Source organism: Bos taurus, chromosome 12, assembly GCF_002263795.3.
Source record: "Bos taurus isolate L1 Dominette 01449 registration number 42190680 breed Hereford chromosome 12, ARS-UCD2.0, whole genome shotgun sequence".
Taxonomy (NCBI): domain Eukaryota; kingdom Metazoa; phylum Chordata; class Mammalia; order Artiodactyla; family Bovidae; genus Bos; species Bos taurus.
This window is the reverse complement of record NC_037339.1, coordinates 53,877,071-54,021,249: the sequence shown is the minus strand read 5'-3', so window position 1 is coordinate 54,021,249 and position 144,179 is coordinate 53,877,071. Positions and strand designations below refer to the sequence as shown.

The 144,179-nt window shown below is 39.7% G+C and overlaps 1 long non-coding RNA gene across 1 annotated transcript; it reads right to left on the bottom strand.

Moving 5' to 3' along the window:
- Positions 1 to 15,900: 15,900 nt before the first annotated feature.
- On the bottom strand, positions 15,901 to 18,352 carry LOC112449133 (uncharacterized). The gene is made up of 2 exons (XR_003037628.2): positions 18,017 to 18,352; positions 15,901 to 16,125 (listed from the first exon to the last, which is right to left on the bottom strand). It is a non-coding gene; the product is annotated as an uncharacterized lncRNA (long non-coding RNA).
- Positions 18,353 to 144,179: the final 125,827 nt, after the last annotated feature.

Here is a 144,179-nt window from a genome sequence, read left to right as displayed (position 1 = left end):
CACATTCCAAAGCACTGTCATTATTCATTTCCCAGCTATTCTGAATTAATTTTCCCGCCAATACAATCTATCACATTGTTTAATTAGGAGCTTTTCCTCTGTGTGTTGATGAACCTCAGCGGGAAGGGGACCCTGGTGCCACTGGCACTCCAGGTGTTTGTGCGTGGGCGGGGACCGTAGTAAAGGAGAAAGAAGAAATAAAATCTGATGGCAGATGACAAACTCTAATACACAAATCAGCATGAGCTTACTCTTTACCTGAAATGATTTGTTCTAGGAACGAACTTACCAGGTCAGCCAAGTAATTTGTTCAACAAGAGTTTCTGGAATGAATTTTAAGGAAAACGAAATCACGGGGTATTGTCTTTAAACTACCATGTTCTGGGATTCTTCATCATCATTATCAAAAAAACTGTCAAAGAAGACACAGAATTCCTTACAGACTCTGTCTTCTGCCCTCTAGGATTTAAAATCTAAGAGTCCTTTTAGAACAACCATCACTTTTTCTTTCTTCACTTAGATGTCTATCCCTTCTTCTTTTAACCTTGAGCAAAATATTGCACATTGAAATACAGTAAGCCTCACTGTGACAGTAATCTGTGTTACCTGGGTCATTTTTCCTGATTTATCTTCTCATGGGTCAAAAATATTGAGTAGCAAAAACTGCATAGCTCCCAAAGGATTCATGTTTCACTTTCAACAATATCTGAAAGGGGTATCTAACTTGAGAAACTGACCAAGGAAGATGTTGAGAAGACACTGAACCCCCATTCTGTAAGTGCAAACTACATGGAAACCAGTGAAAAATAGCTAATGTGTATCTTGGGCTTGCTACATGTAGGCACCCTGCTAACTCAGCTTTATATGATATCTTTACCGCTCAGCGGTTAAAGCGTCTGCCTGGAATGCGGGAAACCCGGGTTCGATCCCTGGGTTGGGAAGATTCCCCTGGAGAAGGAAATGGCAACCCACTCCAGTACTCTTGCCTGGAGAATCCTATGGACAGAGGAGCCTGGTAGGCTACAGTCCATGGGGTCGCAAAGAATCAGACACGACTGAGTGACTTCACTTCACTCACACTTAATCCTCACAACAGTCCTATAGGTTAAGTATTACCATCCCCGTCTAACAGTGGGTAAAGAAAACTGAGTCTTAAGTAACTAACCCGAGGTTAGGAGGCTGGTGCTACCGGACTTAGTGGGTAAAGACTCGGGGGGTGGTGCTAAATACCCTACACCGCATAAGACAGGCTCCACAACAAAGAACTATTCATCCCAAACTGTCAGTAACGCTGAAGTTGAGAGACCTGTTCTTAGACACCGAATTTTAGTTAACCTTAGAAAGGATGAGGAACGTGATAATAGCAGTTTCGCTAGTAAACTTTTAGTCATTATACAGAAATAGGATAATTCAGATTCAGGTTGCCCCGATGTTTTCTTCAGACTGCTCCAGTGTGTTCTGTGAGGTCTGTTTCTTGTTTCTGGATGCATATTCCTGGATTTTGGTTTCTCTCAGGCAGTTGCTCAATGTGCAAGCTTTGAAAGTAAAGCCTTTTATCACGGATTCCTGTGACAGTCTTGACTTTCTTCCAGTGTGTTCTGCAAAATACTGCAGAGCTCTCTCTATACTGAGTTTATCAAGCCTAGGATCTTTCTAGTGGCTATTTTCTTTTTTTTCGTATTTTTTTTTAACTGGAGGGTAATTGCTTTACAATATTGTGTTGGTTTCTGCCATACACCAACATGAATTAGCCACAAGTATACATATATCCCCTCCCTCCTGAAACCCTCTCCTATTTCCCTCCCCGTCCGATCCCTCTAGGTAGTCAAAGAGCACTGGGTTGAGCTCCCTGTATCACATAACAAATCCCCACTTGCTATCTCTTTCACATATAGTGATATGTATGTTTCCATGCTATTCTCTCAATTCATCCCGCCTCTCCTGCCTGCACGGTGTCCACAGTTCTGTTCTCTATGTCTGCATCTCCACTGCTGCTCTGCAAATAGGTTCAACAGTACCATCTTTCTAGATTCCATATGCATGTGTTAATATACAATATTTGTCTTTCTCTTTCTGACTTACTTCACTCTGTACAATAGGCTCTAGGTTCATCTACCTCATTAGGACTGACTGAAATGTGTTCTTCTTTATAGCTAAGTAATATTCCATAATATGGAAATTACTTTAAAAACTAGGAATAGGACTATCACATGAACCAACAATCCCACTACTGGGCATATATCCTGAGCCAAACATAGTTGAAAGAGGATCAAATACCCCAACTTTCGTTGCAGCACTTTTTATAATAGCTAGGATACAGTGGCCATTTTCTGTTTGCTTGTTCTGAGCCATTGGGTGGTGGGTAGCTGTAAAATCACTTGAAGAGAATATTTTCCCAGCATAGTGTCTGTACTTAAAACCTATCTTGCATTTGGGCAATGCCGTCTTACAAACAGCCTCCAGATGAACATCCTGGGACAACACTGTGAAATCTTGTGTCAGTTTCATTTGGGCCAGCCTTATATGCCATCCGTAATATGATCCTTCCCCCACGACACGTCTCTTAACAGAGCTGTTCATGGACAACAGATCAGTATTGCAGACTTGGAAGATTATTTCAATATGACTTAGAAAAGGCATGACAGTGTGATCTGAGTCACTATACATCTTTCTATACTTTGCCTACTGGAGTGGAAGCTCCTTGAGAGTAGGAACTGAAGTTTTTGAAGGTCATGTGCAGACTTAAATGTAGTAGAGCCCTAGGAACATTTAATAATAACAGTATTTCCATCAGACAATTATCAGATATTCCTTTCTGATTATTTTTATAACAGTTTGGGGCATTTAGATAAAAGAAATATGATGACAGCTTGAAGGGGATTCAAAATGAAACAATAAAAATGAGTGAATGGTTAGGGACAAAAGGGAATCAGTTATGTGCTGGCTAAACAAGAATGGAAGAAAGAAAGGCCAATGAAAAATGAAAGGCATGTGTGCCAAGCAGCAAATTGCTTAGCTATTGATAGGTTATTTAATAGACAGCTACCACCTCTGGAGCCATATATTTTGGGATTAACTGAGCTTTCTTTTGCCCTCTCTACAGTTGAACTCCCTTGCCCCAATTCTAATTTAATTGCTCCACAAGGAATCGTTCACTGAAGTTGGTAGGAGTCAAGGCATTACCCAAGATTTTGTGAGGATACACTTCTTTACTGTTTTTGAAAGACTTGACATCACTCCAAAGCTAGTGAAAATAATTTTTTTCTAATAAGAATTTTAGTTCTCTCACTCATTCCCATAGAATCTTGAAGGGATTGTGGACCATGTGATATAAACATGAAGAATGTGGTCAAGAAGAGAAGAGATACCGTGTCAGTAACTATCTTGGAGAACAGATAGCTAAGACTTGGAGAAATGAATTCTGCCCTATTGGCCAAGGATCTGCATCTCTGTGTTGATTTGAGCACATCCAAAATACTGTGGAATTCTGAGCTCCATATTATAAAAGGGGTATTGACATCAAAGAAGGAGAACTCAATGGCACCCCACTCCAGCACTCTTGCCTGGAGAATCCTACGGACGGAGGAGCCTGGATGGCTGCAGTCCATGGGGTCGCTAAGAGTTGGACATGACTGAGCGACTTCACTTTCACTTTTCACTTTCATGCATTGGAGAAAGAAGTGGCACCCCACTCCAGTGTTTTTGCCTGGAGAATCCCAGGGACGGGGGAGCCTGGTGGCCTGCCGTCGATGGGGTCGCACAGAGTTGGACACGACTGAAGCGACTTAGCAGCAGCAGCAGCCAAAGAAAAACTGATGGAAAAATTATAACCACCTTGAATGCCTTTGTCAGAAGAACAGTCAGACAAAATGGAACTTAAACTCTTCCACAGAATAAAGAACAGTGGTCAATGGGCAGGAGTTTCAGCAAGATAAATTTCTGATTAACCTAAGGGAGAAATAACCAATAACAGGCAGTACCATAATGGAAAGACAGATTGTAGAGAGTGGTGGTCATTTGAAGGATCAAGCTGAAACTGAATGATTATCTGTTAGATTCATAAATGATATATATGCATAGGTAGAGATGGACTAAATATCATTAATTTTTTATTTTTAATTGGAGTATAATTGCTTTAGAATGTTATGTTAGTTTCTGCTGTACAACAACATGAATGAGCCATAAGTATACATATATCCCCTCTCTCTTGAGCTTTCCCCCTGCCCCAAACCCCTCTAGGTCATCACAGAGCACTGAGCTGAGCTCCCTGTGCTAACAGCAATTTCCCACTAGCTATCTACATTTATACATGGTATATGTGTCAATGCTACTTTCTCAGTTCATCCCATCTCTCCTTAACCTGCTGTGTCCACAATTCTATTCTCTACATCTGCATCAATATTCCTGTCTTGCAAATAGGATCATTTGTACCATTTTTCTAGATTCCATAAATATACGTTAATATATGATAGTTAATTCTTTTCTAATGATAAGGTCCTTTAATTGCATTGAGCAGATTTATTTTGCAATTAAACCTAAATAAATGATTGATAGACATTCATTTGTTGCCTACACACATTTATCCATGTTTTGCTCCTACGGAAATGCATTAGGATTAGTTATATATGGGGGAGCCATACGGGGACATAAATTCTCAGTTTTTCTTCTAAAATACTTATTAAATCTCACCACCACACCCATATATACAACTTTTATCTCCACTGTCTCTCTCTTAATTCTGCTTTCATCAGTTCTCCCCTGGATTCTTGCAATAGCTTCTGAATTAGTTTTCTGCATATTCTCTCCCTTTCAACCCATCCTCCCCAATACTACCAAACAAATTCAGGGAGATAGTGAAGGACAGAGAAGCCTGGCATGCTGCAGTTCATGGGGTTGCAGAGAGTTGGACATGACTTGGCGACTGAACAACAGCAGCAACAACAACCAGTATGACAGATTTGGCCCAGTGGGCCCCTCCGTTAATACATGCTGATGGCTTCCATCTGCCCATAGCACACAGCTTCTGAACACAGCACTGGAGGTCACTGCTCCGGAACCCTGCCTCTCACACCTGCTTATCTACTGCTGTCCTTCCACTGGAAATGTTTCCTCCAGCAGTCATCTGGATCAACTGTAATCTCTGCAGAGGAAATGTTACCCTACATTTTTAAGACTTTGTAAATAACGTTTCAACAGTTTTGAATGCCCTTCTCCAACTCTGTCCACATTGCCCAACTTTATTTTGTAGTCACTAAACAATGATCCTTTAAAAAACAAGCTCCCTATATAATTACTCTGTTTCATCTCTCCAACCATTTATTTTCAAGACTACCAAACTAAGATAGAAAAGAAGAAATAAACACAGTTATTTAGTTGAACTGTGTTCCATACAACCTATTTCTTGATAAGTTCTCTTTGATTTCCTGCATTCTTGAGTATAAAGTCTAGCACCTATTTTTATCACTGTGTTTTGAACATTTTATTAAAACGTGCTGTTCTCCATGGTAATTATCAGATTTTTTTCATACTTAAGAACTGTGGTAATATAGTATTCTTTCTTATGAAAAACAATTACCAACTCATAAATATTAATCTTATTTTCCTTTTGCCATGTATTATACTTCCAAGAGCCCTGATCAAATGCAGAGTATGCCTTCTGATGTCAGCTTAGTGAAAATGCCTCTGCCTCTAAAATACTAAAAACAGGCTATTTTGCATATACAAAATGGACAGCACACAATTTTATTTACAGTGTGTCCAGTTACACAGCATTCATCATCCTTGATATGTAATTTGTATAATATATTTCACTGGTGGTATGTGCGTGCTCCGTTGTGTCTGATTCTTTGCAAGCCCATGGACTGTAACCCACCAGGCTCCTTTTTCCAAGCAAGAAGATTAGAGTGGGTTGCAATTTCCTATTCCAGGGAATCTTCCTGACCCAGAGATTGAACCCGTGTCTCCTGAGTTGACAGGCAGATTCTTTGCCACTGTGCCACCTGGAAAGCCCTTGTACATTTCAAGTACATTTTAAATACAAACCTTTGCATAGTGCACATTTAAAAATGGATTTGGCATCCTTTATGTAAAACCACACGCAGGTGTCATACTCTTTGGTAACCTACCATAAAAGAAATTCCATAAAGATGAATTTAGTCTGATAACTGGAACCCCCAATAGTACATAATCATAATCCAAGCTTTAATGCAATACTGTTTAGGAATTGAGTTGGCACCAGGGAGACTAAGTCCTCAGTCAATATTTGAAAATTAGAGCTGTTGTGTGAAATGAAGTGCTAACCTGGAGAGCTGCCAGGTGCTGAAAGCCCGCATGCAGGAGCCATAGCTGAGAAAATAGAGTTTCCAAAAGAAGCCAATCAGAGGACCCGGAGGAAAGCTTGTCTCGTTATCATGTCATGGAAAGGCTTCGTGTCTGAACGCAATCCTTTTCTTGCTGTCTTTCCCTTTCTGTCCATAGATTCTTTAGCCCAGAGTTCCTGCTTCCCTGAGTGAATTTATGATTTACTGTGAGCAGCTCTTTGGAGCCAAGGAAGAAAAGAAAGACACAATTAGTTTTTAGACAGTAGTGGCCGGGGACTTGATTTTTCTCTGTTAAGTGCCACGTCATTGTACAAGATGCAGAAACAAAACAAACCGAAAGTGTAAAAACCAAGTCTGTTTTAGAATCGGTACAGCCTGAGACTAACGATGTGACCAAAGCTAAAGATTCAGATGAAAATATTGAACACTTTCCAAAGGAAGTGGGTTCCTTTGGAAAGGAACATATGTGTACATGCATATATGGGTATTGTGCATGTACACTTTCTCTCCCCTCCAGTACAAAGTCTTCATCTCCTTTTCCTCTTAAGTACATTTGTACTTAAACGCTGAAGTACCGCAGATCATACGTCTTCTTGGGGAAGAGATCAGAGATGAGACACTGATATTGTCTCAATCTCAGTTCAGCAAGGAAAACAGCCCATGCTTGGTAATTCAGTAGTGAAAGTGAAGTCGCTCAGTCGTGTCCAACTCTTTGCAACCCCATGGACTGTACCTGCCAGGCTGCTCCATCCATGGGATTTTCCAGGCAAAATTACTGGAGTGGGTTGCCATTTCCTTCTCCTGGGATTAGAGACAGAAATGTTGGAGGAACCAAACAGCGAAACAGGGAACTTTAAGACAACTCAGAGATCAACAGCAGCAAAAAGCAGCTATAACCCCAAAGGTTGAAAGATATGGGGACAAGATCTTAGAGAGTGGCCTTTGCAGTGGAAATTTAAAATGAGACTTCCCTGAAGCAGGGACCATGGAAGGAGATGCTTTTTGACAGGAAATGAATATCTGGGGAGACACAGTCCCTGTCAGGTGCTAGACAGGGCTTGGGAAGGGCTGAGGTGGGGCAGGAAAGAAGTTTCCCTTCTCTTACCCTCCATTCTCCTTCCAGTGCCTCCCACTGGCCAAACTTGGCTGGAAGCCAAGGGCAAGGAATCCTGGAAAATGTATTTTTTGGGTTCGGCCCCCTAAAATGCAGAACAAAACTGCAAAGGTAGGGAAACAGAGCTGAGAACAAACTGGCAAATCACTGCCAAAGTTGAAAACCCAATCAGAATGAATTCTTATAAATGGGTAGGATGGCAAGAATTTGATTTACAGTTTTCTTTCCCTAATACTGCCTTTTGATGTAGAAAGTTTAATCTCATAGAGAAAGACTAAGACACAGGGATAAGCAATACAGAGTTAACCTTCCTCCCTGTGACAATCTTCTGGCCACGATGAGTTCCTGAACTCCTAAATCAGCCTACCTGGCAAGTTTTGAACAAAATTCACAATGTGCTATGTGAGATGGAGGGGATGGTGAGGAGGGAATGGGGGATTCCGTGGGGGAGTCAGTCGACATAAGCTCAAAAATGAAATGTCAAATTATGTAAGACTTCACAAAATGAAGTGTTCCGTTCTACTGTCTAGACTAAGGGCTTAAAGAACAAACAAACAAAAAAGAAATTCCCAGAAAAGAAGAAAGCAAGACTGCGTAGGAAAGATCTCATACAGGAGAAGGTTTCTGAGCTGTGTTAAAGAAGCACATTAAGTTAATATAAGAGAAGAATAAAATGTTAGATTTTCTATATTCTAGGTAAACTTTAAAAAGTAAAGACAGGAATGAAGCTGGTCTTTTTCTTTGAGTCAATGTGGTAGTCATCCTGATTGGAAAAAAGGATATGAACTTGGGAGCTTGAAGGTAATTGAATATTTGCATGGAGTTAGAGGATTAGTAGAAAGACTAAAACATCACATAAGTTAGCAGCTTTTTATTTTTATGGTTTTGCTTCTCCCAAACACAAACATCAGTAACTGTGGCTATGATTCAGAGATGGGGAGGCAAGTGGTATTCAGTTCAGTTCAGTTCAGTCGCTCAGTCGTGTCCGACTCTTTGCGACCCCATTGCAGCACGCCAAGCCTCCCTGTCCATCACCAACTCTTGGAGTTCACTCAAACTCACATCCTTCGAGTCAGTGATGGCAAGTGGTATCACTACCACATTTTTCCCCACCCTTCTCTCCCATATAGAGAATCATGGATCTAAGGTATCTTCCTGCACAATCAACTTCATTTTTTCCCAAAATATGTGTCATACTGACCTTAAGAAGCTTTAAAATAGATAACCAACTACAACCTACTGTATAGCACAGGGAACTCTGTTCAATATCCTGTAATAACCTAACTGGGAAAATAATTTGAAAAAGAATAAATACATGTATATATAAAACTGAATCACTCTGTTGTATACCTGAAACCAAAATAACACTGTTAATCAATTATGGTCCAATATAAAATAAAAATTAAGAAAAAGAGATGCTTTGCAGAATTGATGGATGAGTAGATAAAGCAAGTATAGTAAAGTAATCACTTTTCAACTTTATGTTTGAAATTTTTCATAATAAAATTTGGGCTAAAACAAGCACAGGAGAGAAATACTCTGTTTCTTCCTTGGAAAAATACCAGTTAAGAAATTCTTTGTATAATCTCCTTATGGCACTTTAAATGTGTTCCTCTTTCCCTTAGCCATTCTTCAACCCTACGGTGAATTCTCCTACCATAATCGACTATATTTGTACATATTTGTGTGGGTCTTGCCTCCATAGATAGTGAACAGTTTCTATAAGAAGAACAGGGGTGGCTTTTACTTATATTTACTTTCTGAGTGATTAGCAATACTCTCTACTTTTTCTTTAATGTCTTATGAGACCCCAAATTATTAAATTGCTGCGATCAGCAAAGAATTTGTAATTCATCAGATATGTACATTAAAAAATTTCCCTTACTAATCAATATATTTGATAGTAATTAAAATGAAATTTTAGCTCCTATGGAGTACATTTTTTTCACTACTTTTTATTCCTGTATATTATTTACTATATGGTAATAGCAGTAGACAGAGTTTGCCTGTTTCTATTAAATACTTCAATTTATCCTATGAACATGAGTTTCATTTTTAGGATGGAATGCATTCTTTTTACTATAGTACAAGAACAGGTGCAGTAAGTCTGAAATGAAAATGGTATATTTTATGAATAGGTAATAATATCCAAAGGCTTCCCAGGTGGCTCAGTGGTAAAGAATCCACCTGCCAATGTAGGAGTGGCAAGAGACTTGGGTTCGATCCCTAGTCTTAGGAAGATCCCCTGGAGGAGGAAATGGCTAACCCCCTCCAGTATTCTTGCCTGAAAAATTCAATGGACAGAGGAGCCTGAAATGCTACAGTCCATGGGATTTCAAAGAATCAGACACGACTGAGCAATTGAGCACAATAATATCCAAAGACAGATTTATTACCAAACAACATCCAGATTTAAAAGTTATATAAATAAAATATCCAGTTTCTACCAATGTCCTACTATCTAGAATCATGCGGACTTGACTCTACATCAAATTTGGCAATTCCATGGACTGATTTAAAATAGATTCCAATTACCTAAGCAAAACATTCAAAGTCAGTTATTCAGCTAGACGGAAAGGAAAGCAAATACTCATTTGAGAAGTCTGACCTCACAATCAGCCATCAAACAGAAGTACACATTTTCACACTTATAATTTAGAATATATTGAAAAGGGTGAGGAAAGTTAGACATCATTTAGCTCCATTCAGATTTCTAGGCTTCTTACAAATGCTCTGAGTTGATCAATAGGAGAGACTGAACTATTTATCTGCATATCCACAGTGCCTGTTATATGATAAAAGGGGCAAATTTACTCAGTTTGCAAAATAATTTTCCTGAACTCCAAGCTCCGAGATATTATCCTTTTTCTTCCCACTCAATCCAACTATGATAGGCAGAATAAAGATCTCCCAAGGTCAACGATTCCCTGGTGGCGCAGCCATAAAGAATCTACCTGCAATGCAGTAGAAGTGGGTTTGATCCCTGAAACAGGAAGATCTCCTGGAGAAGGAAATGGCAACCTTCTCCAGTATTCTTGCCTGGGAAAGCCCATGGACAGAGGAGCCTGACTGGCTACAGTCAAAAGTTGGACATGACTGAGTGACTAAACAAAAACCAAAGATGTCTATAGCCTAATTTCCAGAAACTGGAAATTTGCTGTCTTACATGGCAAAAGGGACTTTGCAATGTGATTAAGTTAAGGAATTTGAGATGGAGAGATTATTCTGGATGATCCAGGTGAACTCAATCTATCACAATGGCTTTATAAAAGCAAAAAGTTTAGAGTCAGAGAAGGAGATGTGATGATGGTAGAGATCAGAGAGAAACACATTTGAAGGTGCAACACTGTTGGCCTTGAAGATGGAGGAAGGGGCTGTGAGCCAAGGAATGTGGGCAACCTCTGGAATATGGAGCATACAAGGAAACAGACTGTACCTTAGAGCCTCTAGGAGGATGCACCCTATCAACAACCTGCTTTTAGGATCTCTGACTTCTAGAACTGAAGATAAGATGTGTGTCTTAATTCAAGTTTGTGGTGGCTTTTACAGCATCAACAGGAAATTAACACACCAACCATCTTGAATGTAAATGACACTTTCTGCATCTGCCCTATCAATCATGGTCACTCTCACTCCACCTCCACCTGCGTTCCTGGCTCTTGTCTTCTCAGCACTGTCTTTACTGGTAACCGATAGTGTTGATGTTGCCAAACCCAGTGATCACTTTTTGGCCCTTTTCTTACTTGACTTTTGAGAAGCATTTAGCAGGAAACTTCTCCTCACCTGGGTTTTCTATTAATTGGACTCTGGTTTGCAGTGGTATTACTTCCCTCATTTTCCTTCTATTAATAGCAATGAGATACATTAGGCAGCTTCTCACATGGCTCCCAGTGACCCCCACCTCTTTGTATTAACGTCACATGATATACCCTCTCCTTGAGTGTATGCTGAACCTAGTGACTTGTTTTTGATGAGTAGACATGTCCAAAGTGATGGGATGTTAGTTCTAAAAGTAGTTAAAGAAGATAGTGACTTCCATCTTGCTATAATCTCTTGTCTTGTTGCTCACTTGCTCTCATGCAGCCAGCTGCCATGAGAGCCACTCTATAGAGAGGCCCATTTGGCAAGGAGTTGATGGAGCCCTTTGGTCAACAGAGAGGAGCTGAGGTTCACAGTGCAACACTGTGGAGGAACTGAATCCTGCCGCCAAGCACAGAAGTGACTTTGGAATTAGATCCTCCATCACTTGAGCCTTGAAATGAAACTACAGCCCTGAATATACCTGAGTTGTTGCCTTGTGAGAAAACTTAAGACAGGTGCACCCAGCTAAGCTGCAATCAGATTCTTAACCCACACAAACTGTGAGATAGTAAATGTTTGCCATTTTAAGTCATTCATTTTGGGGGTGATTTGTTACACAACAGTAGATAACTAATACAGGTTGGTCATAAAGAGGATATACCTAGACAGGAAGAAGGCAAAACTCTTAATTATGTAACCAGACCTCAGAGTTAAAAACTAAACTGTGAGGCCCCTTAACACGAAAAGCGGTGTTTCTTAAGAATCTCAGATCAGAGCACAGTTTAGGGGTCAGAACAAGACTCAGGGCTTAACTCACCACTAATTTACTAAGTGTTCTCATTGCCCACTTCAGTGGCCAAAATCTGTGGACTTTTACCATTATGCTCAGCTGGTAGAGATTCAGTTCTGCTTTTACAGCTCCTTCTGTTTCCAGGCAACCACCTGACCACTCTTCTTTTTAACAGCTTCTGCTTGCACGTGATGTTGGCTGCCTCACAGATCCTGCAGCCTGCCATCTCTCTGTGTTTGTCAACTCCAACACCTCTTACTAGTCTGCTAGGGTAGCCATATGAAGACTGGTTTAAACAGCAGGTTTATTGTCTCACTGATCTAAAGGCTAAAAGTCTGAGATCAAGGTATCCACAGAGTTAGTTTCTTGTGAGGGCTGTGAGACAGAATCCATTCCACACCTCTCCCCTAACCTTCTGGTGGTTTTCTTACAATCTTTCATGTTCCTGGCCTTCTAGAAGCATAACCTTGATGTCTGCCTTCATCTTAACACAGGGTCTGTATCTAAATTTCCCCATCTTATAAGGCCACCCATCATATGGGATGGGGGCCTCCTCTAGGATGACCTCATCATAACTAATTATATTGGCAATGACTCGATTTCCAAGTAAGGTCACATTCTGAGGGAGTTAGAAGTTCAATGTATGAATTTGTGGGGAAGCACAAAATTCAACCCATAACAATACCCGTGGCCACCTCTCTCGATATAACCCCTGATTCCTGGAAAAGGGAGTCCTACCAGTCATTCAGTCATTTCTGACCCATTTGAGTAAGATTCTCACAGCAGGACTTTCTTTCAGAATCTAGGCTGGTCAGGGGGAAAATACGTGGCCCAGAACATGCTCTTCTATGTATCTGGCGATAACCACCTTGGGTGTTTCCTCGGCAGTGAGCTGGGAGAGATAGTCACTTTGAAAGGACCTTCAGGATAAACAGTTGGGAAGTCCTAGGTCTCAGTCTTCCATTAAAGATTCTGACATTATTATTTCCCAGTTTAATCCACCCTTCTGGTACTCAATATTAAGTGATTTAAACCTTAGTTCCTTAGGCCTTTGTTCTCAGGTCTAAACTCTTTTTTTTTTTCTTAATATTTTGCTTTTGGTGACTTTATCCAAACCCATGGCTTCAACTGTCACTAGAGACTTCCCAATCTATTCCCACAACCTAAGCCAGTGGGTTGAGGACATTTATTCAACTTCTTGCCTGGCTTCTCTGTCTGGGTGTCGCACAGGTACACTCAACAGGCCTAAGCCTGAATTTGCCAGCTCATGTCCCAAAAAATATGCCTCTCTGGCACTCACCTTATTTTGGTATCCTTAGCCCCTCAAGAGAGAATACTGGCAGTGCCTTCTTCTCATCAGGCACCCTGACACATTTAACCAGCTACCAAGGTCTGTGACTGCTTCTCCCTAAATACTTCTCATATTTTTTCCCTCATCACCATTCCCACTGTTAACACCTAAGTTCTGGGCATCCTCACTTCCTTTTTGTTGATATTAAATCTCAGTGCAGCTCTTAGAACATTATTTTTTAAAGTACAAAAGTTATCTCATTATTTCCCTGTATAAAGTCATTTCATAATACTTGACAGATTAGGGTTAAATTTGAAGCATTAAAAAATACCCAATTTCTAGGACTCTGCCTACTTATTGAGCCCTTCATCTCCTGACTGCATGCTAGGAATATTCCCTGCAAGACATTAATAAATAGACCATATCAAAAGAATTTTGTGATCAAACGTGGTCTAGTCTTGTCCATCCTCAACACCCCAACCATGAATTTGATTTGGACTTATATTTGCACTTACATTAGCATTTTTTTACATCCCTACCAAATCTTGTAGGTCTTATTATCGGAGTCCTTCTACATTGTGCTATAATAATCAATTTACTTGATTTGTCTATTATTAGAAAATAAATACCTTGAAGGCAGAATTTATTTTGCTTTATGACCTCAGAGCCTAGTGATGTGCTCAATAATTTATTGTTAAGTGAATGTATAAATATATTAGATGCTGTAGTGAGCACACAGCAATTTTTCCCATTAAAGAATCACATTGAACCAAACACATTATTTTATAAATAACAGTGGAAACAGTGGCTGACTTTATTTTGGGGGGGCTCCAAAATCACTGCAGATGGTGACTGCAGCCATAAAATTAAAAGACGCTTACTCCTTGGAAGGAAAGTTATGACCAACCTGGATAGCATGTTAAAAAGCAGAGACATTACTTTGCCAACAAAGGTCCATCTAGTCAAGGCTATGGTTTTTCCAGTAGTCATGTATGGACATGAAAGCTGGACTATAAAGAAAGCTGAGTGCCAAAGAATTGATGCTTTTGAACTGTGGTGTTGGAGAAGACTCTTGAGAGTCCCTTGGACTGCAAGGAGATCCAACCAGTCCATCCTAAAGGAGATCAGTCCTGAGTGTTCATTGGAAGGACTGATGTTGAAGCTGAAACTCCAATACTTTGGCCACCTGATGTGAAGAGCTGACTCATGTGAAAAGACCCTGATTCTGGGAATGATTGAAGGCAGGACGAGAAGGGGATGACAGAGGATGGGATGTTTGGATGGCATCACCAACTCAATGGACATGAGTTTGAGTAAACTCCAGGAGTTGGTGATGGACAGGGAGGCCTGGCGCGTTGCAGTCCATGGGGTCACAAAGAGTTGGACACAACTGAGCAACTGAACTGAGCAGATAGTTCTGAGGTAGATATCTGTTACTCATAAATTGCAAGGGTCTGAGGTAGGGAGAGATATATCTTGATGGAGCTGACGTCTGAAGATGAATTGAAGACACTAGTCAATATGCAAACCAGGTAAGAAATGATGGTTCACAAGTCTATCCCTATGAAAGAGTCATTCCTTCATCCTCCTACCAAATGAGACTTTGCTTTCATTTTAAAGAAGTAGCTTTTACAATTTCACACAATAATTTTTCAAGTCTAATCATTTGGTGAGAAAACCCTACAGGCTGAGAAAGACTTGGTGGAAGAGCTTCTTAAGCTTGTTAACGATGGGAAAGACTGCTTCGTAAAATAATGAGTTCCTCATCACTCAAGAGGCTCAGACAAGTTGGATGACCCACTCCAGGGGTATGTTTTAGAAGGTGTTTCCACACTGGATGGAAGGAGAACTAATATTGCATAATGTCAATTCCAAACATGAATTCTACTATTCCATCATTTTTTGTCTAATAGTTATCAATGAAATTCGCTTTTTCAGATCTCAATGAGAGAACACAGCTTGGATATAATCATTTTACTCTTTAAAGCCTATATTTGTCAGGCTTCATATCACATGGTACAGAATATACCTATAATTTCCTTTTATCTGTATATTAAATTTCTCAAAATTTGTTGACTTTTTTCTTCCACCTTTGACCCTCTTTACTGATTAAAATTAATTTTAGTTCTTTTTACAGTGGGTTTATGTACTGAAGTGACTTAGCATATGTAAGTGCATGCACTGGAGAGAGGGAGAGAGACAGAAGCGTTCTCGTCTCTATGGAGTTGAATAGCAAGAGAGATTTATTTTTATTCCTCTCAAACACTTGGTCAAAAGGGTTATATTTGCAGCAGATTAGGAGGGTTAACAAGGGACTTGAATTTTGAAGTGCCATTCATCTTGAAGTAGCAAGCGCCCCGTCTCCTATAAATGGAATGTCATGTTATTTTTAGATGAGGCTTTTGCCAAGAGGATCCAGGACACGGTGAACAATGTTCCATCTGATTAGTGACCTTACTTAAACATGTGAATGGCTGTGGTTCCTTAACACTATTTGCAATAAGTCTGTGGCAAGCCTATTTTCTTAGTGAGGGTACACAATTTAGATCATAAATTTATAAGATGGGGGGGGAAGCCATTTGAATAATGCAGTTTCTTGTTTACTAATAACAGAACACAGAAGTTGGAGATGAGAGTTCTACTACACTTGAGTTAGGTAGGGCATCAAGGCATATTTTCAACCCAAGATCTCTTAAAGGATTCTCACTGACATCTGTGTTGCAACATCTCCTAAATCCAGATCTGCTCATCCTGAAGTCAGAGTCCAAAGGCCAGCCATTTAAGCAGATCACCCCCAACACCAATAGACCTAGGATTAAAAAGGAGACACAGAATATTATGTAAGAACAAAATAAGCATTTGCTATTTTGTTACACCACTTGACTCAAGAACACCATGTTATGGAAAACTACCCCTAAGCAGTCGGTGACTGGGATGCATATGAGTATGTACGAGGGGAATCTATGCGCAAATAGCCTTATATGCCTATAACTCTCTGTCATTATGGAAGAAGGTTCTGGAAGGTTTGCCTGCTAGACTATAAAAGTTGCACTTGGGGCTAAAAAAAAATGTGCCATTGGGTTTTCTTATCTAGATTCTCCTTTTCTAAAAAGCTTTTTGTGAATGGACCATACAATAAACAGTATCATTTTACTGATAAGTTTTAAAAACTAGAAAATTTTCAAATTAAATTCCATTTCTTTCTTGGATTCCCACTTTTATTCTCCCAAACTCTCTGATGCTAGGGCTTAAATACAGCTCCTAAATTTAAACAGAGGACTAATTCATACAAATCACTACACTAAGGCATGTACTAGAGGGTTTTTCTTTGAATGGACAATGCTCTCCTCTCCAGAGTGAAGTCCCATGATATCCTTCAGGAAGAAGGAAAATAACCTATTCTTCATCCTACACAAAACTTACAGTCAGCTGGGGCTTATTAAATTTAAATGGCAAGTAAAGTCACCTCATGGAGAACAGCCACATATCTAGGTCCACCAGTTCTATCAGAGGATACAAAAGGAATTAGAGAACCCTGAAGTCCCCTACTGCAGGATTGGTAAAAGGATGCTCAGTGACTGCATCAGTATCATCTGGGGTATCACAGATTTCTTAGGCTACCCCAATCACACTGAGTCGTTTTTCTAGGTGTGAGGACCAAGAATTTGCATAGGTAGCAAGTTACTTGCATAGTCCTTATTCTAAAAAATTTGGAAAGCACTACCATGGTGGCCAATCTTCAACTAGATCCCTCTTCCATAATAGGGACTGAAACACAAATGAACAAGTGGTTGAATAGGAGTCCAAGTTCCCTAAAACTTTTAAATTCTCTTGAAATTTAGATGTGTGTGTGTGCTTAGCCATGTCTGACTCTTTGCAGCTCCATGTAGCCCGCCAGGCTCCTCTCTCCATGGAATTTTCCAGGCAAGAATACTGGAGTGGGTTGCCATTTCCTCCTCCAGGGGATCTTCCTGACCCAGGGATCAAACCCACATCAAAACAGTACTCTGCTTTGAATAGACTCTCCTAACTGGCCTCTGTGCTGATCACCTGGTGATCTCCCAGTTCCAGAAGCCATTTTCTCACATTGGAAACCCCTGGGCTACTATTGACGATTACAACTCCTCAGACCCAACCAGGTACTTAGAATCTAAATTTTTCTTTGTGGCTACTTCCTTTTCCACATAGCAGTGGACTTTGCTACATGTTTTATGAGCATGATATAGAGTCAGGGTTTAGCCCTTTTGTTCAATGAGTGCGCCCTCTGCCATTTAGGACCCCAGATCTACTGAAACCAGGAGATAGCCAGACAGGTTATTCCCAAGATGAATGTTCATATCTGTTTTCAGATATTAGGCATTAACCTAAGCTTCTTCCCTTGGGAATCATTTCAAAGAGAAAGTGCATTTGAAATCCTTTGAGGTTCCCTTATATCTAATCAACATATCATACAAAAGCAAATTCCGTTTCATAGGCTGCAATCACAAGAAAAGGGTGGCTAGAACTCAATTAATTAACTCATGAGACATGTCTCTTTAAAAAAAGAAATGAATCCGGTTGCTATCACAGAAATCCCAGAAACCATGATAAATAGTGTTACAAAATATTTCCTGTGCTGCTTTGCTTTGGAATTTCAGCACTCTCCCTTGCTTTCATTCAAGTGAATCAAACACAAAGAAAGGACAATGCAGATCATTAACCTCAGGAGAACACTGGCCTGGGATATGATGTCATCTCTGTCATGAAGATCTCTGATTGAGAAAAGTAACTGAACAGGGCAGCATGGCACCACGTGTAACCTATCTGTAGTGGTTGTTCTCCTGATGTCCCTTCTCTTGGTCACCCTGGAGGCTTTTGTGACACAAGCAGCAGCTACTGTGGGGTAATTATGTGGTCGTTATATAAAATGGACTAATGCCAGCCCAGCACATTGCATGAAAGGACTGGTTGTGTTCCTTGTTAAGTGTTTTTGTCAAGCTGACCATGCCCTTTATTTATCTCAAACACAACATGCTTATTCTGCCCCACTCTACCGTATTCACCCTGCAAATTTATGAGGCTCTATTAATCTTCTGCCCTGCTGACTATCTATGTTGCAAAGTGTCAGCAGACTTTTGTACCTTGCTAATGTACAAAGGGCTTCCTATGAGTAATATCAGCATTTTGCCTTTTAATTGCACATATAATTTTTAGGTCTTACAGCTAATAAGGGAATTGAGACCACAGTTCATCACTGTCTAGAATGGTACTCCAGGGGTGTGGGGACTGTGGAAGCTGAGGGAAGAATATAGCTGTTCTGATTCCAAGCAAGAGTCTCTCTCATTATAATGGCACCATCCCCACTCTGCTGTTAAGAGTCTGACACTTTTGCCATTATACAGCCTACTTTTCTGGGGCTTTACAACTCCTCAGGACAAATGCATTCTTCTCTGAACATTTTTTGTGTTAGATCTTGGTTCATGAGGTTTTTTTGTTTTTTTTTTTTTTTGGAGGGGGCTTCCCTGTGGTTCAGATGATAAAGAATCTACCTGCAATGCAGGAGACCTAGGTTTGATCCCTAGGTCAGGAAGATCCTCTGGAGAAGGAAATGGCTACTCACTCCAGGATTCTTGCCTGGAGAAATCTATGGACAGAGGAGCCTGACCAGCTGCACAGTTCATAAGGTTGCAAAGAGTCAAACACGACTGAGTGTCTAACCCTTTCGCACTTTGACGCATGAGTATTTTTATCATCCTGCATATCAATTCCCATAGAAATTAGTTGTGTGATATTTATTTATTTTTTTTAAATTTTATTTTATTTTTAAACTTTACATAATTGTCTTAGTTTTGCCAAATATCAAAATGAATCCATCACAGGTATACATGAAGAAACCAACACGATCGCTTGGGCAAACTCCTGAACTTCTAAGACTTTCAAATGGGTGCACTTTTGCTAGTCCTTCAGCTAACCTTTTCTTATGGGATTTTTGGTTTTCAATGCAGACTTAGTTTTAAGTACTTTCAAGGAAAAACAGTGTTAAAATAAATGGGGGATTAGTGTTTGCAATGTGGGCATTTTGCTTTTGCATTAATAGCCTTTCACACACATTTTTACTATGCCTGAAAAATGTGCATTATTGATGAGTGTACTTCTTACTGTGCAAAAGCCATTAGGGAAGAAATGAAAGGTCTGTGGCAGGAAGTGGAGGCACAGAGAGGGCCTGGGTGGATGGTGTTTTCATTTAGCAGTTAGGGAGCACCCATAGCTGTCTTCCCTAAACTGGACCATTTCATTTTCACTGCACACATCTTTGGGCACCTGGGAAAGAGAGGCTTGTGAAAGTGTAACTAAACAGTATAGAAAGCAAACTGGTGAATGTATCATATACAGGAAATCAGATCCTAAAATTAGAGAAAGAGGCAATTTGGGGAGATCAGACATCCAGGTTCTTGTCTTGATTGTTTATGATTAGGGATATTTCCCTGGGCTCCAGCTGCTATAAGTGTGACTCAGAAAGTTGGATTGTGGGTTAGAAGCAGAAAAAAGTCCTCTGCTGGTCCCAAGGGTACCATGTAAGGAACCAAAGTATGGAGATTAACAGAAGGTCTCCACGATTTATGGGGAAATCTGAAGCTCTTTTACTAGAATGGAATCCAGAGGGAAAAAACTAACTTAATTGAATGATGACCAGGTGTCATCCACCTCTCATTTAATTCTTTGATTACCTTTGATTATAGACATTATCTTCAGGTTACAGATGAGAAAGTTGGGATTGAAAAAAACTTAGAGAACTTTTCCTAGGTATGGCGTTCAAATCTAGACTTTCTGAACCTATGTATAATCATCTTGTATCATGGAGCCAAGGAGCCCCAAAGAAGAGACTGGTATACAATTTAGGATTTATCTCTCAAGTCATGCTTTAAAACATGTTGTTCCGGGGACTTCCCTGGCAGTCCAGTGGTTAAGACTTCACCTTCCAATGCAAGGGGTGCAGATGCAATCCCTGGTTGGGGAGTGAAGATCCTACATGCATCAGGGTTAAGAAACGGAAACATAGAATGGAAGCACAGTTGTAACAAATTAATAAAAACTCCAAAATTGGTCTACATCAAAAAAAAAAACATACTGTTTCTATAGTCACTCTCCATCTTCACTTTTGCCTTGTTATTTATTCATCTAGTCATTCATTAAAAAAATATTAATGAAGTATTAACTGTACACCAGATGTCAATATGTGATGTTTCTGTATCATTTATATACAAGATGCTCCTGCTGTGGTTGCTTCCCACATGTACAATGGGGCCCAGGAGGCTGATGGGCGGGCAGCAGTGCCGCCCCCGTGAAAGGGCAGAACCAAGATGTTAGGCTGCCCCGTGAGCAATAAGACCTTCTAAGTGGTTTTTGTCTTGCTGCATCACATGCTGTTTTTCTAAAGCATTTTTCTTAAATAAAGATCTGTGATTGTTTTGCCTAACTTTCAATAAAACAAACAACAACAACTAAAAAACCCCCCAAACTACTGCTAACCCTATCCAGCAACTTTATAACTAAGAGAGCCTCGTTATTCAGGTTAGTAAAAATTTACATAGATTGTTTTCTTAAATGAAAATTAGTTTGATCCAAAGAATAAGATCTTTGCAGCCAAAAAGTTCCCTTAAGGTTACAGTAAAAATGAAGGATATCTTCAGGGTTTTTTTTTTTAATAGCTTAAAATCTGTGCTTATCCTAGAACAACTCTTTCAGCTGTCAGTTTCATCAAATAATACCATCCATTCATATTGATTAAGAACACACATAACAACAAAATTCCACAAACTGTTTACCAGCACTGGAAATAAGACCGAGCATTTTTGGAGCACATCAGCTACTGGAATCCTTCTTGCTTTATACAGGGAGAATTCTCTTGGGACTATGACAATAAGTTGGATCTATAGAAGGATCATAGATTCGAAATCATAGACAAAGTGGGTTTCCTGGGAAAGCACCTTTGAGGAAGGAGACGTAAATTTGCATTGATTTTGTTATTACATAACATTTATTAGAAAACTAATAATATTCAAGTTGTGAAATTTTTTCTCCTGTCACTGAGATCAGTGTCCACCTTAAAATACTTTCAGAAAAGACTGTGATATTCTAATTGGTGAGTGCACTGTGATGTTCTAATTTGTGAGTGACTTATTAAGGGGCTATTCCCAATCTTCAAGTTAAATTAAGATTGTGTGACTGTGTTCATGTATCAGATAAAGCAAGAGCTCTGGTCTATATTCTGATACCATGACCTATTAGCTGTATGATTTAGGCTAAGTTACTTAACCTCTGCCTGCCTCAATTTCCCCATCAAAAAATGGGGATCAAATTGAATGACCTCAGCCAGTTGTCATGAAGATTAAATTATATTATATAAGGAAAATACATAAAGCCATTTTAGGCACCTAGTGCTAAATAATGATTTTAAAACTATTCCAAACTCTCATTTTTCAGTTTTGTTGCTATTTCCATGAATATCTCTTAAATCCACTGAATGGAGAAGTTATTTTTCGTTTTTCTATTCAAAAAACATTAAAAAAAATAATTGACAGCCCAACAATAAAAATTCCCAATATATTTCCAAATTTGTCTTTGTGTGTGTGTGTGTGTGTGTGCACGTGCTTAGTCATGTCTGACTCTTTATGGCCCCAAGGACCATAAAGGACCAGAGTAGCCCACTAGGTTCCTCTGCACAGGGAATTTTCTAGGCAAGGATACTGGCATGGGGTGCCATTTCCTACTCTATGGGTTCTTCCTGACTCAGGGATCGAACCTATGTCTCTGTGTCTCATGACTGGCAGGTGGATTCTTTACCACAAGTGCCACCTGGAAAGCCCCCGTTACATTATGTCATAGAGTTAATCGGGTCATAAAAGAAGGTGGATGACCCGATTAGCTTTCTTCAAGTTTGAATTTTGCGATAAGGACTTCATGATCTGAGCCACAGTCATCTCCCGGTCTTATTTTTGCTGACTGTATAGAGCTTCTCCATCTTTGGCTGCAAAACATATAATCAATCTGATTCCAGTATTGACCATCTGGTGATGTCCATGTAGAGTCTTCTCTTACGTTGTCGGAAGAGGGTGTTTGCTATGACCAGTGCCAAAGAATATTCAACTACCACACAACTGCACTCATCTCACACGCTAGCAAAGTAATGCTCAAAATTCTCCAAGCCAGGCTTCAACAGTATATGAACCGTGAACTTCCATACGTTCAAGCTGGATTTAGAAAAGGCAGAGGAACCAGAGATCAAAATGCCAATATCCATTGGATCATTGAAAAAGCAAGAGAGTTTCAGAAAAACATCTACTTCTACTTTATTGACTATACCAGAGCCCTTGAGTGTGTGGATCACAACAAACTGTGGAAAATTATTCAAGAGATGGGAATACCAGACCACCTTACCTGCCTCCTGAGAAATCTGTATGCATGTCAAGAAGCAACAGTTAGAACTGGACCTGGAACTACAGACTGGTTCCAAATCAGGAAAGGAGTACATCAAGGCTGTATATTATCACCCTGCTTATTTAATGTATATGCAGAGTACATCATGTGAAATGCTGATCTGGATGAAGAACAAGCTGGAATCAAGATTGCCGGGAGAAATATCAATAACCTCAGATAAGCAGATGACACCACGCTTATGGCAGAAAGTGAAGAAGAACTAAAGAGCCTTTTGATGAAAGTAAAAGAAGAGAGTGAAAAAGTTGGCTTAAAGCTCAACATTCAGAAAACGAAGATCATGGCATCTGGTCCCATCACTTCATGGCAGATAGATGGGGAAACAGTGGAAACAGTGACAGACTTTATTTTGGGGGGCTCCAAAATCACTGCAGATGGTGACTGCAGCCATGAAATTAAAAGATGCTTGCTCCTTGGAAGAAAAGCTATGACCAACCTAGATAGTATATTAAAAAGCAGAGACATGACTTTGCCAACAAAGGTCCATCTAATCAAAGCTATGTTTTTCCCAGTAGTCATGTCTGGATGTGAGAGTTGGACCATACAGAAAGCTGAGCACCAAAGAATTGATCCTTTTGAATAGTGGTGTTGGAGAAGACTCCTGAGAGTCCCTTGAACAGCAAGGAGATCCAACCAGTCCATCCTAAAGGAGATCAGTCCTGAATATTCATTGGAAGGACTGATGCTGAAGCTGAAACTCCAATACTTTGGTGAAGAACTGACTTATTTGAAAAGACCCTGATGCTAGGAAAGATTGAGGGCAGGAGGAGAAGGGGACAATAGAGGGTGAGATGGTTGGATGGCATCACCAACTCAATTCACATGGGTTTGGGTGGACTCTGGGAGTTGGTCATGGACAGGGAGGCCTGGCGTGCTGTGGTTCATGGGGTCGTAAAGAGTCAGACACGACTGAGTGACTGAACTGAACTGAACTGATAGAGCTAATCTCACTAATTGCCCAGTAAGTCTATGGGAGAAGCTAGAGAGTATTTTTTTTTTTTTTAATTGTCACTGAGGATGTGTATCCTGTTGGAAATGATGAAAAGAGATTTGGCTACTGGGGTAGACAGTTTCTAAGATGATCCCCAATGATCACTACCTTCTGCTACTCAAGCTCTCATGTAATCCCTTCCTCTGAGTTTGAGCTGGGCTGACATACTCCCTTCTACAATAGAAGTGATGGGAACTCATTTCTGAAGTTAGGGGATAGACCGTGGCTTGTCTTGCTCAATTTCTGTCAGTCTCTCAGATCACTCATTCAAGAGGAGGCCAGCTCTGCATCATGCTGCAGCTTTATGGAAGGTTCACAGAGTGAGAGACAAAGGCTTGCTGAGAACTACAGGAGTGATTTTGGAAGAGGATCTTCCTGACCAGTCAAACCTTCAGAGGGGACAGCAGACCCTGCTCTGGGCTTGACTGGACCTCTTGAGACATTGAAACGCGAGGCAGCCAGCTGATGGCATTTGGAATTGTGACTCACGGAACAGTGATATAAAAATGTTTCAGGCTGCTGAGTTTGGGGATAATTTGTTACATAACAATAGATAACTCAGGCCAATATTGTTGACTCAAAAGAGCCAGAAATTTCCGGTCTCAGCAGGGAGTTTGGAACACTATGGCTTGTGAGCTAAATTCATTACATATCCTTCTTTTCCCCCTTTTATTGAGATACAATTAACATTCTTTTTTGTGCAGCCCCCAAGCTAAGAATTTTTTTTCACAGTTTTTTTTCACCTGAACACAATAGGTTTTAAAGGAAAATATACCCATTATGATGGGGGACCTAGGACATGGTGACCATTCTCTGGGAAGCCACAATCATTCCACTCAACAGTGTCCAGGAAGGACTGAACATGGCAGTCCAGACCAAGGCTAACAGTGTCATTTTCCATATCTGCATCTTCAAACAGGCTGACTCTTATGCCATGAAACATCTTTCTCTCTGTTCCCATAGGTAACTCTTTCTCATGTTCTTAAACTACGTGTCACAGCACTTTCTACATTTAGTCCTGCTGGACTTCCAGATCTGATGGAAATGTCATTATTGTGTTCTGTACATGGACCACAATGTTGAAAAAATAGCATTCACTGCACTGATTAATTCTCCTTTTGTGGTTTTGCAAATTTAAAAGGCCTTCCAGGCTTCTCTGTCCATGGGATTCTCCAGGCAAGAATACTGGAGTGGATTACCATTTCCTTTTCCAGGGGATCTTCCCGACCCAGGGATCGAACCCAGGTCTCCCACATTGGAGGCAGATTCTTTAACCTCTGAGCCACCAGGGAACCCCTTATAAGAAAAAAGAAAACCCACTATGAGGTACCATTTCACACCAGTCAGAATGGCTGCAATCCAAAAGTCTACAAATAATAAATGCTGGAGAGGGTGTGGAGAAAAGGGAATCCTCTTACACTGTTGGTGGGAATGCAAACTAGTGCAGCCACTATGGAGAACAGTGTGGAGATTCCTTAAAAAACTGGAAATAGAACTGCCTTATGATCCAGCAATCCCACTGCTGGGCATACACACTGAGGAAACCAGAAGGGAAAGAGACACGTATACCCCAATGTTCATCGCAGCACTGTTTATAATAGCCAGGACATGGAAGCAACCTAGATGTCCATCAGCAGATGAATGGATAAGAAAGCTATGGTACATATACACAATGGAGTATTACTCAGCCATTAAAAAGAATACATTTGAATCAGTTCTAATGAGGTGGATGAAACTGGAGCCTATTATACAGAGTGAAGTAAGCCAGAAGGAAAAACACCAATACAGTATACTAACACATATATATGGAATTTAGAAAGATGGTAACAATAACCCTGTGTATGAGACAGCAAAAGAGACACTGATGTATAGAACAGTCTTATGGACTCTGTGGGAGAGGGAGAGGGTGGGAAGATTTGGGAGAATGGCATTGAAACATGTAAAATATCATGTATGAAATGAGATGCCAGTCCAGGTTCGATGCACGATACTGGATGCTTGGGGCTAGTGCACTGGGACGACCCAGAGGGATGGTATGGGGAGGGAGGAGGGAGGAGGGTTCAGGATGGGGAACACATGTATACTTGTGGCGGATTCATTTTGATATTTGGCAAAACTAATACAATTATGTAAAGTTTAAAAATAAAATAAAATTAAAAAAAAAAAGAAAAAAGAAAACCGAACAAAAGCTAATATGTTCTGGATGCTTATATTTGGAAAGCAAGTCCTAAAATATTAACTCTCTGTCCCTTTACAGAAAGTTTTGTAACCCTGGAGATAAACCATTGCACTTCCCATAGCATGATCAGCCCTTCTAAAGTCACCTGGAAAAAACTGCAGACTGTAGAGCAGAGTTGCTCAACACTCCAGATGGCCGACTCTTAAATGAGCTGTCTTCTTTAGTCTATGCCAAATGTTCTGTGTATTCCTCTACACAGGGGTAAAATAACAATTATCAGCCATCTCTAATTACATAAAGTTATCCAGATAGAGAATACTTGAAGAAAGAACAAAAGCACCCTATATGACTATGCACATATTTAATTTTATTTTTAAGACTCTATTTAAATTAATGTACTTAAAAGTCTAGGATTTGAATAGGTTGTATGTGTCAAAGAACCCATGTAAATGATGCATATTAATTCTGTGTTCTAGATGCCAGGAATCCCTCAGGATTTAGGGCACGAGGACAGTCAGACAGTCACTCCGTCCATGGCAGCAGGAGAGGCAAAGCAAGCTCTAGACAAGTGCTACTCAAAGTGTGGTTCACGAACCAGTGCTGGTCGTTTCTAATCTGTTTACAGTAGGAAAACAAAAATGGGCGAGAAAGCCTTTGTAAACTTGTAGAGCAACTGACTGTCTTGAATATAAGTGCTAAAAAGATTAAATGTTCTCTATTTTATATTTTTAGGTTTTTTTCCTTTCTAATTTTTCTTTTAATATTTGTTACCATATTTTGGCCAAGTATCTACAAGGGGTTGGGATTTTTAAAACAACAGTCCTTCAACAAAGGGAGATTGAGAATGCTTTACATGGTCATTAAAAACCTTCAAATTCTGGAATTAAAGTCAATATTTTGATGATAAGATCTATTTCTATCAATACTACAAAAATTTTGGTCAACCATAGCACTGAGCCAGAGCCCACAAACTGAAAGAAATACCTATATACTGACCAAAGATTCGTCATAGGTACTCTGGACGATCATGTACCAGTCCCACAAACAGTTGGAATGCCTGCCTCTTCTTTCTAAATGCCCTCCCCTTCTCAATATTTGGTTTAATAGGTAAACAAGATATGCTAAAGACAAGCACTTCTATCCTCTACTCCATTAAACAGAAAAGTTCTAAGAAAAGGAATCATAATAAGTGGACGGAGATTTTGAAAATCTGCAGCACTCATTACAAGGATGACACACCCTTGACACCATCACTGGGTCCAACTTCCATGACAGACATGGTTACCAATCAACACATTCTTTCCTGCTGAGCCAAATGCAGCTTTAGGAACCTTCTTACCACAGCATTCCAGGAAGCCACTATGAATCAGTCAGGGTCATCCCATGAGTCGAACCCTCTTTGTCATGTCCAAAAAAATAAGAAGAGCAAGGGTATCCAAGCCTGGTTCTGGTGGCCAGCCCATTTATCTCTAGATCTACATACATGGGTCATCTACAACACGTGAGGTTGGACTAAATTAGGGATTCTCACACTGGAATTCAGTATAATCTTTAAAAAATTCTGATGCCCATCCCCCAACTATTGATTGGGTTATTTTTTAGGCTTCTTATAACTCGATGAACGTGAGTCTCAGTGAACTCCGGGAGTTGGTGATGGACAGGGAGGCCTGGCGTGCTGCGATTCATGGAGTCGGACATAACTGAGTGACTGATCTGATCTGATCTGATACCACCTTAGGCATTGTTAATTTTAAAATCTGCTTCAGTGATTCTAATGCACAGGTAGGCTTGAAAACCATTGGATGAGAGGATCTCTTTGGTGCTTCCAACTCTAATATCCAGAACTCTATGATTACTTGAAGTAATAATACAGTCAGTCACACAGACTTAGAGTCTACCAGTTAGATTGGATTGGTTAGGACTTGAAGAGCTGATGTAATTCCTTGGGTAGTTTCTAACTAGAGAGCATAAAAGGCATAGGGATTTTGAATTATGAGGTAATAATTCTATCTTAGGCACATGTGATCATAAGCACTCAAGCATCACTCTTGTGGGTTTTATGACTCCTTAGGATACCTTGTAGGAATTATTACAGCCCCATAAATCACTATTGCCTATTATTTCAGGTAGTCATAATTTAAAATAAGAGTAACTGTTAATAATAATATGCACTGTAATGATCCAACTTCTTTTTTTGAGGAGCTGGATGCATTTTATAGATCTTAACTCATTAATTTTAATATTTCTGTGAAAAGGACAAAAGTCCATAATCATCATCCCATTTCATAGGTGAAAAAACTAAGTCAACTAGCCCACTTGTATCACACAGGTTTAAATTCAATCCAGAATCTATAGATTGTACTCTCATGGTGCTAAGCACCTAGAGGTTTAAACATCCTCTCTCAAAATTTCCATAAAGTGTCACCCTATTTTACTTATTCATCTATACCTATTATTTCTCAGATGCTGAAGATAACCAAGATGAGTTAATGTTCTAGTATGAGGATGAGAGAGACAGCAATAAATATTCACTGTAAAAGTGATAGTTGCTTTGATAGAACCGTGGCTGCACTGAAATGAACTGGACTGACTTTAGCACTGGGAAAGGGGCAGTGCGGGTTTTCCAGAGAAAGTGGCTAGAGTCTGGATTTTGAAGAACACCCTTGAGTTCAGCTGCTGTGAGATGTTAGGGAAGTGTGTTGCAAGCAGAGGCATTTTGTTGAAATATGAGGCATGATGCTGATGTCTGCTGTGTGTGAGTGGAGATGGGAGAAGATAAAGCTGGAAAATTAAGCTAGAAACAAATCTTGAGGTTCTTTAGACATCCTAAGGATTGTGATCTTCTTCCTGCAATTTGTATTCATGGTTTGCATTTATATATACACATCCTCCTTTTAGTATGAAATTTTTTTTTGTCAGCTGATGCTTACCGGAAAAGCATTTTTTAATGTTCCCTTTGGGATATATCTTAAAATCATGGGAAAATAATGGAAGAAGTTTGCCATGGATTTATTTTTGCAAGCAAGTCTCTCAAGGTATTTCACACATCACTTGCCAACTTCCTGAACTGGGAGATGAAGGAGCCAGTGTAGAATTTTAGAATTGAAAAAGATCCTATAGGTCAACCTCAGAAGCTTTCCAACCACCCTCCACTAAACAAAGCCTCTGCTCTCAACGCCCCGTCCAGTGGCACTGTGTAGCTTCTACACAGTGTGTTTCGTGGGATGCTCAGCTGTCAGAGTGCTCCATTAAAAAGAAGAGGTTCATCATTAATGTCAGTTCTGTCATTATAGAGCTTTTAAGCTTTGAGCAAATAGGTACCTTGATTTTGTTGTCTCTATATGTCAAGTCCAATAGCTTAAACATGTAAAATTATGCCCATACTTTAAATAACCTAATAATTTTTCTTTCAAAATTAATGATATAGATATAAAAATCAAAGTGAGATCTTTTCCCATTGTGGAACTGACTAGTTCCACAAAGTCACTTGTCTAAAAATATACGGCAAGAAAAGGCAGAATCAGATCTAGAATTTAGGCCTGTTCATTCCCCTATTGATTTCCCCCAGGTAAACTACTGCACAACAATAACAATAGTAGATAAATACTCAAATGGGCTTTGGAAAGCCTAATATAGAACCTGACAAGAAATAAAGTGATTCATCCACCTCTCCAGGTATCTATTTCAATGGTTCCATTAGTAACAGAATTTATCTTCTGGATGCATAATTGATAAAAAAAATAAAAATAGATCTTTAATCTAAGTCTCTAAGTACAATACATACTGCAGTAGAGCAATCATTTCTGCAAAACTCAGGGGTGTGATTTCATTATGCCACGTTTTTAAATCCCCTTAAAGCTCATTGACGAGGCTTTCAGCTAAGTTCAGCCTGAGAGATGTTGATCTCTTCGTGGGATGACTAATTCCCTTTTCTGTAAGAAAGGGTCTCCTTCATTTCTAAAAACAATCCTATCAGGATAAATATTTCATTTCCTTTTAAAGCAAATGACTTAAAACTCCAAATCTAAGAATGATTGTGAGGCAAGACTTGGGCTGATGAAAAAGTCATCCAAGAGTTTAGATGGGGAAATGGAGGAAAGGACTTCAGGGTGCCTTGGTTTGCCTTCTTCTGAAGACAGAAGCTTACCTTTGGGGTGCCATGCTTCGTGCTCTGGTTCCCCCAGAGTTCCTTCTTCCTTACTGAAGCAGTCATCTCTAGGAGGACTAGGGAACATCGAAGAATGCAACTTTCTGGGTATCCCACAAGGACTATGCTATTCAGAATGGTAGCCACTAGATTGAACAACTGAATTGTGGCTAATCTGAAGTGAAATGCAATGTGGAAGTGAAAGTCAATGCAATCTGTGTAAGATTTCAAAGCGCTTGCTGTGAAAAAAAGATTGTTAAATACTCATAGTTTTTATATTGCCTACATGTTGAAATGATATTTTGGATATACATGTTGAAATGATATTTTGGATATATTGACCTAAGTGATTATTTAAAAAAAGATAGGTGTTTAAACAGTATAGAGTTGCAGATAGTTTACAGTTGGTGAAAGTCTGCATGGATAGCAATCATTTTTTTTATAGGCCAGCAAAGGATATGCAACTCTGTTTAATTCAGTTCAATGAGTATTAAGTAAGTGTCCACAGTGCACTTGGCAATATTTTAGTCGCTGGGAATGCAAACATGAGAAAAGCATTGTCTCCATCTTCAAGGGATTGAAAAAGTCACACAGCAATAATTCAAAATGAAATGGTTTCTGTTTCATGCTTGACTTACATTGCCAATATTAGCATGGATCACTTCAGATGAACGCAAATATAATATAGGTCTGTTGGACTCCAGTCAACAAGCATGTTTTGGGTATTGGGCACTTTGTACAGGGTCAAGGAGCATGTGATGAATAAGACATTGTACCTGCCCTGAGACTGTGATCCAGCTCCTCATACAAGTGGCAGGGCATTTGCAGCAACATGGATGGGTTTGGAAGCCATTATGCTCAGTGGAATGAGTCAGATGGCTAAGACAAACACTGTATGATATCACTTATATGTGGAATCTAAAAAAGACAACAAACCAGTGAATACAACAACAAAAAAGCAAATTCACAGATATAGAGAACAAACTAATGGGATAAGGAAGCAGGGAAGGATAAGTTAGGGGTAAGGGATTAAGAGGTACAAACTATTACGTATAAAATAAGCTATAAAGATATATTGTGCAACACAGGGAGTATAGCTAATATTTTATAATAACTGTAAGTGGAGTATACTCTTTAAAACTGTGAATCACTATATAATATATCTATAATTTCAATATTGTAATATCAGCTATACTTCAATAAAAAGGAATGTTTATAGGAATACAGAAATATCTAGTATTCAATAAGGCAACATTAGATATGGCATCCAATCAAGGATTATCAAGCATGCAAAAAGATAGGAAAACATGACATCCTAAAAAAAAATGTGTTAGAAGGAAAAAGAAGGAAAGAGTGTGTGACATTCTGTCAAAGGAAGAATCATGTGTAAGTCCTACTAAGTACATTTTATTAATAAGAAGCATCTATATGTTTCCAGCATCTGAGTTTGTGACCTCAGTTCATCAAAATTGCATGGGCTTGAGCATAGGGGAGCTGGATATTATGTCCTGTGATCATTTCACCTTCAGAAATAGGCCCAGCAATTCTTTTTTACTTTTTGGAGTGTATTTTATTTGAAGATTTTGTTGTTCAGTTGCTAAGTCATGTCCAACTCTTTCAGGGACTGCAGCATGCCAGGCTTCTCTGTCCTTCACATGTTCAAACTCATGTCCATTGGGTCGGTGATGTCAGTTTGAAGATAACTGCCACCTAATAGTTCAAACTGCTGTTTTCATGGACTTTGTCTCTTAAATTTTAGTAGAGGACAATATCCCTACAGTAAACCAAATTATGTGCCAGAGATAAATGCCTGAGATTCTAGGTCCTCCATGTTTTAACCAAGATTGTTTCCTGTAACCTGTTTCCCTCAGGTGGGAAACAAATATTGGCAAAACAACTTTGACATTAGGCAAAGAGGTGATTGCTCAGATCACATGAGACCAAATGCAACCCAGAATTAGAGTATCTGACCCCTTCTTCCTCTGTGTCCTTACTCTGGCATATCCTGACCTTTATAGGTCAGGATGTGCCCACTATAGCATTTGATTTTTGACCATTCTTAGAGACTCCTGAATGCAGGGACATTGTTTTATCATTGCACATCTAGAAAAGAGCACTGGATCTGGCACTTATACTAATCTGAGCAGATGTTTGTTGAACACAAGTCTAGAGAACATCAGCATGTTTGAGGAGGTGGGAGAGAAAGACCAACGGATAATGTTGTATGGTTTTTTTTTTTAATACCTATTTCCAGAATGCCCATATCTCTTGCTATTCTATACAATACACTACCAATAATACTGGAGGAAGTAAAGACAGTAGAAGGCAGATAAAAGTCATCATGCAATTCTTAAAAATGCATAGAAAAAAGACTGGAAGGAATTGTGCCAACATTTCAAATCCTTATATATATATATATATATATATATATGCAGTAGGATTATGGGTGATGGTTTGCCTACATTTAAATATTTTTTCTACAGTCCCACTTTTCTAAATTCAGCATGTCTTAGCTTTGTAATAACTTTGTGAGCTGCAAAATTAACTGCGTATGTCCCTTTTTCTTTTGGCCACTGAAGAGATGAAAGGCAATTTGTAGAAACTATAGTAATTACATAGGTGATTGTTTTGTGGAGTTGCTTGCAATGGCATGTGAGTAAGTTCAATAAAATGGAAACATGTTGAATATACAGTAAGTCTTTCTGCAAAAAAAAAATAGTGCCAATTCACTATATTTGGATTTACAATTATTATAGTATCAGTGAAACTAGTAATAAACAATAATTTTATATTTCTTTCCTAGAGTCTAGATTAACCTTTTCCCCTTCTGCAAAGGATTACATAAAAGGAAACTCTAATTTAAATACAAAATGAATCACATTTGCAAGTAAAACCACAAAAACTCCTGGGGCTTGTATTTCTTTAATGTTGAAAATATTTGTTAAAAATTATATTTCCTGTTGTTTTATATTTAATGACTATGACTTTGCCTCCAGACTCTGTTTTCTTACACACTCTCCAGAAACAGTTCATGGAGTATCATAAGCAAATCTATTTTTAAATGCTTTGAACATATTAATAATAATTAGTGTTTTGTGTACGCTTTTTGTATATCATGTTCAACCTCTGAAATTAACTGTGAAATGCTATGTTCCTCAGCATCTGATCAGGCTTTTCTGTCACTAAACTAGTAAGCTAAAACATAGTAAATTCACCAAGGTTTTCAAAATTATTCAAAGGAAGTGGTTTTATTTAAAGGATTTGCTGTCTCAGTTTGCAGTTGCACAAACTTAGGAATTATTTTTGTCAGGAGATTCCCTGAGTGCTAGAGAAAAGGCCATATTAGGAACTGCGGAGGAAACAACACTTAATGTGGAATGGATATTGCTTGCAAGCTTAAATTCTAATTGAGAAAAACAAGACATGAAAACACACACATTGAAAGTATGAGAGAAGGTGATAAAGACCACAAGAAAAACACACAGTGCTTTGGAAATAAGAGAAGGGGATAAGAGATTAAGAGTCATGTGAGCTAGAACTGGAGGAGCTGAATGCAGATATGTAGAGATGAGTACGACAAGCATTATCGCTTTGAGCTCTTATCTTCCATATTCAGTTGTAACTATTGGTTTACATGACTGTCTCTGTTTCACTAGACAATGAACTCTGAAAGCCAGAACCACATCTCAGCCCCTGAAAATATCCTCAGTTCCTAAGTCAGTGACCGGAACATAGCACTGACTTGCATTTGTTGAACACTGACTAGAATGAGAAAAAGTACAGTGGTAAATCCTGGGAGCTTTGGGGATGAGTAAAGGCAGTATATTGGAATAGCTCAACTGGAATTCTGTCACCTCCACTAGCTTTGTTCATAGTGATGCTTTCTAAGGCCCACTTGACTTCACATTCCAGGATGTCTGGCTCTAGGTCAGTGATCACACCATCGTGATTATCTGGATCGTGAAGATCTTTTTTGTATAGTTCTTCTGTGTATTCTTGCCATCTCTTCTTAATATCTTCTGCTTCTGTTAGGTCCATATCATTTCTGTCCTTTATCGAGCTCATCTCTGCATGAAATGTTCCTTTGGTATCTCTGATTTTCTTGAAGAGATTCCTAGTCTTTCCCATTCTGTTGTTTTCCTCTATTTCTTTGCATTGATCGCTGAAGAAGGCTTTCTTATCTCTTCTTGCTATTCTTTGGAACTCTGCATTCAGATGTTTATATCTTTCCTTTTCTCCTTTGCTTTTCACTTCTCTTCTTTTCACAGCTATTTGTAAGGCCTCCCCAGACAGCCATTTTGCTTTTTTGCATTTCTTTTCCATGGGGATGGTCTTGATCCCTGTCTCCTGTACAATGTCATGAACCTCCATCCATAGTTCATCAGGCACTCTATCTATCAGATCTAGGCCCTTAAATCTATTTCTCACTTCCACTGTATAATCATAAGGGATTTGATTTAGGTCATACCTGAATGATCTAGTGGTTTTCCCTACTTTCTTCAATTTAAGTCTGAATTTGGCAATAAGGAGTTCATGGTCTGAGCCACAGTCAGCTCCTGGTCTTGTTTTTGCTGACTGTATAGAGCTTCTCCATCTTTGGCTGCAAAGAATATAATCAATCTGATTTTGGTGTTGACCATCTGGTGATGTCCATGTATAGAGTCTTCTCTTGTGTTGTTGGAAGCGGGTGTTTGTTATGACTAGTGCATTTTCTTGGCAAAACTCTATTAGTCTTCACCCTGCTTCATTCCGTATTCCAAGGCCAAATTTGCCTGTTACTCCAGGTGTTTCTTGACTTCCTACTTTTGCATTCCAGTCCCCTATAATGAAAAGGGCATCTTTTTTGGGTGTTAGTTCTAAAAGGTCTTGTAGGTCTTCATAGAACCGTTCAACTTCAGCTTCTTCAGTGTTACTGGTTGGGGCATAGACTTGGATTACTGTGATATTGAATGGTTTGCCTTGGAAACGAACAGAGATCATTCTGTCGTTTTTGAGATTGCATCCAAGTACTGCATTTCAGACTCTTTTGTTGACCATGATGGCTACTCCATTTCTTCTGAGGGATTCCTCCCCGCAGTAGTAGATATAATGGTCATCTGAGTTAAATTCACCCATTCCAGTCCATTTCAGTTTGCTGATTCCTAGAATGTCGACATTCACTCTTGCCATCTCTTGTTTGACCACTTCCAATTTGCCTTGATTCATGGACCTGACATTCCAGGTTCCTATGCAATATTGCTCTTTACAGCATCGGACCTTGCTTCTATCACCTGTCACATCCACAGCTGGGTATTGTTTTTGCTTTGGCTCCATCCCTTCATTCTTTCTGGAGTTATTTCTCCACTGATCTCCAGTAGCATATTGGGCACCTACTGACCTGGGGAGTTTCTCTTTCAGTATCCTATCAACTGGAATTCTATCACCTCCAAGCTAGTGGAGGTGACAGAATTCCAGTTGAGCTATTCCAAATCCTGAAAGATGATGCTGTGAAAGTGCTGCACTCAATATGCCAGCAAATTTGGAAAACTCAGCAGAGGCCACAGGACTGGAAAAGGTCAGTTTTCATTCCAATCCCAAAGAAAGGCAATGCCAAAGAATGCTCAAACTACTGCACAATTGCACTCATCTCACACGCTAGTAAAGTAGTGCTTAAAATTCTCCAAGCCAGGCTTCAGCAATATGTGAACCATGAACTTCCTGATGTTCAAGCTGGTTTTAGAAAAGGCAGAGAAACCAGAGATCAAATTGCCAACATCCGCTGGATCATGGAAAAAGCAAGAGAGTTCCAGAAAAACATCTATTTCTGCTTTATTGACTATGCCAAAGCCTTTGACTGTGTGGATCACAATAAACTGTGGAAAATTCTGAAAAAGATGGGAATACCAGACCACCTGATGTGCCTCTTGAGAAATTTGTATGCAGATCAGGAAACAACAGTTAGAACTGTACATGGAACAACAGACTGGTTCCAAATAGGAAAAGGAGTACGTCAAGGCTGTATATTGTCACCCTGTTTATTTAACTTATATGCAGAGTACATAATGAGAAATGCTGAGCGGGAAGAAGCACAAGCTGGAATCAAGATTGCCGGGAGAAATATCAATAACCTCAGATATGCAGATGACACCACCCTTATGGCAGAAAGTGAAGAGGAACTAAAAAGCCTCTTGATGAAAGTGAAAGTGGAGAGTGAAAAAGTTGGCTTAAAGCTCAACATTCAGAAAATGAAGATCATGGCATCCAGTCCCATCACTTTATGGGAAATAGATGGGGAAACAGTGGAAACAGTGTCAGACTTTATATTTCTGGGCTCCAAAATCACTGCAGATGGTGACTGCAGCCATGAAATTAAAAGATGTTTACTCCTTGGAAGGAAAGTTATGACCAACCTAGATAGCATATTCAAAAGCAGAGACATTACTTTGCCAACAAAGGTTCATCTAGTCAAGGCTATGGTTTTTCCTGCGGTCATGTATGGATATGAGATTTGGACTGTGAAGAAGGCTGAGTGCTGAAGAATTGATGCTTTTGAACTGTGGTGTTGGAGAAGACTCTTGAGAGTCCCTTGGACTGCAAGGAGGTCCAACCAGTCCATCCTAAAGGAGATCAGTCCTGGGTGTTCATTGGAAGGACTGATTTTGAAGCTGAAACTCCAATACTTTGGCCACCTCATGCAGAGTTGACTCATTGGAAAAGACTCTGATGCTGGGAGGGATTGGGGGCAGGAGGAGAAGGGGACAACAGAGGATGAGATGGCTGGATGGCATCACCAACTCAATGGACATGAGTTTGGGTAAACTCCGGGAGTTGGTGATGGACAGGGAGGCCTGTTGTGGTGCGATTCATGGGGTCGCAAAGAGTCAGACACGACTGAGCCACTGATCTGATGTGACCTGATCTGAAAGGCAGTATGCCAAGGGTGATGAGTTCAGTTTGCTGGACAATAGCAGTGTGAAGAGGAGGGAGAGACCAGCTGGGTAATTTGAGTTGGGGACAGCTCCTAGCAGGTGTGCAGTGCCAGGTTTGGACATCCTCCTATATGTCCCTGGGGATCTGTGGATATAGGGAAGGACATTGTTAATGCTATATGTAAGACTTGGTGGCAGAAAGCGAGGAAGCCATTATCAGTTGTCGTCTTAGTCAATTTGGGCATTCATAACAAAACACCAGAGAATGGTGGCTTAAACAGCAAACAGTTATTTCTCGTGGTTCTGGAGTTTGGGGAGCCCAAGGATCAGTTTGGTCAGCAAACCTGGTGTCTGGTGGGGGCCCACTTCCCAGGTTATAGAAGACTTTCTCCTTATTGTCTTTGTATAACAGAAAGGGCAAGAGAGTTTGGGGGAGTGGTCCTCTTCTATAACGGCACTAATCCATTTCATAAGGTCTCTGCCCTCTATCTAATTGCCTGCCTAAAGCGTGATGTGTGGTCAGCAGCTTCAATTGCATCTGACTCTTTGTGAGCCCACGGACTGCATAGCCTGCCAGCCTCCTCTGTCCATGGGATTATCCTGGCAAGAATATTGCAGTGGGTTGCCAGTTCCTCCTCCAGGGGATCTTCCTGACTCAGGGACTGAACCTGCATCTCCTGCATTGGCTGGATTCTTTACCACTGAGTCACCTGGGAAGCCCCCACCTCCAAATATCATCACCCTTGGTGGTTAGGATTTCAATCTGACAATTGTTCAGGGACACAAACGTTCAGAACATAATACCTGACCAGAGATAATACTGATCCATGATAAAGCAGAGGCAGTATTACAGAAAGGGAAAGCAAGGGTGGGTACGGAAGAGATCTCATGTATAGAACCAATAGGACATGGCAACTGAGTGAGTGTAGGGTTCACAAAGGAAGTGGAGTGAATGTAACTGAGGTTTTCTACCATAGCAGCTGAGAAAATGTCCCCACTTTTAAGAAGAAGAAACAGACATGTGTGAGAGGACTGAGGTCTCTATTTTAACTGTGTTGTGTTTTAACTCTATTTCAACTGATGCCCTGCTTCACAAAGCCAGCAAATAGTTCAACATGAGCTCATATTCAGATCTTCTACCTCCAACTGAGTGCTACTCCAGGACATAATGGCCTCCTTATTCTAAAATCCATGAATGATTGGCTTCAGCTTGAGACTCTGCAATTGAAATAAATTACACCTACACTTTTTGAAATAAGTAATTCATTTATATGGACTAAATTCTATCTCCCTAAAACTCATTTGCTGAAGCCCCTTTCCCCAATGTGACTGTATTTAGAGAAAGGGCTTTTCAGTTCAGTTCAGTTCAGTTGCTCAGTCATGTCTGACTCTTTGCGACCCCATGAATCGCAGCACACCAGGCCTCCCTGTCCATCAGCTCCCGGAGTTCACTCAAACTCACGTCCATCGAGTTGGTGATGCCATCCAGCCATCTCATCCTCTGTCGTCCCCTTCTCCTCTTGCCCCCAATCCCTCCCAGCATCAGAGTCTTTTCCAATGAGTCAACTCTTCACATGAAGTGGCCAAAGTACTGGAGTTTCAGCTTTAGCATCAGTCCTTCCAATGAACACCCAGGACTGATCTCCTTTAGAAAGGGCTTTTAGGGGGTGATAAAGTTCAATGGGGCTTCCCAGGGGGTGCCTGTGGTGAAGAACCCACCTACCAATCCAGACATAAGAGATACGGGTACAGTGCCTGGGTTGGGAAGATCCCCTGGAGGAGGGTACAGCAACCCACTCCAGTATTCTTGCTGGGAGAATCCCATGGACAGAGGAGCCTGGCAGGCTATGGCCCACAGGGTCACAAAGTGTCGGACATGACTCAAGCAACTTAACACACACACATGCAAGATTGAATGAGGTTTTAAGAATGGAATCCTAATGCAATAGAACTGGTGGTCTTACAAGAAGAGAAAGAGAATCTCTCGTTTTTATTCCACATACAGGCACTGGGGAAAGGCCATGTGAAGACACAGTGAGAAGGCTGCCATCTGCAAATGAGGAAGAGAGCCCTCACCAGAAACTGACTATGCTGGCACCCTGACCTCAACCTACACCATCCAGAATTCTGAGAAAGTAAATTTCTGGTATGTAAGCCACCCAGTCCATGGTATTTTATTATAGCACCCTTAAGTGACTAAGATGGACATGTTTATAAATCAGGCAATAAAAAGTTCAACAATCTTTGAGATGAATGATCACTCCAACACAAACTCTACTTTTTCTTTTAAATAGAAAGTTTATTTTTCATGTGAGTTTGTGTTTTTAATCTGAATAAACTGAATGCTCTCCACTCTTCCCTAGTCAATAGCCTGTATGATCCTTTGGGAAGAGCCTGCATTTTGTCCACCATGGTGACTGGCATAGGGAAGGCACTCAACTATTTCTTTCTGAGTGAATAAGTATTATTCTTTTCCCTGCCTGAGTGGTAGAACACCACTAAATCTTAACCTGAGCAGAGGTTTGCCTTCCTCAGAAATCCAAATGACACCAACCTAGGGATATATAATGTGTGTTTTTTTTTTCCCCAAACATATTATATCCATCCTTACTTTGTACATTCAACAAACAACACTAAATAAGCAGTACAGGAATGGTTTTATACCACTAACAAATATGGAATAGTAGCTTCATTTTATAGAATCCTTTTGTTCCATTCAGAGGGAAAAAAAATTGAGAACATGTAAATTTCCCATATGGAGAAAAGTATTAAGGTATTTAGCAGAGCAAATGAAAATATTTAACTTTTATTTCTATGTATCAAAGGAGAAGTAAGATAAGCTGTAAATGATTTTATATGATACTAGAACAGAGTTGGACAGGACTGAAGTGACTTAGCAGCAGCAGAACACAAAAGTAACACTTCTTTAGAGTTTAACAGCACAGTTTTACTCTATTTGGTTTTAATTTATAAGAGGATATGGTTGAGCCTGGGCTTCTCTGGTGGCTCAGCAGTAAAGAATCTGTCTGCTATGCAGAAGACGTGGGTTCGATACCTGTGTTAGAAAGATCCTCTAGAGGAGGAAATTGCAACCCACTTCAATATTCTTGCCAGGAAACCCCATGTACAGAGGAGCCTCATGGGGTATAGTCCTCGGGGTCTCAAAGAGTTAGACACAACTGAGTGACTGAACACTCCCTCACTCATGACTGACCCTACAATACTGGCATGTTACAATCATTATCCATTGTATGTCACCTAATTACTTCAGCCTCACTGTTGCAACCCGGTGGTTAATCTCCATCTTATTGGCTTGACTTCTGCTCATTTCTCCTTTCTCTTCAGACCTGCCCTGATGAACAAAACAAGGCGATTTCAGCTTTCTTCACATCGTTCACAGGCAATTAGCATGGTCAGGAAACTTCCAAAATAATCTTAAAATGTAAGACAGTGTGTAAAAGTGCATGACAACTGAAATGTACTAAGACTAAAACGGCTCAAATTTTGAAGCTAATTTTTGCAAGGAAAGATGAGGGAGAAAGCAGTTTACTTTGACTCCTCAGAATACCCAACCTGATTGGCACCATAAAGCCTGTCTGCTCTGCCATTTGTGAGTGTTTATCTAGGATCCGTCTCTGGGAGGGGTACTCATACGGCAGATCAGTGGCACGACTGTGTTGGGAACTAACGGGCCATTACTGACTCATTGTCTATTCATTTCAGATTGTTTCTATGGAGGATTTATAGAAACAATACCAAGGTAGCACCAAGGTGGCTATCAATGCTGTTTACAGACAATTTAGAGGAATAAACCTGCAGTTATGCCCAGGCTGGCTTCCCCTGTGGTCCTGGGGCCTAGTGTTCTAATCCTATTGTGACATGATTGTTTCCCCATAAACTGCTCCACAGAGGCTTATAATTGGCGTACAGGTTCAAATTAGATTGCTGTGTGTTTACGAAAGCAGGGGTCATTTCACATCAGCACCTCTCATTAAGAAGCAGGCAATGAAGTTCTCCATTACAGGAAATCTAACCTATATATTTTCTTTTATTATAAAGAAAATATCCAGAGTCTAGACTCACAGACCCATGCACATATGCATTTTCCATCTTGTCTTTCATCACCATGAGGAGGTGGAGGAGGGTAATGTGAAAATGCAAAACACTTTTCTGAGAACAGCAATTAAATATTCACCAGCAATGTATCATGGAACAGCGGCTTCAGGAGCTAAAAAGGGGAGACAGGAGAGGAATGGATGAAAAGTCCAACAATTAGTTCTGCTGTCTTCTAATAATATCATGAGATGATGGTGACTAAGAAGCCAAGAAAGCCTATTGTCCCTGTGTTTTCAACTCTAGGTATGGGTGATCTCGAGTGAGGTCTCAGGAGAAAATACCTTCTTCATAAATTCCTGAGCTTCTTTTAAAAATCACCAAAGAAGTCTTCAAACCACTGACAGCAAAATATATTTATTAAAGGATAGTATACACACAGGCTTCCCTGATAGCTCAGTTGGTAAAGAATCTGCCTGTAATGCAAGAGACCCTGGTTCGATTCCTTGGTTGGGAAGATCCGCTGGAGAAGAGATAGGCTACCTACTGGGCTTTCCTTGTGGCTCAGCTGGTAAAGAATCCACTCACAGTGCGGGAGACCTGGGTTTGATTTCTGGGTTGGGAAGATCTCCGGAGAAGGGAAAGGCTACCCGCTCCAGTATTCTGGCGTGGAGAATATCATGGACTGTATAGTCCATGGTGTTTCAAAGAGTTGGACATGACTGAGTAACTTTCACCTTCACTTTCACACTTGCACATGGAGCAAGTTTGCTGTCTGGATAGTTGAAACCTGGGGCAAGGTTGCTGTCTGTATAGTTCAAAGCTGGGCTACACAACACTCTAGTAAAAAGAATAATAAACATTTCTGATGCTGTCAGTGAATAAATACTTCTCAAGTCTTTGCTTCAGCCTTTCTATGACCCATGGAGGGAAGAAAAAAAAATATATTTAAAGGAGGCCAATAGGAGGAGGAAATTATGTAAACCAGAAAGTTGTAATGTTAGAAAATGAAGAAGCAAAACAGCAAAAAATAAATTATGATTATGAATGGAAAAGGAATGTCAGTGACAGCAGGAGAATTGGTAAGTAAAAAAAAAAAACACAATTTAGGTCCATTAAAAAGTAAGAGGGACTCCCCTGGTGGTCCAGTGGTTAAGAATCTGCCTTGCAATGCAAGGGGACGTGGGTTCGATCCCTGATCAGAGTACTAAGATCCCACATGCCGTGGAGCGACCAAGCCCACGCACTGCACCTAAATTGATAGATACTTCAGCATCCCTCTCCCAACCTTCCAAATTCCTCAGCTGTGCCTTCAAGAGATGCCTTAGGATGACCTTCAGGGCTGTTCTAGAAGCCTTTTTCTTTGCATAGCAGCCTGTGAATTCTCTGCTCCTTCTGTGCTTGTGTATATCAAGCAGCCATAACTCCCATTGGTGAAAGCTCGCCGTCTTTGGGATCTATAATGTAAAGTCTACTGGGATAGGAAAACTTCCTAGAGGTTCAGAAGTACAACCTAACACCATCATCCAGGGACACATTATAAGATCTTGCCCTCAGGCAGCCACCAACCAAAACACTATCTTTATGCAATTTTTTCCCCATCATTTCAGTAAGTCTTCTAGTGACATTGTATTCTTTCCAAAACACACCAGCACACTAAGTGAACCATCTGCGATGTTGTCTGACGTGAAGCAGGACGCACTAGCTGGTGTATTCTTGATGGGGCCAATCTAGCTTCCTCGTATGCTATTGCTATAGGCTCTGAATCTCTGGGAAGCATTCTCCCCTACCCCACCCAAGCACCAGCTGCTTCCTTGCTAGTATTTTTCCACTATAATTTCAGAGACAGACCTAAAAAACATGCTTCTTTGCTTGACAGTGATCTTAGGGCAGTTGTCAACAAGAAGACTGTACCCTAGAGGTCCCAAAGATGATGATCATAAAACATGTCCTTCCCATCCTTTGTTCCTAAGACAAAAGTGCGAAAAGGCATAAATAAGATGTGTGACCTTGAGACTATTAACCTCATCATCCAGCAACTTGAGGGGAGGGTGTTCTAGAAAATCTCTAGATCCCTTCTCTGATAATTCTATCACTGGTACTCTGAGGGGTTCCTCTCCCCCCAGTTCCTTCCTCCATGTTTCACTGGCTTGTTGTTCAGTAGCTCAGTTGTGTCCAGCTCTTTGTAACCCCATGGACTGCAGCATGCCAGGCTTCCCTGTCCTTCACTACCTCCCGGAATTTGCTCAAACTCATGTCCATTGAGTCAGTGCCTTCTCCGCATTGGTTGGAACCATCCCCAAGTAAGACTTGACTTGTCCTGCCTGGCTTCTTCCACAGTTTTCTCCAAGGTGAAGCCTTAAGAGTAAGTGCTTAAAGAGCCCCCTCTGAGTCTCTTTTACAAGCAAAAGAGAATGAACACTCTATACCCCGTCTGAAACCCTAGTACATCAGTGGTTTGAGCAGATTCCTTTCACCACCAGAAAGCTCTGTTACGTAATGTAACTATTAGGCCAGGCAGAACTTCATCTGATGATAAATGACAGGTCACAGCAAGTTCACTGCCAAGAACAGAAGTTGCACGTCAGTTCTAGCAAAAGCACACACATAGGAAAGGACACAAGAGCCATCAATAACCATGTCTGAGCCCGATAATTATTATTAGGTGAGTAACAGCTATCAGCACCCTCTCTCTTTCTGCTGATTTAGTAAAGGACAACTAATAACGATGAGAGGTCAAATTTACAAACCCAATGGCACTCTTTTCCCAGATACATAAAGCAGTTTCTAATGAGCTAATAAATGCTCTGTGTGTGTGTGTGTGTGGTTGCAGATGTGTGCTTAACCCAAGAAAATTAACCTTTCTAGGTGGCAGGGGCATCTCCAATCACCAGAGTTTCTTTCCTTTCTACTAAATCACAGCCCTACCATAAGCTTTCTTTGAAACCTTGCGAGACAGCAGAAAAGAGTTAAAGAATTCCCCTTCTGGCTGCACTTTGAATCTTCTTAAAACCTAATTCAAAGTATTGTCCTTCTTTTGTAGACACAAGTCTATAAATTCATTCTCCGGGTAGAAGTTTTGAAACAAAACATGGGGACTTCTGAGACATGAAGGGCTCCTTAGTAATTAAGATAAAATAAGGATTCCCACATTGGTGTGCTGAAACAGATCTGTGCAATAGCTCGATACTTCACTAGGCTAAAGCCCATCTGGGCCATGGAGTTGAAAACTGCTGTATTATTATTCTTTGATGTCTACAGCTTAGTAGCACAAAGCTGGTCTCTGAGCACTTACTCTCTATAAAGAAACTCCAAATGTTTGGCCTTTGGGCTGTAAATATTGTGTCACCATTGATTTTTAACATATAAAGTGTATTTTCCTGAATGTCAAGTATTTTCAAAGTGCAGGGCCTCCCAAGAGCACAAAGTAGAAAGAATTAAAGACAGTTTAAGAGCTAAAGCTACAAGCGAGTGGGGAAGAAAGGCAAAGGAAAGAGGAAATAAAAGGGAGAAATGAATGAAACCCATATTCCAAGAACTGTGTTCTCTCTCATGGGTGAGTTTCAAATGTTACATGAAAATTTATCTCGTCAGCGAAGGCATGTTAATATCAACGTTATCAGGTCCATTCCTTTATAAGCACGACTGTGCAAACGCTACCAACAGCACTAGAGTGAAATCTCTGTAAGGACTTTATCTCCTTCTTTTCAATCTCTTTACTCTTCACAGTAAAGAAATGAAAACAGTATTTGTTCAATGAAGAAATTCTACCAAATCTTCTATTTCCTGAAAAGTGAACTTATATTTCAAATACCGTTAGAACGTCAATTCAAATTATTAATAGAAAATAAAACTATTCAAAAATAATTCTGAGCAGTTATGAGCACATTGAAAAGTCTGTCACGTACACACTACTATATTTTAAATGAATAGCCAACAAGGACCTACTGTATAGCACAGGGAACACTGCTCAATGCTCTGTGGCAGCCTGGATGGGAGGGGAGTTTGGGGGTTAGAAGCAATACATGTGTGTGGATAACAGAGTCTCTTTGCTGTCCACCTGAAACTGTCAAGTTAACATTGTTAATCAGCTAGACTCCAATATAAATTAACATGTTTAATAAAAAATAAACAAGAGAGGAAATGTTAAAAAATAAAAGTCTGTCAAATTTCACGTTCTTTTTTTTGGCATGATGTTGAAGACAGTCTGATTTAAAGCAAATAGGGTGACATTTTGTTTAATTTTCGAAGGGAAATGTCCTGAGTTGTATTCCAGACCCACAGCAGATCACCTTGCTCTTTCTTTATCAGCCTCCTGAGCCAAGTAATAATAGGACCATCAAGTTCAGACTCTGACCTCCTAGATGCAAGCTGAGAAGACCCCTGGGATTCAGAGGAGCTGGGGGAGATATTCTCTTTCCCTCAGTCAATCAGACAGATGCAACCAAAGTTAGGACAAATCTCTTTATACAAAGCCTTCCCGATTTGCAATTTCCATGTGCAAAGCTAAAAGAAATAAAGGTTTTGTCACTTATCTTAAAAAGAAGTAGTAATAAGTATCGCTGGACAAATTTTCAGATCCCTCATTGCTTTATAAAACTTGATATAATATACATCAATATATAATGCAAGTAATGGCTCAATTTCAAAAGAGCTTAAATACAGACTAGTAGGCTAAAAGCCCAAAGAAATAAAATTGCAAAACTATAGCATTGCTGGAACAGTCCAGAAGAGAATCTAAGAAAACAGATTTTTAGCAAGAAAATAAGTCAACTCACTGATATTAAAGGAGTACATGCTAAAACTGTTCTCAACAACTTTATTCAAATTACTCATCTTTTTGTTATAAAGCTGCGATGGCTTTCTTAGGAATTCTAGGGTGACCGTTTGTGATTCTGATAATCCGTTTCTCTCATGGCCCCCTCTGACCCCATCTTCTATCTCCCGTAACTGCTCCGGACCATCACTAATTAACTGGGAAAATGCCTTAATATCTATCCTTCAGCTATTATCTAGCAAGAAATATTTGTGCCACTTGAGCATGCTCTATCTATACTTAATACACCAATCATGCATGTTCTCTAAGGATATTTCTACAACTGCTCATAAAAAGTAAGTTGACTATTTTAAATTCCATATAAAATGTCAAGAAATTCATTTTGACTATATTCAGTGCAAATTAGGCAGTATTAATTGAGCTCCCCTCATACTCTCAGCTAAATGCCTAGTCAAGTCACAAAAGGAAAAGTGAAATGAAATTAGCCTTTGCCAAGGAATAGGGAACCTCAGTCCGATCTCTAACACAAAGTCACTGCATAGTCTTTGACCCATCATCTCTTCCCTCTGTTTTTAAAATTAAAATGACTAGCCTTGATGAACTGTAAGTTCTCTCCAGTATTTCAAATAATCCCTGTGCCTTTCTGAGCCTTTGAGTCTGTGTTTTTTATATGCTCTAAGTGTGTAAGGTGGTGTATGAGGCAGGGACTGAAAAAATGAAGGCTAAAGCTGAGGGATTAAAATTGTATATGTCTGTTGTTTGAGAACAAAAGAAATCTGAGGTCAAACAAAGGACATTGTTTATGTTTATGGGACTATAATACTTGTAAGAAAGTGGGGTTATTTGCTTTTAGATCTATTTTATCCAAGAAACTATTTGAATAAGTAGTCTAAAATTCTAATGACAACAGATTAAATCCAAAATTATATTAAAATATTGATAATGCAAGGGCCATTTTTTAAAAATTAGGACATTTTAGGTATTTATTCTTACTTGCAATAAGAAATTTTTTTCTCCTTAATTGGGGATAAAACAAAGTCATAAACCAAAATTCTATGTGAAGTGCATCTGTAAAGGATGATAGACCATTTGAACAATTCCCAAAGAATTTTAACTGGAGTTACTCTGAGCACGCTAGCTTCCAACTATTGCTCAAAATCATTAAATGTTATAGATGGCAGTGTTAACTGTGAAAATAATCACAGGCCGAGGTTAGCAATGAAATCATAATGAAGTATATCATGTTGTTATAATTTTATTTCTTCATTAATTATTCCTCCAAAGCAATCATCACTAAAATCCACACATACTCCAGGCTGGGCGTCTTAAAATTCAATTCTCTTTGAGGAATCTGTAGTTATTCAGATCAACAATTTTGAGACAGAGCATATTGCCTTTTTCATTCCACTTCTTTTGATCACATTTGATTATCTGGTAATATACGCAGCGCTCAGTTTGGGAATAACATACTCCTCTCACTTCATTACACGAGATAAAGTAAACACATTTTGTTTACCTATACCATCTTAATTCCATGGCTAAATTAAAAGCTAATATTCATTGAATTGTTCACTCAATCCCTAACTTTGTGCCAGGCATTGTTTGGGGAACCATGGCTATATCCCGAACCAAATCAAAACAAAACAAAACAAAAATGTCTTGCCTTCTGGCAACTTACATTCTGGTGTTGAGAAGGCAGATACTAAACATAATAAACACACACATGACAAGTGCTATTCAGAAAGTGGCCGTACGTATGTTGGTCTCGTTTCCCTTATATCATGGTTCAGTTGAGGTCATGAATAATACATCTTGTTTCCACAAAGCATTCAGATACTGACATAATTAGACTCATTTCTGAGGTCTTCCTATAGTTCATGCATCAAACGCAGGCCCTTCAGGCAGCTGCGCTTGGGTCTGTAGGCATGGGATGTTAGAGAGAGGAGCGCAGTCATGCTAACACTGCCCTCCCTCCCTTACAGATGGAGGGTGACAGCGATGGCCTAAGGCATTCTAATTACAAAGTATTTAGTAGGCAGGATCTAGCACACACCTGCCAGAAACTTGAGAGGAGGGAGGCTGCATCAGGATTTTCATCCTACACGGGAGCCCAGCTGGAAGCCAAGTTCTAAAGATGCTGGTGGCGGCATTAAAACCGCATGCCTTCGGAGTTCAGGTGGGAGTCCAGGCATTCTCCCCTTACAAGGGCAGGTACAAACACATCAGTCACAGCCTCTCATCCACAAGAACCAGCCTCGGTCTTTGAAGCCAAGACTGTGCCTCTGCTACTACTTGGAATTAGAAACGTGATTTTACAAAGCCCAGTGACTACTCTTCCTACCTGGACGTGTATCTGAAGGGTTTCCAAACAAGGCATATGAGTGTTTCCCAGAAAAGATAACATTTGATTGAAGCTAATACACTGGGCTTCCCCGGTGAATCAGACACTAAAGAATCTGCCTGCGGGGCAGGATATCCGGATTCAATCCCTGGGTCAGGAAGATCCCCTGGAGAAGAGTTAGGCTACCCAATCCGGTATTCTTGGGCTTCCCTGGTGGCTCAGATGGTAAAGAATCCGCCTGCAATGCAAGAGACCTGGGTTTGATCCCTGGGTTGGGAAGATCCCCTGGAGGAGGACATGGCAACCAACTCCAGTATTCTTGCCTGGAGAATTCCATGGACAGAAGAAACTGGTGGGGTACAGTCCATGGGGTTGCAGAGAGTCGGACATGACTGAGCGACTAAGGGTGTCTCCCCGCCACACACACACATGCATACTTATACACCACTATCAAATTACTGCCAATAGATGGTGTTGACAGTTAAGTAGCATGCAGATGTTCAAATGGCTCCACAAATTTAGAAGTGAACACATTAAATCATAAGTCTTAGAGTGCAACTTCAAATTTTATAGACTTGGAGGAACTTATTATTGAAGTGAAAAATTAATAAGCATTTTTCTGAGAAGATTAAAAAAAATTGCTTTTTTTTTTTTGCCTATCAATTTATCTGCTCACTTCCTTTTTCTCACTATTGTCTTATATAAAAGTCTTAGAAAACAGAAAGAAATCTATAAAATGAGGCTGTTTCCCAGACAGTCAGAAGTAAACTTAGGGGAAAAAAGCCAAATCCACTTGCTTATTGTATATACCTGCTGTGACAATCTGATAATAATAGGAGGTATAAATAATTAACTGCTACCTCAATGCCACTTTGTAGGTGGAAATCGGGAATCTCATTTTGCCCATAATTGAGTTTAATGAAGCAGAATCATACAAAACCTAAAATTCATTTTGTTTCCCTATAGTTTAGGGAATGCAAACACTCAAACGGCTCCCACTGAAATCTTATTTTATTCACTGAACTTACACTCATTGTCTTTATACACCTTGTTTGCCGTGTGCTGTGCTTAGTTGCTCAGTTGTGTCTGACTTTTTGCGACCCCAGTCTGAAGCCCGCCAGGCTCCTCTCTCCATGGGGATTCTCTAGGCAAAATACTGAAGTGGGTTGCCATGCCCTTCTCCAGGGGATCTTCCCAAGCCAGGGATCGAACTCAGGTCTCCTACATTTCAGGCAGATTCTCTACCAACTGAGCCACCAGGGAAGCCCTTGTTTGTCATAGTCACCTGTACAATATTACTTTGGAACTATTTTGGATTAAAAAGTGAGGGACCAAGGAGGACCTGAAATATTCTCAAGCCTGAGTCTCTACCTGCAGCAATGGCTCCTCAAGCACCCTAGACAAGTTTGTATTTATCCCATTTTAAAGATGTTTACTGAAGGAGATTCTAAACTTCCCTCTATGAAATTCAATTCAGCACTAAACAGTTTCTTGATGTGGAAAATACACATTTCATTGAATTCAATACCTGTTGCTGTACTTTTCAATCCGTTTCCTCTGTCTGCCTTTCCCCAAAACAGCATGGGAGCTACCGTCACATTCTTATGTACATCAAACCTACTATCAGGCTGTGGCCAGGCCCCTCTTTTCTTTCCCATCACAAATGGTCTAGTTCCCTTATGGCTGCCAGTGGGGAAAGGATGGGAGGAAGAGGCAGTTTGGGATTGACATGTAACACTACTATATTTCAAATGGATAATCAACAGGGATATATATGTGCTAAGTCACTTCAGTTGTGTCCAAATCTTTGCAACCCCATGGATTGTAGCCCACCAGGCTCCTCTTTCCATGGGACTTTTCAGGCAAGAATATTGGAGTGGGCTGCCATTTCCTCCTCCAGGGGATCTTCCTCACCTAGGGATGAAACCCATATCTCTTAGGTCTCCTGTTTGGCAGGTGAGTTCTTTACCACTAGCACCACCTCTCTCTCTCTCTCTTTATATATATATATATATAAAACAAAGAGTCCTTTGGATAGCAAGGAGATCCAACCAGTCAATCCTAAAGGAAATCCACCCTGAATATTCATTGGAAGGACTGATGCTGAAGCTGAAGCTCCAATACTTTGGCCACTTCGTGTGAAGAGTTGACTCATTGGAAAAGACTCTGATGCTGGGAAAGATTGAGGGCAGGAGGAGAAGGGGGTGACAGAGGATGAGACGGCTGGATGGCATCATCATCCCAATGGACATGAGTTTGAGCAAACTTTGGGAGATAATGAAGGACAAGGAAGCCTGGTGTGCTGCAGTCCATGAGGTTGCAAGGAATCAGGCATGACTGAGCGACTGAATAACAAATAACAAATATATGTGTATGTGCATGGTGGTGGTGGTGGTTTAGTTACTAAGTTGTGTTTGACTCCTTGCAACCCTATGGGCCATCACCCACCAGGCTCCTCTGTCCATGGGATTCTCCAGGCAAGAATACTGGAGTGGGTTACCATTTCCTTCTCCAGGGGATCTTCCTGACCCAGGGATCAAACTCAGGTCTCCTGCATCGGAGGCAGATTTTTTGCTGACTGAGCCACCAGGGAAGCCACACACACACACACACACACACAATGTATACATATGTCTGTGTGTGTGTGTGTGTGTGTGTGTGTGTGTGTGTGTACAGCACAGGGAGCTCTGTTCAATGTTATGTGACAGCCTGAATGAGAAGGGAATTTGGGGAAGAATGGATACATGTATAGCTGAGTCCCTTTGTGGTCCACCTAAAACTATCACAATATTGTAAATTGGCTATATTCCAATATAAAACAAGCCATTTAAAAAAATTACCAACACTCCCCCAAATATTCAAGTTCTATTAACCTCACAGCCCTATTTTCTAGTCTTAAAAATCCTTACCAGTCATAAACCACTCTAGACTCAGAGCAGTAGTGTCTCTATCCCTTCAAACTTGTTTCACCCCGAAATCTTGCTTCTAATTTCCTAGATGTTAAGAATTAGAATGTTTACAATTTAGTTCAGAAGCAGATAACTCCCAATGAAAAGGGATACCTTTTGGTAATTTCTGGATTTTTCTGCACATGAGCTATCAAACCATCTCTGGCACCATGGACAGTGCCCTAGATTTGCTGGACTCATTAAAGGGAAGGTCAAATCTCACATTTTTGTCAGAGAACATACTGGCTTCAGATTTTAGTGTGAGAATCACTAGGGAAGCTCATTAAGAGTTCAGATTCACTTCACCATAGCATCCCCCATCCCTCAAATTCTGAAATAGGAGATCTGAGCCATAACCCAGAAATCTGTGTTTTACCAAGCCACTCTCAATAGCATCCAGTCCCCTTCTGATGATTCTAAAGCACATCCAGCAGAAATTACACTTGAGAAAGAGTTTCCCCTCTCTGCCCATTATCCTTTTTGTCTAGACTGACCAGAAGCAGGAATCAATCTGAATTCATAAAGTATAGACAAGAAGGCTTCCATGGATAAACTGAGGAAATCTAGGTGAAACCAAGTCAGCACAGCCTCCTCACTTTCTTTGCAGTTCTTTGTGTACTCATTCACTCATTCATGTATTCACTGTGTCAATTAAGAGGGTTTAGGGGTCAACAAGCCAGAATTCCAGGGTGGACATGGGTTCTGACCCACATTGTGTGAGGACCTTTGATAACAAATGAGTGGTACAATAGTAAATACCACTGTATGGGAATTCTCACAGTGAGGACAGAGTGCTAGAAAGTGCTGGAAGGGGCTAGTTTATGCCATGATCTTGCACAAATGAATGACCTCCAGGTTACAATACTGCACAAATATGGAATATGGATACTGAATTTGCAGTTAGAAAAGGTCAGCCTGGGAGAAAGTCACAGAACCAGCAGAGGAAAGGAGCCCACTCTGCTGGTGGCTGGGCTTCCCTGGTGGCTCAAATGGTAAAGAATCCACCTGTCAATGCAGGAGATGCAGGTTCCATCCCTGGGTCAAGAAGATCCCCTGGAGGAGGAAATGGTCTGGATAATCCAATATTCTTGTCTGGATAATCCTGTGGACCGAGAAGCCTGAGGGGCTGCAGTCCACGGGGTCACAAAGAGTTAGACATGGTTGAACAACTGAGCATGCAGGTATGCTGCTGGTAGCTGGAATCACTGCCGGAGGGGCAAGCTTCATGTACATGGGCACTCATGAGCGTGTGCTCTGTTCTGTATGCCTACGAGCCAGGTGGTGCCTTCTCATCTCTGGGCTAAAGCAGTTTGTCCAGCCTGGTGCATAGCTACAGGTCTCACTTTTTCCCCCCTGAATCAACATGATCTATGCTAGACTTTGCTTAAAAAGCAAAAGCTAAGTAGAATGGTTGAAGGATTGTTTTTTAGATTTTTGGGACCTTATCAGCCGTAAGCTGAAGTCCAGATTTTCTATTTAAATCAAGTACATGATATATAAAAAAATTCTTTTTGTGTGTTAGAATTGAAGGAATGTGGCTTCCCATTAGATTAAAAACAATATATAATTACACAACATCATATTGTACTGTAACTTTGATTTAAAAAAACAAAACAAAAAATCCATCAAAAAACAAGGAACTTCCCTGGTGATCCAGTGGTTAGGATTCTGTGCTTCCACTGCAGGGGCCATGGGTTTGATCCCTGGTCAGGAACTAAGATCCCTCAAGCCTGCGTGGTGTGGCCAAAAGTAAATAAGCAAATAAAATCAAATGGAAAAAAAGCACCAAAGAGTTTATAGAGATTGCCTATTATTTAACTGTGCATCTTTGTGAAAGAAGTAGAATTAAGCCCATTTTGTGGCTGAGAAAAATGAAAATGTAAGGTAATTAAAATAAATTACAACTAATCTGGGCGGTGGAGTAAACTCAAATACTACAAAGTATAGATACTGAACTTTATTCAGTGGACAGTGAACTTGGTAAACCAGACAGCTATCAGAGAGGTCACGTGATATAAGAATCATACATGCAGCAAATAAAAATGCTATATAAAATTTAGTACATAATTGCCTCCAATGATAATCTCCTCCTTATAGGGTGAGATAGAAGTTAGGGCCCGAACAGAAAATCCCATTTGGAAGAAAGAGGAACAGCTTCTGGGCAGGCAGTCAGCAGCATCCATTAAGGATGACCAAAAATAGTCTAGTTTTTAGTCGTAATGCAAAAACGTGCCCAGAGAAGAATTTTTAATAACACCAATTTTGTTATTTATTGTACCTAACTGGAATGTTTAATTACTAAAAATAATCCTTTCTTCATCATTTCTGTTGTATTTTCATTTACTTCCACTTTCAATGGTCCTTTTTCCTCATTTTTTTGGGGGGGTTTATTGAGATTTTATTAAATTTATATATCAATTTGGAGAAAAGTTGACATCTTTACAATATTAGCCAGTAGTAGACAAACTTTTTCCCTAAAAGACCAGATAATACATATTTCAGGCTTTGTCTCTTTGTTGTGTCCTCTGCTTCAACGGAGGACCCCCCATGGCACCCAGTCCGTTACTTTACATCCAGCAGGGACCAAACCATTTGACTGGTTGCTAATTCCAGCCAACTGGCTGCCTTACTCCTTGGCCTTTTGGCAAAGAGCACAGCATCAGTTTAGTCGTTGTGACATCTTCTATCCAGGGAATCGTCCCTCTCCTGGCAGGAGGACAAACACTGCAGACTCATTACTAAGCATGTGGTTTTTAATTAATAATGTGTATGGTTAACACAGGGGCAATTTTTACCTAATATAGGGTATTATGTAGACTGAAAAAATATTAGTTCAAAAATCATCTGAAGACACACTTGTCTTTATTGTATAGAAGAAACGAGACTACCTTCGACGGTTAAAACACACTCAGAGTCATGAAATTAAGGTTTCCTCTGGTGCTCTGAGCAAATTTTTACAAAATCCCTCTGTGATCTAAGACAATCTTATCCTGAAGTATTGAAAAAACCAATGAAGCTTGTTGTTAAATAAGATAAATAAACAAATGACCCACTTCACCACTGACAATGTTATTTTATAACTGTAGTTTCAGAACTCTAAATAAGTGTAATACAAGTTTGCAATTACACCCTTTTTTCCCCCTGACGGATAGAGTTATAGGAGAGTGAAAGTTGCTCAATTGTCTGTTATTGACCTAATGTTCTTAGACTGATTCAGAGAACAAAGGCCCATGTATATTTTTTGCTGACTCAAATGAAATTTCCATTAAAATTAAGAATTTGTGTATGCTCCAATGAGTGAAGTAGTTTTTATTCTCCATCTGGTTTGTCTATTTTATTATTAATCTTTAAGAATCTCATGAAGTAGCCTGGCTCCATCATTCAATTCAATTCTTAAAAAATAAAAATGAATAAGGTAGAAACTGTAATGTCATCTGTGTTAGATCATATCTTTTGCAAAATTGTAATGTAAAGAGTAAGTAAGAATCAATAATCCCCTAAGTATCCCTGTGCTGTGCTATGCTTAGTCGCTCAGTCATGTTTGATTCTTGCAACCCCATGGACTGTAGCCTGCCAGGCTCCTCTGTGCATGAGATTCTCCAGGCAAGAATACTGGAGTGGGTTGCCATTCCCTTCTCCAGGGGATCTTCCCGACCCAGGGATCAAAACCAGGTCTCCTGCATTGCAGGTGGTTCTTTACCAGCTGTGCTACCAGGGAAGCCCTAAGTATGCCTAGAGGATGTTTTCAAATTTCCAGATCATTTCCTAAGTATTATTCCACAGTGTTTAGAATAAATATTGAGTAGCTGTGCCTTTAAAAGTATATTTTAAAAGTTTAATTTTTTAATCATGCCATACTTTTATAGTTACTATAAAGGCATCCACATTTCAATGGGTTAAAGAAAAGCCTTTGTGGTCTATATTAATCCTCCAGTAGGTGCAGAGTTAGTGCAAATAATTGCAATTGGAAAGTAAATCCCAATTTAACAGACATTGAAAACTTGGCAAATGCAGATTTTTAATCAGACTTGAAGAATTATTTTTAACACTGATAAAACTAACAGTCATTCTAAGAGCACTTACTTGCTTTACATGGATTATTTCATGTATTTTCTCATATCAACCCTGCAAATATTATAGTTATCGCCTCTTTATAGATGAGCAGATAGGCTCAGAGAGGCTCTGCTGCTCACTTGTAATTTCCCCTGATCTTTGTATTCCATATGGTCTGGTGTTCTGAACTAAAGGATGACACAATCCAAGAGCAGTTATTATGTGATGGGCAAGAACTTCTGAAGTAGAGGCAAGCACAATATTCTACAGTTCAATAATGTTGAAACTGAGACAAGGAGGAGGAGCAACTGGACAGCATATGGGTTTTAGCTCATATTACTTGACATGGGATGAATAACCTGAGACTCAGTGGGACTCATAGTTGCTGCTTTCCATAAGGAGAACAGGGTTTCTTCCTGGTACTGGATGAAAATAAAAACTTGAAGCATGGGCCGCAAATCATCACATGCATGAGAGATTAAAATGTAAAATATAATTATGAGGATGAAACTCGTAAGAATACTAGGAAAATACTTTAATAATATTGAGGTCTGAAATAACTTTTGAACTCTAAGGTAAACTATTACCTTAGAAATAGAACTGTAAAGAAAGAAAGCAATAACTTTACTAATGTAAGAATTTAAAGGGGGAGAGGGAGTTAAAAGAAAAGAAATATACACAAAGTTTAAAAGAAATAAATGAGCAGGGATACATATTAAGCAACAAGTATGTCAGACAAATGGTTAGTATCCTTAATACAGAAGGAGAAAAAGCCATCAGAAAAAAAAAAAAAGCCCAATCCCCAAATAAACACAAAGAGCAAAAGACATAAATAGGCTAAAAAAAAGTCAGTGCAAATTGTCAAAAAATATACGTTTTGGAATGCTTACTTCACTAATACTAGTCAAATAAATGCAAAATCTAATTAGAATATTTTATTGTCTCTATCAATTTTATAATAAAGAAATAATAAAAGAAATTTAAAAAGCTCATTCTCCCTTTTTCACTTGGAGATAGAATTAAGCTCTGTTTTTCTAAAGTACTTAAAGCTTCAGCAAGCATAATGTTGAGTCAGAAACTTTACACTAAAGCACTTTGAAAATAGAATACATGTATTATTATAAATAAAGTACCCACATCTAAAATTATCCCCACGAGACTTCTCCAAAGTGATGTCTTTGGTTATCAGTTATTTCAATCTCTTAGAAAATTTCACTGATCTTCCATATGAATGTCTTTTAACAGACATCTTTCTTAAAACATGGTGCCTTTGGAACAACCAAAATGAACATTGGCTGGAAACTTCTTATCCCATCTGATACTTGATATCTTTCAGGGTGCCCAAGGTCTGGGTATACTCTCAAAGGTGTGGCATTCATTTGTGGTTTTGACTTAACGTCATTTTCTCCTTTTCAATCTGAATATTGACAATCATATTTAATACATCTCTATGCAAAGACTGAATCTACTACAAAACCAAGTATAAGCACATTGTGTTTTATTTAATTCATGAAGACCCCATAGGGAAAAGTGTCATAGGAAAGACCTCAATTTAAATACTGGCTCCACCACTCACAAGCTTTGTGATCTGGGTTAAGGTATCTAAAGTTTGTTTTTTTAATGTGCAAATTGGAATTACGGTTCTTTCTTGTATAGGTTGGAAAAAGCTTATAGTGTGTTTGGCGCATGCCAGGCACTCACAAAAGAGTAGCCATTATTAGTGTTTCAGGTGGAATATGCAAATTATTATTTATATGACTGAAGTGGATTAGATCATGAACCCTAAAAGAAAAGACCAAGTACTAATTCCTGAAAATTGTGAATGTGAATTTATTGGGAAGTAGAGTCTTTTCAGAGTCTTTGTAGATGTAATCAAGTTAGGGTGAGGTTATACTGGAATATTTATAATCTCACCTTAACTTGATTATATCTGGAATGAGGCTTCCTTGGAGGCTCAGACAGTAAAAAATCTGCCTGCAATGCGGGAGACCTGGATTTGATCCCTGGGTCGGGAAGATCCCCTGGAAAAGGGAATGGCAACCCACTCCAGTATTCTTGCCTGGAGAATTCCATGAACAGAGGAGCCTGGTGGGCTACAGTCCATGGAGTCGCAAAAAGTTGAACATGACTGAGCAGTTAACATTTTCATTTTCACTATATTGGAATAGGGTAGACCCTGAATCCAATGCCTGGTGTTAATATAAGTACAAGAGAGGACATAAAGACGCAGAAACACACAGAGAAGGTCATGTGAAGGCACAGTAGAGACTACAGTGATGCAGCTATAAGACAAGAAATGCCAAGGATTCACAGAAGCTACTAGAAGCTAGTAGGTAGTAGTAGAAGCTCAAAGAAGAATTCTTGGTTAGAGCCGTCAGAAGGAACATAGCTCTGCTGACACTTTGATTTTGGATATCTAACCTCCAGACTGTGAAAGGATACATTTCTATTGTGTTAATCACTTTGTTATAGCAGCACCAAGAAACCAATACAATAATTAGCCCACATTCTCACTCAAGCTTCTGTAATAGCTCTTAGGAATACAGAATATGATATCAATTAATGGATTAGCCCTCTTAGAAATTCCCTTTGAAGATTATGCAGTACACTGAGATGGATGGGCTGGTACACTGGGATGAGGCTAGTGGCAATAAATTGTTTTGTTTTGTTTTTTAAGAAATCAAAAGAACTTTTACCCTTGACATCAAAATAATTCAAATAGTTTTTAAAGATTTGGGTATTGAATTTATGCCTTCAATGAGCTCTACTGTACACCTTTGTATATATAACGGTACACACTATTACCACTTCTTGAAAATCGCAGAAAGAATGATCAGTTCTGACAAAGGCCATATTCTAAGAAGTGATCCTCTTTTTAAAATGAAGACAATTGAAAGAGAAAAAATTATAACTAAGGAAAGTCAGCCCCATAAATGATGAATGATGCTGACTGACTGAAGGATATTAGCCAAAGGAAAGGAAATAGGAAATCTACAACACAGATATCACTTTAATTGACCTCAAAGGTTTTGTTTTTCATTTAATAGAGCAAAAATGGAATATTCCATCCTTTTACTCATGCAATTAAGTTTATGCAGCTCCATCTTATCCTGGCATGGCTTTTTCTCCCTTACTAAAAGCCAAAATGGAAGCACTTCAAATATTTTAGAATGGATTTTGGCAACTGGTTTCTTGGTTTTTAAAAAAAATTCTTTAAGGATAAATCTCCCCAAAGAAGATAATCTTTGAGTCCCAGACCAATTAAGTGTTCTGCTGTGTTTAAGTAGCAACAGTTTTGGACTTTAGGAAAATGTTAATACCAGCACTAAAATTTATTCTGTTAATTGCTGTAATAATCAATAAGTAATTTTCATTCTAAACTAGGTTCTTTATGTGACTTAAATAAACCAACTGAAGATCATTTACATCTGAATAACAATTCCTAATAATGTCACATCATTAAATTCCACCCGGCTTCTCAATAATGTTGGTTAGTGACCAATAAAAGGACTTATTACCTTGGTCAGGTCCTCAGGGCTTAGAGGGAACCAATGGCTGAAGGATTTTCTCATTGCACTGTGATTCGGAGTGAACCTTTCTTCTCCTGGGACATTCACCACAACTTAGTTGCAGGATGGCTTTTTTTCCCTCCTCTCTCTCTTCCTCTCTCTCACATCTTCTTGCCCTCTCTCCCTCTCTTCCTTCCTTCTATATCTGCTTTTAAACAGAATTGTTTTCATCCTAATACAGGCAAACGATTTATAAAGGGAAGAATTTTCCACAACGTACTTCTCCTTGCATGTGACTAATAGAATGAGCAAAATATTTTAAGAAAATCTCTGCACATTGAATTTATACTTTAAGAAAAATAAAGAGAGTAGATATTTGGGTATTTTCTATGCATATATACTAATATAGATATCCCATTTGGACATTACTTTTAAGACAAATATTTTGTGCCTATGTTTCTAGGTTAGTTATTTAATTTGACCAAATTAATAGTCTCTAGCTTTTTTATGCTGTTCTATATATAGCTGCAATGATGTAGAATCAACCATGTATCAGTAAAAAGTGTTTTTAAGACTAAAATGTGTATAACTAAAATAGTGAAAATCATTACTATTTTCAAATACATTTTAACAATGCTTTTGTGATATTAACACACTTGTTACTGATATTGAAATTTTCATGTTAATTAAATAACCCCTAACCACTGGGTACATTTCAGATATGTACACTTTGTAATTACCTCCATTATTGAAATAGCTGGCTTGATTCATCCTTGCCACAGTAACATAGTAGCTTCTGTTATTTTTGTCTTCAGAAAAACATAGGTCCCAGAGAGGGAATATAAAACTATTACGGTAAATTAAATATTAAAGCTAACTTATTTTTGCATAAGAGTGCTGTCAAATAATGGTGATAACTGTTGCTAAGACAGAAACTATTTTTTGGCTATTTTTTTTTTTGGAAACACAAATTAAAATCCAATTTTCAGTTCTTTTGGTAAATTGCATGTATTTAGTGTGTATAGTTTTACTGATGCTAGTAGCTTAAAGGGAGCTATTATAGTCTTAGTTTAGCGATTAAGAAATACAACGTTTGTTGAAGGGCTAGGCCTTTTAGTCTAGGATGGATTAGCACTTGATCCTTCCTTAAGCATTTTTATACAGGAGTGCATTATCCTTGGGGCCACCCTGGGCTCCATGCCTCATTAGCTTGGGTGTTAGATAAATCAAAGGCAGCCTCAGAGACAAAGATAAGCAAACTGCAGGCCAGCAAGATGATGATGTATGGATCCAGGAGGCTAATAGGAAAGTATTGACAGGAAAATGGTGTGCTTATCCTGCAATCACTGCATATTGCAATGAGAGCTCCCCAAAGCAGATGGGATACACTTCAGGGAATGCGAGCTACAAGACTGTTAGGCAGAAATGGATCCTTGTGTTTTAAATTCTAACAAGAACTTAGTTTCTTTTTAGCAGCAATTCAAATGCATTAGACCGTGTTAAGGCACAGGCCACAGCAAACTCTAAAAAAAGAGAATCCCATTTCAGAAGAGCGGGTGTTGGAATTATTTTCATTTCAGAAGATTTTTTCTTACCAGTTATCCTTTATGCAGCAAGGAATAAACACTTGCTTATGTTTTCCATGATTATATCTGCTATGCGTGTGCACATTCAGTTGCTCAGTTGTGTCTGACTCTTTTCCATCCCATGGACTATAACCCATCAGGCTCCTCTGTCCATGGGGTTTTCCAAGCAAGAATACTGGCATCTGTTGCCATTTCCAAGGGCTCTTCCTGGCCCAGGGACTGAACTCACGTCTCCTAAATATCCTGCATTACAGGTGGATTCTTTATCACTGAACCCTCAGGGAAGCCTGTATCTGCTGCATCAGTCATTAATACACTATGAAGCTTACTTCTCGATATTTGTGCAGGATTCAAAATGCACACTATCTGAGCAAATCTTAACATGGGGAAAATATGTGTATATGTTTAATGAGTTCTGTAGCTAAATAACATTCCAAGATTCTCTATAGCTGATATCTTTAGACTTTTAAGATTATGCACAAAGTTTCATGCTTAGGGTTTTCTACTTCTGGGATCCCCCTTTTGAAATTCATGCATGTTGTATATTTTTAATTCAGCCATTTGTAAAATTTAAGAATTTAGTGCAAAAAATACTAATATGAGGATGACTGACTCCAAGAGACTCATGCATTCACAAAAGCAATTCATGAACACTCATCTGACCTGAGCCTGTCCGGGTATTGCTGTGGGTTGACGATTAACTAAGACTGACTTTCCAAATCACGATGTACACACTTTCCTTCTTTCCTGGCTCAAAACAGAACTCCCTGATTTACTCTAAATGATGGAACACTTAACACCTCTGAAATAAGAGCAGCTGAGTTCTTTGCTAAGACTCTTCCATTTTTCAGGACAATGGAAACCAAATGTATTTATCCAGATGATGACCAACCATTAGGAGAGTCCTGTAACCCCTCAAAAACCTAGGTTATTTTTGCATGGACTACACACTAATTCATTGAACCACAGTTCTGACAGAAACAGTCTGCTCTATACTCAGGTCACTACATTACAACTATGGGTGAGGATTCGATTGCTGTCAGGAAGTGAGGCAGAAACACCCAGATAGACTGAGAAAAGAAATCCCAGGAAAGTCCTGCAAACTAGGGTCCATAACTTATGGTAATTGACATGTTAATTTTGAAGTTATTAAAATGCCTTACGTCATTATCTAAAAACCTCAGATTTTCCCATATTTAAGGTACTATATACCATACACCATATAGCATACACTGTTATTATTGACATAGGTAGCATATCTTAATTCATGATAGAAACTTTCATTGAAATTTTTGAATCCCTTGTTCAAAGACAAGTAGAAGTAAGTGAAGATTTTGTAGTCTAATTGCATTTAAGGAGAGCAAAGAATCAATGAAACTCCATTACCAAATCCAAATTTTACAGATAAAAAAAAAATGAGGCTCCCGCTACTCCCCCAAATAAAACCACTTGCTAAAAGTCAAACAATTAGCAATTGGCAAAGCAGATTGTCTGACAACTATTAATAGTTAGATGTCCTCAACATGTCGCATCTCTAATCAGTATAGAATTTGGTGGTGCAGGGGTGGAGATTACTACAGTTACTGAAAACAGAAAAAGAAGTTAATAGGGAGAACTGAATTACCCTTGGCTTTCCCAGGTCACTAGATATCTCAAACACAATCTAATTATCTCAAAGAAAAGGGAATGCAGGCAACTGTCTTATCCAAGTGATGGGTTGGTCAGAAGTTCGCTGCCCCTGTCCCTCAAGCTGGACACCCTCAGAGCTCTTGGTGTGAAGGCGAGAAATTTTGTCTCTCCTATTTTTCCCAACTTGAACTAGTGCTCGACTTATGATACCCCTTATTACTTAATTCCATCTTCTTCCTCCTTTTCCTCCAAGAATTTCTGACTTGCTCCCTTTTAAAAAATAAGCATTAGAAATATTATTTTGCCTGGTGGGAAGACTATAAAAATCTTTCTAAATAAAAATAATTATAAATAAATCACCTTATCTTATAATTCAGTGCAATACAATTGCTGTAAAACTACCAAAGAAAATGTCAATTGGTTCGACTTCCTCTAAATCATCATTCCTGAAAGCTGTGAATATCTTAAGCTCAGAGTAATAGGTCACATAGTTTCAATGTGTGCTCTTAACGTTTTGCTGTTCTGGGCTAGAAGTATTCTTTCCTTCTCTTTCCTGTGGAACTTCAAGAAAGAAAACAGTCTATTGGACCATCAGAACTCACTGCAGACAGCTGGCCAGGTTCTTCTTCTTGCTTTTTAATGGAGATCTCTTTGATAAATCAATTCAATAGTAATTTTAAGAATGATATCTAAAGGCATTACCCAGAAGTATTTTAAAATCATAGCTGATGATGCCATCTGTTATAGCTCTGAAGTTACCTAAATGTCATTTTAAAAATTATAACCAGAAAGGAATGAAGAGTTCACATCAAGCCAGAAGTGCTGTTTTTCAGAAAGAAGTCCCTTGCCCATTGACATCAGCTCCTTTGAAGGCTGCAAGGAAATCAGACATCCAAATAAATTCAGCTTCACCAAGGAACACTGGAAGGAATGAAAAGAGACGACCCCAGACGGGCTGTCTCATCAGGCCTCACGCCTCCAGTTGCCAGTGATGGAAACTGCTGTTTATTTCACTCTCTGAAGCCCCGTGCTGAAAACTGGCTGAGGTACCTTCTCCATGACGTTCTGCCTTTGTTCTAGAGTCGGAGCTGCTTTTTTTGCACCTCCCTGTAGCCCGAGGACCACCGTGATTAATGCCCACGCTCCCTGCCCCTGGCCCGAGGCTACTCCCTCGCAGGTCCAGGGCATCATTGCGGTCCCTGTGCCTTTAACTGCCTCCCCTGCAGCCCCCCGCCCCGATGCCAGCAGCTGGGCCACCCCGTGGCCGGCCTGCCTGCTTCCTGCACCCTGGGACCGAGCTGGGTGCGTTCATTACTCATCGGTGACAATAGCCCATCGAGTAAGATGTAGAACTCAATTCCAGCAGAAAGCCCTATAATGTCGGAGTCAGGAGGTTATCGCTGAGGGACCTGCACCTTGCTCCTCACCTCTCTTATCGAGAGCTTTACAGCCTCTGCTGGGGCCAGCATCTTGTAAAGCTGAGGGTGGCAGATTTGGCCTCAGATTAGCATACATCTTCCTAAGTGGTACTACATTTAATTAAAAAGTAAACCCTGGTTAATTTTTTTTTCTTCATTACTGTAGTATAGGAAAAAGAAAGAGAGATGCAAGATGTACCTTCTAAAATGTGAGTTGACCCTAGAGAGGAAAAGAAAGCCGATCTGAACACCAGGACCCTGCTGTTTCTAGCCCTCTCCCCTCCTGGAGAGGTAAATGACTCATTAGTGCTGGAGAATTCTCTCTCTGCAACCCAGCAAACTTGTCCCAAACCAAAGGACACCAGACAGCACCTGCTCGTTGTCAAACCCCGTCTCCCTCTGCTGTGGCCTTTCAGATTTTTCTGACGGGCAGCGTGTTTGAACTACTGTCCCAAGTGTTACAATGTGACTCAAAACTGGAGTGTTTGCCACCTCTGGGAAATTCTGATTTGATGAAAATTAGAAAACTCCCTGGTGGCTCAAGTGGTAAAGAAACTGACTGTGATATAGGAAACCTGGTTCGATCCCTGGGTCAGGAAGATCCCCTGGAAAAGGGAAGGCCAACCCACTCCAGCATTCTTGTCTGGAGAATTCTATGAACAGAAGAGCCTGAAGGGCTACATGTAGTCCATAGGGTCACAAAGAGTCTGACACCACCGAGCGACTTAACACTTTACTTTCACTTTCAGAAAACTTAAAAGCCCTTGTGCAAAAGAGATGAGATCAGGCTAGAAAGGGATGTCCCTGGAATATGTCTTTTTATCATTTAATCATCTTCCAGAACCACTGGCATCATATTACTGGAGGAAAGCACAAGTGTCAGACTCACTTCATTACATTAAACAGATATTCATCAAATTGTAATAATTAACCAGATATGAGAAAAGATGCATTACACTTGATAGGAAAATTCAGGTCATGACCACAATATCACTGAAAACCAATCATGCAATTAAATACTGTAAACTGTTCAAAGCACTTTTCCACTGATTTCAGAAGGCTTACTCATGAAAGGTCATACTGCAAACCCAAATATTTTATATTGGGATAATAGGGGAAAAAAAATAACTGAGGAGATTTTCATTTGGAATGGTTAAGATAAAATAAAATCAAACAAAATAATATAAACTAAGGATATTATTTCATGTGAGGATAATTATGTTTAACATTTCTAAATATTTTGTCTTCATATCATCAGCCTGAAATTTTATCAGACCTTTTCACTTTAATTTTTTTTATCAAGTTGCCTTTCTTCTACACAACACAGTCTTCCACAGCTTTGCCATTTTCTAGTCCTCACTTCATACTGCTTCACAATTTTCCAACTTCTACTACCGTCTCCACCTATGTCAAGGCTGGGCTATTTTTATTTAGAAATAGCTTGAAATAGAAGGGAAGTCACTGACCATCCCTCCTCACAGGGCTCTCTCTACTACAAGAGCATTTCAGAAAACACAGACATTTGCTCACAATGCAAACCATTGCCTAAATGAGCATTCCCACAATTTCACAGAACTCAATTCCTTAATTTATTTATAATTGTTACTTTTTTTTTTTAATGGAGTTGCTATTTCAGTAAAATATTTGGGTTTTAAAATATCTGAGTTTAAAAATCTCAAAGTCTTCTCAGAATCTGTAAAATATCACCATGCATTGCAATAGTTCAAGACGTGAAAACATAATTTATTTTTTAAATATATTGGACTGTGGGATCCTTTTCAGGTAGCTTCTGTGAGGGACAGCTTTCCATAGAAACACCTGGAAACCCCTGGCCTCACTTTTTCTGAGTGGCACAGAAGGGGGCTTGCTTCTATCATAACATCTCGTTGAGGGTCATGATGTAGGAGGCAGAAGAGCACAATGTAGTGCAAATGAATAAAAAAGGGAAAAATTTAGTACAGTTCTTGGACCCTAAAAGATGTTATTTGTTTTTCATTACTATAAAGTCACATTCTTGGGGCTTCCCCAGCAGTCCAGTGGTTAGGACTCGTACTTCCACTGCTGGGGATCCCTGGTCGCAGAACTAAGATCTCACATGCCTTGCAATGCAGCCAGAAATAAATAAATAAAACAATTCTTTATATATATCTATATTAGATACAGATACATGTCACCTTGTCTCCAATGCCTTTTTGCAATAGCCCCAGGCAGTGTTACCTCCCACAGGCTTTCTTAGTGCTCAGCTCATATCTCTATCAGTCAGTTATTAATTGGTTTATCATATTCACTGTACATAAGTGTCTTCCCACTTGCTTCTGAGAAGAGGGCCCATGTCTCAGCCATTTTCCATCTCCACTTCCTAGCACCATACTGGGCACCTACCTGACTGGCATTACCAGATGTTTGCTAAGGGAATGAATTAGCCAGAGACTAAAATTTTATTTGTCTTTGCATACTAAAATACATAGGGTCTTTGCTGGTGGCTCAGTGGTAAAGAATCCACCTGCAATGCAGGAGACACAGGTTCAATCCCTTGGTCGGGAAGATCCCCTGGAGGAGGGCATGGCAACTCACTCCAGTATCATTGCCTAGAGAGTTCCATGGACACAGAAGCCTGGCAGGATACAGTCCACAGGTTCACAAAGAGTTGGACACGACTGAAGTGACTGAGCACACAAGCATGCACTAAAATACAGAATGCTTCTAAATATAGCACAGGATCAAGACCCATTCTCTACCACCTCAGAGAAATCAAGGGCAACTCAATCATGCTATAACAAAGAGAATTTTGACAGCTACACCAACCAGGTATGAAGATTAATCTGGGCCAGACACTGTGCTAGATGGTTTTACCTATATTATCCTTCCGATCTTCATAACAACCCCCAGGTAGATGTTGTTATCTCCACTAGATAAAGGAGAAAACCGAGGCTGGAGGTGCTCAATTCTGTGCCCAGTCCTTCAGGGAGTATACGGTGGAGCCGGAATTTGATTCAAACTGGCTTGAGTCCAAAGTCATGTTAGCCGCCCTGCTTTACTGACAAGGAAACTAAATACTTAGGAGATCACAGGCCTCTGTGATTCTTTCCTCCTTGTTCAGATGGGTCTTCACTAGCTGAAAAAAAATAAAACAAAAAGACACATTTCCTTAATCTTACATATCATCGTGCAAGAGACAGTGGAACATGGCGGAAAGTCCCCAGATCTTAGTAGCAGTTGCCTTGTTTTTCTCCAAGTCTCAGTTTTCTTGTCATGCATGGACTCTGCATGTGTATGTGCTCAGTTGCTCAGTTTTGTCCCACTCTTTGCAACCTCATGGACTGTAGGCCACCAGGCTCCTCTGTCCATGGGATTCTCCAGGCAAGAATACTGCAGTGGGTTGCCGTTCCAGGGAATCTTCCCAGCCCAGGGATTGAACCCTAGTCTCCTGCGTCTCCTGTATTACAAGTGGATTCTTTACCATTGAACCACCAGGGAAGCCTGCATGGATATTACAATGTTTAATTGTTTTATCAGCATAATGTGAAAAATCAAATGCAATACCTAGTAGACTCTCAAAAGATGATGTGATTATGATGCATTTTTCTCCATCCATACATTGAAGGCAAGGCAGAAGAAGCTGCTGCTTTCTGATTTCTACGCCCACCCAAGCTCTGATCCCTTCAATATCTTCTGACATGTCTACCTTAACTCATTCTATCAAATTCAATTCTATCACTGACCTTCTAGTTGTCAAATCCAATGCTCTTTTCTCAATTCTTGTTTCCCAGGCTTTCTGTAATATTTACAACTCTTTTCAAGATGTTCTCACTCAAGAAGTCATCACTACTTGTTTTATAAAATTTAAAATTTATAAGGAAAATATAAACAAGAAACTAAATCATCTGTGTGCTCATTATTAAAAAAAATAAAGACATTAATATTTTGGTGTATTTTTCAATTTTTGTAATTATACATACAATATATATTTTTAAATTTGGGATAATACTATATAAAAAGGTTGAATCCATGTATATTTACTTAGCACCATAAAGTACGTATCAATTCACGTGTTTAAATTTTATTTTAAACCAAGATTTTTAACATCCAAGGCATGTACCTTAATTTATTTGACTTCTGATATTTTTCAGAGGTTAAGTATTGTGATAAAGACACATATGAATCTTACTGACTATTTTGCCATGGAATATAGTTCTTAAAGAAATATTAAGTAGGGGCTAGTGGTATACGGGACGTCTCTGTACCTTCTTTTCAGTTTTACAGTCAACCTAAAGCTGAAATCAATCAATAAACAAAATATCTTTTAAAATGCATATCTTAACACTGGAGAAGGAGGAGAGGGCCAAGCAAGGGAGCGCTCCATAGCTTTGAAGCTTGAAATGTCTACATTAGGTGTCCTCCTAGAACAAGCTCTCAGGGTGCATATATTTCAGAAAAGTACCAGGAAGGGCACCAGGGAAAGCATCACTGTAAAAATTATTGTTCCAGTGGATAGGTCCTGTTGTGGACCAGAAGTCCAGCTCTAGTTCTATGACTCTAGACAACTCACAGACGATGCTGCGTTGCTAAATGTCACCTGTCAATCAGCCAGATGAGTAAGAAAACCACTATGAGGAGGGAAATGATCATGACACTGGTGACACCTTGAATCTTTGCACAAATCATTTACCTCCCCCTTGAAGATACTTCTCTGCTCTTTCCTGGAACACTCATAAGCCCCAGGGGATACCTAGGCCATCTAGATGGTCAGGAGAGAGCCGAACTCTCAGGTATGCCCATTGAGACCAAACAGGGCACCCTAGAGCTTCAGAGAGTAGTAACATCCTATTACACAGAGAGCTTACCATGGCCTTCGTGACACTGTCATCAAGGAATTGGAGTATTGCTGAAGGCCCAAGCTGTCAGGCAGAGAAATTCATGTGAAGATAGTAAGACAGCCAGCCCTTCCTTGTTGAGTCTGTATCCAGGTTAATGACTTTACTCACATCTATTAATAGTTCATCTTTTCACATACTTTTCCTTCCTCTCCCACCTCAGAATCAGAATCATGTGGGGCAATATTCAGGGAGCTAAATCAGGATGAGCATCTCTATATAGGTGTTTTAACTTAATTCTACATCAGAAGTTAGATAGTGTAAAATGTGGACAGTGCTGATAATTTACATCCTCATTCAAGAGTAAACATCAGAGGCCAAAGTTCTAAAAGTTGCTACAACTTATAGTGGCATAGAGACCCATCCAGGAGGTTTGCAAATTAAATAGATCTGAGCAAAATCAGGAGACTGATTCTTGAGCTCTGATAAAAATGTTACTCTATTAATAGAAACATAATTGACTATTCCACTGGAGTTGTTAAGCTGCTAGGAGGTAACCACTGGAGGCCATCTGGCCCACCCTATGAAGAAAATGTTTCTCAGGGATGTAGAAAGAGATCAACCTAAGAATAGGATGTGTGTTGTCTGGATCCAGCTGTGCCTGAAGTCAGAACTATTCCTAGATTTCTCAGTTAAGAGAATTAATATATCCCCTTTGAGGAGTTATATCATTAAATTAGGTTACATTAAGTTAATGAAGTTAATTAACTTAATGTTAATTAACTAAAGGAATTAATTTCTTTCAAATTAATAAAGAAATATAAAGATTACTTAAACAGGATATACATAAAAATTTTCTGTCTCTATTCTTCCCAAAATGTCTACAAAATTCCAACAGATGAAAAGTAGAACTTGTTTAAAGAGAGATTAAAGCATTTGCTTATTTTCATTTCTTGTCTAATTGGAAGTCAGTATAGCAGAGTAGGGGCTTCCCTACTCTGGTGGCCCAGTGGTAAAGAATCTGCCTACAATGCAGGAGCCATAGGAGACATAAGTTCAATCTCTGGGTTAGGAAGATCCCCTGGAGGAGGGCACAGCAACCCACTCCAGTATTCCTGCCTGGAGAATCCCATGGACAGAGGAGCCTGACAGGCCACAGTCCATAAAGTTGCAAAGAATCGGACACAACCAAGCGACTTAGCATGCGCCACATGGCATAGCAGAGTAGATATGGGAAACTTCTAATTTCGTCTCAACTGGGTCGAAGTCTTGGTGGCACCAGCTGGCTGACCACACTGTACACATTATGGAAGTTCTCTGTGCTTCAGGTACCTCGTGGATAAAGTAGAGGAAAGTACCTGCCACATGAGGTTATTGTAGTAATTTAAAGATTTGATGCCTGTGACACATTAGCAGCTGGCACACTAAAGCACTGAATTAATCTTACTTACCATTATTATTAAGTACTAACAAGGTAGAGTACAATCAGACTGTGGAATTTTTATTCTGCATATGAGTATTTCAAATAAGTCTGGTAGTGGTGATCATCGTGCCTACGTGCTAAGTTGTATCAGACTTTTGCGACTCCATGGACTGTGGCCTCTGGCTCCTCTGTCCATGGGATTTTCCAAGCAAGAATACTGGATTGGATTGCCATTTCCTCCTCCAGTGGATTTTCCTGACCCAGGGATCAAACTTGCATCACCTATATTGGCAGGCGGATTCCTGGGAAGTCAGTGATCACTATGCCAGGCTCTTAATCATGTAATTGTTAAATGATACTAACATTCGTCTCCAGAAGCACTGGGTAGGCCATTTACATAAACAGCAGGATGAATAATATAAAACTAAGTCATTTGAGTTATACTCAGTTTCCAATTACCTTGGTATGCCATTTGCAAATATGACAATGTACATACTCATTGCTCTAGACAAGTCAAATATAAATATAGTAATTTAAGACTTAATCATGTCCTATCAAACATTCATGATCCTTCTTAATAGAGCTATACCTTTAAACTTTATGGGTCACTTATCCTCTCCACTGTGTGAACCATTTTTCAAAATACTAACTAATAAATAAGTGAAAATATCAATCATTCTAATCTTCTAATCTTAATATTGCGCTATAATTTGGTTTGTCTTTGCAGTTTTTTCCTCAGCCACATTTACTTAAGCTTTTGATAAATCTGAAAAAAAAATCTGCATCAGAACCATGACCTTAAACTTCACAAATTCGTGTGTCCATGCTAAGTCGCTTCAGTTGTGTCTGACTCTTTGTGACCCTATGGACTGTAACCAGCGAGGCTCCTTTTGTCCATAGGGATTCTCCAGGCAAGAATGCTGGAGTGGCTTGCCATGCCCTCCTCCAGGGGATATTTCTGACCCAGTGGTCAAACCCGGATCTCTTACGTCTCCTGCATTGGCAGGCAGGTTCTTTACCACTAGCGCCACCTGGGAAGTCTGAACTTCAAAAATGACTTCTATATAATTAGCTGACTCTATCTAAAATAAAAGCAAACTCCCAATAATGTTGGGGGGAAATCTTCAGTATTTGTCAAAGTTTTGAGAACTGGTTTTCTTCATCTAGTTTGGTTTGGATAACTTAAAAACTGTAAAATGGAAAGAATTCTATAAATTTATTATATTGGTAATTGGTGATCCATTCGAATGCCATGTTAGGCAGAACTAAAATAGAAAACTATTTTCAGAGACCTTACAGTATCTATCATAAATATAGACACAAAAGTCCTCAAGAAAATGCAGTCAAATCAAATTCAAAAATGTATGAAAAAAAAGTATTTACCATGATCAATTGGAATTTATTCCAGTCATATAAAGCTAGTTTAATCCTCAAAAATCAATTAATTTAATCCACCCCCATCAACAGGTTAAATAAGAAAAAAACATATAATCATATCAAGGGATGCAGAAAAAGCATATCAAGGGATGAAGAAAAAGCAAAGGGATGCAGGAAAATAAAACCTCAGCAAACTGTAAATAAAGGACAACTTCCTCAACTTGACAAAGAATATTTACAGAAAACTTACAGGTAATGTCTCATTAAATGGTAGGAAATGAGATGCTTTCCTTCTAATATCAGGAACAAGCAAAGATATCCCCACTTATCACTGCTTTTTAACATCATACTGGAAGTTCTTGCAAATGCTGTTAATAGAACAAACTTTTTCCTTAGAAAAATAAGAAAACATATTAGATGTATAGGTTAGGAAGGAAGAAATAAAACCACTTTTGTTCACAGATAGCTTGATTATCTACGTAGAAAATCCCCAAACTTTAAAAGAACAGTCCTGAAACTAACTCTTATAGTGAGATTGCAAGATATAAGGCTAATATACAAATTCAATTGCTTCCCTAGCAGCAGTGAACAATGGAATTTTGAAATTAAAAACACAACACTATTTACATCAGCAGAAAACAAATGAAACAACTGGTTATAAATCTAACAAAGTTATATAAAGAAAACTACAAATTCTGATTAAAAATATCAAAGAAGTTCAAGATAAATGGAAATATAGTCTATGTTCATAGATGGGAAAATAATATTGTTAAGATGTCAGATCGTCTCAACTTAACCTATATATTCAATGCAATCAAAATCAAAATTCCAGAAAGTTACATTGTGGATATTCACAAACTGATTCTAAAGTGTATACAAAGAGGTGAAAGATCCAGAGAGACAACAGAGCATTAAAACAGAAGAACAAAGTCAAGGACTGACACTGCCCCACCATAATACTATAGTAATTAACAAAGGGTGATATTGGTGAGAGGGGCTTCACAAGGTGGCTCAGTGGTAAAGAATCGCCTGCCAATGCAGGAGACACAAGAGACATGGCTCTGATCCCTGAGTGGGGAAGGTCCTCTGGAGCAGGAAATGGCAACCCACTCCAGGATTCTCGCCTGGAAAATCCCATGGCCAGAAGAGTCTGGCAGGCTATAGTCAATGAGAGTTACGAAGAGTCAGACATCCCTGAGCAACTGAGCACACACAATATTGGTGAGAGGATAGACAAGTCAATGAAACAGAAGATAGAACTAAGAAATAGATTTACACAGATTCATTCAGACAACTGATCTTTAATAAAAAGAGAAAAGCAAATCAAAGGAGAAATGGTGGTATTTTCAACAAATGAAGCTGTAACAACTGAACATCTAAATGCAAAAAAAACCCAAAAAACTGACCTTATACCTTTCACAAAAATTAACTCAAAATTGATCACAGACCTAAATGTAAGATGCAAAATAATGAAAAGTCTAGAAGATAATTGGAGAAGGAAATGGCAACCCACTCCAGTGTTCTTGCCTGGAGAATCCCATGGACGGAGAAGCCTGGTATGCTGCAGTCCATGGGGTCGCACAGAGTCGGACACGACTGAAGCGACTTAGCAGCAGCAGCTAGAAGATAGTATAGGAGAAAATCTAGTTGACCTTGAATTTGGTAAGAAGTTTTTAGATACAATGCCAAAATAATCCATGAAAGAGAAGTATTACTGTTAGACTTCATTAAAATTAAAAACTCCCGCTGTGCAAAAGACACTGTTAAAAGAATGAAAGAAAAAGCCACAGACTGGGAAGCAATGCTTGCAAAAAGCCTATCTGATAAAAGGCTTGTATCCAAAACACACAGAGTTCTAAAGAAAGCACCCCAATGTAAAAGTGGGTACAAGATCTGAATCGACATTTCCTCAAAGAAAATACATAGATAACAGGTAAGTATATGAAAAGATGATTAGCATCATTCCATCATTACAAAGCTGCAAATTAAAACAAGATACCTCTACGTACTTATTAGAATGAGTAAAATCCAAAACAGGAACAAAACCAAATGCTGGAGAAAACCTGGAGCATGAGGAACTCTTATTCACTGCTGGTGGGAATATAAAATAGTACAGCCACTTTGAAAAACAGTTTGGGATTTTTTTTTTTTTTTTTTGCAAAGCTAAACATATTCTTACGTATGATTCAGCAATTGCACATCTAGTTATTAACTGAAATGAGATGAAACCTTTGTCCACACAAAATCTGCACAAGAAGGTTTAATAGCATCTTTATTTACAGCTGTAAAACTTGGAAGCAAACAATATGTTCTTCAAGAGATAAATGGATAAATATTTGCAGTACATCTCTACAATGGAATAGTATTCTGAAAAAGAAAAAAGAAATACAGTATCAAGCCAAAAAAAGAAGGAAACAATGCATATTTCTAAGTGAAAGAAACCAATCAGAAAAGGCTGCATACTGTATGATTCCTATTATATGACAAGGGCAAAACTATGAAGAGAGGAAAAAGACACTGGTGCTAGGAGGGGAGGGGAGGCAAGGAAGAGAAAGGGATGCATAGGTGGAGCTCAGGGGATTTTTAGGGCCCTGAAGTGACACTATCTGATACTGTAATGGTGGTTACATAATATTATGCATTTGGCAAAACTCATAGAACGATACTAAACTAAGTGTAACTCTAATGTAAACTATGAACTTTAGTTAATATTGTTGTACCTATATCAGCTCATCAATTGTAACAAATGTACCATACCAATGCGTGTGTGCTCAGTCACTCAGTCATGTCCCACTCTTTGTGACCCCATGGACCATAGCCCGCCAGGCTCCTATGTCCATGGGATTTCCCAGGCAAGAATACTGGAGTGGGTTGGCATTTCCTCTTTCAGGGGAACTTCCCAACTCAGCAGTCGAACCTGCGTCTCCTGAATTAGAAGGCAGATACTTTACTGCTGAGCCACCTGGGAAGCCCAACCAAACCAAAGCAAGATGTTAATAGGAGAAAAAGTGAGGGGAGGGAGGGGAGGATGCAGAGCATGTATAGCAACTCTCTGTACTTTCTGTTTGATTTTTCTATAAATCTAAATCTTCTAGAAAAATAAAGTTTACTAACAAAAACATCTATTTAACTTCTAAAAATCTTTTATCACATTTCAATTAAATGAATAAAGCAGAAAGTCTACTGATTGAATTTATTTTACAAAATTATAAAATTGGTAGATACTCCACAGAGAGAACATCAAGCACAATCCAACGCTAATTGGGCAGATTAACCCCTCTGCCTGCTCCCTCACACACACACACACACACACACACACACACAGAGTCCATATGGTCAAACTAAGGCTCAGGGAAGTCAGTTTGGAAAAGCAGCTTCCACAAAAGGAGATTAGAGATTCTTTTAGTAATCTAGTAAAATGCAAAATGAAAAGTCATTGTGTTTTTATTAATATGTTTACTAGACAATTGATGTCCCTAATGCAACCGAGCCTATACTCTTTATAAAGCATTTGCAGTTGCCTTTAAATTTTAGCTATACTGTTCAATCCAAAAACTAACGAAAACAAATGGGGCCAGCTCTAAAGAGAAGCAGAGGTTCTGGGAATGTGGGACTGGAAGAACACTATTGATTGATGTGCTATTGGTCAGAGGGCCCTACTCAGCAGTCATCAATGGTTAAATGTCAGCCTTGGGGGCATATTGAATGGTGGTCCTCAAGGGGTCAGTCCTGCACCTGGTGCTGTTTAACGTGACTCTAATGATGTGTTGCTTAAGCCAGTTGCTTAGATTGTGTTGCTTAAGCAGGTTCCAAATTTTAGCAACGATAATTCATGATCTATCTGACAGATCACGGAGAAATAGGTAGATGTGAAAACTGTGGAAGTGCAAGGGAATTTATTTTAGAAAACAAATACCCTGTATGTACCTTAGAATAGCCCTGCATTGAAATTTCCATTCAGGTCTTGCCTTCATTACTCCAGCTGCCAGACGGTGCCTAAGAGAGCCTGAGCAGGGTTTTGACTTCCTTCAGTGAAACCACCTGAGACACTCCTCCCTGAATTGGGCCCCAGTGAAGAGGCTGGAATGGTCTGGGCCTGCAAAAGATCTTGACATGTAAATTGGCAAAATTCTTAGCTTCCATATTACTGTTAGCTGTCAGTACTGGAGTGTTACTTGCTCAGTCACGTCTGACTCTTTGCAACCCCATGGACTGTAGCCCATGAAACTCCTCTGTCTGTGGGATTCTCCAGGCAAGGATACTGGCGTGGATAGCCTATCCCTTCTCCAGGGAATCTTCCCCACCCAGAGGTTAAACCCAGGTCTCCTGCATTGCAGGCAGATTCCTTACCGTCTGAGCCACTGAGGAAGCCAGCACAGGGAAGTCAGTATGGGAGGCTGCAAGTATTTCAAGCAGATCAGCTGGGATAAAAATTTTCATCACTTTCAGAATTTTTTGATGATAAAAAGCAAACATCTTATAGATTATAATACATTAATTAGCTTCATAAATATATACTTATTGCTTAAAAATATAAATTATCTACAATTTATAATTTTATTTTTTGTTTTACTATACTTATTAGTGACATCATAAGTAGCATAGGAATTCTGAAAATAAGAAAAAATAATCATTATGAATTAAAATGACCAAAAAAATAAAAATAAAAAATAAATAAAATGACCAAAGAAGGCTCCACTCTGGACCTGAGCTTTAGAAGAAAGGATGTATTCATATACAACAAGAGAGGGGAATTTTCTATTAAAAAAAAAAAAAACTAACAAAACAGATACGAAAAACAGGACTTCTCAAGCTCGGCACTCTTGCTCTTAGGACTGGGTGATTCTTTGTCGTAGTAGCTGGGATGTGCATCATAGAATGTTTAACAGCTTCAGCACTTCTGCTCAAGAAATGCAGTAATGCTTCCCTCAGTTTTTGCAACCAAAAATGTCTTGCGAATGCTTCTGGGCAATTTGTTCCCCCTACTGAGAACCACTGCTATTAAAAAAAAAGAAGCATTAGATATCCAAAAGCTCACTTTCTAAATGAAGAAGTAAAACTACAGCAAGTTCAACTTGGTCAGGTAGATTCAGGATTAGAACCTGGGTCTTTTGGCTCCTAGTCCAAGCTCTTTCATAACTTCATTCTGCCACTCAGAATTCTGGGCTTCCCTGGCGGCTCAGTAGTAAAGAATCTGCCTGCCAATGCAGCAGATGTTAGTTCAATCCCTGGGTCAGGAAAATGTCCTGGAGGAGGGCATGGCAACCCAACACAGTATTCTTGCCTGGGAAATCCCATGGATAAAGGAGGTGGTGGGCTGTAGTCCATGGGGTCACAAAGCATCCAACATGACTGAGCATGCATGCGTGAGTTCTGGAGACCTGGACAGACTCCAGGAGAGCACGCTTGGATAGTCCATTTCCAACTACACATGGGTCATCTCCAAATATCATGTGGGTACTTGCTGTGTCCCCAGAACCCTTCAGGAGCTGGAAATGGATGTTCTGAAGCTCTTTGGACAGAGATTCCTTACTGCTTAAAGGGTAAGGATAGGATGGTGGAAAGGAAAATAGGAAGTTTGTGTAGGCAGTGAATCCCCAAAGTGGAAGGTAAATTGAATTCACTGCTGTAATTTCAGGAAATCCACAGTAGATCAATGAATGCTGCAGGGAGAAGCAGGCATGATCACCTCACAAATAAGGTAATAAAAGCCTCAGCTTGTTATGTCATCATAAACATAACGAATAGAGTTTTCATACATTAATCTGACCCAAGTCTCCAAAAAGGTTGAGTGATCACTGAAAGCCCAGAGATGAAAGTAAAAATTGATAAACTGAATTCTGTAAAAATTTTTAAGAGATTTGTGCTTCATAAGATACCATTCAGAAAGTAAAAAGACAAAAAAAGAAGAAAGAAGGAAAAAATAACCCACAGAATTGAAAAAGATGTTGCAAATCATACACCTAATAAAAGACTTGTATCAGGTTATGTATAAAACACTTCTATGTGCCCAGTCGATCACTTGTTTCCAACTCTTTACAACCCCATGGACTGGAGCCTGCCAGGCTCCTCTGTCCATTGAATTCTTCAGGCAAATATACTGAAGTGGGTTGTCATTTCCTCCTCCAGAGAATCTTTCCAACCCAGGGATCAAACTTGTGTCTCTGGCATCTCCTACATTGACAGGTGGATTCTTTACCACTGAGTCACCTGGGAAGCCTCATAAAACACTGAGAATTCAATAAGAAAAAGATAAATAATTTAAAAATAAGCAATGGATTTGAATAGACATTTATCCATAGAAAATGTACAAATGGTTAATAATACCATAAAAAGATTTTCAACATCATTATTCATTAGGGAAATGCAACTCAAAACCATAATAATGCCATCTCACCCACTAAAGTGACTAAATCAAAAAAGAGAGACAATAACAAGTGTTGATTAGGATGCAGAGAAGCTTGGGCCTCATACATTCCTGGAGGCTATGGAAGCTGAAGCTGAAGCTCCAATACTTTTGGCTACATGATACAAAAAGCCGACTCGTTAGAAAAGACCCTGATGCTGGGAAAGATGGAAGGCAGAAGGAGAAGGGGATGACGAGATGGTGGAGACGGGATGACATCACTGACTCAATGGACACAAGTTTGAGCAAGCTCCAGGAGATGGTGAAGAACAGAGAAGCCTGGTGTGCTGCCGTCTGTAGGGTCGCAAAGAGATGGACATGACTGAGTGACTGAACAACTATGACGATGTAACTGGAGCAGCCATTTTGGAAAACATGTTGGTACTTTCTTATAAGGCTAAACACAAATATATCAGGCCACCCAGCAATCCTACTCCTAGGAATCTACCAAAAATATATGAAAACATATCCACGCAAAAACTTGTACACTAATGTTCACAGCAGTATTATTCACATGAGCCAAAAAGTGGAAGTAACTCAAATGTCCATCAGCTGGTGAACGGATAAACAGAATGAAGTTCATACGTACAATGGAAAACTTCTGACAATAAAAAAGAAGTACTGACACATGTTACAATGTGGATGAACTTCAAAACCGTGCTAAGCAAAGGGCCAGATAAGAAAAACCCATCTATATAAAATGTCCAAATTCGGAAATACAAAAAGAGTAGATTAGTCATTGTCTAGAACTGAGACTGGAAATGGGGAATGGCTGTAATTAGATAGAAGATTTCTCTGGACTTTTCAGGAGGTCCAGTGGTTAAGGCTCCACCTTTCCAATGCAGGGAGAATGAGTCTGGGAACTAAGATTCCACATGCTGGGTGGTGCAGCCAGAAAAAGAAAGAAAGAAAAAAAAGATTTCTTTTTAGGTTAATAGAAATACTCTTAAATTATGTTGTGGTGCTTGTGGTACAACTCTGCAAACAAAAATTCACTGAACTGGACCCTTGAAATGGTGAGTTTATGGTATACAAATTATGTCTGAATAAAACTGTTTAAAAAATTTACGATGAAGGAAGCAGCAAGTCACAACTGGAAGAAAAGAATTGCAACATATGTCTCACACGGTGTGCACCCCATACCCTCAAAAGTGGGTAAAATCTGAATCTTTGAATTTTAAAAGAATAATGAGTAAAAGAAGTAGCATGACGTTACCAAGAGAACATCCCTCTGTGTGTATAATTAATATGACCAACAGATATTAGGTGGGTTTATAGTATCTAAATCTCATGACAGGTAGAAAGCTAGAAGGTTTTGATAAGCATCCTTTATTACAGTAAATATAATTACAGAACAATTTATTCTCCATATTAGTTAATTTCTAATAGCAGTGCCCCCCAGAGAAACAGTAACAACAAAAAAAAGAGTGGCTGAAGTTCAAATAGCAGAACATTGAGCCAAAAGACTGAGTAAAGGGGGAAAAAAAAGCATGATTTCAAAGTGGCTAGAGAAGGTCGGCAAACAGAAGTGATATCATGGCAATTTCTTTGCAAATGTAGAGTATAAAAGATAAGGGGAACCTAATACGCTGCTGTGGGTAGATAATGGCAGACGGAAAGAAGGTCATCAATTTGTTCCGTCTCATGTGAGCCTTGATTGTTGGTGACGCATTCAAGGGCTTCCTAACTAGGACTATAACTTATCTTTCCAGTTTTCAACATCCTCTAGAAGTATCAACCCACCCTCCATGCACCCCGGAAACCGCCTGCTTCACCTTTGTTTTCTCCATGCATCCTGTACTTTCACACCTCAGCTCGTCACCACTGTCCTTCCCCAACCCTTACCTACTGAAATCATACTTCATTTTCAAAGTCAAGTTTAAAAGCTCCCTTCTACCAGGAAGCTTTCTTTAGGTCCTCTTTTTGTAAATAAGTTTCTTCTCTATATTCCCACAGCACTTTGTGTATTTCCCCTATCTTTTACGTTACAGCTCTCTGTACAACAATCCTATCTTCCTTCAACATTGTAATTTCCTTCAGGTAAGCAGCTGTGCTTGCTCTCTTTATATTCCTACCTAGGATATGTATGCCTGGAAAAGGCTAAACTCTCAACACAGTCTGAATGAAATTTCCAAAGTAAGGAGTAAAGATTTCGCTTGGAAATAACTAATGAAATATGCCAAATCCTCACCCCATATGAGTCAGTTTCTAATAACGGTATCCAAATATATCAAATTACCAAAATAGAAGTGTTAAAAGGTTAACTTTCTCTACATATTTATTATAATTAGCAAGAGGCAATGGTGCCTAAAGGCTTCCCTGGTGGCTCAGTGGTAAAGAATCTGCCTACAATGCACGAGACACAGGTTTGATCTCAGGGTTGGGAAGATCCCCTGGGGAAGGGAATAGCAACCTACTCCAGTATGTCTGCCTGGAAAATCCCATGGACAGAGAAGCCTGGCGGGCAATAATTCATGGGGTTGCAAAAGAGCCAGACACGACTTAGTGACTAAACAACAATAGGGCCCAAATAAAGTAAAAGATGAGATTTTAAACATAATAACAGCAAAAACCATAAGTATCTCTTTTAAAGTTATTATATAAATCTGTTTAAATTCTAACATTAAGAAGGTTTTAACTATGTAACAAAATAAATAAATGGGGGGCTTAGAAGTATAGAGGATAGAAAACAATATAAAACAATATAATTATTCCATGTAGTGTTAATTTCTTTAGCAGCACTTAGCAGTACAAATAGAAAGTTTTATAATAACAGAAAGGAAACAAAATATAAAACCTTACTTGTTGTAATAAGAAAGATTCTTCAGGGGTATGCATTTACTTATTCAATCAGTCTCTTAAGCAAGCAAGCAAATAAAATATATTTAGTGTACTATATGCCAGAAACTGATGCTAGAGGTTGAGGAAGCAAAAAAAAAAAAAAAAAAACACAAAAACAAAACCTATTCATAAAAAAAGACAGCTATATTAAAATGCGAGTGAATTAAAACTTAGGTATATTTTACATTCTAGTGGGTACAGTAGAAATGCAAATGAGTTCCTATGGTCAATTCTACCCTTGCAGTTAGAGAACGGTTCAGATCATACTTATAGAGGAGGGAACTCTTGAGTTGAGTCTGGAAAATGTTGAAGGTGAAGTAGGTTGCCATGGTAAGTGTATGAGAAACAGAAAAAGGTAAAGGCTTTCTTCTAGAAAAATTTCAGAGCAAAAGCACAAAAATGGGGAACCTTCCGTATATCCTGGTAACTACCAATATCTGAATTCAGGGTACAAAGGGAAATGCAGAAAGAAGGTAGCTGGAGAGTTTTGCAAAATTAAATTGTTTGTACTTTGTGCAATGGACCCTTTGAAGAGTTTTAAACTAGCCATAACACAGTTATATTTGCATTTCAGAGGAAGCACTTTCATGAGAAGGAGGAAGATGAATTAAAGGGAAACAGGACTAGAAGAAGGGATATAATTAGGAGTCTTACAGTTCTCTAGTCTAGAGATGAAGGAGGCATGGCATGTATAGTGAGGGTGAAGAGAGGTGAGAAATGAGAGATATATTTAGGAAGCTGATCCAACAGGACATTGTGATTAATGGGAAGTGGAGAAGAGACAATGAGGAGTGACGGTTTGGGTTATGCAACTGGGGCAGGTCATTTTGTGTTGTAGGAAAAATGGAAGAAGCAGTAGTTAATGGAAAGATGATGAATTTTATTTCAGACATCTTGGGTTCAAAGAAAATGTGAGACATCTAAATGTCAATTTCCAGTAGGCAGTTGGATTAATGTGTCTGGAGACGAGAGAGACTTAGGGCTCGAATTAGATATTTAAGACTCAATTCCTTATATTTGTTCATTTTGCCCATGGTAGAGGGTGAGATTGTTAAGGCCAGTGTATAGAGTCTGAAGAGAACTAAGATTTGGAAGGAACTTCATGAAACACTAAGCCTCAGACAGCATCCAGCCACGACGGGGAAGAGACTACTACTTCAAAGGAAAGGCTTTTGCAAGGCTATGCCTGCTGTGATATTTTACTCACCTTGGCCTCTGCCAGAATTTTACCCGTCACTAATCTAAGTCACGGAGAAGGCAATGGCACCCCACTCCAGTACTCTTGCCTGGAAAATCCCATGGATGGAGGAGCCTGGTGGGCTATGATCCACGGGGTTGCTGAGAGTCGGATACGACTGAGCAACTTCACTTTCACTTTTCACTTTCATGCATTGGAGAAGGAAATGGCAACCCACTCCAGAGTTCTTGCCTGGAGAATCCCAGGGATGGGGGAGCCTGGTGGGCTGCCGTCTATGGGGTCACACAGAGTTGGACACGATTAAAGTGACTTAGCAGCAGTAGCAATCTAAGTCAAGTAGAACACTTCCTAACCCTTCTTTATCAACATTTTAACAAGAGCTGCCATGAAAAATTCTCTTCCTGGGAGTCTTTAGGAGCTTTTATAAAAGCTTTATTTCTCCTTAAAATAAGAAAAATTCTTTGAAAAATGCCCTGGCACAAGAGGAAAAAAAAGTGCAAACTCTTCTACTTCCATCAGAAAAATTAAAAGAATACTCATGCCTTCCCCTCTCCCAGTCACAATTCTTAAAATATTGCACGCTGCTTAATTTAGCTAAATTATTAAACAACATTAACGAAGAGTCTACTTTTTTCAATTAACATACTGATATATGGGTATGTGCCACTACAGAGTTAAGCAAATAAGAAACCCTAGAAACTGATAATCCATCCCATTTAAGCCCTAGAATCACATTATTGATAATTAAGAGTTTGGAGATGGATCACTTTAACTTTTCACTTTCATTCATTGGAAAAGGAAATGGCAACCCACTCCGGTGTTCTTGCCTGGAGAATCCCAGGCACGGGGGAGCCTGGTGGGCTGCCATCTATGGGGTCGCACAGAGTCGGACGTGACTGAAGTGACTTAGCAGTAGCAGTAGCAAAGTACGGAAAATACCCAGCCCATCACTCCTATTCAACATAGTACTGAAAGATCTAGCCAGAGTAATTAGGCAAGAAAAAGAAATAACAAGCACCCATTTCAGAAAGAATGAAGGAAAATTGTCTCTGTAGATAATATTATCTTACATGCAGAAAACCCTAAAGATTCCACCAAAAACTCCTAGAACTAATAGATGAATTTAGTAAAGTTGAAGGATACAAAATTAACATACAAAAATCAGTTTCATTTATATATCCAACAACAAACTTCCTAAAAAAAAAATAATCCCATTTACAGTAGCATCAAAAACAATAAAAAAAAACTTAGGAATGAATTTAACCAAGTAGGTGAAAGATCTGAACACTGAAAATTATGACATTGATAAAAGAAACTGAATAAAGCAAAATAAGTGGAAAGATATCCATGTTGCTAGATTAGAAGAATTGTTATTGCTATAATGTCCATACTATTCAAAGCCATCTATAGATTTCATGAAATTCATATCAAAATTTCAATGGCATTTTTTATAGAAAAAGTAAAAATAACACTAAAATTCATATGAAACTACCAAAGACCCCAAACACCCAAAGCAGTCCTAAGAAAAAATAACAGAGTTGAAGGCATCACACATCCTAATTTCAAACTATACTACAAAGCTATAGGAATCAAACATAAAATTGACATAAAAACAGACATAGACCATTGGAACATAATCATGCATATACTCAGATATATATAGTCAATTAATATTTGACAAGGGATTCAATATTTGTCAATATTTGACAAGAATATCCAATGGGAAAAGAATAATCTCTTCAACAAGTGATGTTGGAAAAATGATATTTACATGCAAGAGAGTTAAACTGGACCTCTATCTTAAACCACTTAGAAAAATGAACTCAAAGTGGATTAAATAATCAAATTTATGGCCTGAACCTGTAGAAGAAAATATATGGAAAAATTTCCTTGACATTGTTCTGGGCAATAATTTTTGGATATAACATGAAAATCACAAGCAATAAAACAAAAAATAACCAAGAAGGACTACATTGAACTAAAAAGCTTCTTCACAGCAAAGGAAACCACCAACAAAATGAAATGCAACCTATAAAATGGTAAAAAATACTTGCAAACAACATATCTGATAAGCTATTAATATCCAAAATACACAAGGAATTCATATAGCTCAATAGCAAAAAACAAATAATCTAGTTAAAACTGGACAGAGGGCCTGAATAGACTTTTCTTTCAAAGACATACAAATGGTCAACAGGTACATGGAAAGATGCTTACCATCACTAATCATGGAAATACAAATAAAAGTCACCATGAGATATCATCTTCCATCTGTTGGAATGGCTATCATCAAAAAGATAAAAGATAGCAATTATTGGCAAGGATGTAGAGAAAAAAGGAACCCTTGTACACCATTGGTGGGAATGTAAATTAATACAGCTGCTATGAAAAACAATATGAAGGAACTTCAAAAATTTCAAAATTGAATTACCATATCATCCAGCAATCCCACTTCTGAACATATATCTGAAAGAAATGAAATCACTATCCTGAAGGAATATGAGTACACCATGTTCATTGCAAGCGTTACTCACAATTGCCAAGACATGGAAACCACCCAAATGTCAACAGATTGGTAACAACACGGATGGGCCTAAAGGGCATTATGCTAAATGAAATAAGTCAGACAAAGACCAATAACTCTATATTTTCACTCTTATAGGAATCTTAAAAGGGCAATTCATAGAAACAGAGAGTGTAATGATGGTTGCCACGCCTGGTGGGCAGAGGAAAAACAGAGGCAATGGTCAAAGATCACTGAAGTAAGAACTAAATCAGATAAATTTAGCACAATATCTGCCACATAATAAAACACTATTAAATATTAACCATTATTTACCAATAACAGCTACTAAGTAGCTTATTTTATAATAATATAAGATATAATAATATACTATGAAAGTGAAAGTGAAGTCGTTCAGTTGTGTCCAACTGTTTGCGACCCCATGGACTGTAGCTTACCAGGCTTCTCCGTCCATGGGATTTTCCCAGGCAAGAGTACTGGAGTGGGTTGCCATTTCCTTCTCCATGGGATCTTCCTTACCCTGGGATTGAACCCAGGTCTCCCGCATTGCAGGCAGACGTTTTACCCTCTGAGCTACCAGGGAAGCCATAATTAGCTAAGACAAGTTCTAGGGATCTAATGTACAGCATGTGACTACAGTTAACAACTCTTTATTACACACTTGCAAGTTGCTAAGAGAATAGATCAAATATTCTCATTACAAAAAAATGTGAGAGATGTGTTAACTAACATCATTGGGATAGTCATTTCATGATATATATGTGCATCAAGTCATTGCATTGTATATCTGACACTTAAACAATGTCAAGTATATCTCAATAAATCTGGGAGGGGGGAAGGAGATTCCTTGGATCATTCCTTCTGAAATACCATGGCCATTGGAATACAGGAAAACATAAAGAATGCCACAATCAAATCATCAAATCAGTGGGGAAAAATGGAACCCTCTTACACTATTGGTGGGAATGCAAACTAGTACAGCCACTATGGAGAATGGTGTGGAGATTCCTTAAAAAACTGGAAATAGAACTGCCATACGACCCAGCAATCTCACTGCTGGGTATACACATGGAGGAAACGAGGATTGAAAGAGACACATGTACCCCAGTGTTCATCACAGCACCATTTACAATAGCTAGGAGATGGAAGCAACCAAGATGTCCATTGGCGGACAAATAGATAAGAAAGCTGTGGTACATATACACAATGGAATATTACTCAGCTATTAAAAAGAATGCATTTGAAACAGTTCTAATGAGGTGGATGAAACTGGAGCCTATCATACAGAGTGAAGTAACTCAGAAAGAAAAATACCAATACAGTATATTAATGCATATATATGCAATTTAGAAAGATGGCAATGATGACCCTGTATGTGAGACAGCAAAAGAGACACAGATGTAAAGAACAGACTTTTGGACTCTGTGGGAGAAAGTGAGGGTGGGATGATTTGAGAGAATAGCATTGAAACATGTATATTACCATATGTGAAACAGATCACCCAGTCCAGGTTCGATGCATGAGACAGGGTGCTCAGGGCTGGTGCACTGGGATGACCCTGAGGGATGGGATGGGGAGGGAGGTGGGAGGGGGACTCAGGATGGGGGACACATGTATACCCATGGCTGATTCGTGTCAATGTATGGCAAAAACCACTACAAACCACTATTGTAAAGTAATTAGCCTCCAATTAAAATAAATTAATTAATTTTTAAAAATCAGTGGGAGAAATAGAAATTTAAAGTTTATCTGCAAGATTGAATAAACCAGATTAAGATCTGAGGTCAAAGCAAAGAGAATCCAAGATTGATGCATACATAGGGTTTGGTATACTGTTCTTTCCACTTTTGTTTGCTTAGAATTTTCTTAAAGAAAATGTTAAAGATAGAGAGAAATCCAGGTCAAAAACACAAGAGATGAAGATCAACTTACCTAATCAATCTGGCCAACGAAAGAGAGGCAAAATGATTGATGGAGGCAGAATCGAGAGATAAGAATGTCAGTTCTGGAGACAAGCTCCTGGGTTTGAACACTAGCTGCACATGATCTTGGAAGGTTTACTTGCCCTCTCTGCACCTCAGTTTTCTTATCTGCAAAATGGTAATAATAATTTCCATCTCTCTGAAGTGAGAATTAAATGAGGTGAATTTAGCACAGTATCTGGTATATAATAAAACATTATGAAAGAGCTGTTATTGTATTACATAATATTATTTACTAATAATAGCTAACAAATAGTTTAATTTATAATAATCACATAGTATAATTAAAGTAATAATATTTACTAATTATACTGAATTAATATTCTAGTCCAACAGACTGAAATAAGGTGAAACCAGAAAGGAAGACTATAGAGGAGAGTGTGATCAAGAATGTATGTCCGTATCATGTTTCATCTGTCCATCAATCTACTATTAACTTACTTCATCTTTATTATTTACTATTTGGACACAACTTTGATATCTTTTACTCCCATCTGACCTTAGATCTCAGATTAACCCCAATAGGTCTAATCCAGCTACTTCCTCTCAGGATCTAGCTAAATTTAGCTAATGGCTTAATGACAAGCCCTGGTGACTTTACCTCCACCTTGTTAAAAGGCAGCTGGGTGCATTTTGATCAACAGGGAATCCCTAGAACCCCAAAGCCACAGTAGATCGTAGAGATGTATCACATCTCACAGTATCAGTAGAGATGCTGATAAGGTTGGGTGAGACCATCTCAAATAATTATAGCTCTTAGAAGCCAGACACCAGGTCTCTGTGATTCAGCTTCATTCCCAGAGCTTAGCACAGTGTCTACATTCAGTAGATGTTTAACAAGTTAGTTGAACAAGTGACTAAATGAATGAATGAATGAATTTGCACTGAGGCTCCACAGTAAAGGAGTAGGAATCTGGCTTCCCCAACATTTTCATCCTGAATGGATTTGAAATTCCAAGTGTGATTTAATTGCAGGAGAGTTCAATGAAAATGCATCGGTGGACTAGTGACTGCACAGGTGGGAGGAAGGTGTGGAGGAGGGTGGGCCTTACCTGAAAGGCCCCCTCTGGAGATCCTGGAGGGCTGCTGTCACTGCTTCTGGGTGGCAAAGTAGTGTGGCCAGGGTTTGATCAACATTTCAGCTTCTGTTCTCCCCTACTTTTGTGCCTCAGACTTCCTCACCCCTGCATCAGGAGGTTGTTCTTGTTCAGTTGCTAAGTCAGGTCCAATTCTTCGTGACCCCATGAACTGCAGCATGCCAGGCTTCCCTGTTCTCTATCTCCCAGAGTTTGCTCACAGTCAGGTCCATTGAGTCACTGATGATATCTAACCATCTCATCCTCTGCCACCCACTTTGGAAGTGCCTCCCCCCTCCTCCCGCCTTCAATCTCTCCCAGCATCAGAGTCTTTTCCAAGGAGTCAGGTCTTCACATCAGGTGGCCAAAGTATTGGAGGTTAAGCTTCAGCATCAGTCCTTAATGAATATTCAGCTTTGATTTCCTTTAGGATTGACTGGGTTGGATTTCCTTGCAGTCCAAGGGACTCTCAAGAGTCTTCTCCAGCACGACAATTCAAAAGCATCAATTCTTCAGCACTAAGCCCTTCTTTCTGGTTCAACTCTCATATCTATACATGGGGGATAGTTTTTCTATTCCATTTTAGTACCTACTCTCTGTAATGAACTATTTTTTAAGCAACAAATTCCACTTACTTTTACCAGTGACATAATAATATTTATTTTAATTCCTGACTTTTTACAGTCCTAACTTAATTCTCATAATTTTATATTTTAGAGATTCACTGAATTTTCTTTTTATTTGCTAGGGCTTTCTAAATTTTCTTTCCTTCTCTTGTTTTGGTTGGAGGTGGGGGGGGTGGTTATTATTTATTTTTTTGCTCTCAAATTAGTCCTTGGTCTATAAAGGTTTTGGTATAGATATGTGCCAGGTACTATAAGAAATTACATTTTAAATGATCTGATTTTAGTCCATAATTCAACACCCATGTCACAGATATTATTATTCCCATTCTACAGATGACAAAAATAGGAAAACTAAGTGGTTTGTCCAAAAATATATAACTAGCAGAGTCAGGAATTTTAGTCCAAATTCTGCTAAAAACACAGGCAGGTTCCTTTGAAATATCTGACATCACTGCAAACTAGAAATAGGCTTGGAAGAAAAAAAATCCATCCTTCATATGAGATAACATCTCACATGTAGAAAGACATTTAGAAAAAGAAACCAAAAATTTTTTTTTTCAGTTTTATGATTCTTCAAAGCAGGAACTGGGGGCTCAGAAGAGACAAAGAAAGGAATATTCAAAAGCCCCAAGCCAGAGCTGCTTGAAATTAGGAATCCCATGCCAGAATTTGAATCTTCAGTTCGCTTAGCAGTGACAGCTTTTATTTGAACCTGGGTGCTGTGTGTATTTTAGCATCCTTTTTTTTTCCACCCTGAGAGCTCTCTGTCTCTCCTGATTCACAATGGCTCATTTTTTCTCATTTGCAACAGAGACAGAGAAGTAGCTGTCAGAGAAATGGGAGAACTGCAACACGGAGACTGCAGGTCCGACAAGAGAGCAGTGAGGACCAGTACAGAAGATGCTACAAACAGGAAGTGTGTCCCAAGCTTTCTGGAGCTCCAGGGAGCCTGGGGTCGGCAGCCAGGCATTCGTGTCTTAAACTCTGATTGTCAAAGACTATTGTCAATGGTATGACAATCTATAGAAAACCAAACATTCACACTCTTTGGCCTGTTCCCTCAATTTTTTATATTTTTTACTTTACAATAAAGTCATGTAATCCATAGTCTAACTGTGAACCCTGATAACCAATACACATTTACTGTATTACATCTTCAGCTCTTAATTATTCACAGTATAAATGATCTTCATCTATTGACCATTTAGTACCAAAGCCAGACTGAAACTTTCTCAACTATGATCATCACTGACCAACCACCTAGGTGGTGTTTGGTCAGTCTTCTTAGCTGCTGACTAACTAGAAATTGTATCGCTGAGGCCATTTTTTACAAAGGACAAGGATTTGGCCCCTCAAAACAGGCAGATAAAAAACAGATGGATTTTTATCTATTCATTCAAAGTGGGAAGGAGGGGCCAAGTGATTTGTGTGTTTTGTGTCTCTCTATTGGAGGACAATAAACTGATTGAGAGGGGGTTTTTTTAGGAAAAGAAAAGCAGACTCCAAACTAATTCGGCAACCATCCCTCTGTATGCCAGCTGACCTCGATGGAGATTTAGTGCTAGATTTAAAAGGCTTTGTTTACAGACAATTAAAAACCACATAAATTTCAATTGTCAAAGAAGAAATGGTTTCCAAAGCCTCTGACAGCCCAGCCACCCCTCCCCAGCCCTGCCTGTGCAGGAAAGACCCAGAGGCAAATACAAAGCCACTAAACCAAATGCCTGTGGAGTTTGCCAGGGAGCCAGCCCCTGCTGCTTCTGCTGCTTGCTACTGCTGTGGAAAAAACACAATCTTACACAGCTTCTAATGTAGGTTCTTTGAGGGCTCATCAAACAGTGAGAACAAACCTGACCACCAAGGAGGAAGCGCCTGCACAAAAGTCTTCCACCAAGGATGGAATTACTGCAATTAGGCCTTTAGGCAATCAATATGTTTAAATCTTTAGTGTGCACCCTATTTTTCCCATCAAAGGAATTCGATTTAAAGATTAAAAAGTGACACTGATACAGATGATTGGAGGATTTAAAGCCTGAAATATTTATTCCCATTTTTTTTCTTTTCTGTGTATTGCACTTGTTCTTATCGGCTGTCGGGCAAACGGACATGAGCTTCAGAAAAGAGCAGCTCCGGAGGAAAACAAACAAACAACCCAACACTCTTGCATGTTTGCATCAATATTTGGTGCTGATGTTGATAAATAAGTAATGATGTGTAGGTGTTGATAACATTTATACACGTCTCTGATTGGTTCTGACACAGGTGCTCCGTGGAGGATGAGGTTTACAAGCCGAAAACGGTCAGGAGAAAGCCATGGTTTCGGGCTGTCCCTCACAGATGTGGGGATTCGCACCTGTGTTTGAAGTTGCTCTTTCATTTTGTTTCTCTGCAGAAAAGCCAGACGTGATGTTCAAACTGGGAGCACCTGTGTTTGGGGCCAACTTGGACTATGTTGTGGTCTGAAAGTGGTCTCCGAGATTCTTCACTTAAATATAACACGAAACTTCTTTTTCTTGGGGTTTTGTAAGTGGGGATTAAAATTGTGAAAGCCCACATTAATGTCACTGTAGGACCAAGCGCATGGGAATGGTACAGCTTGTTTACGTTCCTCAAGGACTTGGGTGATAAAACACAAATGCTATTAAAAATTGGGTGAGAGCCGAAATCCCGCCCATTGACGGAAATCTTTGTTTAAATCACAAGGCATTTTTTTTTAATGTTAGTGATGTGACATTTGGGTACCAGGGTCAACTACTAATTTAATACATTCTTATTCTATTCTAAGTTAAAGGCAGAAATTGAACAGCATCTCTAACTAAATTAAAATTTGGAAGATTTTCTTCTCTCATAAACTGACAACAATATTGATAGATTCTTCACTCTCTGCGTAATTGGGTTAAGAACATTAAAAATTCTCCAGTTTAAAATAATAAGTCTTTTGCAACCGTAACTAATCTCTAATTCCCTAAGGTTTGGCCACGGACAACTGGAGGCAAATCAAGAAGAATTTATCACTTAGAATCATGGCCACAAGTCTCATTAAAAACATTGCAGGGAGGACAATTAAATGGCGTGTTCAAATTCTTTGCATTTGGCATTGATAAACCTGAAGGTGAGGATTTTGTAAATCTATGGTTTGTTTAATTTTTTAGTCAAATTTATGATATATATATTGTATTTTTAAATATATTGTTTCAATTTTTATTAAAGAACAAATGCAGAAGGTAATGATACATTTAGCTATCTTCAGAGAAATAACATACAGCTGTCTGACCAAAATCCCATCAATGAATTATGCTGGCAACATGAAATGAATCTGAAGAAACAGATTCATTATTTAGAGTTTAGATTTAAGAGCAGAGGGTGTCAATCAAGTATTTAATAATGTGTTAAATAAATATTAGAGAATTAGTAGAATAAAGAGGTTATGCACAGATACAAATGTGATATTAGTAATAACTTCTAATCGATAACAACTCCCCAAAAATATTTTTCTAAATTAACACTTTTTTATTTTTAATCAATTAGCTCAGCCTTTGATTTGAATTCTCCAGTCTCTGGCGTCAAGGAGATGTCTTTTCTTTTCTTTAAACAAAGGATTATTCTTCCTCAAAAGGGGTTTGTCTAGTTCTTTTATTGTTTTATATCACACAAGGGAAAAATGCTTTTGAGGCATCACTACTGAATTTAGCAGGGACGAGAGTTTACTGCTATATAATCATTAGTCAATGCAGTAGCTGAAATCTTAAACAAAAGAAAACAAACTACAAACAGGCAAGCATCCCCTAAAGGCACATCAGAACACCAGAGAGGGGCAGCGTGGATTTCAAACAAGGTTGCCCAAGCATGTGCTAAATATTGCTGCTCTTGACTTTAAACTGCACACCAAGGAATACAGTTTCACCTTCTATTCCGAAATAATACTGAGAAGCAGGTGGGAAAGGAGATCAAGTGTTTAGCCAATGCACTTTACTCTGAATCCGTGGCTACTTTGTGAAAATTATATTTCAAACCTAATGAAAATCTCTCAGTAAAAGGGGTCTGATCATAGAGCCTTAGAAAACAACGCTTCAGTTGCTGGTGTCTTTCTGTCTTAGCCAGGCTTTGTTACTTCATGCCAACTACCACTGTATACAGTTACAGGTCTAAAACGTAGCTGTAAGCTGCTAGACATCTTGGGAAGGCATTTAAGCAAGGCTTCTTGCTTTCAAACAGATGATCATTTTCATATCAGGTTCTTAATGATGAGGATAAGTACTAAAATTTGTCTATCATAAACTCCTAAAGCAGGCTAATAAGAAAACACTGCTCTATGAAAACACACACAAAAAAGCATGAGCAAGAAAGAATACAAAGTAAGTTGTAATGCTGTTTTTAAAGAAAGGCAAAATGTATATGGAATACATTTCACAGATCAGGACCCATGTTTGGGGGCAAAAAACTGTGTGTCCTGCAACAAAAGTACTTCTGAGAACAAATGTTTTCACCAAAAATATTTCTTTAAATCATTATTCCACTCTCTGGCTTGTGTGTGTGTGTGTGTGTGTGTGTGTGGTTTGTCTTTTGAATTATTACAGTCATTTTGTAGTTTCACTGTTATTCAAACTTGCTGATTAAAATAAAGCTAAAGTTAACTTATAATTAAAAGTCAGACTAGATTGGTTTCTAGTCAGCTTTTAACAGACTCTGTCAGGGCAGAGTATATTAATCAACAACAATAAGTGTTTTTGCTATATATATTCCCAAATCCTATACACACTTCCTAATTCTGGAATTGTTTCCCTGCTGGAAACAATTCTTACTTTTCAAAAATAGTTATAAGGAACTACAAGTCAGTGAGGTATCTTACAGGTAATATGATATAAAATTCTAGATGACATTGATTTTTGTGGGTTCTGGTGCTATCTGATAATAACTTAATTGGCCAGAGAATAGAAGGAATTCAGTATCACTTAACTACACTCTGAAAACACCCAATCTAAAATTATTGACAAGATAAAATATCACTGAATATAACACTGAAAACTCAGAGATTTGATTTCCACTGTGACATATCTTGTCATCTTGTCTGGACTTAAGATTTTCTTCCTATTTTCACTTTCATAAAAATTATATTGAGGAGCCTAGAATACCACCAAAGGCTTATTTCCTTCTAGTTATGTCACATTGGAAACACAGACTGGAAACACTGCATGAAGTTCACGACTAGGAGCGGGATTAAACAAACTGAGATGTGGGAAAATAATTTTACTTAATTTATACTTCTCTTCCCCCCAAATTAAAAGTTAACTGATTAATTTTATAAGTTTATGAAAGAATTGCCCATTTCAGGTTTTATCAAGACCTGTGTCACTTCCATTAAACAGATATTTCTCGAAAGGAAGGGCTCAGATTCTCATCTCATCCCCAACCACGTCCCCTTTTTTCCTGCCCTTGATGTCTTGCTGGGCTCAATAAAAATTTCTTAAATGAATGAATCAATCAGAAGATTAACAAATGCCCTGCCCAAGAAGAGATGGAAACCAAGAAACATAGATAAAATAATTGAAACTTCCAAAGACTCAGTTAGATTGGGGGAGAAGTCTATATTTTCCTGAAATAAATGATACATGGAGGTTTCACGTTTTAGAAAACATTCTGATATAAAATTATCTCACAAAATTTATTTTGAATAGAATCTCATAGGGTTTCATAAGTACAGATATTAGCTGAAAATGGTAATGATTACAGCAAACTAGAAAATAAAAATAATTATCAGAATCATGGCTTGCCAATTCTGTTTGGTTTTTCTTAGAGATCTTGGTGTGATTGTGTCTAAACATGCCCAGAATGTTGCTTGAAAAGTGGTCAAATATCACCTGGTACTTAACTACACCAGATAAATATTTCGATTCCCTTCCTGCCCCAAATTAGCCTTTCAATTCACAGGAAGAATTTTCACCTAAGTGACGTGGATGGCCAAAACTCTGTTTTACCTGTGTATACCATGGTGACAAAAATGGTTCACGTTCTCATAAAAGAGTTTCCATATATTTGATTCTATCTGAAAGCTACTCTTCATCACCAATTAAAATAGAAATTGTACAGATAAAATTAGAAATCAACTTTTTGGTCAATAATGTTTTTCTTGTATATGCCAAATGTCTTAGTTTTCAAAGTGTCCTTAGAAGACCATAAAAGTATTATTACAATGCTTGCAAATCTGGTTCTTTTTTTTTTTTATAAGTTAATGATGTGGGATGAGAGATATTTCATCTTTTATACAGTTATTTGACAGTGATGAATTTAATTCATTCTATCACATTGAATGATACATTTATATTCAGTACGTAGTTTAAAATTTCATAAATGATTAAAGTCCCTGTCGTTTTAATTATAATATGCAGAGAGCAGCCAGAACTTATTTGCAAAGAATAATGTACAAGTCAATAAATTTGGTGAGTACTCCTGACAACATATAAATAATGACTTTAGAAGTATAACTACCTGTATTTGAAAACTAAATAACGAAGGTCTGTGTTTGAGTTTTTATAAACTAGCTGATCTAGCTTTCTACAAAAGCTCTTTAGGGTTTTAATGTGCAGTGTTAAATTGAAAACACAATAGTGCAATGACATTACATTAGTAGTGAACCAATTTCAACCTAGAATCCAGCTTGAAATAAATCAACCCTGGGCATGTCCCTACCCTGGACCTTGGTCACTAAGGATTTGGGGCATCCAGACTTTCCTTAGAATCCTTAAAGCCAAGAATTGCCTCAAAAAGATCCAATCTTCTCATCCAACTGGATGGCCCAGCACTCAAGACCACATTGACTCCATTACCATGACTCATCCATTGTGTGTGTGTGTGTGTGTGTGTATGTGTGGGTGTGGGTGTGTGCTCAGTTGCTCAGTTATGTCTGACTCTGTGCAACCCCATAAACTGTAGCTCACCAGTCTCCTCTGTCCATAGAGTTTTCCAGGCAAGAATACTAGACCAGGTTGCCATTTCCTACTGCAGGGGATCTTTCTGACCCAAGAGTCGAACCTGCGTCTCATGTGTCTCCTGCATTGGCAGGTGGGTTCTTTAGCACTAGCACCACCTGGAAAGTTATACACTGCCACTTACAGTTGGAGTTGTTTCCATAAAGAAAAGCACCTACTTCACTCCATTTATTCATTCACTTAGCCAATATTTACTTGCCAGACAGCCTTCTATCTTGGGACGTTAAAATAATGAACGTGAAAGACAAGGTCTGGCCAGAACCAGATTAGCGTATATGGAGTAAGGAAGGAAAGAAACATGATGATCAGAGTATTACAGGTGCTATGGGGTTACATAGAATTATAAGGTAGGACCCCATCTCTTTTGGACCTTATATTGCACTTATTTTTGTGCATTCCTCTCTACCTCTTCTTCAGCACAAGAAATTAAAAGTATACTGACAAAGCAGACAGCCCTTGCTTCGAGCCTTCTTTAGGTGCAGGAAGAATTGTGAGATAGTCTAATTATTTTATGCCACCTAGTGATTCCGATGGGTAGAACGCTGTCCTCTCTTTGGGAGCTGTCTGAAGCCATTCTGTACCAAAGCTCTATTAGAGACTCAACCATTCATTTTACCCCCTCAGTCTTAGCACAGGGAAAGCTGATCTTGGCCAAAAGACCTAGTGGCTCAATGTTCTTGCTAAGATTATGAGCCTAGTGTCATCTTATGAAAAGATCAGAAGTAAGGTTGAAACTCATTTCTGATATAATAGCATGTCAAGACAAGCACAGTCATCACTCAAAGTCTATGCTAAGATCAGAAGACAGAAAAGAGCTGAAATGCTAATATCATATCACATGTGCTTAACTTCAAACATCTGTGGCTGAATTCTGATTCCATACCAGGCAACACTTTTCAAGGTCATGGCTGCTCAGTGTATGGGAAGTTTTCTCTGTACTACAACTGCGGGTTTGTATTAATTGCTTTATTGCAGTTGGCTCTTTGGCTCTGTGAGTTTCTCAGAAGAAAAGAAAGGATGAAAGGGGGTAAAGGAATAAGAAGAAAAAAAGAGAGAAAAGAAGGAAGGAGGGAGGGAGGGAGAGAAGAAACCACTCACAAATACAGACTCCAAACTTCCAACATGTGAATTTTACACACAGAGAGAAATTATTAACATGCTAGAGAAAAGAGGAATATATAAAGAGAGGGAAGTCTTGCTTGCGACGTTCCAACTAACAACGCCTATACCCGTTTGAATCCAGCTCTCTATTTTTCACCTCTTCTGTCCTACCATGCCTCATCCCAACACTTCCACTCCCAGCACCACTACTGAAATTCAGTGGTATATTTCAGTTCCTTGTGCCTATCTTAGAACTGAAATGCAAAAATTAAACTCTTAGCCTCTGACCAAAATAGATGAGTGAGTCATCCTCCCTTAGCTGAGGATCTGGTAGAAACAATGACAGACCTTTAACTAGAGTATTGCTGGGGGTGACAACCTAATGAACCGCCACCTAGAATCTCTCAGGGTTAATAAGCCACCTGTCTTGAAAGTAGCAGTCATATTGGTCTTTGAAGCCTACCCCAATACTTAAACTCTTGATGAAGTTCTTACTGTGCCAAAGGAACTTACTAACAAAGCCACTGAGTCAGTTTAACCCAGAGAAACTGGACCCAGCAGACTAGGCTATCAGAGTTTTGTGTTGAGATAATTACTGCACTAAAGAGAGCATATGGGCTGTCAAAGCTGGCACATGGCCTGCACCAGCTGTTACCTGGGTGCTTTCGAAAACCTACTGAACAGCATTTTGGACACAGCACAGCTCTGTGTAAGTTTTCCAAGGCTTCTACTGGGAGTTCTTCATAATAAATTTATTTCCTGTATAAGAAGAATTGCACCCAGTAAGATAACTGGAACAAGCATGTTACATTTTTCCTGGCGGATAGAATATCACTGGATAAAACGGGGAAACAAACTAGGGCACAAACAGGCATGAAGCCTGAAAAGCCGGGAAGAAGCAAAAACATTAACGAGACTAGGTCCTCCTGTCTTCAAAATGAAAAAAAAAGGTCCATCAAACACATTGAGATTTTCCTGAAAAAACAATTGGTACCTAAGGTAATGCCTTTAAAACCTCTATCACAGTGTCTGGCACACAATAAAGGATAGCTGCTATTTATACTATTATTATACCATTAATCCTTACCTAGCAGATGCATTCAGGATTCCCAAGCTGCCATAAAGTAGACCATTCTTCTAGCATCGCTGCTAGAACTATTTTACCTTAGGAAAAGGTTTTTCCAAGAACAGCCATCAGGATGTCAGCCGATGAATGCCTCCCAAAGACCACAACTTTCATTTGCGTGTAGCACATTTTCTTCTAAAGGACTCCAAAACTTGACAATAGGCTTTGTGACTGACACTACTGAAAAATTCAGCCACTTCTGAAAGCACCACACAGCCTCAAACCACATGTGATGAAAAATCGGAAGCTAAATCCAGGGAAAACAAAGGGCTAAAATAAGGTTTTTCACAATAGAGTTGTCATACAAAAAGACTAATTTCAATAAATATAACCTCCAGATAAGACATTAATCATTGAGCTTTAACTCCAATAATAATGTTATCACACTTGTAACTTACATTAAACGTTCTTTTTCAAAAATCTTTTCCTTTTTTTTCCCTTCAAGAATGTTAGGAAGACTAATCTGGGGAAACTGCAGACTCACATTACTGAAAATCACTGAAATATTGATTTAATGTTAATATCCAAGCAGACGGTAAGCCTAAATTTTTACTTTTCAACCCAAACTTTGTCATCTCTTTGAAAACAGAATGAACATGACAGTCACAGCTTTCTTCCACCTGTTTGGGAAGGTAAGCCAGCTTCACTATAAGGAATGAATTTAAAGCCAAGTTTACTACAAAATGGGTCTTTTCTTTTGAATCAGACTCTCGATTAAGTGCATTTACTTTGAGAAAATACAAGACAATTAAAGACGAGTTACCCCACAATCTCACGTCCCATCTCTGGTGTCCTATTTCCTGAGGGACAGCAGATTTGGGTTTTCAGACAAAGAAAGGCATGTTTCCATGGAATGGGTGAACATCCAACTTGGAAAAATACAGTCATCAGATTTAAATTTTTAAAATGTGTGCCTTCAAAACGCTTAGGACATTTAGAAAATCTACTGCCTGACATGACAGTAAGTGCATCACCGCATTCTATTTTGCAAGCTTTAGCAAAAAAAAAAAAAAATCCCCCAGAAGAATCTTAATTCTTATCTATGGAAAACATTAAACTGCTAAGCACTAACAACTGGAATTAGTCCTTAAATCTCTAATGAGAATAATAAAACATGAGTGCAGTTTGTGCTGTAACTTGATAAGGCCTGAATTTACTTGCTGTTAGGAAAAGTCACTGATCCAGCACTATGGCTTTTTACTCCCTAAGGTACAGAAACTGTATCTGTCCTCTCGGAACCTCCTCTGTGGTAAGCACTTCTTATCTGTGCTATCAAAGGACTGAGATAGCGGGGTAGTATCTAGTGACAGCAGTTTTATGAGATGATCCATTACCGATTTCAGTCAATCTCCAGCAGGTAGTCCTCCTTAACCCATTCAGAGCAGACCTGACCCCACCACAGAGAACTTCAAACACTCCCCAGATACGGAAACTCACCAGCAAGACACGAACAGCAAAACATTGCGTCCTCTAAACCAAGCATCTTTTAAAACACCTCACCGCTCTGAAAGACTGCAGAATGGAGGCTCCTGACCAAAATCGGAAACCCAGTTTTAGTTATCATGATCAATTCTGTGTTTGCTCTGTAGATATTCATAGCAAGAGCTTAATGAGCCTATTAGCAATTTGCTAAGACCCAACAACTTGCTGTGAGGAACTTGAAGATGCAATAACTTCCTCTTTCTACACATAGGGGATTTTGTTAAAGACATATTTGCTAGGAAACAAGCCCCCACTGTTGGTAGGCACAATTCAGCATAAATGTGAGGAATGTTTAAGAGCAAATTAAGCCCTGCATTTCAGGAATTAAGTTATCGAGGTTATCAGATGGGCATATGGTTTAGAGGTTCTAAATGAAAAATGTTCTTGAATAGCTTAACAGTGCTATTAACAGTGGGTAAATAAGTGCTAAAGATGGATTTCAGTCTTACTTGTTTGGTCAAATATTTTTCCCTATACCTGTAGTTATAAAATAATAGATCTCAGTGTGTGAAGTGCCCTTAAATATTACCAATTTACCTCGCTAGTTTTACAGAGAGAAAAAGGAGGCTCTGTGACATTCAATAACTTATCCAAGGTCACAAGTAGATATTGACAGAATTGAAATCTCCTAACACGTGCTAATGCTTTTTCTTGTATCCTTGCTGCTTTTAAACAGAAGTCTTTGTGAATATACATAACTCCACATACATATGAGATTTTAGCACTTTCTGGGGTTCACAACTAATTCAAGCTATGAACAAAAACAGTAGTCATGTATTAAATATTTAAGATTAGTTATGTTGACTTTTGGTTGATGTTTTATTTCCATATCAATTAGATTTGAATACATTCACCTTTTCACTCAGTACCAGGACTGTAAAGTGTCAATGTCAGATACATATAGAAAAATAAAATCCAGCAACAACTTGGCCCAGTTTTGAATAGCATCCCTACCCCCCTGCACCATATAAAGTTGCCGTCAAAAAATGGAGTAAATATTCAAACTTCTCTGATTGTTATTCAACTGTTATTCAATTGTTGGTTTTCAGACTCTGTGAACTCAAAGTTAGTGATGACACACTAGGTTGTCATTTCATTTTACAGCAATAGAAATTAATGAAACATGTAAGCCACAATGCTTCTCACAATTTCCTTGTCAAACAGAACCCTGCTTTTCGATTTTCTGAGAACAGCATTGAAACACATCTCATTAACGCAACTTTTTAAAAGTTTATTAAAGGTTCCACTAATTCATTGCATCTGGCCCACTACAGCACTAATAACTGATTTTTTTGTATTTTATTGTTTAGAAATGTGCTGATAGTTAGATGCCAATGAACTGAAAAGAAAAATGCTCTTTACCAACTTTTCTGCTAGTTCCTTCTCCTCCACCTTCTCTTCCACCTCAGCTTCTGCTATTTGTGTCTCTTTCAGCTTCCAGACTCCTTCACCTGATGGTGTCCTGAAGTGCAGACGACCACCTAGAAAACCACAATAATGGGCTGTCCCTCGAGAGAGCCACATGGGATTTTTGTTCCTTCCTTTCATGTCAAAACGGCATGCAGGATATTTTATGATTCAGTTTTCTCTTTTTGATAAGATATGAAAGAAATATCAAAAGAAATTCAGAGATATTTCCATTTTCTCCGCATGAGATGAAGTACAAGGAGCTTCTATTTAAGAAACATGCTTTTATTTTTCCCCTGGCATTCTGGGTCCACAAAAAAATAAAATTATTTTTACTGCTATTTTTGTTTGATGTCTGAAAACAAGATACGGTATCTTCTGCATTTTTACCCTTTCAAATTTAATCAGCTATCTTGGTAGATCTAATTAACATGAGAACTAATAACAGCAGACTAGCAATTGCAATTTCAGTAAACACCAATAACTATTTGCTTACCAAATAAATAAAACTCAAAAATGCAGCAGGAAGCATATAAAGACTAAAATCTTTTATGTGTCCCCAAATTAAAAGATATGATGCTCATGAATCATATAATATCCCACAATAACATTTTAATATCTTAGATATTTAGCTAATATGAAGCAAACATTTCTTCATGTAACATATGTAATTATCTAAATATTGTATGCAGAGACTGCAGGTTTGTAGAAACAAATAGCCTTCTTCCTTTGTGTTCCTTCACCCCATTTTCTAGCAAATCTTCAAACATCAAGGTTGTTCCTACGATTTAAGAGATAGGCATTTTTATATTTTGTGTGCCATAATCAAATCACTTTGTCACTTATCGCTTCGACATGCTTGGGTTTTTCAATGATTTTATGCATTCAGATTCCTGGATGTTTTAGCCATCTTATCAGACCTCGACTTTAAAGGAAACCAGGATCAATGGATTTAGTATCATATACACTATATTTATTCAGTGGCCTAAAGCTATCATTCTTCTCTCCTGTCTTAGCTTTGCAAGACTTAATTCTCTCATACAAGAAGAGGAGTCCCGTACTAATATTCTTAAGCCAAAATCACATCCAACTTATGATTTTTCCCATCACTCTGAATGTGAATGTAAGCACATGCTGACGTGACCTTGTTAGGAAATGACCTATGGTCACATTTCAGAAAAGTTTGCTGTCAAACTACCTTTGGCCAATTTTACAGAGAAAAAAAATTCAGTCGGGGGTCATGAGGACAATTTCAAGACGTTTTTATCAGACACCAATTCAATATTCCTCAGCATTTTACATTACAATCCCAGGAATTCAGAGGGCCTTTAAATAAATCTAAATAGAATACACATTTTGGTTGTCTTTCTCAATTCAGTTATAATAGCACAGAGGAGAGGGCAGGCATTCCAGCGCAATGAGGATATCTGTACAGCAAATATAAATTTTAAATAGATTTACTTTTGCTTCCTGTTTATACTACTTGTGGAAATTTGATTTGAATAAAGAATGTACTCCCCTCTTAGGTCTGAACCATTTCCCCCACCCTAAACAAGTATTATTCGTACATTCGCACAGAAAGGAAGATAAGTAATAATACAGTGCAGGCGCCAAGTAAAATCTAGCTCAGTACAGACAGCGTAATAATGATGTCATTAAGACTCCTGGCTGAATGGGATTCAGACAGAACTGTTGTATAGCTGCAGACATAAATCTGAAAGAACTTTTTGGCTACATTCTCAGACTTACCTTGAGAGATATTTAGGAGCTCCAACAAAATGAGTTGAGAGAAATGCACTCAAAAGAAGGTGAGCAGCTGCAGACAGATGTAGGCCCCTGTCGCTGTAGCCTTCTGAGATACAGGAGGAAACAGTTTGTTAAATGGATAAAGACAGAGGAAACAGTCTGAAGGAGAAGAAAACAGAAAACAAATAAAGCTTAATTCTAGCACAAATAAATGAGAGAAAGGCAATTGTGGGGCTGCTTGAAGCCTTTTTGCCTAGCTGAATGAAAGCAATCCCTAAGACTGAATGGGTAATGAGATCCTGGCTCCTGAGATTTTAGCTTTCTTAATCATGTTCATAATTAATTCAAGAACATTGATAATTTCATTACATTCTTTTTGTCTTATCAATAAATGATGTGCCTGCACTTTTGGTCCTGTGTACAGGGAGAGGAGAGATGCTTTGGGTAATACTGCAGGAGGAATAGTGGATATATATGATCCAAAAAGGTGAAGTGGTAATTATTATCCTTGACCAGGCTTCTATTATCAGAACACGATGACAAGCAGCCACAAATAATTAATAAGCTTTTTATGCAGAAATGCAAAGCCTTTGAAGAAAAATATGCTGCAAGTAGAATTCCTTACCGAAGATTATGTACATAGCACAACACGCCTCTCCCGAGAAACAGTTTGAAATGGTACTCGTTAAAAAGCCTGCCTCACAAATACCAGAAGAAAATCAATAACTTGGTTTTAAAATATGATTTTTAACAAACTTTTCTTTGTCTTAATGTTTTATTTAAAAAAAAAAAATCTGTGTCCTTCAGTCATCTTCCTGAAGTCTTTTCCAGGATCGACCTACAAAGATGTTAAACTGAACTACCCACTCAGAAAAACCTTTTTCAAACCAAGACAGAAAGACTCTGTCATTAACTGTCAGTCATCATCAAAGGGACCCTTTTTTCCTCTCCAGTTTTCTATTCACCCCCATGTAAATTTTCACAAAGCCATCACTCATTAGCTTCACAGTCCGTGTTCAAGGCTTGGGAGGGAATGTTTAATGCCACTTAATCGCACAAAACAGAAAGGCGGTTTTGTCTCCCAAACAGTTTTAGATAATTAACCCCAAATTAAAAACTGGTCAGTTAGGGAGAGCTGCAAATAGGAGCATTCTCCGATTGTTAACAAGAATAACATCTCAGCTTTCAATATATAGTGTGCTGCTGCAAATAAACAATGCCCAATGTGCACAAAAGTGATGTACTGGCTAACATTATTTTTAAGTAGACCAATATGGCTGGATAAAATTTCAGCAGTGGAAACCATTCCATAAAAATGTCTCTGAACTGACTGTGCTATTAAAGATAAAAACAATTCAAAGGATGCTAAAATATATGCATGTTGGCACTTCAATCTGATTGCTAAACAAAACAGTCTTTGAGAAGACACTGCAGAATCACTTAGTAAAGCAAGCTGTTGCCTGTGACATTGATATATGGGACAGAGATGATGTATATACTGGGTGGCTTTATCAGTAAATCACTGACTCTATTTACTTCCCCAAGGAAAAAGACCTGTCCCTGAAAGAGAACTCTTTGTTAGAACCACCGGTAGGGGATTAATATTGGCAAAACATTCAATTTGGATAGAGTCCTACAGAAGATTCATAAAACAATAATTTAATAAGTTAACGGACAAAGATTTAGCATGTTGGCAGCCTACAACTGCCTGGAGAACATTAACTTTATTAATTTCATCGAATTATTTCTCTGTGAACTCAATTATATAGGTTCTCGCCACCAGCAATCTATTTCTCAACTAAAGGCAACACATTTGAGATATCCTAAGTCTCTAAAAATGACTTCTCAATAACATGCAAATTTTCAGCACTGCATAGACCAATTGCTACATAAAAGGCTATAAGATGACAGTTAAATGTAAGCTTAGATGTCAATTTCCATATGTTCCACATATTTAAACATATTTCAGCTCTGCTTTTAAAGTTCCAGATAGGAGTTCGATGTTGCAGACCAAACATGCCTATCAATATTCCAAGTTAATGCAGATCCAACTGCATCTCAGGAATAGAAGTTTGGATTGTAAGTACTTTCTGTGCAGCTTCAGAAAAGCAGTAAAATTAGAAAGACAGATAAGTATATACAGTGGCTCCTAGCTTGCAGTAAAATGTTTCAAATCTTATAGCTTTTCCCCATATATTGCCATCCTAAAGAGAAACAACAAAACACTTTCCTTAACATGTTTTTCAAATTCTCACCCTACTTCCAATCAATTACCAAGTTTTAATGCTTCAATTTCCCCAATGTTTTTGCAAACTGTCCATTTCTCTCTACTTCCAAAACCAGCACATCATTCAAGCCATCAGCCCCTGGTGCCTGAGTTTTGTCATTTTTCAGTGTCTTGGCTGCCTCTAGGCTCACCTTTTTCTTTTTCCTTTCACCCTATTGCCAATCATCTTTTCAAAACACAAATCTGATCATGCCATTCCTGTGCTTCAACCTTCAATGGTTTCCTACCTCCCTCCTGCAAGATTGCTTACTATACCCTTTTTATCTGACTCCTCTTTATCATTCTTAGCCTCATCTTTTAAATTTAATTGTTGTTTTTGGCAGCACTGAGTCTTCATTGCTGCACACAGGCTTTCTCTAATTGCAGTGTACAGGCTATGCATTGCAGTGGTTGCAGAGTAAGGGCTCTGCATTGTTGCAGTTACTCTGCATTGTTGCAGAGTAAGGGCTCTAGGGTATGTAGGCTCCAGTAGTTGCAGCATGTGGGATCTTTCCAGACCAGGGATTGAACCTAGGTCCCCTGAATTGGTAGGTGGATTCCTAACCACTGGAGCACCAGGAAAGTCCATCTTAGCCTCAGCTTTTAACCACATTGTCCCCTGAATCGTGGGAATTATTTCCTGTTACCCAAAAGTTCACTCAACTTTTGGTACATGTAGCGCCTTTGCCATACCTAGTGTTGTGGTTCATGCTCAGTTGTGTCCAACTCTTTGCAACCCCATGGACTGTAGCCTGCCAGGCTCCTCTGTCCATGGAATTTCCCAGGCAAGAATATTGGAGTGGGTTGCCATTTCCTACCCCAGGGCATCTTCCCAATCCAGAGATCGAACCTGCATCTTCTTTGTCTCCTGCATTGGCAGGCAGATTCTTTACCACTGAGCCACTGGGGAAGCTAGGAGAAATATACAACCCTTAATAAAATATAACAGTGGAATAAATGCATAGTAAAAGTGCTGCATGCACACACACAGAAGAAGGGAGAATTCTGACTTCACTTAGAAGATAACATTTGAGCTGAAATCTTACTCAAAGAGTGAGCATGATTTCCATACATGGAACAGAAGAGGAGCAAAGGAAGAAAAGAACAGGGTGGAAGTGCAGAGTTCTAACCACTGGTGTGTGCATGCGTGCTAAGTTGCTTCAGTAATGTCTGACTCTTTGCAACCCTATGAACTGTAGCCCACCAGGATCCTCTGTCTTTTGGATTCTCCAGGCGAGAATACTGGAGTGGGTTGCCATGCCCTCCTCCAGGGGATCTTCCTGACCCAGGGATGGAACCTGAGTCTCTTTCATCTCCTGCTTTGGCAGATGCGTTCTTTACCACTAGCTCCACCCAGGAAGCCCCCCTAACCACTGGAACACCAGGGAATTCCTAAGAACATGGTATTTCAGCAAGATCAAAACCAAAGAAGCATTAAATGGCTTGGTACTCCCTGGTGGCTCAGATGGTAAAGCGTCTGCCTACAATGTGGGAGACCTGGGTTCGATTCCTGGGTCAGGAAGATCCTCTGGAGAAGGAAATGGCAACTCACTCCAGTACTATTGCCTGGAAAATCCCACGGAAGGAGGAGCCTGGTAGGCTACAGTCCATGGGGTTGCAAAGAGTCAGACACGACTGAGCGACTAAACTTTCACTTTCACTCTTGGGCTGACATGCGGTTCATTCGCTGTAGATGTATGAAGAAATGCAGGGATTCGTCAGGCTGGAAATGGTCAGAAGAAATGCAGGGATTCATCAGGCTGGAAATGGTCATCTGTGGCCAGATAATGGAGCCCCACTGAGGAACGAAGACCTGACTTCATGGAGGCAAAAAGAAAGGCACCCAAACCATAGCAGCTGAGGGAAAGAGACAGGGTGATCAGCAAGCAGCCAATCAGAGGGAGATGATATGAGGGATGCTGAGCAGGTGGTGGAAAAGGAATGAACAAGAAGGGATACTTGTGTGCTATGCTGTTGACTTCTATAGGGCGCACATACAAGGGCCTTCCCTTTCATGGAGGCTACAGTTTAACCTGTGATCTTGAAAAGAATACTTACTCAAAGAACCCTTAAATGTTGAGACAGAAATAGGTTCCTGCCTCTATGGCTTTGGGTGTAGTCAGTTACCAGTCACAATATAAAATTACCCTACAAGTAAAGATAATTCCTAGAAACTCAGATTGATTTTCAGAAGTATTCTGTCTACACTGAGCAGCTACCATCAACTATCATCTATTAATCACCTCTGTGTAAGGCACGGGGATACGTGAGGGACTAGGAATGGAAAAAACTATAAGTAGAGGAAAAATACCCTCTGCTTGGGGAGACAGAACATATTTATAAAGAATATATTATCCTGCAAGTGGGTTCATCAGTACTATCTTTCTAGATTCCATTTATATATTCCATTAATACAGAACAGACTTGTGGACACAGTGGGGGACAGAGAGGGTAGGATGAATTGAGAGAGAAGCACTGACACATATACATTTCCATATGTAAAACAGACAGCCAGTGGAAATTTGCTGTATGATGCAGGGAGCTCAGACGCAGTGCTCTGTGATCACCTAGAGGGGTGGGATGAGGTGGTAGGTGGGAGGGATGCTCAAGAGGGAGGGGACCTATGTAAACCTATGGCTGATTCATGTTGATGCATTGCAGAAACCAACACTGTAAAGCAATTATACTTCAATTAAAAATAAATTAATTTTTTTTAAAAGAATATTTTAAGTCCTCCTCTGAAACAGGTCAGGAAATAAACAGTTGAATGAGAACAGACCCTGCTACAGGGGTTCAAAGAAGGAAGGGATTCCTGGACAAAGTGGCTCACAACAGGGTGACACGGAAGTTGAGTCTTGGAGCCAGGCAAGACCTGGGCAGGATAAGAAGAGAGATGATCCCACAGATATCCTGCCTCCAAAACCACCCAGCCTCTACGATGCAGCCATGTAACATGAGGTCACAGAACAGTGCACAATATAATAAACAAAAGGAAGACAAAGCATAATCCCATTTTTATAAAAAATAAAAAAGTGTGCATGTACTCACAGAAAACCATTATATCAAAAATGTTACCAATGATTATTTCCAAATATTTTCTGATTGGCTTGTATAAGTCGTTTGAAGACTTTTTTTTTTTTCAGTTGCTCTTTGCAATTTTTCAAGTTCATGCTAAAATCCAGTTTTTATCAGCAGAATTGGTGGCTATACTTTGGTTGGTTCTTGCTACCATGTACCAGTAGGCTTTAGTGCCACTTACCCTCCCAGCCATCACACTAGCCACTTTTAAAATCATCATCGTCTGTAGTCCCTGCTGTTTGCTTCCCCGCAGGACTGAAGGTTGTCAACTATAAGCAGGGAATCTCATCTGTGTTTACATTTGATCAAATATAGTCTCTTGAAAAAGCAGGGTATTGCTCCTTTCATCTCATTAGAGTGATATCCTTGGTCTCTACTATAATTATTTTATCAGATTCAGATACATTTTCACTTTCTTCTGTTTTGTATCTGTGTTTGAGTCTGCACAGGAAGGTGAGGGTGGCTGAGATTGAGGAAAGCAGATAAAATGGCTTGAATAGATATCATGAAAATATGTCAAATTTTAGTATGTTTTGACTGATTTTTTTTCTTATTTTCTCTCTTGCTTCCTTAAAACACACAAACAAAAACCCTAATATAGGGGGAATTATGTAGTCCTGGTTGCTTCACTAGCCTCCATATTGTGGCAATGAAGAGAAATTAAATATGAAGACACAAATGGGTATGTAGAATATAATGTGTGCTTAATAAATCTTAGTTGAAATAATAAATAAAAGTAAACTGAGCCTATAAAACTCAGTTTCTAGGACATTGTTTTACATTTTCACCTGTTTTCTAAGAAAAATTCAAACTTTGGTCAGTTTCATAGGCATGGAAATGTGTGATATATTGTGCAAAAACTTTCATCAATAGCACATTTTTTTAAAGTCTTGACACTTTAATGTTCTTGAAAATCCCTAGTCAGTAAGAACTTACTCCCTGGTGATATAAAATAAATATAGTATAATTGCAAAACACAGTGTCTCACCAGAATAAAAAGAGAAAGGGGAGAGGGCAAAGGCTTAGCCATTTATAAGGAGTTTGACGGGGCTTTAGATGAACAGGAGCCTAGTGGACTACAGTCCTAGGGGTGGCAAAGGGGCGGGCACAACTTTAGCGACCAACCAACGGAAGTTATGGAGAAGGCAATGGCACCCCACTCCAGTACTCTTGCCTGGAAAATCCCATAGACAGAGTAGCATGGTAGGCTGCAGTCCATGGGGTTGGGAAGAGTTGGACACGACTGAGCGACTTCACTTTTAGTCTTCACTTTGATGCATTGGAGAAGGAAATGGCAAACCACTCCAGTGTTCTTGCCTGGAGAATCCCAGGGATGGCGGAGCCTGGTGGGCTGCCGTCTATAGGGTCGCACAGAGTCGGACACGACTGAAGCGACTTAGCAGCAGAAGTGGACTACAGTCCTTGGGGTGGCAAAGGGGCGGGCACAACTTTAGCGACTAACCAACAGAAGTTATGGAGAAGGCAATGGCACCCCACTCCAGTACTCTTGCCTGGAAAATCCCATGGACGGAGGAGCCTGGTGGGCTGCAGTCCATGGGGTCGCTAAGAGTCGGACACGACTGAGCATCTTCACTTTGACTTTTCACTTTCATGCATTGGAGAAGGAAATGGCACCCTACTCCAGTGTTCTTGCCTGGAGAATCCCAAGGACAGGGGAGCCTCGTGGGCTGCCGTCTATGGGGTCGCACAGAGTCGGACACGACTGAAGCGACTTAGCAGCAGCAGCAACAGAAGTTATGCCAGGCATGAGTGAGCAATAGCCAGGGGGCGCTAAAGAGCTGGAGCCACGTGGTGGACATGGGGAAGAACTGCTTGCTGTTTGACAAAACAGGTTAGCGAATTTCACTCTAGTATCTAGTTTATTACTAGATATTGGAAGCAATTTCAAAGTTTAAACTTTGTTTTATCAGGGCATTAGCACAAAAAAATGATTTAGAAAAGCTGATAATATTTATCTTACTAATTAGACATAAGGAGAAAAGGACATATATTTGTACCCTTTCTCTTTTTTCTATTTTAGGAAGTCACTTTCTTTTGTTCACATTTAAGTATGAGAGCCCTTTCCTTTTTATAGTTTGAGATTCAGAGGTCCAAATAAGAACTAAAACAAAGTTCTCAAAATACAAACCAAAATAATACTTTTTATACAATAAATTTCCTTATATAATACCCATGCTTACAACTTTAGCATCTTTTAGAATTTGAAAAGTTCAGTTAACTAAATATAACCTACATTAAGTCAGTAAATATTTTACAGAAAAGCATTTTTTTCTGAAGCATATTGAAATGTTTTAATCTTTTTCTCTTATTTTGGTGGATATTTTTAGAAGCTGCTTTTCAGATAGTTCTAAACTCTCCCTTAATCTGAAATGATATATATTAAGTACTTAGTTTTTTCTTGATGATACAAGAAAATGGTGAAATCACCAGGGTTGGGATGATCCCCTGGAGAAGGGATAGAAGCCCCACTCCAGTATTCTTGGGCTTCCCTGGTGGCTCAGACCATAGAGAATCCACTTGCAATGCTGGAGACTTGGGTTCAGTCCCTGGGTTGGGAAGATCCCCTGGAGAAGAGAATGGCTACCCACTCCAGTATTCTGGCTTGGAGAATTCCATGGACAGAGGAGCCTGGCAGGCTACAGTCCATGGGGTCACAAGGAGTCAGACACGACTGAGTGACTTTCACTTTCACTTGATGATGCAAAGTCAGATTTGTGATAACTCAGCACTATTGCCCTGTAAAATCATGGCCTCTGAGTAAAACTAGAAGAATGAAGGGGAAAAGAGGTGACATGTGAAGGGGAAAATCCAAAGGCACAGGAGTTACTAGAGAGAATGGAAGGTCATGTTCAGTTCAGTTCAGTTCAGTCGCTCAGTCGTGTCCGACTCTTTGTGACCCCATGAATCACAGCACGCCAGGCCTCCCTGTCCATCACCAACTCCCAGAGTTCACTCAGACTCACGTCCCATCAAGTCAGTGATACCATCCAGCCATCTCATCCTCTGTCGTCCCCTTTTCTTGCCCCCAATCCCTCTCAGCATCAGAGTCTTTTCCAATGAGTTGAGTCTTCGCATGAGGTGGCCAAAGTACTGGAGTTTCAGCTTCAGCATCATTCCCTCCAAAGAAATCCCAGGGCTGATCTCCTTTAGAATGGACTGGTTGGATCTCCTTGCAGTCCAAGGGACTCTCACGAGTCTTCTCCAACACCACAGTTCAAAAGCATCAATTCTTCAGCCCTCAGCTTTCTTCACAGTCCAATTCTCACATCCATACATGACCACTGGAAAAACCATAGCCTTGACTAGATGAACCTTTGTTGGCAAAGTAATGTCTCTGCTTTGCAATATGCTACCTAGGTTGGTCATAACTTTTCTTCCAAGGAGTAAGCGTCTTTTAATTCCATGGCTGCAATCACCATCTTCTGTGATTTTGGAGCCCCCCAAAATAAAGTCTGACACTGTTTCCACTCTTTCCCCATCTATTTGCCATGAAGTGATGGGACCAGATGCCATGATCTTCGTTTTCTGAATGTTGAGCTTTAAGCCAACTTTTTCACTCTCCTCTTTCACTTTCATCAAGAGGCTTTTTAGTTCCTCTTCACTTTCTGCCATAAGGGTGGTGTCATCTGCATATCTGAGGTTATTGATATTTCTCCCGGAAGGTCATGGGCAACTGGCAATTAAATGGTTAATAGAACCTTTAAGCCTGAAGGCTGGTGAGGAAGGAGGTGTTCAGAGCAAAGCCTTGCGGGGAAGGGAAGTGTAGAAATGGTTTTTGCCCATTCTGAGTTGGTCATGGGCCAAGGAGGCACAGCCCTCAATAGGATGCACAATATAGCAGCCAATGAATGAGAAAAGGATGCACCATCTTCGTGGTACAAGGAAAAGAATGCAACTCAATTGCTCCCCCTCTGGACAACTGTGACATAGCAACGAGAAGATCCACAGCCAAGCTTCAGCTCCACTGCTTTCTGGGATGGAAAATTTCAAATTACTTAATTCTCTGAGTTAGATCCCGATTCCTCAGGCTGGTTATGAGTTCTAAAATGAGTTAGCATTTGTGCAGGTGCCCAGTGTAGTAGATTTTCAAATCCTTTTGAGAAAGAGGAAGAACATAAGGAAGTAACCAAGCTGACTGAAAATGTTTATTAAGCATTTAAATGTACCAGACACCATAAAAGGGGCTGGAGAGGCAAAAATATGTAAGACAGTCCTTTCTCTCAGAGCACAGTTTAGTGGTAAGCACAGACAGGTAAATACCTTCATGAAAACACACTTTGATAACTGCTACAATCGAAAGAGAACAAACTGGAATCCAGAGAAGACAGACATACATTGTAACTTTAGCTGCAAAGAAAGGTATAATTAACTTGGGCTTAGGAGTTGAAGAGTGCTTCAGAGAAAATGGGGCTTTCAGATGGAGAGTAAGAGAATCAATGGGAATTTTCCAGAAATCTTTAAGTTAAAAAGAGGAAGTTATTTGTAAGAATGAGAAATTTTCTAAAATCTGTTTCAAATAAAAAACACTATGGTTCTGATAATCAGATGGCAAATGAGCACAGGTAGAAAAATACAAATTGAAACCACAGCCATCAGAATAACTAAAATTAAAAATAAGGACAACACTAAATTCTGGCTAAGGTATGGAGAAATTGGATCTCTCATATACTTCTGATGAAAATGTAAAATTGTAAGACATTCTGGGAAACATTTTAACAATTTATTATAAAACATAATATGCAACTTCTATGTGACCTAACAAATGGCACTCTTGAGGATTTATCTCCAGAGAAATGGAGACTTTCCTTCTTGCCTCCCCTCAAATAAAAAAAAAGAAAAACTATACAGAAGTTCATAGCAGCTTTACTTGTAATAGTCATAACACTGGAATTAGTCTAGATGTTTTTTAGCTAGCCACTGGTTAAACAAACTGTGGTATATCCAAACCATGGAATGCTGCTGCTGCTGCTGCTAAGTCACTTCAGTCATGTCCGACTCTGTGCAACCCCATAGACAGCAGCCCACCAGGCTCCCCCATCCCTGGGATTCTCCAGGCAAAGAACACTGGAGTGGGTTGCCATTTCCTTCTCCAATGCATGAAAGTTTTTCACTTTTCACTTTTCGTGAAAGTGAAGTCGTTCAGTCGTTCAGTCGTGTCCGACTCTATCGACCCCATGGACTGCAGCCTACGAGGCTCCTCCGTCCATGGTATTTTCCAGGCAAGAGTACTAGAGTGGGGTGCCATTGCCTTCTCTGAACCATGGAATAGTACTCAGCAATAAAAAGAAGGAATTATTGATAAACACAGTTTTGATGATTGTAGAGAGTTATGCTAAGTGGGAAAAGAAGCTAGTAACCAAAGGTTGTACCTGTTTTCTTCTGTTTGTATAACATATTTTTAAGTAACAAAATTTTAGAAATGAAGTTAAATGATTGCTACATGTCCAGATAAAACTATAATTTGAAAAGATACAGGCACCCCAATATTCATAGCAGCATTGTTTACAATAACCCAAACATGGAAGTGACCTAAATGTCCATTGACAGATGAATGGATTTAAAAAATTGTGGTATACATGTATACACAATGGAATATTACTCAGACATAAAAAAGAATGAAATAATGCCATTTATAGCCACATGGAGGGACCTAGAGATTATCATACAAAGCGAAGTAAGTCAGAAAGAGAAAGACAAATACCATATATCACTTACCTGTGGAATCTAAAATGCAGCACAAATCAACATATCCTTGAAACAGAAACAGACTCATGGATACAGAGGACAGACTTGCAGTTGACAAAGGGGAGGCGGTGGGGAAGGGAAGGATTGGGAGTTTGGGATTAGCAGATGCAAACTATTCTATATAGATGGAGTTAACAACAAGGTCCCACTGTATAGCACAGGGAACTATATTCAATACCCTATGATAAACCATGTGAAAAAGAATATATATGTACAACTGAATCACTTTGCTGTACCAGCAGAAATCAACACAACATTGTAAATCAACTATACTTTAATAAAATTGAAAAAAAAAGCAGAATGCTACCAGAGGTCAGAAATAGAGGAGGGAGGTGGAAGGGGTCTTTGTGCTGATGGATCTGTCCTGTATCTTGACTGTGGTGGTGGATACATGAAGCTATACATGTGATAAACACTGACAGAAATAAATAGACCAATAAAATTGGGGAAACCTGAATATATTTGGTAGGTTGTGTGGATTACATCAATGTCAATATCCTGGTCTTGATGCTATGCTGCTAAGTCTGCTGCTAAGTCGATTCAGTCGTGTCCGACTCTGTGCGACCCCATAGACGGCAGCCCATCAGGCTCCCCTGTCCCTGGGATTCTCCAGGCAAGAACACTGGAGTGGGTTGCCATTTCCTTCTCCAATGCATGAAAGTGAAAAGTGAAAGTGAAGTCACTCAGTCGGGTCCGACCCTCAGCGACCCTATGGACTGCAGCCTACCAGGCTCCTCCGTCCATGGGATTTTCCAGGCAAGAGTACTGGAGTAGGGTGCCATTGCCTTCTCCGTGATACTCAACTAGAGGTATTTCAAAATATGACCATTAGATGAAGCCAGTTAAAATTTCACAAGAGATCACTCTTTTGTTTTTTTGAAACAGCATATGAATCAACAAGTATCTCAGTAGATTTCAACGTTTAAAATGCTATGGTTCTGTTTTATAAAGTAACTGAGGTTTCATTGAACATAATACAGAGTCAGACATGACAGCGACTGAACAACAGGAGTATTTTTTGTTCTTTTTATTCTATAAGAATTTATTGAGTCTGTAATTTCAATAGCAGTTTGATATTGGCCATTTATGGAATTCCTATCATGTGTCAGCTCACCCAGTTGGGATCATCCTCTCCTTCCTTTGGCCCCCACAATGCACTGTAATAGTAGCTATACACTGATTGGGGCCCTTTTCTTCCTGTGTTATGGCAGACACTGTTTTTGAGAATGCGTTTCTGTTACCTCCTAGGTACAGGCTGGTACAAGTTCTGAGCTTTCCTGGTAGTTAAGCACAACATTGTGACCAAGTTCCGGGCCATAGAATATAGGCAGAATTGATGGATGTCAATCCCTATCTGCTGGTGTGATCTTCCACACTCTCCTTTCTGTCTGGATACCAGGATTCAGCAGAGGACCCCACTGTCCTAGGAGAAAGCAAACTCACAATAGAGGAAGCCTGAGACTCTGAGTGACTGTCCTGAAGACCACTTGCCAATAAGAACTAAATTTATATTGTGTCAAGCCACTAAACTTTGGGTGTCTGTATTACAGAACATAATGTTATTTACCCTTTTATATATATATATATGCTCATCTCCACAGTAGACTCTGGGGTCACTGAGAGTAAGAACTCTGCTGTGTTCACCTTTATACTCCTGGAGCCCAGATGGTACCTGACACAGAGAAGCTGCCTCATAACTGCTTCCCAGGTGGCTCAAGTGGTGAAGAACCTGCCTACCAGTGCAGGAGATGTGAGTTCGATCCCTGGATCGAGAAGATCCTCTGGAGAAGGGAATGGTAACCCACTCCAGTATTCTTGGCTGGGAAATCCCATGGACAGAGGAGCCAGGTGGGCTATAGCCCATGGGGTTGCAAAGAGTCAAACATGACTTAGCAACTGAGTGAATACACACACAACTGCTTGCTGACAATCATTCTTTCATCAGTGATAGACTTATTATCCTTAAATGTGGTAGGAAAAGCTAGGATTTCATTCCCAAGTCCAAAGTCTCACAAAAGGTCTTGAGAAGAAGCAGGGCTCAAATGAGTAAAGGTACGAATTATTATTGGGTTACTTCATTTCCTCCTCTTTAGCATTTCTCATTCTGTGCGTGAAAAACACATCTTGTTTATAAGAACCTAACTGATTTAAATATAATTTATTTTCAGATTCAGTAAGTTTCACTAAATAAATGTTTTTGTGAAAATTTAACCCAAAAACTAGTGAGAGCTCATGTTTAGACATCTTCATTATTTTTTTAGAAAAATACCACATGACACTTACTACTGCACTATGAAATTGTATAAATAATTAAAATCGAACCTCACATATCCAAAAAAATGGCCTAACTACTTTCTATGATATATTATCCTTTTACTTCATGGGTTGGCTCGCTTACTTGATAATCTGCAAAAAATTCACCCATCAAAAATAGGTCATCAGGTTACTGGGGTGAATTTATGACTAAAATTCTGGAGTTTTGCTTCAGTAAAGAAATAACGTATTTTCTTTGTACCTTTTCTAAGTATATACACACATTATATATTCAAATCCCAAAAGAAAAATACAACTGTACTTTTATAAATGTTTTCCCTTTAACCAGCTTGTTTTGCTTACTATTTAATATCCCCTTATTACAATATTTTCTTAATACTTTGATTGCTACAGATAGCTTCCCTAGTCACAGTGACAACTACTTTGTCACAGTATTTAACAATTGGAAAAGACCTTAAAGATCATCTAGTCCAGTACATTTACTTACAGTAAAAGAAACTATCTCCTAGAGGTTAAATGACTGTAGGAGTTCATGGTGCTAATTAGTATATAGAAAAGTCAAGTCAAGAAACTATACTCTTAACTCTGACCAGTGATGCCCTGGAATTCTAGGAGATGAATTCAATGTGAATTCAGTGTTGATTATAAGTTCTTATAAGCTAAAATATGAGTTTAGCTGAGCATAAATTATTTATTTGACTTTATTCTTCTGATTTAAACTCATATATAATTACATTTGAGTGGCAATTGAATAGATTTTGGTTTCTTAATATTTAATTCAGCATTTATTAATTTGAATTTTATGGGGCTTTCTTTGGGCATAACTTTTGTCAGTTCCAGTCTTTTTAAGCCCCTCAAAAACACACAGCCCTATTCAGACTTTTAGTAATCACTTTCATTATTCTTTTTACATTTAAGTCTTGAATTTTTACGTTTAACTCTTTAATCCACATGAATTTTGTTCTATAGTGTAAAGTGCGAATTAAAATTTCTCTTTGTCTAAATAACTAATCTTTGTCCTTTCCCCACTTATCTGCGATGCCTCTATACCACATACAGTATTCTTTTTGGGTGATGAGTCTAAGTTTTTTTCTATGCTGTTGATTATATTTTTATATTAGTGTGTTGTCAATCAAGTTAGAATAGATAGTTACAAAGAACCTCAGCTATCAATGGTTTAAAGAAAGTTTGTTTCTCACTCAGGTTACATGTACTCTGGGGTCAGTAGGGGGTTCTGTTTATCATAGTCAACAGGAATCCAGGCTGATCAAAAACCCATCTTCACACCTGCTTCTGGAATCCCTGAAGTCATGTTGCTGTCTTATCACTTTTTCTCTGTGTGTTTGTCCTCAGTGAATTTTGCAGTCTTTCTTATTCTGAGTTGAACAATTATGGCTCAGACAGTAAAGCGTCTGTCCACAATGCAGGAGACCCGGGTTCAACCCCTGGTTTGGGAAGATCCCCTGGAGAAGGAAATGCCAATGCACTCCAGGACTATTGCCTGGAAAATCCCATGGACAGAGGAGCCTGGTAGGCTACAGTCCATGGGATTGCAAAGAGTTGGACACGACTGAGCGACTTCACTTCATTTCACTTGGTGATTTATTTCCTAACTTTTTATGATTTTAAAATTATTTTGCATGCTTTCTATTAAGTCACCTTTGTGCACGTATCTTTTTCCTCAAAGAATCATATATTTCATTTAGACAAATTATTAATACAAAATTGTCCATAGTATGCTCATGCAAGACATTATAATAACTTTTTTCTTATTTCTAATTTCATGTACTTGTATTTTCTTCTTAATTATTCATTGACTTTGTTAAGTGTTTATCTAGTTTTCTGAATTTCTTTAAAAAAAAACAGTTATATTCATTTTCTGATCATGCATGGTGTTCTCTAATTCACTAATTTCTACCATTAGTTTTCTTATTTTCATCTTTTTACTTTCCTTGTGGGATTTTCTTTGCTTTCTTCTAACTGTTAAACTCAATCATTCAATGATTCACTTTCTCTCTTTTAATAACTAATGTTTCTGAACATACCTTTAAATTCATTCATGTTTTGATACATAATATTCTCATATATGTGTGTTTGAAGTGACCTACAACTTCATTGTCTTCTACAATGACTAAGTTATTAGGAAAGCAATTTTTTTAATTTTTAAGGGCCTGGAAATTTCTATTTAAATTGTTTAAAATTTCTTATTGAGAAGATGTGGCTCAATAATCTGACAAATGACAACTGCCAAATTCTCTAAAATTTCACTAAGGGCGCATATGCACATGTACACTCATGTGTGAGTGTGTGTACTTGTTATTTTGTCGCTAAGTCGTGTCTGACTCTTGTGACCCCATGGACTGTAGGCCACCAGACTCCTCCATCCATGGGATTTTCCAGGCAAGAACCATTTCCTTCTCCAGGAAATCTTTCTGACTTAAGAATCTAATCCACTTTACCTGCATTAGATTCTCTACCGTGAAGCCATCCAGGAAGCCTGTATGTGTACTTAAATTTGTCTATAACAACATTTGTTCCACAACTGTAGAATGCTTCAGTCCACTCTTCCACTCCGGGTACACTGATGCTAGAAGTAATAGCAGGTACAGAAAGAGAAGCTGCTTCTGTTTTGGCCAAACAGGAGACATTTCCAACTAGCAGACGACAGCTGCTCAGTCATTCACCCTATTCCTTTACCCAAGAGGCAGGCTGAAGCAAAGAGTCGCATGACCCCCATCCTACTTACCAGCCAGCCGAGCTGTTCACATTCAGAGTGCATGTATGGGCTATAACTAGGTTCTTCAAACTAGAGTCTCCAGCACCACAGATGGCAAACACCCCTCCTGGACTCTGCCATATGGTTGAGTGTTGGCTTTAATTTTCAAGAGTATTCAAGTCTTTCAAATTTTCCATTTAAATTTCCTTTAATATACTTTTAATTTTGATTAAAATGCATGCATCTTAACCCATCTTTCCCTTGTTTTTTGAAGTATCAATCAATAGTTATTTTCTTCTATAGTTCTTTCTGTTTCTGTACATTTCACTTCCCCACAACACATTTTGGAAGTTTAAAAGAACCTGTGTTCTCTAAAAGACATAAGCTCATTGTGGTTTTTTTTTCCATGGGAAGTTGGGAAAGGACATAGGGACCATTTGTAGCTTGTCATCATCTTACTACAGAACATGTGGGTTTTTTTAATCCACATATGGAACAAATACAATAAGGTGAGCAGATTTTGTTCTTAAATCTGCACTTTTGCACTTTCAAATTCTCACAGCTAAGAGGAGTAATCACACAAATAAACAAAATATGTCCAGGGCTTATCATGAGAAACACTCTTCAGCCTTGAAATAATGCTTGACACTTTCCTTTAGTAAAATTCAGGACGAAAAAAAGTGTTAGTCGCTCAGTTGTGTCCGAATCTTTGTGATCCTGTGGACTGCAGCCCATCAGGCTCCTCTGTCCATGGGATTCTTCAGGTAAGAATACTGGAGTGGGTAGCCATTCCCATCTCTAGGGAATCTTCCCAACCCAAGGATTGAACCTGGGTTTCCTGCATTGCTGACATTCTTTACCACCTGAGCCACCAGGGAACTTGGTAATAAAAAGGTCCAGTGCCATCCTCAGATGGAAACCAGGTGTTGAAGGAAATTCAAGTTCTTGTTCCATAGAATGACTGGAAGATTTCTAGCATTTCATTACAGGCTACACAGACACTTAAAAGGTAACTGCAAAATGCTATGTCTGCTTATTTAAAGCCTTTATTTTGTGTTAAATCGATCATAACTCTAGTGTAAGTTATTAAATTGTCATCTATAGTATTATTTCCACCAGTTAAGATCTTCCTTAAGTGATATTATCTGGAATATTCTGAACACATAAGCGTGTCTGCTGCTGCTGCTAAGTCGCTTCAGTCATGTCCACCTCTGTGAGACCCCATAGACGGCAGCCCACCAGGCTCCCCCGTCCCTGGGATTCTCCAGGCAAAGAACACTGGAGTGGGGTGCCATTTCCTTCTCCAATGCATGAAAGTGAAAAGTGAAAGTGAAGTCGCTCAGTCGTGTCTGACTCTTAGCGACCCCATGGACTGCAGCCTACCAGGCTCCTCCGTCCATGGGACTTTCCAGGCAAGAGTACTGGAGTGGGGTGCCATTGCCTTCTCCGAAGCATGTCTAAAGAACTACATAACTTCCTAAGAAAAGCAGCAATGTTTCATAAAATGTATGCCTATAATTTTTAAAACTTAGTTAAGGAGTGAAAATTTTTACAAATTTAAAATTAAAAAAGTCTGCTCAGAGACCTACAGGATTGCAGCATTTGATTCAACCTTGGCTCCTTGATGGCCCTGAACTTCCACATCTACAAGGGATGATAGAAAATGTAAAAGTGAATTATACCACGGAAGTTTACACCTGGACTACAGTTCACAAAATATAAAAGTTTCAAAAGGATATTGATGAAAAACAGTATGTTAGAATTTTTCTTTATTTGGTAATATTGGGTTGACCAAAAAGTTCGTTCAGATTTTCTAGTAATGTCTCATGGAAAAACCCAATGAACTTTATGGCCAATCCAATACCTTGCCTCATGTTCTATTGTCAGGGGCACAAAGCCCCCATCCAGGGGCTGAGACCAATATAAACACAGGTAGAATTTCATGTGAGCTCTTACGGACTAGAAATAGACAAAAAAACAACCAATGCCAAAACAAAGTCATTTAAAATCAATGGTATAATAGGGAACCTTAACATTTCTAGGAAACTCTCCAAGAGAGAGGCTTCCCAGGTGGTGCTGGTCATAAAGAATCTGCCTGCCAGTGCAGGAGGCACAAGAGGTGCGGGTTCAATCGCTAGGTTAGGAAAATTCCCCTGGAGTAGGAAATGGCAGCCCGTTCCAATATTCTTACCTGGAAAATCCCTTGGACAGAGGAGCCTGGCTGGCCACAGTCCATGGGTTCGCAAAGAGTCGGACACTACTGAGAGACTGAACACACAACACACACTTGGAGAGGGGGAGAGAAATCCCACCGCAAGGGACCTGAGAAAGACATTCTGATTCAAATTAGGGCTTGAAGGACAGGGAGGGCTGTGGAGGGCACAGGATATTGTCAAGTGTTATAGGCCTCTACCAAGACCAGAAGGCGGGCCTGCCAAAGGACACTGATGCAACAAACAGCGGTCCTGAATCTGGGGCCAGTGAGTCTCCACCACAGGTTCCACCCACTGGCTTTGCCCTTTCCTGGAAATCATGCGGTTACTGTTGACTCTGCTTCACTCAGCAGTGCCCAGAAGTCCAAAGGCACAGTTGACCAAAGGCTCAGCTGCTTCAGTCGTGTCTGACTCTTTGCGACCCCATGGACTGTAGCCCACCCGACTCCTCTGTCCGTGGAATTCTCCAGGCAAAACTACTGCAGTGGATTGCCATCCCCTTCTCCAGGGAAGCATGAGAAATAATAAATCATTGCTCATTTAAACACTAAGTTTGGGGTTGGTTTCGAGGGCAAGCTGAACGATGCATTGGCAGCTCTTCTCACCTTAACAGGCATACCTATCACTAAGAGATCTTGTCAAAGGACAGATTTGCATTCCAAAGGTCTGAGTGAGTCTTGAGAGTCTGCAGCGTTCACCAGGCAAAGGTGATATGAATGCTGTTGGCCTATGACCTGCAGTTTAAGTAGAAACTTTTGGTAAGAGTGTAATCTTTTTCTTTAATTACTTTTTGGCTATTAGTCTGCTAGAGCTGCCATAACAAAGTACCACAGGCTGGGTGTCTTAGAAAACAAAAATTTACTTATAATTCTGGAGACTAGAAGTCCAAGATCAAGGGGTCAGCAGGGTTGCTTTCTTCTAATGTCTTTCTCCTCGGCTTGCAGACAGCTCTCTCCCTCCTGTGTCTTCACATGGCCCTCCCTCTGTGCCTGTCTGTGTCCTAATCTTCTCTTCCTATAAGGACCCCAATAATATTGGACTAGGGCCTACCCCCAAAGACCTCATTTAACTTTAATTACCTCTTTAAAGAGCCTATGTCCTGATACAGTCACATTCAGAGAACGGGAAATCTCAACTTCAGTATGTGAATACTGTGAGGGACACCATTCCCCCATAACAGTTATTTAGAAAAGCTTAAGGAGAAATCAGGGCTTCCCTGGTGGCTCAGATGGTAAAGAATCTGCCAGCAATGTAGGAAACCCTGGTTCTGTCCCTGGGTCGGGAAGATCCGCTGGAGAAGGGAAGAGCAATCCGCTCCACTATTCTTGCCTGGAGAATTCCATGGACAGAGGAGCCTGGTGGGCCAGAGTCCATGGGGTTCGCAGTGTTAGACAGGACTGACTGACTAACACCCACAAGGAGTAAGTCATGACATGTAAGCTGGGACTTAAAAGATAACTTGAATTTTATAGCAGCCAAGAAGGATGAGGTTCATCTGGGGACACTAGGGGACAACTTGAACTCAATCTGGTCAACTTGGGAAGTGCATGCGTTTTACAAACAGAATTGAACAGGATGTGACGGACTCCAGGTCAGATGCTACTGCATCTCTGATTTTTTTTTTTTTTTAAGAGTGCTTCATTACTGCCAGATACACAAAATCCATCCCCTCTCCCATGCAAACTTCAATTCCACTGGTATGGAGAGCATAGCTTCCGGTCATTGTTAAGAGAGAGTACGCTGGGCATGCACAACCACAGACTCTGTCCCTCATCTGTGGCCCTACACTGATTCTCTGTTCCTGGAATGTTCCTGGAGCAGCCGGCCTGCAGGTGCCAGAACATTCCTCCAGCTGAAATCTACCTAAAGCCATTGCACTACTGTGCCCAGGGGAGGAGACAGAAGCATTTCCTGCCTGCCTTTCCTCTCAGGCTGATAATGCAGAATTATACATGATATTGACGTTGCACCTTTCTCAATGGAGCTCGAAGTGCTCCCAGACATTACCTCACAACATCCCTAACCCAAGGCCCTTGAGTCCTAACCCAAGAAGTGGCTTCTACAAGTACATGACCCTGTTCAATCAGCACAAAAAAATCTAATAACCAGCAGGTAATATACATTCTTTGAAAGATAAAAGTGGGACTGCTTCAATACCATGAGGGTTTTTTTTCCTCTTTTTTCCACAGTGCTTTGGTAGCGCAGGCAATAAGCATGGCAGATTGAAGGATTATAATGTTCTCTGAGCATCACCTGTGCCCGCCTGCGGGACAGGGAGGATAAACAGCCTCTACAAGAGTGACCATAGAACTGTGGACTTCGGAAAGCGAGCTGAGTGACTCCGCTCTTCCTATTTAGCCTTTCAGGTATTCTGAAAGAGATCACACAGAAATCACACACGCACAAAAGCCAGTACCAATGGTGAAAATGGAAGGACACGCTAGCCACAAACGGAATCACTGCTGTTGAGTAGCCTTTGTGTCTACATTTTTCCTTACCCCTGGGCTCCAGGAAATATACACTTTCCCATTCAGGTCCGAGGACGGTGACCTTTCTCCTCCTGCTTTCTTTTCAACTCTTTTTAGAGGTGAAGCTTTAAGGTTGTTTGAAGACAGAGTAATAAGTCTCTCCAAGAGACCAGCACCACCGCCTTAGCTCAGTCTCAGAAAAAAAGCACCGGTCCCCAAGTGCCACAGACCCCGTTCACAACTGCATTGTCATTCACCAGCCGTGTGACTTCAGACAAGTAGTTTTAGTCCTATGTCACTGTTTCTCATCTACAGGTAAAGATCATGTCTACACCGGAGGGCTGGTAAGAATATTAACTAAAACCACGTGTAAAGAACTTAACATCATTCCTGGCATGTCTTCATTCTTTGATAAACTACAATAATTATAAGCAAGAGTAATCACAATAATTGCTATTTCCCATTTTATTCATGAAATTAGAAAAGATTGGAAGAAGAAAGCAAAGCAAGATTGTGAGAGAACCTGAGAAACTGTGCACTTGGAATTCCATATCCCCATATCCCAAAATAAGAAGTATCTTTGGGGCCTTCATCTGTCACAATGTCAAAGTGAAGTTCATTTTGTTTTGCCTGCTTTGCTTTGTTTCACTGTTAATACACATGGCAAAAATCTTCTCAGTCCTCTCATTGGCGTTTAATACAAGGTAATGCTCTTTGACATACAGTTTAGAGAGTTAAAGACAGTAAGTGCAACTTTTGGTGAAATTTTTTATATAAAATAGAGAACAGTTAAACTTCCTGTGTTTAAAGTGAGAAGCCTTTCTTAGCTACTGATTCTGATCCATAGAGAGCTTGAACTCCCATTTACTCTAACAGACTGAGCGAGATATTTTTCTATTCCAGGGTTACACTTGTTCTAAATAATGGAAAGTGTCCTGTGTAATGATACATACATATCCGAATTAGAAACTATTATTTCCTCTGTCTTGAAAACCCTTGATGGTATTTACATTCTAAATTAAACTGAGCACTGTATATTGATTTTAATATGTTAAGATGAAATTCAATTTCATGACTACTACGAACATCACAGAGCGTGAGGGATCAATGTGTTTGCTGATTTCCTGCTTACTACCAATACCCTAAGGGTTTGATACAAGATTTACAAGAATATTGTTTCTGAAGATGTGTGCACAAACATGCTATCAAATAAGCTACAATGCAATGCACATTAGACCATGAATGATTCGTTTGCTGCATTTTAATCAGCCTGGCATAAATGCTGACACATCTATTAATGAGTTCCCTGTAGTCGGGCCACCAAGTGAAGCTCAGTTTCTTTCTCAAGAAAGCAGAGCTGGCAGGAGAGGTCTCCCCATGACTGCTCTTGGAATCCTCACGGCCCGAAAAAGAGGAAGTGCATATCAGCTAAGATAGAGCTATGGTTGTACAAGATACAGCTGCTGAGATGGCAGCAAGCCCAATGGCCAATTAAGTACCAGTAAGAGTGTGTGTGTGTGTGTGTGTGTGTGTGTGTGTGTGTGTGTACGCACACGCATTGATTTAGCTCCATAAAGGCTTCCTTTGCCAATATGAGAGGCACTCTAATGTGGTGGAGATGAGTATGGGCATGGAGTTGACCAACACTGGGGTCAAGTCCAGATTACATCAATTACCAGCCTGGTGACTTAGGACAAATTATTGAACCTATTTGTGACTCAATGTCTCCTCTAAAAAAATGGGAAGAAGAAAAAGAATAAGTCCCTCATAGAGTCATGAAGATTTAATGAGACAAAACACATTAAACCCTCCTCCCAGTACTTGGCATGGAGGAAGAGCTCAATAGATGGTAAGTATTATTATTAGATAAAACTCACATCCCAGTCATTCAAACACAATTTTTATTGAATTCTCATTATGAGGAAGACACTGTATAGACACTTCAGCAAATGCAGAGATTAACACAACACAGTCTCTACTTTGGAAGGGATTACATCCTGGTTGGGTAGATGAATACATAAATAACTATAATTGATGGGAAAACATGGTTAAGTGCTGAAAGAGAGGTATAATAAATTGCTATGGGAGTCTACAAGGTAAATAGATTACTTCCCACGGGGAGGGTCAGGGAAGCCCTCTTGAAAAGGATGCCACTGGGTTTGGAGTCTTGAAGAATAAATAGAATATGAATGTGTGGGAAGGTGAATATGCAGAGGAATAAAGATATGCAAGTGAGCATATGAGACACAGAGGCTGTCTATCAGCTCCTGCCAGCTGGGGGTGTATGTTGCAATCTAATGGAAAAGAAGTTTGTAAAATAGGTTGGAAGAAAACAACAGAGTGCCAAAGGCCAAGTTCAAGAGTTGGGTCTTTATCTGGTATGAAGGCGGCTTCCCAGGTGGCTCAGTGGTAAAGAAGCTGCCTGCAATGCAGAAGACCCAAGTTCAATCCCTGGGTCACAAAGATCCCCTGGAGAAGGGAATAGCTACCCAATCCTCTGCCTGGAGGAGCCCATAGGCAGAGGAGCCTGGTGGGTTATAGACCATGGGGTCACAGGGACTAAAACATTTTCACTTTTTTTCACTTGGTGTGAGGGGAGTGTCTTTGAAGTTTGTTCTACTGAGAAACAAGCTGGTCTGAACACTGCAGTAGGGAAAATAAGCTAACAGCTCGCACCTATTCAGCGCATGCCTGGAACCTTCTGAGATGCTTTATGTGCATCAATTCCTTTAGTCTCCAAACAATCCAGTTAGGTAAGTACTAGTATTATCACCATTTCACACTGAAGAAATCCAAGACACAGAGAAACTAAATCGACTGCCCAAGATTGCATAGTCAGGAATGGACGGAGGCAGGTTTGAATCCAGGGACTCGGGCTGTGGCCCCCACACCCTTGACCACTAACCTCACAGTCTGCTGCTCCAGAAGAAGGTGAGCATGCCATGAGGAGGGCCAGGGAGGAAGCCAGGGACAGCAGCGGAGCTGAGATAGAAGAGACTGAGAAGTAGGGTCACAGTGCTGGGAGAGGACAGTGAGGATTATGACAAGGGTAGAGTCGATATAATTTAGGAACGAGTTTCATTTCATGCAGGGCTTCCCTGGTGACTCAGATGGTAAAGAATCTGCCTGCAATGTGGGAGACCCAGGTTTGATCCCTGAGCCGGGAAGGTCCCCTGGATAAGGGAATGGCAACCCACTCCAGTATTCTTGCCTGGAGAATTCCGTGGACAGAGGAGCCTGGTGGGCTACAGTCCACGAGGTCACAAAGGGTCAGACATGACTGAGAAACTGACACTTTCACTTCAGTTCATATGATGAGAAAATGAGAAAGAGGATTCAAAGGCCGCCAATTTTGCTTCTAGAAAGAAGACAGCTAGGGCATTCCTGGGCTGAGGCAGCACTGCGTAGGGTATGCAAAAGCATGAATGTCAGAGTCTGACAGACCCTTGGGTGACCTTGTGTAACATTCATTTTATCTACCAAAGTAAAGATGTGTATGGCTGTTCAGGATCAAATGGGATACATAATGTTTATAGAAGAGCCTGGAACATAGGAGGCATTCAAAAAACATTCATTTTCTTTCCTGCTGAAAAGAACCATGATCCTGGAAGAGAACAGGACACAGGACACAGGACGGAAAAGTAAGATAGTTCCGCTACCCCAGAGGCTGAACCCACTGCCTATGGCCTGGGAGGCTCTGTCTTTTGAGATCTGACAGGGGACTCTCTCAGGGCAAGGCAACAGGAAGAGGCAGACACTGAGGTGGGAGTTGGCCCAGGCAATCCTGGATCTCCATCTGCATGGGGAGAGAGGAAATGGCGGAGAGAGTGGAAGCTTCCATGTTTTCCACCTCCGGCTGACAGGATGATAGCAAGGCTCAAGGCAAAGGTACATTGGTTGAACAAGGGTAACGCCTGTGTGCAAGCTTCCTTTACCACCAGCCAGCCCCCTGGAGGATGTCTTCGGCCTCACACCACAATAGTGACCTTGTCACTAATCTGGAATATGAACCTAAAATCGCCAAAAGGCCAATGGATTTTAAACCCATCTGAGGGAAACTTTGGCGCCTGATGCCGAAGGGAGTCTTTCCTTAATAGACTTTGCACCTGAACCAGTTGGCCGCTTTAATTCCTGGATTCAGGGGGTTGACACAGGAACCAGGGAGAAGGGCCACAGCATTGATGAGACCAGATCAATTCTCCAGTCAGCTTCCCACGGTGAGGAGACAACCTGTGAAAGAATCGAACCTACATCCTATTCCTTGGACTGCTGAGTGGGCTCATCTATGGAGAAGAGGGAACCAGGGAAATCATTGCTCAAGACAAGATTGTGAACTTTCTGAAAAAAGGCAAAAGAGGGGAGAAATTCCCTCAGAGAGAAAGATCAATAAAGCTTATGGGCAATCTTCTACTTAACAAAAGGCTCCAACCTCAGAACACCCCAGAAAGACCCCAGAAACACCTCAGAAGCAATAAGCAAGGCTTATTGAGTTATTTGAATGCCCCAGAAAGACTAAATATTTTTTTTTTCAATGCCTAAAGCAGTGGTCTGAGCTGCTCTCAGATAATAAAGCAGCGGAAATGTTGTGGCAACTTTCTTAGACGCCTGCTCTGGAGACTCCTCACTTCATCTCTACCCCAGAGATGTCCTTCCAAAGTCTCCCATCACACCTCACTCTGGGGCTTACATCACTTCATTCCTGATATTTTCCTCCCAGCCAACCTGGACTCCCTAGACATAATTTGTCCCTAGTTCTGAAACCTCTGTGATCTGGTCCAGCCCCATAGACCTTGAGGCTGAGTGCCTTCAGCTGACATCACCAGGTCACCATCACGGAAAGAGTGTTGCGACCATTCAAGAGGAGTAGTTCTCAAAGTATGGTCTGAGGAGCCCAGGTTGCCAACACACTTCCTGGAACTCACAAGGACCTCCCTTTTCCGGTTACATATCTGTGTAAAGCTGTTTTTTTCTTTATAGGCTTCAAGCAAAAGGACATAATGCCACCCATGCAATGCAGAAGCAGATACAAAAATTCAGCTATCATTTATAGAGCCACACATTTTTTTAAAACATTGCAAAAACATAAAATAACACTAATTTTCACAGATATTTTTTCATTTAGAAAAATATAATTATTTTTAAAAAAATATTATTTAAGCTAACATATGGGTTTACAATGCTAGTTTTTATTATTTTTAAATAAACTAATGTATTATACAGTTCTCAGCTTTAATTGCTAATATGTTTAATATCAATCGACATAACCCATCCAGAAAAATAGTCCTTGAGGGTCCTCAATAATTTTTGAGACTGTAAAGGGATCCTTTAAAACTTTGAAAAATGCTTTTCTATAAGGAGGTTGTCAGTTTTGCTTTCCCTGTTGGCTGTGATTTTATCTTGGCTAAGAAGATAAGATTCTTCAGACACATATATTGTAGGAAATGGCCATCAGAGAGTTGTGGGGAGACCCTCATTCTGATAACAGAACTATCATATCAACTGTCTTTTGGTAAATAAATACAATGCCATTCTTTATACACTCTAGAACTTTTAATAAAGAAATAAAGATTTAACAATTCACCAAAACTGCCATAAAGCTTAGCCACTACTGGAATTACTTTCAGACATCTGGTAACTACAGACTCTAGTCCTGTTCAGTCTAGCTTATTTCAGGATGAGTAGCTAAAATACACATATTAATTACTAAACATTTTATTGCTTCCTGAGCAATGATTCCCAAGGCTCTATTCTTGAACCCCACCTTAGATTTTCTGATATAGAATCTCCCAGTGTGAATCCAGCAAACCTTTTTATTTTCCCACACTATGTGGCATGTGGGATCTTAGTTCCCTGACCAGGCATCAAACCTGCACCCCCTGCATTGCAAAGCAGAGTCTTAACCACTGGACCACCAGAGAAGTCACATGGCCCCAAGTGATATACTGTGTAGCCAGGTTTGGGAACTAATTTAGAGTATCCTGCCATTACCAAAGCTCTCACATTGCCTACCCTAATTCTTTTTTTCTTTCTTGCAGGGCAGTAGTCTTCACAAAGATTTCATGACTCAGATACACTCTTGCAGTTTTCCATTCTCACCTTCCCACTTAAGCTTCTGAAATACTTTACCATATTAGAGGTAGTTGTTTTGCCCTTGGTTTTTCTACTAGACTCCATCTCTTCCAGTGTAAGACTAGTCTTAAAATAAAAGACTGTTTTATTTATAAAGATGTCAGATCATTGTGCCACAAAAATAAACGTAAGTTAAGCATGTTTAGGTGTGTAAGTAACAGAAACAGGGAAGCCTGGCGTGCTGCAGTCCGTGGGGTTGCAAAGAGTTGGACACGACTCAGCAACTGAACTGACTGATGATCAAGGATAGGATAGACAAGGTTATAGTCATCAGGCCTTGATCATTATTTTTTAAAAAGAGGAAAGGAAAGGAAGTAGATGAGGTTGCAGCTTTAGCTGGAAGCAGTAACCAGCAGGATGGGAAGAGCTGGGTCAATGAATAATGTGCTTTTATATGCTTCCCAGAACATCCCAATGAACCTCCCCAGTGGCTCAGACGGTAAAGAGTCTGCCTGCAATGCATGAGACCCCAGTTCGATCCCTGGGTCAGGAAGATCCCCTGAAGAAGGGAATGGCTACCCATTTCAATATTCTTCCCTGGAGAATTCTGTGGACAGAGGAGCCTGGCGGGCTACAGTCTTTGACTCGCAATGATTCAGATGCTACTGAGCACAGCACGCATGAAGAACATCCCTGGTGCCTGTTTTCTGTGCGTTCCTCTCTGGTTTTAGAGTGATCGGTTCCTCTGGTGAAGAGGAAGACAGACTCACGTTAGACCTCAGGAATGGATTGTTTGGGGAAAGAACTCTGGTTCCCCTGCGGCGGGGGACGTGCACTTGACCTTAGACTGGATACTATACTGAGTTTCTCCCCCCGTCCCAACCCCGTTTCATTTTTCGTAGTATTACTTTACAGTGGAAGAAATAGTGGACCGCAAGGCAGAGCGAGCATCCGTAAATGCATCGGGTAGACTGAGTTATCTGCAAAATCTTGGGTGCGAGGGTGGTAATAAGGGCCTTTGATTTGTTTTGAATTATTTATACTTTGGTCATTTTTAAAGTAGGCATCTAATTTATAATAGAAACAGAGACTCGAGAAGGAGACCATCCATTCCTCTCTCCCTGACAGTGCGGGGCTGTTTCCTGCAGAACATTTTGGAGGGCAGCGTCTCACAGACACTCTGTCTTAGTCGGCTCCACGAGGAGCTAATGCACCAGCCGTGCCCCATACCCTTGCAGAGCGCGAGAGCAGCTGGGATATTAATAGCACAAGTGAGCAGAGTCCCCGTGACTGGGCTTTACCTTGCTTTGGAAGGCAGCATCCCATTCACATTGACTCGCTCTGGTAAAGTGTATCCTGAAACCCTTTCTCATGTCCCCCGTTACCCCTATGATGCCATTACCAGTATTTAGGTCTTTCTGTTGTTGACGGAGAGGTGAGGGATGCAGTTCTAAGTGCTCCTGGGAAGTGCTGACTTGGCAATCCTGGAGACAAGAGGGTTTTATATATCCCCAGAAGAGGCAGAGCCTCAGCCGGGAGCAGGAGCATTCCACGTTGGATTGCCAACAGATTGCAGACTTGCTTTGTAAAGCCTAACTCTGGGCTTTCCGTCTGAGAGCCTGGAGAAGTGATATTGAAGCGGAGGGTGTGATGGGCCAGCTAGGCAAGGCCATGTTAATTTCTCAGCCCCAAAGAGCAGCCAGCAATGATTATCTTGACTGCTTAATGCCTCCTTTGACTCTTCTAGAAACACTCTACTGACTGCTTTCAAGGACTTATTTGATTTTTGAACACACCATCAGGTTGAGGTTTGATATTTTAACTTAAACTACAGCTAAAATGTATGAGTATAAATTGCGGAGATGTCTCTAGCAATAAACCAAAATATATATATATATATAGAAAAATTCTCCAAGACTTAGTCCTCTTCTCTTTTCACCTCCCACATCCAGGGAGCGTGGGGAACAGCTATCAAAGTCTATCCAGAATTTATTTACAAGAAAATCTTTGAGACAAAGAAGTGAACACGCTAGAATTGTATCTAACCATGGTAAATTCGCTTGGAAACTGCCTTTTTAGAGACTTCTGATTCTTTGGTTTTATTCCAGTCTCTCCACAACTTGAAACAAGCTTCCTGCTAAGAATAATAGTATTAAATTAAAAGTATAAACAATTATTAGAAATATATATAGGCTTAGAAACCATTAAATTTGTTCTGTAAGCAGGTTTATTACTTTTCTGCATCCTTGCATGAAAATTTGTCTTCTACCAATTTGACATATAATAGCCAAGATCAGATTTATTCATCTTATCAATACCATTATTTTGTACTGTCAGGTATTAGGAATATTATCTAGGTAGCAGGTATTGTGCCTCAAAAATAGACTCTCCCCTCCCCCTCCCACCAACTCACCAATGTTAAGCAATTATTTTGTTTGTTGAAAAATAAGCTTAGTCTTATATCAAAGGTTGTGCTGCACCTATAGTGATTTAGAATTCAAATGTGGCTAATTTATAAAACAACCATATATCACTGTTCACAGCGGGAATCAGGTACTTAAACTCCACTCGGAACACAGTTAGTTTCTTTTCTTGGGCCTTTTGCTTTCAGAAAAAGCTGTGACTAATACTAAGGAATCTTTCCTTTCTTCCAGCCTTCACATATTTTGATTTTATATCCCACTAACCAGACCTGGCCAGAACACAGCCACCTGCCTTTTGGTTGGCTAAGAGGGCTTTTAGCACCTGACAAGGGGTGCAGTTTATGAAAGCTACAGGATTTTAAAAACACCCAGTAAATCTACTCAAATAACAAATCAGGCCCACAAGACACTGATCAGAAAGCAAGAGTGAAAGAGAGTATGTTCATATAATCTAGTTTAGGGCTTTTGTCTCCAACATGAGTCAAAGATGAGTTTTGCAATTGGTTCTAAACAAAATGGAAGGCACAGAACATGCTCAAAGAAGAGAAAGGAAACTAGGAGTTTTTCAAAAAGAATTTTATTTTAAAAGATGTTCATAGCCAGAGGAACTGATGGAGAAGAGAAAGATGGGGAAGGAGGTTGGGAGGAAGTGATGGGGGAGGATTAGAGGATTTATCTCTGGGACTTTAAACAAATCACATTTTCCAGATTCCTGGGTGATCACCTAGAAACCAGGGGTCCTGATCTCAAATACTAGTGCTATTCGGGTATTTTAGTTGGTAGTGGTATTAGTAAGGAAATAAATGGTAATGATATTCACCAAAATACTAAGTCATAAATAAACAATTAACTAAGTCATAACTTCAACAGTCAATTCATATCATGGCAGTGGTATAACTGAGATTCTACTCTTACCTGACTTAAAGAATTCACAAGGAGCAAGAAGGAAAATCTTACAAAATGTTCAGTAAATTAAAAAACACATTAAATGATCATTACCATCAGCCCTTTTCTTTCTTCTTGAAACTAAGTAGAATACTGTGGGATCTTTCCTGGGGCAGATATCCTCATCTCTTGCCCACAGAAAAGCTTTAGTTTCCTAAGCCTTCCCCCAAGTTCCAAAGAGAAATTTTATCAGAGAAGTGAGAAAATGCAAAAACAAAGGAAAGTAGTAAAGCAGACAAAATAATACGTTTAGCCATTAAAGGAGCTTTAATTCCTCTTCAAGGGTTATGGATATTATCCTGAGCCTTATCCTTCAGTTGTTTTGCAGATACTGAAACCTCCACCAGGTGGAGGAAGTTAACTTCATGCTATCCACACACGTAGACTCCAGAAAGGTTGGAACCAGAAGTTTGATGATTGAGATTCCCAAAACAGCACCCAGTTACCTCATTATCAACCAATCAGAGAATTGTGCACAAGGTGATCACATACTCCCAACCCTCTCTCTCACACTGTCTTTAAAAAACATTCCCTAAAAGCCACTGGGGACTTCTGGTCTTTTGAGCACGAGCCACCTGTTCTCCTTGCTCAACAGCCTGTGAAAAATGCTGTACCTTCCTTCATCATAACCTGGTGTCAGTAGATTGGCTTTGCTGCAGGTTGAGTGAGTGGACCCAAATTCAGTTCGGTAACATTCTTCTTGTAATTTTACTCTTTTTCTTGTTTTTATTATTTTTTTCAGATTCTTTTCCATTATAGGTTATTATAAGATTTTGAATACAGTTACCTGTGTTATACATAGGACCTTGTTGTTTATTTTAGAGATATATATTAATCCCAATCTCCTAATTTATCCCTCCTCCAGTTTCCCCTTTGGTAACCTTAAATTTGTTTTCTATGTCTGTAAATCTGTTTCCATTTTGTAAATAAGTTCATTTGTATCACTTTGTATCATATGATATTTGTCTTTCTTTATGATTTGCTTTGGAAGGAATGATGCTAAAGCTGAAACTTCAGTATTTTGGCCACCTCATGCGAAGAGTTGACTCATTGGAAAAGACTCTGATGCTGGGAGGGATTGGGGGCAGGAGGAGAAGGGGACGACAGAGGATGAGATGGCTGGATGGCATCACTGACTGGATGGACGTGAGTCTGGGTGAACTCCGGGAGTTGGTGATGGACAGGGAGGCCTGGCGTGCTGCGATTCATCTGGGTCGCAAAGAGTCGGACACGACTGAGCGACTGATCTGATCTGATCTGATGATTTGCTTCACCTAGTATGATAATCTCTAAGTCCATCCACGTTGATACAAATGATTTTATTTCATTCTTTTTATGGTGAGTAATGGAGAAGGCAATGGCACCCCACTCCAGTACTCTTACCTGGAAAATCCCATGGACGGAGGACCCTGGTGGGCTGCAGTCCATGGGGTCGCTAAGAGTCGGACACGACTGAGAGACTTCCCTTTCACTTTTCACTTTCATGCATTGGAGAAAGAAATGGCAACCCACTCCAGTGTTCTTGCCTGGAGAATCCCAGGGATGGCAGAGCCTGGTGGGCTGCCGTCTCTGGGGTCACACAGAGTCGGACACAACTGAGCGACTTAGCAGTAGCAGCAGTATGGTGAGTAATATTCCATTGCATATTCATGTGTGCTGAGTAATTTCAGTTGTGTCTGATCCTTTGCAACCTTATAGACTTGTAGCCCACAAAGTCTCCTCTGTCCATGGGATTCTCCAGGCAAGAATACTGGAGTGGGTTGCCATGCCCTCCTCCAGAGGGTCTTCCCAGTACAGGGACTGAACCCAAGTCTCCTGTGGCTCCTGAATTGCAGGCAAATTCTTTACCACTCAACCACCAAGGATATCTTCTTTATCCATTCATCTGTTGATGTGCCCCATGCCATTTTTAATGGGATGCTAGTCTATGTATTCACTTCCTTTGCATCCAGCACAGACCCTCCCAAGACTGCTTATAGACACAGTTAGAAGTCTCTGCTTCCAATCCTCCCCCTTCAACTCTTAGCTGAGTGACTATAGGCCAGTCCTTTAACCGTTCTGTATCTCATTTGCCTCATTAAAAAAAAAAAAAATGGACTTGTTGGATCAGATTTAATTTCCTTTAAGTCCAGGTTACATTTAAAAATCTTAGAAGAGACTTCTTTAAGCCCAAGTCTAGCCCACACTTGGAGAAGGCGATAGCACCCCACTCCAGTACTCTTGCCTGGAGAATCCCAAGGATGGAGGAGCCTGGTGGGCTGCCGTCTATGGGGTCGCACAGAGTCGGACACGACTGATGCGACTTAGCAGCAGCAGCAGCAGCAGCAGCCCACACTACTCAGAAATTCCAGTGGCTGCATATCCTTGGCAATACCATCCTGCCTGGTTTTCTGTGGGGTTTTGCCACCATCCATGTCACTTTTGTGGGCCACTGGGCCTCATCTGGACATTGTGACTGAGTGATTTTCAGCAAGGAATTTATACTGTCCCACAGCACTTACAACAATGATGTTAGGGAATAAGCGGCATTTATGAGCCCCTCAGATGGGAGTCAGATTCTTAAACCCTGCTCCAGATTTGCTGAATCATGGGACCCAAAATTGATAATTTAATAAGCTCCCCAGTAATTCTTACGTGCTCACGTTTTGAGTATTACTGACTTAGACCAGACTACATACTACACAGGGAATTTCCAAATGCTAACTGGATGAATTCATTCTTTGCCTGTGAAGAAGAAGCCTGCCAGATATGTTCCTGGGAATTGAACTCAGTCACTTTTCTTGTGTCTGCTTGCTCAGAGCTGCACAAAGTGGATAACGCACGAGTATCCACTCTCTCCACCAGATGCTGCATCTGTGATATCTTCAGCAGAGGCACTCAAACCGCAGAAACTCCTCTTAGAAAGCAGCACTGGAAAACACTTTCCAAAACAGTCAAGAGATGAACCTCCCCATCAGGGATTTCCTAAGTCATTCTTGCTTTAGAAAATAGATCCTCTTTTACCCTCTGGCTCCTGATAATCCATTAGAGACCCCACAACTAAAGCAAGGCCATTCTTTCAAAACCTCAGCCAAAGCACTCTCAGGGCACCTTGTGAGTGAGTTGCCAACATGCTGTATAGAAAAGCAAGCATCCAGAGAATAATGAAGGGAGTCAGGGATGAGATTCCTCCCAAAGAAAGCTGGTCCAGGTGGAGAAGCAGAGGTGACCCACCAACAGAACTCAACAGAAAGCTGTGAGTTCTAAAACTCATACTGTTATACAAGCCCACGGTTCCCCTGCTTTGATCATCTGTATCCTCCTTTTAAAGTCAACACTGGAACATCACATAAAGAAGCTAAGCATGCTAATTAATTGCTTTCAAGTGCTACAAATGCTAAGTGCTACTGTACTTTTGAGCCAGTTCTGCAGAAAGATGTCATATTTTCAGGGCTATCAAAAGGGGCATTTCCATTCACACTGGATTCCATTTAAAAAATTAGCAAAAGTTTTGTGAGCTTCTCCAAGAGGTAAGAGCAGAAAGGATATTTATTATTAATTCCTTCTTAATTCAGTCTTCTCCCTGCCTAAGGTTAATAAATCTGAGCAGGGAGCAATGAAAGAAGCCTAAACTCAGGATACTGTCCTTTCATTAAAAAGAAAAATCCTACTGCTTCATCTATACCAACCCCCTCAAGTTCTTGAGCTTCTTTTCTCAAGGCAAATTGTGTTCTTGCCTATTCAAATTCTATTTCTTTGCTGGCTAGCGGTCATGCTGCCAAAGGATTTAAAAAAAGAGAGAGAGAGATTTTGTTAAAATATTTGCCTAATGAAACTTTGACTCAATTTTTTGATTGGTGTAGAGAGTTGGACTACTTGGTGGAATTGCCTGGCCTTAATTATTAATTATGGTTTTAGAAAAATATTTTGTTTTATTGCTTCCTGCTAGTGCTATTGCTAAGTCACTTCAGTCTTGTCCAACTCTGTGCAACCCCATAGATGGCAGCCCACCAGGCTCCCCCATCCCTGGGATTCTCCAGGCAAGAACACTGGAGTGGGTTGCCATTTCCTTATCCAATGCATGAAAGTGAAAAGTGAAAGTAAAGTTGCTCAGTCGTGTCCAACTCTTTGTGACCCCATGGACTGCAGCCCACCAGGCTTCTCTGTCCATGGGATTTTCCAGGCAAGAGTACTGGAGTGGGGTGCCATTGCCTTCTCCATTTATTGCTTTCAAATAGATACAATAGCTATATTTAACACTTTGATGTCTTTGAATGAATAGATGTTAGATTTTCATCATGACTTCCTCTCTTCTACAAAACTGTTTGTATTCTTAAATGGTTTTAAGTGGTCCTCTCTGATCCTGTTTTCTTTTTTTTTTTTAATTGGAGGAAAAGTGCTTTACAATATTGTGTTGGTTTCTGCCATACAACAACACGAATCATCCATAGTTATACATAAATCCCCTCCCTCCTGAGTCTCCCATCCTGTTTATGCTATCAAGTTTGTCATCAAATACCTCACTCATTGTTGATATACAGGTAAATTGATTTCAGGTATAACTACCATATGTTCCAAATAATTGGAGGGAAATTTTTGGAGATAATTCTAAGAATCTCTCACCTATCTAGAAAATTTATATTGTCACAACAAAGTATTAAGGAATATGTGTCAAAAGATTTAGACTTAGAGGAAAGGCTGGCTTCCCAGATGGCTCAGCAGTAAAAAATCTGCCTGCCAATGCAGGAGACACAAGTTTGATCCCAGGGTCAGGAAGATCCCCTGGAGAAAGGAATGGCAACCGACTACAGTATTCTTGCCTGGAAAAGTCCACGAAGAGAAGAGCCTGGCAGGCTATAATCCATGAGGTCACAAAAGTGTCAGACGTGACTTAGCGACTGAACAACAACAACAAAAGTCAGACAGAGAAAGACAAATCTATGATATCACTTTTACAAGAGATCTAAATAAATGATATAAATGAACTCACAGATAAAATACAAACGGACTCACAGGTATCAGAAACAAATGTATTGTTACCAGAGGGGAAAATAAGGGAGGGGGAGGGATAAATTGGGAGTTTGGGATTAACAGTATATATAAAATAGACCCACAATAAGGTCCTGCTGTATAACACGGAGACCTATATTCAATATCTTGTAATAAACCATAATGGAAAAGAATACGAAAAAGAACATATACATAACTGAATCCCTTTGCTGTACACCTGAAACTAACACACACTGTAAATCAACTATGACAGTAGTGACAGCGTTGGTCGCTCAGCCGTGTCCACCTCTTTGTGACCCCACAGACTGTAGCCCGCCAGGTTCCTCGGTCCATGGAATTCTCCAGGCAAGAATACTGGAGTGGGTAGCCATTTCTTTCTCAATCAACTATACTTCAATTATTCAAAAAAAGAAGAGAGAGAGATTTAGACTTAAAATTTAAAAATGCTCAGAGGTGGAAAGAAACTTAGAAATCTACTAAACTGTCGATTTTCCTTCACTAATGAGAAAGGGAGGCTCAGAGAGGTGAATCCAAATATACAAATGTAATAATCAGGTTCCAAGTGGCCAAATCTCATCTGAAACTAAAGGGATGCTTTTACCCAGTTTAAAAGGGGATTCCGGAGTGACCAACTGCAGGGGTTCAAATATGTACCAGCCAGCTCTGCATCACCCTGGAGTTTCTTAAGTCTGCTTTCTCTGGGTTGCCTTTCTATGACAAAGACAGAGACGAGTAGCTATTGGCTTGGATTATCCTGGCGATTCATAATTCCTGATGCATCTAGCAAATTCCCAGGGGAAGCCCCTAAGTGGCCTGGCTTGGTTGTGTACTCATCCTCAAGTCCATGACTGTGGCCAGGGAGGTAAGATACAGACTTGAGTACCATAGGTTTACAGCCCAACAGTTGTGGGGTGAGAATGAGGACAATGTCTAAAGGAAAACCATGCCAGCAGGCAAAAAATAACAAACATCTGCCACTCATGATACACTGTTAGCTAATGACCACACCAAGAACACAGCCAGAGTTCCGACTCCTGGTCCAGTGCTTCCTTTCTTAAAGGCAGTTTTGATTTTTCTTTGCTATAGTTTTAGAGGGCTTCCCTGGAGGCTGAGATGATAAAGAATTCACTTGCAATGCAGAAGACCTGGGTTTGATCCCTGGGTTGGAAAGATCCCCTAGAAGAAAGCATGGCAACCCACTCCAGTATTCCCGCCTGAAGAATCCCTATGGACAGAGGAGCCTAGAGGCTACAGTCCATGGGGTCACAAAGAGTCAGACAAGACTGAGTGACTAAGCCCAGAACAGCATATTTTTAGAGCCCATTTGATTGGTGTTTCTTCTGGCAAATTTTAGGGATTGGGAAAGGGTTAATTCTTAATATCATCTTGTGCTTGCCAATGTTTCTTATGTTTATTTCAAAAGAGTCAACCTGCCTGTTTCTCTGAGTCCTGCAGAAATATATGCTCCTTGAGGAATGTCATATGACATTCCTCATGGGAGAAAGGTTCAAGAGAAGAGTCTTAATGTCTATTTTTCCAGTTTCCAACATATGGTCTGACATGTGGCCAAAGAAAAGCTGTGGGTGTCTGGTTGCCCGACTGGGGTCTGCTGCTAAAAAGTGGGGGAAATGCGGATCTATGTCCCCAGTGGCCCAAACCTTTAGAACCTTTTAACTCTTATTCCAAGAGGCTCTGACACAAGGGTCCACGCTTGCCCTAAATGGGGTGGGTTTGAAAAGGGCCACCTCCATGATCTCTCTGGCTTTCCCTGAGGCAGGCATGTGGTCTGTTCACCAAGAGTCAGGGGACTAAGTGCACTCTGCCAGCATTCCTCCTTCTTCTATCAAGTGGAAGTGGTGTTATAATATTGATATGATCAAGACTAATGAGCCATTAATTCTAATTCAAAAAAATGAGGTAACTGAACATGATCTTTTACAGCACATTGATCTGATGTGCCAGATGAAGACAAGGTTACATTTCCTCTTGGAAGGAAGCCGGCTCTTCACAAGCAATTTTAAAATGGTCCCCCTATGGATAAGCTCTTCTGTGTGCCAAAAATAAATCTCATGGAAGGAGACAAATAGAACGTCTGAGGAGAAAGTACGTCCACCTTTTAGCCTTTCTTCATCCTTCTCCTCCTCCCTCCAAGGGTCAGACATGATGCCAAGTCACTCTGCAAGTCACCAAGATGTGCCTGGGAGGAGGCGCTGATTTCTTCATGAATGCCAGTATATGCCAAGGTCAAAAATGTGTCCACCTGTTATCTCTTCCCACATCCACTCAGTAGTGAACTTCTAGAGAACTGAGTTCCAATTAGGGGCCATAAGTACTATCCAGGGGGCTACCTTCCCAGGCATGTGATTTAGGGTAGAGCTGACAACAAAGACCTTTGAGTCTGTCCCTTTTCGGAGGTAACTGACTGTGCCAACTTGAGGCTGCAAAAAAAAAAAAAAAAAACTTGGGGTATGTTTTCAGAAACTTTGAGGTATATTTTTTCATAAAATGCATTTTCCCTCCTTTGAAGGAACTAAGAGTTATTCAAAACCAATCCTGGTTTCTTACATAAACAATGAAATATGGGGTCTAAATTTGGAAATGTTGGTTTTGGTGACTAAGACAAGTAGAATGCTGAATGCTAATCTCATAAACGTTATTTCAAATGACAGTCGCATTCTGGTCTCCCAGGTGCTTTGATCAAACTACCTTTGCACATATTTGAATAGCAAGTTGAATGTATACACTGTTTTGAACTGACTTGTGTCTGCTCCACTTCTTAGGTTGAAGTCGCAACCTGCTATACCTCAGAATATGGCCATCATTGGAAATCAAGTCTTTAAAGAGGTAATTAGCTTCCTTGGTGGCTCAGATGGTAAAGAGTCTGCAATGCAGAAGGCCTGAGTTCAATCCCGGGGTGGAGGAGATCCCAAGGAGAAAGACATGGCAACCCACTCTACTATTCTTGCCTGGAGAGTTCCATGAACAAAGGAGCCTGGCAGGCTACAGTCCATGGGGTTGGAAAGAGTTGGATACAACTGAGTGACTGAACAACAAACAACAACAAAGAGGTAATAATAAGTTAAAATGAAGTCATTAATGTGGGGCCTAATCCAATTTGACTGGTGTCCTTGTGGAAGAGGATATTAGGACACAGACACAGAAGGAAGGTCCTGAGAGAACACAGAGGGAACGCGGCCATCTGCAAGCCAAGAAGAGAGGCCTCAGAAGAAACCAACTCTGCAGACATCTCTATGTTGGACTTCTAGCCTGAAGAACAGTGCGAAAATAAACTTCTGCTTTGTAAACCACTCAGTACTTTGTTATGGCAGCCTTAGCAAACTCATACCTACAGTTCAGTTCAGTTTAGTCACTCAGTCGTGTCCGGCTCTTTGCGGCCCCATGGACTGCAGCACGCCAGGCCTTGCTGTCCATCACCAACTCCTGGAGTTTTTACTCAAACTCATGTCCATTGAGTCAGTGATGCCATCCAACCATCACATCCTCTGTCATCTCCTTCTCCCGCCTTTCAATCTTTCCCAGCATCAGGGTCTTTTCCAGTGTGTCAGCTCTTCACATCAAGTGGCCAAACTATTGGAGCTTCAGCTTCAGCATCAGTCCTTCCAATGAACATTCAGGAGTGATCTCCTTTAGGATGGACTGGTTGGATCTCCTTGCAGTCCAAGAGACACTCAAGAGTCTTCTCCAACACCACAGTTCAAAAGCATCAATTCTTCGGCGCTCAGCTTTCTTTATAGTCCAACTCTCACATCCATACATGACCACTGGGAAAACCATAGCCTTGACTAGATGGACCTTTGTTGGCAAAGTAATGTCTCTGCTTTTTAATATGCTGTCTAGGTTGGTCATAACTTTCCTTCCAAGGAGTAAGTGCCTTTTAATTTCATGGCTGCGGTCACCATCTGATTTTGGAGCCCCCCAAAATAAAGTCTGAGTAAAGGAAGTGATGGGACCAGATGCCATGATCTTAGTTTTCTGAATGTTGAGCTTTAAGCCAACTTTTTCACTCTCCACTTTCACTTTCATCAAGAGGCTCCTTAGTTCTTCATTTTCTGCTGTAAGTGTGGTATCATCTGCATATCTGAGATTATTGATATTTCTCCTGGCAATCTTGATTCTAGCTTGTGCTTCTTCCAGCCCAGCGTTTCTCATGATGTACTCTGCATATAAGTTAAATAAGCAGGGTGACAATATACAGCCTTGACATACTCCTTTTCCTATTTGGAACCAGTCTGTTCTTCCATGTCCAGTTCTAACTGTTGTTTCCTGACCTGCATACAAGTTTCTTAAGAGGCAGGTCAGGTGGTCTCATATTGCCATCACTTTCAGAATTTTCCACAGTTTATTGTTTCCACACAGTCAAAGGCTTTGGCATAGTCAATAAAGCAGAAATAGATGTTTTTCTGGAACTCTCTTGCCTTTTTGATGATCCAGCGGATGTTGGCAATTTGATCTCTGGTTCCTGTGCCTTTTCTAAAACCAGCTTGAACATCTGGTAGTTCACGGTTCACATATTGCTGAAGCCTGGCTTGGAGGATTTTGAGCATTACTTTACTAGCGTGTGAGATGAGTGCAATTGTGTGGTAGTTTGAGTATTCTTTGTATGGCAGCCTTAGCAAACTAATACCTATACCAACAGAATTTTAATAACACTTAAATCTTTCAGTGATTATCCTTAGTTCATTAGTATAACATTTTAAAATAACAAAATATTATTACAAAAGTGCAGTGTTTAGAATTATCCCTAAGAGTGGGGACAATCTAGTCTTCAAATATTAACTCCACTTTTAAGAGCAAAAAGTCATTTAAAATAGTCAACAGAAGTGGATCACTCATGAATGTTGAAAGGAGATTTTAGAAACCAAAATATGTCAGTAATTTGGTTATTTACTAGAAAATTAGGTTGGAGGAGTGAAAATAAAAACAAAATATTCTTCTGATTTCTAATCCTCTCTATGAATATAGTAGAGAAAAAAAATAATAAAACACAAGCAAACACTTTTCTTATTGAGATAGCATTAAACCAGAATGTGCTGTCCATCAGAGGATATCTACTAAGATATGAAAAGACAGAAGAAAATTTTACCCTTTTGTGTAGCCAGGCAGTTATAACCCATTGCACACGTCTTCTCAAGTTACCATCCAGACTTCACCTGGTAATTGGGATGACAATCAGTGTTAACTAAGTAGTTTTATCCAGTGGAAAATAACTTCTCATCTTTTTTGAATGGAAGGTACTGATTTAAGTTCAAGTTCAAGCAAAGCGCCCACTGTAAGCAAGGCTCTACCTCCTACAGTAACCGGGAGACTGGGGCTCTAAGCTCTCTTGATGTTTACATTTCAAAGAGATGGCTCTCCAGTCCTCGACAAAGACATTCCCAGGTCACAAAGCTGACAAAATGCCAATCTAGTCTTCAAAAGCATTTATATCCATTTCAAAGAGAGGAGAAAGTCCATACAATTACAAGTTTTCTCAAAGAGAAGAGAAAGTCTATAGAATTACAAGTTTTCTCAAGTAAAGGTTCAAAGAAAAAAAGAGGGGAGGGAAATCTTTTCCCTTATTATCAACAGGGAGAACTGAGCGTCTTATTTTTAATTCATATTTGTCTTTACACTATCATTTGAGAGTTAAAAACAAAACTCCCAGAAAGCACAATTTTTATTGCAAGAAACACTCAACCCCTTATCATCTTCCAAGCCTAAATAAAGCTTGGATTAAGGACTCCACAATTGAAAGGGCCAAGGGACCAACTTCAAAGCTGAAGAAGACATGCTAAGGCAGAATCATCGTTCCTCCAAGATTCTAATTCAAAATATGACATGAGCAATGTAGTACAAGAGACACTCTGACTCCATTAAACACTGTATATATGTTTTCTTCAGTAAGGTGATTCCTCCAAATTCAATTCTTCCATCACTTAAGATCATTTTTTTATCCCCGTGTTAACTGTTCATGCAGTTTCAGAAATCAGTGAATACTGTCATCTGATAGTAGACCCAGAGATTGCTTCAAGAAAGATATCTGAAATCCAACTAAATCAGCCTGAAGGAAAGCACAGGCTCACAAGACAGAAACCCTAGGAGTCTTCCTTGACACAGTCTGGAAAGCAAGCTCCATCAGGACCAACTCATAACTGAGTAACTAAGTAAAGTTTTGCATGTGAGTGTTCATTCATGTCCATCTCTTCATGACTCCATGATCATGTGCTCCTCCAGGGATCTTCCTGACCCAGGAATCCAACCTGTGTCTCTTATGTCCACCTGCACTGGCAGGCAGGTTCTTTACCACTAGCGCCACCTAGGAAGCCCTACATTAAGTGCTTAACACATACTGTTTCATGAAAGTTTCTCTCTCTCTCTCTCTCTCTCTCTCTCTCTCTCTCACACACACACACACATACACACACACACACACACACGCGCGCGCGCGCGCTATGAAGTATTATCCCTACATCACAGATGAGGAAACACTTCTAAGAACAGTGGTTCACTATTCTGGCTGCAAATTACAATCATCGGAGCTTCTCACTAACAATTCCATCTCTGGCTACACCTCAGTCCACTGAAATCAGAAGCTCTGGGGGACAGATCTACCTCCTATATTTTTAAAAACTCTGCAGGTGACTCCAAAGCACAAAGTGGATCACCACTGTTTTCATCACTCACTCACTCACCCAGGGCCATTCAGGTTGAAAGTGGCAGAGGAGGTCTTTCCAAAAGCCCATGATCTGTCTGTATGGCTACACTGGAGGCTCTTGAAACCCTGGAAGGAAAGTTAGAATCTGTTGGAGAGATTCGTGAAATTACTAGCACAGACCTCACCTGCAAAGATTCTGAGTTTCTATTGGTACAGACTGGGGCTCTGCCATGGGTATTTTTAATACACTGTTTTAATACGTAACCAGTTTTGAAAATCGTCACTTTTAATATTATTCTTACTGGTTTAATTTTTCAAAACTCTAACAATTATTTTCCTGCATATCTTGAAGGCTTTTGCAAACTAATTTATATTTCTTCATGCTCTGTCATTGGTCTTTTCTTCCCCTAAGGGAATGTATTTAGAGTTCCTGACCTCCATCTGCTAATAAATATGATCAAATACTTTAATAATGAGTATATATTGAAAGCACTCAACATAACACATATACCCAAACATCAGACAGTGCCTCAAAAAGCAGAGGCTTATAATTAAATATTTCACTGGTGTTTATTTTGTTGATTTTTATGATATACAAATCTAAAAAAAAAAAAAGAGGAAGGAAATGTCCTCATTTCAGTTCAGTTCAGTTCAGTTGCTCAGTCGTGTCAGACTCTTTGCGACCCCATGAATTGCAGCATGCCAGGCCTCCCTGTCCACCAACTCCCAGAGTTCAACCAAACCCATGTCCATCGAGTCAGTGATGCCATCCAGCCATCTCATCCTCTGTCGCCCTCTTCTCCTCCTGCCCCCAATCCCTCCCAGCATCAGAATCTTTTCCAATGAGTCAACTCTTCACATGAGGTGGCCAAA